Genomic DNA, 141,951 nt, shown 5'->3' with positions numbered 1-141,951 from the left:
CTTGGTAACTGAGCAAGGCCCTGTCTCAAGAAAAAATAAATAAAAAGGGCTGGGGGTATATCTAAGTGGTAGAGTTCCCCTGGGTTCAATCCCAAGTACCACAAATAAATAATAAATAAAATAATGAAAACGAAAGCATTTTGTGGGACCCTAAAAGTATTGTGGACCTTAGCACTGTGCCTCATCCATTGATCAAACTCCTTTCCATTGTCCCCTAACCCCATCACCTCTACCCTTCTTCCTTTTCCAGCCCAGATTCCCTGGTTCATCATACCCAGTTTCTTGCATAGTTACTCAACTCTCTGGCCCCTCTCTCCTTCCATTGTATTCAGCTGGCAAAATCTCACCCACCACTGTGACTTCTCAAGCCTGCACCCAAACAGTTGATCATGGCTGGGGGAGAAAAAAAAAAAAGCATACCTCAGGTCAACTGGTCTCACTTAAATCCATGATGCTCTCATGTCACTTGTGTTGACCACCAATACTTCTGCATTTTCTTAGTTCTGTACCCAACCAGTCAGACAAGTATTTTATTCCTCTCTCTTTCAACTTCTACCCACCTTCTCCTTTCTGCCCACTCTGCTGATGGTCTTGCTTCCACATCTATAGAGAAAATAGAAACAGTCTAAAGAGAATTTCTACAGGCTTCCACTGCCTACATGCATCTGCCTCCATATATTCTGTCATCCCTCTGTTACTGTAGATGAATGTGAATGTTCTTACCTGGAGGAGCTGCTGAACCTGGGCACTAGTTTCCATGCCTTCTCACTGTAGAACTGCAGAGCTCTGTCAGTTCCTCTAAGCTCTTCTGCATCATCAGTTTGCTTATCTGTCTGGAATCCTATCATTAACCTTTCTCCTTTTTTTTTTTTTTTTTTTTTGGGGGGGTACCAAGGATTGAACCCAGGGGTGAATAACCACTGAATCATATCCCCAGCCCTTTTTATTTTTTATTTAGAGACAGGGTCTCATCATGTGGCTTACAGCCTCACTGAGTTACTGGGGCTTGCTTGGAACCTGCCATCCTCCTGCCTCATCCTCCCAAGTCACTGGGTTTACAGGTGTGGACCACCTGTCCAGCTACAACATTTCTCCATCTTAAAGTAAACAAATAAATAGCCTTCCTCAACTACTAAATCTCTTCCAGCTACATTTTTCTGCTCTACTTTACTAAAGCTCTTCAAAAATATTTGTCTATCCTTGCTGTCATTACTTCCTCTCTTCTCATTTCCCCTGAACCCTCTCTTAGCCTACCTCCCCAGAATTATTCTTACAAAGGTCATCATTGCCAAATTCAATGACAAGTTCTCAGTCCTTGTCTCACTGGCTCTGTGAGCTGTATTTGACACTTGTTTCCAGGGCTCCTAGGATCACTCTCTAGTGCTCCATCTGCTGAAATGGCTACTCCTTCTCAGTCTCCTTTGCTTCCTCTTCTTCCCAACTTCTTGGCCAACCCCAGGACTCAGTTCTTGCACCTCTTTTCTGCCCTCAACCACTCCATGATCTCATTCATCTTAATGGCTTTAAATACTAACCATAAGCTAAAGACTCCCAAGTTTATTTTTCCAGCCAAACTCTCTCTCTGAAACCCAGACTTATGGACTGTATTGGACTATCTACTCGATACATCCACAGGGATTCATCAATAGGCAACTCAAACGTGGCATATCCAATGCAAAATCCCAACTGCCATCTCTAAACAGTCTCTCTGTCAGTTTTACCCATCTCAGTCAAATTCCATTCATTTAGTTATTTCGACTTAAATCCTGCAGTCATGTTTGGCTCACCTCTTTCTTTTACAACCCACGTCCTGCAAATCCTGTTGGTAAAACCTTCATATTCATCCAGGATTTGACCACTTTTTGAAGTTCAGTCTCTAAGATCCACACCACCATTATCTTCAGACCAGACTACTGCAATAGCTTTCTAGTTGGTCTTGTAATTATCATGCAGCAGCCAGGTTGATCGAGTGAAATGAAGCCAGCTAAATGTGATATGGTATCCTAAGTTGGGTCATCAAACAGAAAAAGATCATTAGTGGAAAAACTGGCAATGTCTGAATAAAGTCTGGAGTTCACTGTGTCCTAAGCTACCATGATATCTTCTTAGTTTTGACAAATGTACCATAGTAATGTATAACATTAGCACTAAGGGGAATTATTGGGTGAAGGATATATGGGAACTCTCTTTACTGTATTTGCAACTTTTCTATGACTGTAAACTTAATGAAAAATAAAAAAAATTGATGAAGAGTGGCCTATGGGGCATGGTGTAAGGACTTTACCGAGCCAGCACGCCCAAACTTCCAAGACTCGCAGCCTTGAAGAGTCGCCTCTTGTTTTCCAGGGGCGGAGTTGGCCCAGTACATATTAACCTTGAAGGGGGAGATGTGCCGTAAACCCAAGAAATGACTAATCAAGAGTTTGCTGTAAACAAGATTGTAAGTTTGAGATCAGCCTTAGCAATTTAGCAAGATCTTGTCTCAAAAAATAAAAAAGACTAGGGCTGTAACTCAGTGGTGAAGTGTCCTGGAGTTAAATCCACAGAGAGGTCCTGCGCGTGCACATGTAGACACACACACACACACACACACACGCGCGCACACACACATCTTTTGATGCCATAAATCAAGAAAAGTTCAGTTTGTACTAAGAACCCTAGAAGAGTAAAAGAAATTATTTGTGATCTTAACAAAGAAGGAGCTACCAAACTTCAAATTGTAAAAGACTTTGATGTGATATGAAGTAGATTTTCCTACAAAGGGAAAAGATGTCCAACATGTCATAATGTCATTGATAACTGTAAGCTGATTACAGATGAATGTCAAAAAAAAGTTAGGGATTGTAAATTTGTACAACCACTAAGGAAATCAATATTGAGATTCCTCAAAAGACTAGTAATGGAACTACCATCTGACCCAGCTGTATCACTCCTTTGTATTTATCCTAAAGAATTAAAATCATCATACCATAATGATGCATGCATACCCATGTTTATAGCAGCGTAATTCACATAGCCAAACTATGGAACAAGCCTAGGTGTACATCAACAGATGAATGATAAAGGAAATGTGGTACAGATAAACAATGAAGTTTTATTCAGTCATAAAGAAAAAAAACATGTAATTTGCAGGAAAATGAATGGAACTTGAGACCATTATGTTAAGCAAAATAAGCCAAACTCAGAAGGTCAAGGGTCATAAGTATTCTCTCACATGTGGAAGCTAGAGAGGAAAAAGAAAAAGAAAGGTGGGGGTAGAGGTCTCATGAAAATCAAAGGGAGATCAGGAAAGGAAAGGAAAGGATCTAGCGGGTACAAGAACGGAGAGGAGGGAAGAGGAAGTGCAGGGGAGTGATATTGGCCAAACTACATTGCTATACTGTGTGCATGTATGAATATGTAACAACCAATCCCACCATTATGTATAACTATAATGCACAATAAAAAATGCAGAAAAGAAAAAGAAAAAAGTGCAATTGAAGCAACAGTATTGTGCTATAGAATTTGATCCTGTGCTTACTGTGGAAGTACTCTTATATGATAGAATGGTATACTAAATGACATGGTCTGCTTGTTGAACATGCTATTCCAAAAGTTAAACTTACAAGAAATTGTGACAGGCTAGGTGCGGTGGCACACACCTGTAATCCCAGTGGCTCAGGAGGCTGAGGCAGGAGGATCGTGAGTTCAAAGCCAGCCTCAGCAAATTAGTGAGGCCCTAAGCAACTCGGTAAGAACTTATCTCTAAATAAAATTTTTAAAAAAGGGTTGGGGATGTGGCTCAGTGATTAAGTGCCCCTGGGTTCGATCCCTGGTACAAAAAAAAAAAAAAAAAAGAAAGAAATTGTGACAGAATCTGCCATTATGCCATTATGCTCAAGGAAGAATATGAGAATTTCTTCAATAATCTCCAACAGCTCAGTATCCCTGTATTCATATTTTCAGCTGGTATCAGTGATGGAAAGTATCTGTTGAGCTGTGGTTTATTATCCAAATGTCAAAGTAGTATCCAATTTCATGGATTTTGATGAAAAGGGGATCCTCAAAGGATTTAAAGGAGAACTAATTTATTTATTTAATAAACATGATGGTGCCTTCAAGAATACAGCCTATTTCAGTCAACTAAAAGGTGACAGCAGCATAATTCTGCTGGGAGATTCCCAAGGAGATTTAAGAATGGCAGATGACCTGGGCATGGTGGTATACACCTGTAATCCCAGGGACTCTCAGGGCCTCACTCAGTTACTGAGGTTGCCTTTGAATTTGTGATTCTGTAATCTCAGTGACCAGGGAGGCCTGCATCCCTGAGATTATAGAAGTGTGCCACCACGTGTGGCTCTATTCATTCTTTTTTCTTTCTTTTGTTTTTTTGCAGTTTTTAATCTTTTTTATTCCAGTTTTTTTAATTTTTAAATTTTATTTTTTCTAATCAGTTGTACATGACAGTAGAATGCATTTATACATTTTTTTGATAGATCATACAAAAGTAGAGTGTAACTCTATTCATTCTTAATTGGTACTTCATAGGAATACATAAAGATGGAATCCACCAATTCGTTGTGGTATATTTATACTTGCACATAGTGTAGTTTTGTCATTTCACATCTCTTCCCCTTTCCTGTCCTTTCTCCTTCCCTCTCAATCTTCTTGTTTGATTTTATCCTGGACACTGTACTGTCTCACTTTCCCCATGCCAAACTGGCCTCTGTGTTGATCCTTAAACACATAATCATGCTCCTTGGTTAGGATCTTCATACTATCTGTTTCCTCTACCCGGAATGCTCAATTCCAAATATTTTCAGTTTTCTCTCTCATTTCATTCGTCTTTCTGCTCAAATTTCATTTTAGTGAAGAGGCTGTCACTGATCACCCCATATAAAACCCCACTCCCCACTAGTACGTTCCCTTACCCTACTTTTTCTCCTTAACACTTTTCACCACCTGACACATATATTAGTGTATTTACGTGTTGACTGGCTTCTCCTATTAGATTATCAGCTCCATGTGGGCAAAGACTTGGTTTTGTTAATTGCTGTAACACAGCTGTTTTGATCACATTGTACCCTCGTGCTCTTTAGTACTTCATTTGTGCGCTCACGTGTCTTCATTTCCCATCTTTTTCGAGATTGTTTACTGGGTCATTTTATGAGCAGGTTGAGGGATTAAGGATGTCAGCAGGTTCACTACTTTCTTAAAATCTGGAAAGAGGGGGCTGGGGAGATAGCTCAGCTGTTAGAGCACTTGTCTTGCAAGCATCAAGGCCCTGAGTTCAATCCCCAGTACTGCCAAAAAAAAAAAAATCTGGAAAGAGGGGGAAAAAGATTTTTTTTCCTGTGAGTCAGACCCTTCCATGTTATCCTCATCAAAACCCTGCAAGAAGGAAAGGATACAAGGGCTTAGGTGACTTCCCCAAGATCACAGAGCTAGTGATGAGGAAGCCAGGGTTCAATGCGGTTTCAGTTCCTGCTGTTTCAGGCTCTAAACACTTTTGAACTGCCTCTACATGCAAGACAAATTCAGAACTGCTCTGCTGAGCCCTGCCTGAATTCCCTGACCCACAGAAATCTGCCAGATGATAAAATGATTGTTGTCTTAAGTCATGAAGTTTTGGGGTGATTTGTTAATGTACAGCAATAGATGACTGGACCAAAAGGAGTGGTATAATGTCAGAGGCATCCTGTGGAGCAAAGTTTCTTCTTTCTGGGCCTAAGTTTCCCTTGCAAAGGGTCCATGTTTCCAGCCCTGATGTTTATACTTCCCCATAATGTTGCCATTTTCACTGTCCATTTTCACTGTCTCCTTAACACCCAGTCATTATCCTACCATTCCAGTTCTCCCAAAGAGAAAACCAATGCCCTTGGACACTAACAGATGTCTGAGGAAAAGGAAGGGAGCCCCTCTGGCTTCAAGCTGTCTGAGAGCAAGTGTGCAGTCTCTTTTTCTTTCTTTTTTTTTTTTTCTTTTTTGGTACTAGGGATGGAACCCAGAGGCACTTTACCACTGAGCCATACCCCCAGTCCTTTTTTTAAAGTTTTGAGACAGGGTCTCACTGAATTGCTGAGGCTGTCTCTAAGTTGCTGAGACTGACCTAGAATCTGTGGTCCTCCTTGCCTCAGCTTCCTGTCACTGGGATTACAGGAATGTGTCGACATGCCCAACTGCTTGAGCGCTCTTGAAGTGGAAGTGTGGTGTCATGAGTAAATAGAACAGGATTTGGAATCTGGCTGTGTGACCTGAGAAAGTCTTACAAACTTCTCAGGCCTATGTGCCACGTGGTAAATGGGGAGATTAGTACCAGTCCTGCTCCCTCACTCCCTGGGTGTCTGCGAAGATAGGATGAGTCTGTGTGAAAGTGAGGTTCATGTATAGGAGGTGGGAGGATGGGGCTGAAGTGAAGGGTTGCTAAGGCACAGGAGGATCCCTGGTAAAATTGATTTCCTGCCCTGGAGTAGGACAGGAGGTTGGCAAGAAGAGCAAGGACAGGAGGTGGAGCTAGGCTGTTCTGGGCTGTGCTGGGGCTTGTCTCTTAGCAACTGTCTCTGTTCCAGTATCTTTGGGAATCCATCCACTTTTTCATAAAAGGCATCATTTAATGCAGGTTCTGGCCCTCCAAGTCTTTTTCTAATACACATCCCTTCCCCCACTTAAAACTCATCCAGGAAATAGGGCCTTGTCTTACTTCTTGGATTTCTAAGAACACCCAATCTCCAGTCTTTGGCATTGGCCCCATTACCCTCTGGGTAAGAGAGACTGAAAACTTTAAGGCCATCTGTGACTCCTCTATTCTCCCATTCTTTGATTTCACTGTGTCTTTTTTCTCCCATGGCCCTGGGTCTATTGTATTCCAATCCTCACCCCTGTCTCTTACTTCCAGGCCCAACCTTTTCTTCCATGTCCCCTCTATGTGCCTTCAGGTTGAACATCTGGCCACACCATTATCACCTCACCCCCAGTCTAGAATCACTCCTATTACTTTTCTAGCTGTGTGATGTCAAGGAAAGAGTACTAGCAGCTGCTTCAAATCCTGGCTGTAGCTCCTTCAGGAGACCTTTACTTCTCTGAGCCTCAAGGTCCTTGAGGGATATGTAGGGATATTCTACATACCAGGCATTGGTCTACAAAGCACTTTGTGTACATACACTTATTTGACCCTCCAAACAGCTCTGTGAGGTAGATGCTATCTATGTTTAACTGCCTTTTACAGATAGGAAATCTAAGGCAGAGAACTTCAGTCATTTGTAAGAGTTGGGGTATGAACCCAGTATGTCTGCTTCAGCGGCCCTGCTTAATTCATGCCCCATGCTAGGGAAAAGGGACTGGAATAGTAGTGGGAAGAGCCCCTGGCTGATGCCTATCAATTCTTGACTGGAATTTCTGCTTCACAGTGTACAACTTAGTGTTCTTTGGAGGACTGGCAGATTGGACTGGCAGCCTGGTGACTTTAGGATACTCCTAAGCCTCCCTTAATAGTGGCCTCTGTTTTGGAAGGGTCTCCAGACATAGGAGACCCTCATTTCTGGCTTTGACCCCAGGCCTGCACAGTAACAGTAATACTCTAGAACACCCCAACCTTCAGGATTCCCCATATCCCTGAGCATTTCTTTTCTATGTACCTGTCAACAAAACCCTCCTCCAGGGTCCCCAGTCACACAGACTCATTTCTTTTGGCCTCTTCACCCCTCACCTGGGAGGTAGGTTCTCAAGTTCCCCTCCTCTCTACTCAGTCTCCTTTTCACACACAAAAACTTTGTACATCACCAAATGAAGGTGCAGAGATAAGAGAACAGGGACAAGGGGAGTCACTCATTCATTGATCTATCTACAAATATTCTCCTCCTGGATGTCAGAGCCTAGAATGATAGTAAGTACTGTGGGCAAGAGCTGGGAGGGGGCTCCAGCTTAGTGCCAGGGGCTCATAAGTATTAGTTCAAAGAGTGAATGAATTAATATGAATGAAAAAAAAAAAGTGCTAGGCCCTGACCCCAAACATTTTTCAATCTAGTAGGATTGGCACACCCCACACACTCCAAGTCAACAGAGACCAGATGCTCCTGTGACTTCTCAACTTCTTGGAGACTAAGGGACATTCAGATTTGGCCTTTGTCCTTGGCAGGAAGGGACAATCAAGGCCCACTTGTGTTATCCTGTCACTGCTTCTCTAAGCCAGTTCTGGGCAGCTCAAGTAGGGGCCCCATGGTGGGAGCATAGAGCTGGTGCTGGGAGGGAGTCAGGCATAGTCAAAGAGTCTACCCTTCATGGGGCTTTCTGCCAGCACAGGGACCTTTAGGTCCTGAAACAAATGTTCTCTCCCTCTAGTTGCTTCCTGTTCCCCACCCCCATCCTACCTCACAGCTGGAGTTGGACCCAGCTGCTCAAGAGCTGAAATCCAAGCCCAGCCATTGTTCCTACCTTTTGGCTCTGTGTGTGTGTGTGTGTGTGTGTGTGTGTGTGCGCGCACGCGCTGGCAGGATCCACCCACTGTGTGTCTCCAGCTCTTGGGCCAAGTCTGAGGCCCTGGATGCCGTGCTTGGAGAACCTGGAAATACCTGCTCAAGGCGAGGGAGGAAACTGGTTCCCAGTTGGGGATGTTGAGGTGAGTTGAGAAGTGGTAGGGAAGGAGGCTATGTCCCCTGGTGGGTTGAGTGTGTAATGATACAGCTCCTTTCTGAAATGTCGAGAGGAAACAGGTTCATTTGGACCCATGAGCACGTGCAGACAGATGTACATGGACCTAGAAAAACAAGAAGTTCACTCATATCCAGAACCATGAATGTAAAGCAAAGCTTTACCAAGTGTTCACACGCTTGTGAAGCCCCTCCTACCTGGAACTACCCAGAGCTGAGGAGGAGGTGCTGAGGCGGCAAAGGCACAGGTATCTCATGCTCCAGCCCTTCCAGCAGCTGCTGAAGAATTCACTGTGGAGGTTTACTTGAAATTTCTGGACCTGGGTCTCCTCTTCCAACCTTTCATATATATACAATTGCTTAGTCTGCGGGACATTAGATACATTCAAGGCCAAACACTGACCCAGAATGGAGGGAAGGAGCTCATCTGATTCAGCAGAGAGATGAGAGAACCATAGAACTACCCAGCCCTAAGGACTTTTTTATACTAACTCTAGAATTTTTTTCCCCTCCAACCCCTGGCAACCAGCACTCTATTTTTATATCTGAATTTGACTATTGTTCTAGGTACCTAAAATAAGTATTATCATGTAGTATTTATCCTTTGTGTGTGTGTGGTACTGGGAATTGAACCCAGAGGCACTTTATCACTGAGCTATATCACCAGCCCTTTTTATTATTTATATATATATATATATATATATATATATATATATATATATATATATATAAAATTTTGAGACAGGACCTTGCTAAATTGTTGAGCTGGCCTCAAACTTGTGATCAACTTGCCTCAGCCTCCAGAATCACTGGGATTATAGGCATGCACCACTGTCCCCAGCTTACTTTTATTATTTTTAAAGCATAGCCTAGTTTTTTGTTGTTTTTTTTTGGGGGGGGGTGGGTACGAGGGATTGTACTGAGGGGCACTCAACCACTGAGCCACATCTCCAGTCCAATTTTTTATTTTGTTTACAGACAGGGTCTCACTGAGTTGCTTAGTGCTTCGCCCTTGTCGAGGCTGGCTTTGAACTTGCAATCCTCCTGCCTCGGCCTCCTGAGCTGCTGTATAGGCATGTGCCACCATGCCTGGAAAACTAGTTTTTTTAAGAATATGAAAGAATGCAAGACAGCACCAAGTTTCAAGGTATTTAAAATTATTTTTCCTAGGTTTTCATTAAATTCAAAATCACAAATTTGGAAAAGGCCTTTCTATGCCTCATGTGGTATCGAATACCTGTAATCCCAGCTACTCCAGGGGCTGAGGCGGGAGGATCTCAAGTCTGAGGCTAGTCTTGACAATTTAGCCAGAGTCTGCCTCAAAATAAAAAATAAAAAGGACTGGGGGGATGTAGCTCAGTGGTACAGTGCCAATGGGTTCAATCCCCAGTACTATAAAAAAAAAAAAAAGACATTACATATAATAAAAGTTCATCTACCAGAGTGGCAGCTGTGAACATCTATTAATAGAAGAATGAGGAAATGTGTATAATTTAAATCTAGGGAAGTAGACTAAGTTATCACCTCTTGAAGTTTTGAAATCATCTTCATAACAGCCATGAATACAGGTTCAGCAGCTCTAATCAAGGTCACCAGTAAAAATAGGGCCAGCCTCCTGGCTTCAAACAATTATGTCACTTGCAACCAAAAAATCTGAGTTTGTGGTCTTTCTTTTTTGTTTTTGTTTTTGGTACCAAGAATTGAACTCAGGCATTCAACCACTGAGCCACATCCCCAGCCCTTTTTTGCATTTTATTTAGAGACAGGGTCTCACTGAATTGCTTAGTGCCTCACTATTGCTGAAGTTGACTTTGAACTTGAAATCCTCCTGCCTCAGCCTCCCAAATTGCTGGGATTACAGGCACACGCCACTGCGCCAGACTTGTGGTCTTCCTTATTTTCTTTATTTTCCCTTTTTTTAAAAATTTTTTTATTATTAAACTTTAAAAAAAAAATCAGTTAATTTTTTTTAAGTTTGTGGTCTTATAAGGAATGTCACATTTTGAGAGTACTAAATGGGCAATTTATGGGGAACCAGTTAAAAGTGTGTAATAACTGACAATTTTTTTGGTTTGTTTGTTTTTCTTTTCTTTCTTTTGATGCTGGGGATTGAACTTGGGGCCTTGTGCATATACCAAGCATAACCTCTACCATGGAACTACACCCACAGTTTTTTCTAAAAAAATATTTTTAGTTGTAGATGGACATAATACCTTTATTTTATTTTATTTTTTTATGTGGTGCTGAGGATCAAACCCATGCTAGGCAATTGCTCTACCACTGAGCCACACAACCCCAGCCCCACCCCCAGTTTCTGAGAACCTTCATTTTAAACTCTGCAAGAGCTCATGTGACTGATTTATTTAATGTAAATTTATTAAGTTAATTTTATTTTTGAGACAGGATTTTAGTATGTTGATCAGGCTAATCTCAAACTTGTAGGCTAAAGTGATCCTCTTGCCTCAGTCTCCTGAGTAGCTGGGACCACAGGCATGAGCCGGCACATCCAGCTTAAGTTAATTTTTAAAATGATGTATGGGATAGGAAATAAAGATGGGATACTCTATCCTTGGGGGATCTGGGTTCCTCTGCTGAGGTTTTACTGGTGTGTGTGGATGAGGGAAGGTGCTTGACAACAGTTATACATCCCTCATCTAAGGGAAATGGGATACCTCTCTGCTCTGAAATGTTGATGAGCTGCACAGGGGAAAGGGACAGGAGGAGCAGATGGAATTCCTGGGCAATTGTTCCGCCTGTCACTGGAGAGGACAGGCAGGAGGGAGTACTAGATAATTTATGGAGGGACAGATGCAAAGGCTTCACCGGAACCATCTGGCCAAGAGAGGCCTGGGCTTGGGGTGGATATTGTTGTTAGGTCTGAGTAAACTCCCCGGCCACCAGCCTTCCCCCTTTTCCTCTACCTGGCCTGCTTGCTGTCTTGAGGCTTTCCCAGAAGCCCTGCTCCCTGAGGACCCAGGTCCTGAATTCCACCTGTTTCTCATCTCATCTCACTTTCTCTTTTGTTGAGCCTGAGGCCCATCTTTGCAACCATTTCTGCTAAGGCCAATTAGTGCTTTGGAAGCTTGTTTACTTCTATCTATGAATTTCCTTATTTTATAATATTTTCAATCCTTCCACCCACCACTATATACTAAAATCTTTCAATCGCCCACCTCTGAATCATTTATTCATTCAATAAATATTTATTGAGTACCTGCTATGCCAGGCATTGTTTTGGACACTGGGGTTATGGTCATAAATAAGAAAAAGTCCCAGACCTCTGGAATTTGCGTTGTATTGGAAGAGATCGTCAACCAACAAAGAAATATTTAATATGATGTTAGGTTATAATTGCTATGAAAGCAAACATTAAAGCAGGGTAAGGGAGAAAGTCCGGGTATGCTGATTTTAGAGTGAGTGGCCAGGGAGGGATTCTCTGAGGTAGTGACATTTGAGCTGAGACACAGATGGGAGTGAATACCTAGAGGAAAAACATTCCGGTCACAGCGAACAGCAAACTAAAAGACTCTGAGGCAGAAATATGCTTAGTGCACCAAGGGGAAGGGTGCTATTTATTCATTAAGCATTTATTGTGTGCCAGGCACCTGCTATGGAATACAAAGACATAGTTTTTGCTCTGAAGAAATGGCAGGGCAAAAGGGATACAGTGTGTCAATAAATGATTATGGCACAGGATAACCATAATAAAGTTCTGCGCAAATTGCTAGAAACGCCCAGCAAAAGGAGCACCAAAGGGAAGGCTTTCTACAAGAGGTAACATTTAAACTAAGGGTCGAAGAAGTAAAAATTGATCTTGCCAGGAGAGGAGAGGGTTTTTACATCTTTAGGCCTGCTGGTCTGAAAACACAGGACAATTTAGGAACCTTAAGTTCTTGGGAGAGGTGGAAAATGAGGCTGGTAGAAGTAGAAGAGGCTGGGTCATGGGGATCTCCCTGTGCCAAGCTGAAAAGCTGATTTCATCTCTTGGATGATGAGGAAATCAATACCAGGATTCATTCACATTCATATTCTCTCTCTCTCTCTCTCTCTCTCCATACATATATATACATACAGACATATATGTGGTGTGTTTGTGTGTACATATATACATACATATAAACACATATACACATATGTACATATATACATATGGGGGTGTGTGGGTGTGTGAGACAGAGAGAGAGAAAGTTAGTTACATACATACTGGGGAAATGAACCCTAGGTCTTGCACATGCTAGGCTTGTGCTTTACCACTGACCTACACCACCAGCCCTTCCCATATCTTAGGGCTGTGCTCCCCTGTTATTCTTATTCATTTTTCTTTTGGGACTAGGGATTGAACCCAGGGGCACCTTACCACTGAGCTACATCCCCAGTGCTTTTCATTTTTTATTTTGCTAAGTTGCCAAGGCTGGCCTTGAATGAACTTGCCATCCTCCAGCTTCAGCCTCCCAGTCCTTGGGATTACAGACCCGCGCCCCCGCACCTGGCTTATTCTTTTTCCATTACCGGTCTTAACCCCTATTGCCCTACTCCCCAACACCTCCTTCAACGGGACTGCATTCCCGGTCTCTTAGGAGGGAATCTCTCAGGAGATTCCCAACTTTTCCCATCACCTTGGGTCCAGGGTCCCCAGCTCGAGGCCCCGCCCCATGGCCCCGCCCCCAATGACGCACGGCGCCTAGTGCGTGGGGATTCCCGCTGCCCCGGCCACTACCCGACCTGCCCCGCGGCAAGATGGCGTCCTGAATGCTGCGGTCAGCGGCGGAAAGTTTGTTGTGGGATTAGACTAGTCGGGCTGAGAGGCTAGAGTTGGAGCGGGATAACGCGGGACCCCAGCTTGGAGTAGTTTCAGAATAGGGACCAGATCCGGGGTGGGGAAGAGGAGATGGAATGGAGGAAGGTTGGCGGTGAAGCAAAAAAAGGAGATGGGGCGGAGGGGAGGGGGCCTAGAATCCAGAGGTAGCCTTAAGTGAGGGGTTTGGGGCCGGGGAGCCAGAAATAGGTGTGGTTCAGGTCGTAGGGAAGCAGAGTCAAGAATTGGAAGAGAATTTCTTAATCGAGAGTAAAGACTGGAGCGTGGGATCAAGGCCTGACTGTACCAGGCCAGTGGAAGGGGAAAGATTTCTTCCTAGTAAAGGGGGATATTACAGAAGGGTGGACGAGAGTTCTTGAGGATGCTGGAGAGGTTGCTAAGGAGGGAACTAAAGTCAGTCGAATGACCCTCTTCCAGGCTTAGATCAGCCTTTCTACAGCTCCTATAGCAGCATCTGCCCCAATTTCAGCTGAAGACTGAGGGTCCCCAGGGACTGGAAGAAATCACATTGCCTGCCTGGAAAGAAGAGGTAGGGGCTTGCCTCAGCCCAATCCCAGAGCGGGTAAGGTGTCCTCCAGTGATAGGTTTCTGACTGGTACACTCCCTGGGAGAGGATCCATGGGCTTGGAATAATGCTGAGAATCATATAATCTGAGAGGGCTGCTCTTCTGTAGAGGTTGCTCTTTGTGTGTGTGGTCCCTAAGTTGGTGTTTTGCTTAGATCTCACCTTGCCTTTTGAGAGATGGTTTAGGCTTGAGCCTTATGTGCCTTCATCTGTGCAAGGAATTCTGGGCAAGGACCTAAAGATCAGGCTGAAAGTATTCTAACACATCCCTCTCACAAGCAATTTCCTACACAGTTTCTTCTGTTTCCCCATAACACCTTCAGTTTGACATTCTGCCCGGAAGTGATTTGTGGATAACAGATGATTGGGAGACGTGAGGAAACAAATTCCTGATGTTGTTCACTGACCATTTAAATACCTGCTGTTGCCAGGTCCTGAATTCATTCCTTTTTTTTGTACCAGGGATTGAACCCAGGAGCGCTTAACTGCTGAGCCACATCCCCAGCCTTTTTTTTGTATTTTATTTAGAGACCGGGTCTCGCTGAGTTACTTAGGACTTTGCTAAGTTGCTGAGGCTGACTTTGAACTTGCGATCTTCCTATCTCAGTCCCCTGAGTGCTGGGATTACAGGCATGCGCCACTGCGCCAGGCCTGAATTCATTCTTGCTATATGTCTGCTTTTGCACTTGTGGTAAGAAGGGTTTATTAGCGTTCCTTGGGAAGTGGATTGGGAGAGTGTTGTCAGAGGTGAGGGAAAGGCAGTTTGGAAATAGGGAGAAGAAACCTGAATGAGCTTATGGTAAGGGGTCTAACTGCCTAGGTAAATTTCTGGGAATTTTATCATCTCGCTATCTCTGAGATTCCTTGAGGTCTGCTTTACAGATGGACCTTTGAGGTAAAGAAAGGAAAGGATTGTGGAGCTTGTCCTTTCTAGTAGTTTTCTTTTTCTTTGTATTATCTCCATCAAACTTAAAAAAAAAAAAAAAAGTTTTTCACTAGTGAAAGTTCAGCAGTTTCACTAGCTGAACTACACATGATCTAAGAGATAGAGGACTTGATATTGGATATTGGTGCCCTATTGTTATGCTCAAGATGTAGTTGGGAGCAGGCTTTTTACTGAAGCCTGCTTCAGGACCAGCATCTGCTTCATGATTGGTCTGGTTTAATCTCGAACTTCTCACTATCAGTCTGTTGCTCTCTGTACACCCCACTCTCCACCAAAAGTTTACTCAGAACACCACAAATCACAATTACTTGGTCAGCTTCAAAACCTTCAGCTATATGAGGAACTGATGATATTTAGTCATACTTCTATGTCTAAAAAGTTGAGAACTTTCTTTTTATGAAGGCAATTTGTGGATGCCTCCTTGGAAATTGTAATCAGCAAGAACAGCGTGGTGAAGATTTAAAGAGAACTGCCTCTAGAGCCAGAGTGCTCAGTTCAAATTCTGGCAGCAGTTTGTAGCTATGTAGCCTTTATTATTTGCTCAGTTCTCTATGCTTCAGATTCTCATTGATCGATGTGGATGGTAAGAGTACCTATCTCACAGGGTCATTGTGAGCATTAAATAAGTGAATACATTAGTGTATTTAGATCAGTGCCTAACACTCCGTGAGCATTAATTGTTATGCTGTTCAGAACTAAGCCCTAATTTTTGCTTCATGGTTGGACCTGCTGTCTCTATGAAGGATCTGTACTGGTTTGGGCTGCTAGCCGATGTTAGAGAGATGAGGCACAGCTTTTGAATAGTATAGATTTTTGGTGTAGTGAGAATTTTCTTATTAAGCTATTTAGAGTGATGTTAAAATGCCAGTGACTTCCTGTTTGAAGCTGTGGGGGCTATGGAATTGTTTTTGCAGCTGAGTGATAATAATAGTGCTTATCAAGCACATTCTGTGTGTCTGGCACTATTGTAAGCACTTTACATGTCTTAACTAATTTTTGTGAACCACATGAAGTAGATACTGTTATCTCTACCTTATAGATGAGAAAATGGAGGCACAGAGTGGTTAAGGAATTTGCTCAAGATTACCCAGCTAGTGAGTGGCAGAACTGAGATTTGAACCTAGGCAATCTGTCTGCAGCAATTGAACTACTTTTTTATTTTGATTGGTATGATATTAACTTTTTTTTTTTTTTTTTTTTTTTGATACTGGGGATTGAACCTCGAACCCAGGGGCACTAACCACTGGTCTACATCTAAGGCCTTTTAATTTTTTATTTTGAGACAGCATCTTACTAAGTTGCTTGAGGGCTTGCTAAGTTGCTGAGGCTGTCTTTGAATTGTCAATCCTCCTGCCTCAGCCTCCTGAGTTGCTGGGTTTATAGGCGTGTCCCAAGGTACCCAGCTAGCTTTTTTTTTTTTTTTTTTTTTTTTGAGATGGCGTCTTGCCATGATGCCCAGCTAGCCAATAACTTCTGGGCTTTGAACTCTTGGGTTAAACATCCTCCTGCTGGGACAATGGGCAACCTGTGCTGTGAAGTTAACTTTTAATATGCCTAATGCCAATTTGTATTTCTCGTTTGTTTGCCTATATCCTGGTTCCTGTTTGTCTGTATTGATGGTTAGATGTATACCTGTATTATAGTGAAAAACTTAATTGGTTAATTTAAAACTTCATTGGTGGGGAGGTCCAAGTTCTTCATCACAGCCCTCTTCTCAGAAATAATAACTGGTGCAGGGAAAGTGGTGAAAGGAGCCTGCATTGCTGTGTTAGCCAAATCTGGTCTCTCTGTTCATGATTCAACTTGGTGACTGCCCTTTGGAAAACCGTGGGCCTGGGTTGAATGAGCAGACTCAAATCCACTCTAAGCGTGCCTTAAAAGAGGCTGGGGTGGGGGTAATAAGATGCCAACATAAGGTTTATTTTTGACTGATTACTGATAGGAGCACTTCCACGGCATTAAATTCATAGACAGTCTAGTTGTAGTCTTTCTTTTAAAAATAGCAAATAGCAACCTACACAGGAGAAAAAAAAGGAGGCATTTTAAACAGCTTCCTCCATTCAGCATAAGGTGAAATGGAAAACAGATGTGCTTCTGCTGAAGCCTCTGTTGTCTGATAATGACCCTGGCAGTGCTCAACTCTCTTTCCCTTTAGCAAGGCAGGAGGCTGCGTGCAGCCTGGGGGCAGAGGTGTGCCCAAGGTTTGATTGACTGACTTTCCTTTCCTGTATTTAAGACCTGTTCTTCTTCTGAGTCATGTTCTGTCTACTTAATATGCCCTCAGGCCCATCTTTTTCTTCAGTAAATGTCTTTCTACCCTGCTATCAGAGTAGGCTATGCTTCTGGTTGTCTTAACCAGATTTCAGGGGAGTTGGGGGCCCAGGACTTTGGGCTTTCCCTGGGAACTCTGACCCAGGCTTCTAGTGAACTTTTCTATTTGTTGCGGCATCTGTGATTTTGAGAGGCAAATGACATCTTGTTGGTCTTGCTCCCTTCCTCTGTTAACTTAGGAGCCATGCATCCCAGGGTAGTGTCCTAAGTCATGGTGCTGAAATGTGTTATCTTCATAGAGTACACCTGTGTGTTTTAGTAGACATCCTTAGACTTTCTGGATTCAGGTCACATTTTAGCAAAGAATTGAATCACAGGGTGAGAGCGGGTGAATTTTGAGTCACTTTCCCCTTATACCATTTCTTTTCTTTTCTTTTTTTTTTTTTTTTTTTATTGCAGTGCTGGGGATCGAACCCAGAGCCTTGTGCTTGCAAGGCAAGCACTCTACTGACTGAGCTATCTCCCCAGCCCCCCTTATACCATTTCTGTTGTGTAAATCAGTTTCTTCTCAGAGTGGCCCTTGTTCAGGCATCATCTTTGAAACTAATTCCTTCTTCTTCTTTACAACTGTAATTGGAGTGCCAAAGATCTCTGCACCTGAGCCTTTATTTCTCATCTGGATCCATCTTCTTAACAGCTCTCTGAGCTTTGCTTATTATTTCCAGCTTCTGGGTTCTTGTGCACACTGGTGCTACTGCCTGCATTTCCTGACCTCTTCCCTCTGGTCCCTTTACCTTTTTTGTCCTTCAGGTCTCAATTTAAAACATCTCTTCCTGTTATGGTTTGGATATGAAGTGTCCACCATTAACAGTGTCCTGTTAATGCAGGAATGTTTAGAGGTAAAATGTTTGGATTGTGAGATCTGTAACCTAATCATCCTATCCTAGTTTGAATGGACCGATTGGGTGGTAATTGTAGGCCGATGGTTAGAGAAGGTGGGTCTCTGAGGGAATGCCCTGGAAGGGTGCATCTTCCCTGTGGCCCCTTCCCTTCTCTCTACTTCCTTGCTGCCCTGCCCTTCCCCCGTGATGTGCTGCCTCATCTTGGGCCCAGAGCAGTGGAGTCAGTCGTCTATGGCCTGAGGCCTCTAAAATCTGTGAGCACCAAATAAAATTTTCCTCCTCTTAAGTTGTTCTTGTTGGGTCAAGAACAATTTTGGTCACACAACACAAAACCTGACTAAAACATTTTCTTTAGTATCCCACTTACCTTTAGTGCCCCTCTTCTGTACTTGCTTCTTACACTTAATGCTGTATCTTATTTGCCTGTTTACTTGTCTGCTTTTCACAAGACGGTAAATGCTGTGAGAACAGAGACTGTGTCTCATTTACTACTGTATTTCTAGCATTTAGGATGGTACTGGGCATTTAATAGGTACTTTATTATATCGTGGTAAATGCAGAATGATTGAAATATGGTAGTCATTCTCTTCTCCTTCCAGTCTGTCTTTCATGCTGCTGTCAAAATTACTTTCCTATTAAAAATACTTGACTTTTCACTCTGAAGATAATGCATATTCTCCCTTGGATGTTTATCTGCTTCCTAAATAAACCTCTCTGCCTTTGAAACAAACAAAAAACCCTCTTTCCTTAGAAATACTGTGGGTTCTCCCTTATTTAAGTTAAAGTTCATATTCTTGATCTCGCCAGGCAAAAGACCCTTTACATTCTGGCCCAAACCCAGTCCTTTAAAATGAATTGTTGCCATTCCACTTCATCTGCCCTGTGCTTTAGAGCTCTTAAATTCCTCACTGTTCCTCAGCTTGTGATGGCCATCCTCTTTGCTTGTGTACCTTGCTCAATCCACAATACTCACCTCTGTCTCAAACTGCTCATTTTCTAAGACCCAGCTCTTTTGTCTTCTCCCATGAGAAGCCTTCCTTGCTTTCCTTTCCTTGACCCCCAGCAGCACTAGGTTTGAACCTCTGTTCTGGCACCATATTGAACTGTGAGTCCTGTTTGTCTCTTTCACTAGGCTGATCTCCTGCAGAGTAGGAACTCTCCTGATCCTGGGTGGAGGAGTTGGTACAGGAGGGGTTATGAGCAGTGTGATAGTCTGATTTTGGAGCCGAATAGAACTGTTGAAATCCTGGTGGTCATTTAACCAGTCGTACATTTAACCAGTTTTTTTTTTTTCTTTTTCTTTTTTGTGGTATTGAAGATGGAACCCAGGAGAGCTCTACCACTGAGCTACATCCCTAGTCCCCTTTTTAAAACTTTATTTTGTGACAGGGTCTCACACTTCCTGAGATTATAGACTTCACCACCGTGCCTGACTTGGGCAAGTTTCTCAACCAGTAGGATTCTTGGTCTTTTCCTCTATACAATTAAGGTGCTGTGGTCTTTTTTGCAGGATTATTGAATATTAGAGATAATGAGGTCATAGCACATCGCATGGTACCTGGCATATAAAGGATACTCGGTATGTATTTGTTGAATGAATGAATCCCATTTTGGAAAACTGTTGGATATAAAAAGGCTTTGTTTTATTCAAGCTAGAATAAGCCTTTTGATTTCTGTCATGTAACCAGAAACTATTTTTTTTTTGGTAGCTGTAGATGGACAGCATGCTTTTATTTTATTTGTTGTATTTTTTATGTGGTGCTAAGGATAGAACCCAGTGCCTCACACATGCTAGCAAGGGCTGTCACTGAGCCCCAGCCCAGCCAGAAACATTTTTGAGTTGGGGGTGAATTTGAGATACTCTTCTTTCTATGAAGCAGTAACAAAGATGAGCCTGGGAATACCATCAGGGAGCAGCCTATGCAAAATAAGATTGTTGGTGTGTCTACCCATCTCTTGTGCTGTGATGTCTTCTGGGAAGGATCACAATGTGCTGCTTTCCCCAGTCCTGGTTGGTGGTGACCTGTGGATACAAGTAAGACTAGTAGACGTGTGTTCATAATATAATTAAGACTGGTTAGACAGAAGGTTGCATGCCGTGGATGACTGGATGGAGTGTTTCAGGACCATGTTCCTTGATACTTTATGGACTGAAAAATGTTGGGTGAGACTGATGGAACACATGCAGGCACTGAGGAAGCCAGGCTTCTTGGCCCCAATTTTCTGAAGGCTTTGATGGTCTTCTTGTGCCATGGAACAGGCTTAACTGAGATCCCCTGCAAGAATAGGATTTGTAATCCAGAGTCACAATCCATTCTTTGCCTTTTTGTTTCTAATGTAGTTGTTGGGGGGTAGTCCTTAGGGCACCAGTCCCCAGCAAATATCAAAGGAATTTGTTTGCAGAGGTTTAAACCTCTTATTAACTGTCTCTTCTGTCCACACTGAGTTGCCCAGGCTGGCCTTGAACTTTAGATCCTCCTGCCTCAGCCTCCCTAGTAGCTGGGATTACAGGCATGCACATGCACCTCTGGGCCTGCTAGAACTCTTATTTGTATAATACCAGGTAGTACTCCAGTGTGAGCTTGCAGTGAGATGAGGAAGAAGTGTGAGTTCTCTACAGGGCTGCCTTCTTGTTTCGTCCTCAAACCCCTGCCCCAGCCGATTGCATCTCTGTGATCCCAAAGCACTCACCTCACTGTAGTGCAAATCTGTCTCTGCAGCTTCTTATGGGCAAGGTCTTACTGAAGGCTGAGCATTTAGGTCCTAGGTAATTAGTGCTGAGCTCTCCTGCATGACCCAGCCCATCCTCCTGGATGAGATTAAAGTATACAAGATCTTTCTGGCAAAGCCTTTTGAGCTCAGGAAGGAAGGTCCTGCATAAACAAAAGGTGATACTGTTAACAATAGTGTTACTAATTATTTTCTAGCATTGAATTCATGTGGTTAAATAATCTGCCAGGTGCTTGGATTCAGCTCTCTCCCCCTTTAGCTTTTTTATGTGCTAATGACAGGCTTCTATGCCAGCAGGAAGGGGTTAAAAAAGGGGGTAGCTTTTCTTTCTTAATTAGCATGTCCTAAAAAGTCTTGCTGGCATCCTCTGTTACTCTTTAAGGCCTTTCAGTGCCGCCTGCATCCTGCTTAGTTGTATGGATAGTGTGCTCCCTGCTTAGAGCCGGAGTTAACTACAACCTTTTTTAAAGTTTTTTTGTTGTTGTTGTAGATGGACAGATGCCTTTATTTTTTTTTATTTTTATGTGGTGCTAAGGATCGTGCCTCACAGACACTAGGCAAGCACGCTCTGCAACTGAGCTACAGCCCAGAGCTACAGCCGCAGCTCCAACTACAACTTATGTTAATGCCCAGATGAATCAAAAGGATAAAACCAGTAGCTAAAAGCGAAGTGAAGAAATTTCCCCTGAGTTCCTCAGTGTGTGAGTGTGCATTGCATAGTGGCATTTCTTTGCTGATGGGTCTTGGCAGGAGTGGTAAACTGCATTGTTTGTTTGCAGATCTGAAAGGAGGTTGCGCGAGCCAACTGAGCCAACCGGACTGGATTGTGTTGTGTGCCTTAGGTTTCAGAAGGACCCGATCTCATTAGCCAGTATGGTGGCACACACCGCTGACCCAGCAATTCAGGAGGCTGAGGCAAGAGGATCACATGTTTGAGGCCAGCCTCAGCAACTTAGCCTCAAAATAAAAATATTTAGGACTGGGGATGTCACTCAGTGGTAAAGCACCCCGGGTTCAATCCATAATACCAATAAAATAAAAGAAAATAAATACAAGAAGGACCAGGTTTCTCTTGGACTGGCTATGAGTTCAAGAGTGGGACTGCATTGTTGGTTAGCAATGTGGACTTCAGGCCTCCCGTGTTGTGCATGTCTCTCTCCCTCATTTCTTTTATCTTTGACTAGGAAAAGAGAAAAATTATTTGATTTTAGTGCAACAAGAGGCCCTCACTTCTAAAACTGAATTATCCAGGTCATGTGCTGCCTCCACATTTGAAAGCAAACCTTGCCCCACTGGCGTTTTTCACAGTTCTTATGGGTGCAGGTTCTGGAGGTTGCCTGTCAGTACATGGGTTTTCTCATGAGACTAGGAAAGCGGTTAGGGCCTATAGAAGAGTTGTGTCTCTTATAGATGGTTGTCTCTTGTCTACGTAATGCTTGGCTGTTTTGAGCTCTGGGATTGTAGTTAAGGAGCCCATTGGGGAGCCTATTGGAGGCTTTTCCTACCTGCTTGAATCTTGACCCTAGGCTTGGGAGAAGGACAGGCCCACATGTGGGGTTAGGGTGGTTACTGTTTTTCCCTTTCCCCTGGTTATCACAGAGCCTACAGGGTTTCCAAGAACAGGGAAGAGAACCCCTTTCCTGGCTTTCCCTGTGTTTGCAGGAATATATGCTATAGATTTCCTGTCCTGCCGCCCCAGAGGACACATCCTGTATGACTCCACTGCTGTGGTGGCATTTGTCTTGCGTTTCCTAAACTGGGATGTGTCACTTTCTCCGTGGTGTTTCTGGAAGTTTCAGGAAAGAGTTGCTGCTGTTCTCTGGCTTGTTGTGATGGGCAAACTAGCCCCTTTCTGCATTACTCCTTCTGAGAGGGGAGAATAGTCCCTCCTGGAGTCTGGGGAGCCTGGCTGTAGCCTTCATCCTCACTCTGCAGGTTCTTTTTGGGCTGGTTCCCTGGGAAGTGCTATCCTCCTGGCCCTCTCAGAACTGTAAAGTGGCAGTGTGCCATCCTTTCCCTTGCCTGGTCCTGCTCTGGGCTGGGTCACACACTACTCCATTGTCACATACAGCTCTTGTCACAGCCTTTGGTCCTCAGCTGGTTCTCTCCCAGCCCTTTCCCTCAGAGCCTGTGGGAGGTAGTGGGATGCACTCTGCTGGCACAGGCCTGGGTGGCAGCTGCAGCTGTGGGGCCTTTGTTCGTACAACCCAGCATTCAGAGTCTGCAGCCTGGCATCAGCGATTAAGGAATAGGGAGACTGGGAGCTGTGTTCCCTTCTACAATAGGTGTCTTCTCTTTCTCTTTATGTTTAAAAATTTGGGGGATCCTGGGGATTGAACCTCGGGATGTTCTACCACTGAGCTGTATCCTAGCCCTTGTTATTTTTTATTTTGTGGCAGGGTCTTGGTAAGTTGCTGAAACTGGCCTCCGACTTGTGATCCTTCTGCCTCAGCCTCCTGAATTTCTGGTATTAGAGGCATGCATCACAGTGCCTCGCTTTTTTCTTTCTGGGTCAGTGAGCCCAACTCCCTGGTTGCCTGAGGCAGAGTGCTCTGCTTCACCTGGCATGCTTTATGGGTGGCACAAAAACCCGAAGGCTGTGGTAGTGAATCCACAGGTGGTTCTGCAATACGCAGGAGAGTGCAGTGTGCACCTGTGGGCATCACACAGCTTGGCCCTTCCTCTGCTCTCTCTTTGCAGCTCCGGAGTTGGGCTGCTCACAAACCAAGCTGTCTGTTTATATGGAGTGCCTGGAGGGCGTCTGCCATGAGTCTGTCACTAACTGCGCTAACCGGGAAAGCTGGCTGGTTGGGGAGAAGACACTAACCCTGTGAGTCTGACCCTGGACAGCTAACCTACCCTGGGGTGTCACTGGCAGTGTCTCTCCTTCATTTTCCCCCCAGCCCAACTGCTTCCTCTCCTCAACTTATTTGGTGCCATCTCCCATTATCCCAGTCTGCCAGCTGTGGGTTGGGATGTGCCCCTTTATGGCCAGGACAGTGAGCTGTCCTGTGTACACCACCTGCCCATCTGCCTGCCTGCCTGCTGCTGGACTCCAGCACCCCTTTCCCACTCCCCTCAGCACTGTGCTCAGTTCTCTCTCAGAACAGAATTGGTTAGAGTTTCTGTTCAGTCTGTGCTTTTAGCACCCCAGGGTTTGAGCTACCCCCTGATTACCATGCTGCTTCTGCATCATGCACAGCTGGAGCTAGATGGAAAGGTACTTTTTGTCCAGACCAGAGCATTTCCTCCTTTTGTCAGGAGCAGAAGGTTGGATAGTGTCTCCATTACTTTCATAGTAGGATAAGAAGTTAGGATTAGCTGCCAAGTTCTCTTCTGGGTGGAGAGGTTGAGTAGAATGTTAGCCTGGCACTGGGGATGCCCCTGGGCAGAAGAGAAAAGCTCCTTCAACTGAAAGCTGGAACCCAGAACCAGGTACCTCTCTGAGACGAAGCTCTCATTGGCAACTGTCACTTTGGGAGGTGGAGTGGGCGGAGTTGGGGCCCCTGCCTATTTCCACAATTGGAGCTTCAGGTGGACTTTAGCCGAGAAGTACTGGGAAGGGCGCCTCAGCCAGACAGAGGCAGGACTTGGCTTTGGACTCCACATTGGGCCCAGAAAAGGTCCTGGCCTCAGTGGGAGACTGGTGAGTGCAGACTGGCACCCAAGGCCTTTCTTCCTCCAGGCTTGAGAAAGTAAGAGGGCTCTGGAGGTATCGGGAAAGGCCAGCTGCCTGGTGCTCTCTGCTGATCCGCACAGGTAGCTCTTTAGGAAGACTGTTTCCAGGCTCTGGAGGCAGTGTAGTGCTGGCAGGCTGACCAGAGGAGCTGGCGACCCTCAGGCCTTTGAGATGGCTTCTGTTCCTGTTGGGGTGGGAGGGAGAAAGCAGGGACCTGACTAATAGCTGGGGTGGGTGTGTGTAAATGGGAGGGGGTGCAGGGAATTAGCAAGCTGGAGGGGTTTGGGACCTGGCTCTGACCAAGAAAGCAGAATGGCCCTGGAGTTGAGGCATGGTTTAGGGACACTCATACAGAGAAGTCTTGGAGTCTGATGTCAAGTGCTGACTATGAAATTGGGGACTTTTTGGTCCTCCCTTTGTTGTGGGGACCTTGGACCATCATCAAGCCTTTAGCTCTTTTATTCCTATTAAGTGTGTGCTTAGCTAAGAGGTCAGGTGGATAAACTTGAGGTGTTTGCTCAGGCGGGGAACCAGGTGAGCTCTCACAGGTCACTAGCACGAGTGCTGAGTCCTCGGGATTATTCTGGGGCAAAATGATTACTGTCCTTTTGACTTTCAAAACCTTGTCAGTCTGTTCACTTTAGAGTAGGCAGAGGGCCAGGTCAGGACTGCAGGCAGCTGGTCCCAAGAGGGTGAGGTTGTACTTGCCCAGAGGGGTGGTAGGCATAGTTGTTGAAGAAGCAGAAGAGCTGGTCTGGGCACAGACTGGCATCTTCTAGCCTAGTCATATACCCAGAGCAGAACCTCTGCCCAGGCCCCACCCTGTGAGCTGTTGGCTGCCTGCCTGCCACGCGCCCAGGATTGCTGAGGGCTTTGCTCATGTATCTTAGGAACAGCTGCAGGCCGGAAACTGGGGGCTGCTGGCAAGTGGGAGGAACACCAGGGGGAGACTTCTGGGGGTGGCTGAACCCAGCTTTCCTAGGATCTGCTTGCCATGCTGGGGGACTGTTCTACCTTTCACAGGTGGTCCAGCTGGAGAGGGACTATATTGTGGCACAGGATGGTGGGGATCTTCAGAAGCAATCCACAGGGCACTGTTAGGTCTCTTAGTCACAGGTCTGGCCCTTTCACTGTGGTGGTTTGTTTTGGGGCTTCAGTTGGAGGCAGAGCTTGAATTTCAGAGGCTGAAGAAACAGCCAAGAAACAGGCTTTTGTGGCAAGCGTCGTCCTGCCCCACAAAGGTGCACAACTCTCATTCTATGTCAAGGCTTAAGACTCAGGGCACCCCCTGAGTCGGCCCCATTCCCTGTGTGATCAGACTAGTTGTGTTTTAGTGGTTGATGAGGGGCTTTCAGAAGGACTGGTGTTATCTATCTCTTGCTGGTTCCAAGGGGAAAAGGCAGCACACAGCACACCTGGCATGTTCTGCAATAAGGCTGGGTTTTCCTTTCATTTCAAAAGCAGTAATTACTAGCCTTCATCGGACTTTCCTTGAATTATGAAGAGGAACTCGTGATTTTTGTGGAGATGTGTGAACCCTCCCTGAGTCAGAAGATTGGGTTCATTGACCCTTTACTTGCTTGATTTATTGATATCTGTGAGCAGAAAGGCTTATCAGTAGATTCAGAAATGCCCTGAACCCAGATAAACTGTTGGGGCATAATATCTTAAAGGAGGTGTTGGTGATGTGGGGAGGAGGGAGCCAGTTGGTCCCTGTGGGTCAGTGGAGTTGTGCTCTCTGGTAGTGCAGAGATGTTCTGGGGGAGCTGGAGATGTTCAAAGGGGGAAGGCTGAAAATCCAGAAAGCCACATCCATTGTGGATTTGTTCGTCTCTCTTTCCTGGGTCAATGTGGGGGTGGTCTCTGAATCCTCAGCAGGCAGAAAATTGGATATTCAGACCTCCCTTCCTTTCCTGTAACCTTCTTGGACAGATCCCAGAAAGGACTGCAGAAGGAAGTGGGAGGGCATCTGTACCTCTTGGATTGGAACCTTTTTGCTCTTGCCTCCTGAGAGGGTGTTTGCTGGGAGGAGTAGCAAGGATAGGGGTTCTGATAGCGTTGGAATTCTGAAGAGATTTTTCTCTTGTCCCACTCTGTCTCCAGCAGCAGCCATCTCTGGCCACGTTGGAAGCCCCAGTCATATGCACACATCCACAAAAGGGGGCAGGTGTGATTCCCTTCTGGTTAGAGTGAAGCTTGGCATACTTTTTTGTCCTTTGAGTAAAGAATACTGCTCAGCCAGCTTCTGATACAGGTCGCGCCTTCCATCTATCTCTGTACTCTGCTCAGCTGTTCAGTGGGTTCATAGTGCAGGTTCTCTGTGCGTGCTGAGTCCCATTTCTAATGAAAGTAGACTTTGTTCTCTGAAGGCAACTAATCGTGCCCCATGGGCTGTAATCAGGGAAAGGTATTTAATACAGGGCAGGCGGCAACAGGCGGCAGATTGCAACATGGCAATTAGAAAGCTATCACCCCCATCCCCCACCCAGGCCCCAGCAGATATGAGGTACCCTCTCCTTCCGAACTGATTTTGAGTAAGTGAAGAATGAGTGCCGTGAAGCAGAGGCAGGAGGTGGAGCTGAGGTGAGGAGGGATGGAATAGGGGTGGTGAGGGACAAGGAGAGCCTCTTTCCTGCTCGCTTCACCTTCAGGGGATGAGGAGGGGCAGCTGCTACCCTGGATGTCTCCCTCAAAGTGCTGGCAGGTCCATCCGAAGGTGCCCCAAGTCAGGCTGGGTCAGCCAGGGTTTCCACCTGGAAAGGCCTCAGCCCTTCTCCGAGGGCATAGCTGTTCTTATAATACAGACCCAGCACAATCTGGTAGCCCCACATCCTGAGTCATCTGCCCCAGTTCCCTTGAGGCTCAGGTGGGTTGGGTGGGGATAGGAGAGGGACTCTACCCTATTCATTGCCCGACCTTCTAGAAGACCATTTTCTTGGTGGTGCCTGGAGCCCCACTCAGCATCTAGAGGCCAAGAGGCCCCAGAGACCGCCTTTGGCTGCAGCTTACTTGTCCCAGCCCTTGACCCATTCTCAGTTGTCCAGCTGCTTTCCCTGGAGACCTCCCATAGGATTGGGAGTCCTCCTTAGGATTAAACACTCCAGGGCAACCTGGAGAACCTTTGGATGAAGGAGATGTGGCCAGTGGAGTCCATGCTGGTAGCTGAGTCTTCCTGGTGGCAGTGCCATCCAGTTACCCAGTTCATCCCTTTTATCTTCTCCCAGCTTGGGGAACCTGGTTTCCAGCTGTTTCTCACTCTTCCTTGAGTCTGTTCTCCAGTACAGAAGAGTGGGCTGCCAGGCCCTTTGTGTTCCTTTTTAGTGCCAGAATTATGAGCCTCTTGTGAGCTGAATCTGGGGCGCTTAGCAGATTTCAGGAGTTGGAGCTAGGGCCTGGTGTCCCAACATGCCCTAGTATTTATGGACAAGGGGCAGGGAGTGGCACAGATCTCCCTGATGGACTTGGGTTAGGGAATACTGCAGGTACCCTGGTGGATCGTCTCCCCCATGGGCTTACTTCCTGCTTCCTTGGTTGGGAGTGTTCCCTTCCCTATGACTGGCATGTTTGAAGAGAATAGACCCTGGCTGAGAGAGAACAACCTCTCACCACCCCCAAAGTCCCTGTCTGCATTTACTGCTCATCTCACTGTCAGCTGCATCCACACTATGCTCTATTCAGCAAGCCAGATGTTCTTAGCTAGGGAAGCCTTGGAAATAAATGTGTGCTCTTGCCCAGGAGTAGGGACTTAAGGTCATGAGGCAGGATGAGCTGCATTATGTGTGGGACCTGCAGTGAGGCGGCTCTGCTCACAGGTAAAGTTACCTGGTACCTGAGCATGTTGATGTCCTCCCTTCCCCTGCTTCCACCCCACCACTCACACAAGTACCTGGAATCTAGAGGACAGTGTGGGCTTTGGCAGGAATAGGGTAGGAAAGTGAAGAAGAGACTGAGGACAGAGAAAGGAATGTTTCGGGTGAGAGGGGCTCCTTAGCTGACCAAGGAGGAAGAGGGGATAAAAATAGGAGGGACATGGTTCCTCTGAAAAGAAGGGAGAAATAGAGACCAACTCCCAGGAGCCTTCCATGGAGTTTCTAGAAGCTCTCAACTGCCTAGCTCCCTTATTCTCATGTCCCTGGCCCTGTGGCTTTCCAACTCATAAGCACACCCACACGTATACCCGCCGAGTATCAGAGCCCAGGTATTTAGGCTGCTTTGGTACTTTGTAGGCCTCTCCTCAGGCCTTGGGAACCCAAACCCCACGGCCTCTGGAGGGGCAGCCTCAGGGGACATGTGGTAGTGACTTGTTTGCTCCCCCACACTCCAGGAATGTACTGTCCTTTCAGGCCTGCCTGGATTCCTGTGCAGGGAGTCAGCCCAACAGAGTATGCTGCCTATGCCCTGTGGGGACATGTTTTGACTCCTGTAAGAGGGGCGGAGGCTGGCGGCTCGTGCCTGTGCTGCCACACCCCAGCTCCTCCCAACACCCCAGACGAGGGACCAGACAGAAGGGAGACTACTGCTTTCCCGCCCTCCCTGCCCCCACCCCATTCTTCCTGCCCCAGGCCCTTTTGGAGTTATGGCCAAGACATGTCCTGACAGTAGGAGCACATGCTTTAGCCTGCAAGGCTTCCCTCTGCCCCCAGCTCTGTTTAGGTTGATGGGGGTGGGAAGAGATTGGTTTTTATGCCCAGAAGGCCACCTAAGGTTACTACCTCCATGGATCACTGTGGTGACTGCTGCCCCCATGCTGCTGCCTAGCTTATTACAGGTGGGAGCCAGGAAGGGCAGTGGGCAGATCTTGGGACCACAAAACCTAGAGAGGACCTCATCTGTGTAGATGCAGAGCAGGTTTATGCATTGAGGAAGGGAGTTAGCCAGGACTCCTCAGTGTGCCAAAGCAACTCTCAGTCTGGAACCCAGAGGTCTCAACTCCCCTACTGGGGTTTTCTGCAGCAGTGTTTCTCAGGCTCAGCACGACTGACCTTTCGTGTTGATAATGCTTTCTTGGGGCTGTCCTGTGCATTGTAGGATGATTAGCAGCATCCCTGACCTCCGCCCACGAGATGCCAGTAGCACACCCCTCCTCCAGGTTTTGACAACCAAAAATTTCTCCAAATATTTGCTAGATGTCCTCAGGGAAAGGAGGTGAGCAAAATTGTCTAAATTACTGCTTTTCAGATTTTATCTCTTGAACCTACCTCTCCTCATTGCCAAGTCTGTTGACCACCATTTCCCAGAAATGATCTTTAGTCTCCTTGTGAAAAACAGTTCCAGGAGCTCCCTTTCCAGCATCTTCTCTGCCCATCTTCTTACAGCTCTGCTAGGCATTTTCGTGGAGTTATTCATTGTAAAGCATGTTCTATAGATCTCTTGTTTCCAGACTCTGAGAGATGAACAGGACAGCCATAGGGTGGGGATAGGGACAGGACAGAACCAGACCTATTCCAGAGCCAGGTACATGGTAGGCTGAGACCATGAACTTGTGTACAGAGATGTGTCTTATTTGGAGAAAGGAGGAATCCAGTGCCTCAGTCATCTTCTGCCTCTACCACTTCTCCTTCCGACCCACTGTTCAGTGTCCTTGCCTGGCTTTCTCTGGAGCCTTCCATGTCCTGGACTGGGCAGGCAGGCCTGTGGCACTGACAGACGGGCGCTGACACCTGGTTTCCACTTTCTTTCCTTCTCTGGTTTCAGGAGCTCTTGGCTAGAGGAAGTGGAGGGGCTGTGGGATGCGGAGAGCAGAGGGCTAACTCCCAGACAGCGGATCGGCGAGAGCTGCCGACGAACACACGGTATGTTCCTGACAAGGACTGTTTCCCTCACTTGGCTCTCTTCTAGGGAAGCTGGTAGGTGAGGGGGCAGGCAGGTGTCCAGATTTGGTGGAAGCTGGTGAAAAGAGAGTGGCAGAGGCCAGAGGGGCTTGACCTTCAGTGGTAGTGGCTAGGGTGCTCCCTCAAACTTCGAGACCCCAACCAAGGAGCCTGGGTTGGGTGAACATCCTCAAATCCTTGTGTCTGCTTACAGTGTTTTAAAAAAGTAAGCATTTGTTGAATATTTATTAACAACTGGGCAGTGTTCTTAGTGCTTTAGATAATCTCTACAACAACCATATGAAATTGCTGTTGCTCATAGCCAGTTTAGAGTTGAGGAAACATGTACACAGAGAACAGTTTTCCCTCCGCAGTCCCCTCCACCTACAAGGGAAAGCAGTTGACTGTTCTTGAGTTCCTACCCCACTTTTACAGCAAGGGCCACTTGTTCTGGTGTCCAGGCCTTGGGCCCTGCCTTTCCCACCTTTCTGTTCTCTTTTGAACCCAGGTCCCATCCCCCAGCACTGCCCTGACTTATGGGGACCAACTTATCAAAGTCCAGCCCTTATTCTAATGACCCAAACAATGGCCCAGGCTTATCGTCCTATGTTGGCTCCAGTATATGTCCCCTTTGATCATTATTTTTCCCTCTCAATCCAAAGACGTCTTAACCACATCTTTGAGGCTCTTCCTTCCTGGCTTCCCTTCAGCAGGTGGAGGAGCCCATACCTCCCAGAATGACCAGTGCAGCCCCTGCCAAGAAACCCTACCGTAAGGCACCACCGGAGCATCGGGAGCTGCGGCTGGAAATTCCTGGGTCCCGGCTGGAGCAGGAGGTCAGCAAGACTGGTACCCCAGTCCTGGGACTTTGGGAGCAAGAGCATGTCCCTGAGGCTGGGTATCTGTCTGACTGACTTCTCTCATGTGAGCTACTAGTTCCCCGAGTTGGGCCGAGAGTGTGGCATTGTTGAACAGGCCTGGGGTTTCCTAGTGCAGAAGTGCTGGTAGGGGCAGTGCAGCCTCATGGGGGACCATATGTTCATATGTCAGGGAACCCCAGAGCCTTCATAGCTCAACAGGAGTGTTTCCATACAGTATTATTCACCCTGCAAGAGGCAGCCCACCAGACTCTCTAGCCTTCTATAGTGGAAGAGAGCCATTCAACCAGAGCACCTGCTCTTCATGGTCACCAGGAATTCTGGCCCTTTCTCCAGCTTCATTTTGTTTGGCTAATGTGTACTAAACATATACTTCTTGCCAGGAACTGTTAGGTCCAGGCTGTGCTCTTAGAAGGCATATAGTCAACTGCAAAATATACTCCAGGTTGGCTGTCCTCCTTTGTGAAGCCTCCTGAGAGGATGAGGCGAGTGTTGGAGTGGTTTTTTCACCTTGCTGCCATGCCTCCACCCTGTCGCAGTGCAGGGAACATATTTAAAGGACTTGAAATTCAACAGATGCTGAGCGTCAGGTGTACTATGATCCACTGGGGAAAAAATGCCATTATTTTTCCCTTTCAGTTCAGGGAGCATTACATAAAAATGCCAGCTGTTATTCTAGGTGCCACCTGGTAGGCATCCCCCAGTGTTATAGGTGAGGGAAATAAGGCTCAATGAGGTTAAGGTCATATAACCAGTATGCAGTGGAACAGAGTCAAATTCAGGTGTCATTGACTCCAGAGTCCATGATCTGGGCCATCCACCTCATTGTCTTGCCCATGACTACAGTTCTGATGCAGTTAGGTCCATGTGAAGAGTTAGGCTCTTCACATTTTGTTCCTGCTGTAGCCTTTACCTGCTCTGCTTTATAGTTGCAGTGGGAACTTGGGGAAGACAGGGAAGGAGGTAAAAAAACATCCTCTCAATCAGGATTAGCCCAAAGGCTGTCCTTCATCCATGCACTTATTCCTCCTGAGCCTTCACATCCTGATTCTGCCCTTGTCTTCCCCACAGAGGGCTGAGAGGACTTTGCCAGCACTCAGAACTCTTCTGTAGCTTGGCTTGACTTCTTCACTTCTCTGGAAGGTCTGCCATGCTTATGTGGAGGCAGGGCCCATGAGGAACCCAGTGGACAGCTGAGAGGTTCCCTCCTGAGGAGAGGTAGCATGGGTACCAGGATCCATTTGAAAATTGCTTTAGGATTAAGGGTGAAGGTTGGAAAGAGTTCTGGAGTCTTCTGGCTTTTACAGGAAAGAGTAATCTAGGCTTGCCTGGGCATTACTGGATTGCATTCATCTCTAGAAGGCCGTGTAGCTCTCTTCTGTGAGAATCTTTGGGACTTTCGACATGGCCCTTTCCAGGGTTGTTTGGAGAGGAGCCCATCTAGGAGGCCAGTGGTCCAGAGCCAAGCCTCAAGCTTATGTTCTTTTTTGCTCAGGAGTCGCTGACTGATGCAGAGAGAATGAAGTGAGTATCTGCTGCCTGTAATACTGCCCGTCTTGACTGTTCCTCTTAGCTCCAGGTTAGGCTACTGGTACAGTCAGACTTTTCCTTGGATTAGGTGGGTAGAGGTAAACGTTGGGATGGGGTGTTTTAGGGACTTTGGGAGGAGGCTTGATTTTTTTTTTTTTTTTCTGGGAAAGGGGTTTTGTTGCGTGGGATTCCAGAGAACCTGGAACAAAGTGGTGAATGGGTCTGAGCAGCCCTGCTCTTGCCAAGGGTCCTCTCCCCAGTCCTGTCCAGAGAGAAAAGAATGATCTCTTGTGCCAACTGCCTCCCCACAGCCCTTTCTGATAGCCACACAAGGCCCCTGGAGAGGAGGGCAGTGCTGGGCTGGATTTCCAAGGGATTAATAATGGAGAAGCCTGATTGTGCAGTGGGGAAACTGGAGCTGGGGGGTTTGGTGGCTGGCTGCCTGGCTTGGCTGGTAACAAGAGACAGGTTGGGAGCTCTGCCTATCCAATTCTGTCCTGTTTTCCTGGTTTTTTTCTGTAATAGTTGCAGGAGATTGGAGTGTCCCGTCTCATTCTCTCTGCCTCCCTCACTATCCCAACTCAGACTGTTCTCAGGCCCAGCAGGCCTGTGGAGCTTGCTGCCTTCCACTTGAGCTGAGGCTCGAGGAATGCCCCTGCTTTCAGTTGCCTGTCCTCACGTCATCCTTCACCTTCTTTCTTGAGCTCCACCTGGAACTCCAGGACTGGCTCTTCCCTCTCTGATGCCCCTCCATATCATCCTGCACCCCAGGCTTTTGCAGCAGGAGAATGAAGAACTTCGCCGGCGTCTGGCCTCTGCCACCAGACGCACTGAAGCCCTGGAGCGTGAGCTGGAAATTGGGCAAGACTGCCTGGAGCTGGAGCTAGGCCAGAGCCGAGAGGAGCTGGACAAATTTAAGGACAAATTTCGCAGGTATGATTGAGGGACCTGATACACATGAGCATCTTTTGTGTTTGTATGAGATTAAGTGGAAGAGGCCTCAGAGATCACCTGATTCTGATTAGAAAATTGATGTTCTGAGAGAGGTTCCAGGAAGTTGGCTTGCCCAAGATCCCAAGGAGGAGGAGCTGAGTAGGGCCTGAAAAACTGGATCTTGACCAGGTGTCTGCCTGTATCCCTCTCCAGGCTGCAGAACAGTTACACTGCTTCCCAGCGGACCAACCAGGAGCTGGAGGACAAGTTGCATACACTGGTAATGTGTCCAGAAGGGTGATCTGGCTGGCACTGTGCTCACAGTGTAGCAGGGGGCCAGGACTTGCCAGGGAAATGCCATTCTGCCCTGGGATTTGGGAGGGATTGGAGTGGGAGAGTGGTGGGGAGGGAACCGCAGTGTGCTGTGCAAGTCGGGACTGTCCTAACGCTCACACTGTTTCTCTTCTCTCCCGGTCTCCCCCCTCATGCTGCCACCGTTGCTGCTGCACTCTCCTCTCAGGCCTCTCTTAGCCACAGCTGGATTTTTGCAGTTGCGTCTGAGTTTGTGTGTTTTCTCCCTTGCCCTGGCCTCAGCCAAGTTCTGGGATTGGGGGGTCCTAGCTATTTTCTTCTACCCCTCGAGTGCACCCACCCCTTGCCTCTCCCTGTGTGAGGCTCATTTGGTTGTCAGTGCCTCCCTACTGGAAGAGGGTTGGGGCTTCTGCCTGTGGCTCTGGCAGATACTGATGTCATCACGAAATACTTACTTCCTGGCTGCAGTGACAGCAGGCCGAGGCTGTTTGATGGGAGGGGAGGCTGTAGATCCAGTCCATGAACTGAAGATCAGAAGGCTACTTTTGAACCTACAGCTCCCTCCCTGCCCAATCAGCTAATCTCACAGGCATCCCAGCTGCCACCCAACCCACCTCCCTCTTCTAGCCCCATCCTGGAAATAGCTGCACACAGGCTTAGCCCTCTGGTTGCAGTTACTGTCTCTAAGGTACCAACTGCCTGGACTGGTGCCTAGAGCCCCTCAAACTTCCTCAGTGAATGGACAGTTCTTACACTGCCTCCATCCTGGGCCCATGTGGCCCTACCCACAGCCAACCGGGAGAGCAGGAGAGGTGTCCAGTCTCCTTCTGTCTGTCCATCATTTGTCTGCTCTGTCCGCCTTGGCTGCCCTAGCACCTGTGGCCTCGTGTCTCTGGGCTGGAAGGAAGTGGAGGGGAGGAAGGGCCATTGGGGTCTGGATTAGGTTTATCACAATTCTGTGCCTCAGATCAAGAAGGCTGAGATGGATAGGAAGACACTTGACTGGGAGATTGTGGAGCTGACCAACAAGCTGCTGGATGCCAAGAACACTATCAACAAGTTAGAGGAGCTCAATGTACGTGTGCTTCACCTGCTCAGAGGGCCTTTCCTGACTGCTTGGCTCTGTCCTGGTGTAGCCCTACTCCCTTGGGCATGGCCAGGCCGGGCTCTGAAGCAGGTCTGTGTCTGTAGGAGCGGTACCGGCTGGACTGCAACCTGGCTGTGCAGCTCCTCAAGTGCAACAAGTCACACTTCCGTAACCACAAGTTCGCTGATGTGAGTAGGGCATACCCCTTGCTTGGCCAGTGCCATCCCAGCCTTTTTAGGACAGCTTACACCCCAGTGTCTGCACCTGTCTCCATCCTCGTGTCTCTAACTCCCCCTTTCTAATTTGCCTTCTTGCTTCCATGTTGCCCCTCAAACCAGCAAGCCCTGCTGGTGTCCCCTGTGTCATTGCCCATCACTAGTGCTGGGGCTAGTGCTGTTATTTCTGCAACCAGAGACGGAGACTCAGTTTGAGGATACCATGCAGGAAGGAGGGGATGGCCATGAGTATTGAGAAAGGATTAGACCCACCTGATCCCATCACCCTGGGGGGCAAACTCTAGACCCAAGAGCCTCAGGCCCAGGGTTGATGCAGCCTGCAGAAGTAAAGGTATTTCTAGGGGTGCTGATCAATAGATTCTCCAAACCGAAGTCTGACTTGGATAGAAGCCACTGCTGAGGTGGGGGAGATAGAAATTTGAGAGCACATAAGTCTTAGCAATAGATCTGGGTTCACATTCTGGCTGTGTTAATCAAAATTTTCAAGTTATTTTACACTTACTCAACCTATTTATCCGTAAAATGAGGTTATACAGGAGAAAGTTTGTTGAGCACACAGTGCTACTATTTGTGGTAGCCATTAGTTTTGCTATGACTCGAGCTGTCTTCAGTTGGAATCATTCACATCTCTCTTCTTCTGCTCCTTTGCCCCAGCTGCCTTGTGAGCTACAGGACATGGTTCGGAAACATCTGCACAGTGGGCAAGAGGCTGCCAGCCCAGGCCCTGCTCCTAGCCTGACCCCAGGGGCTGTGGTGCCTACCTCGGTTATTGCCCGAGTGTTGGAGAAGCCCGAGTCTTTACTGCTGAATTCAGCCCAGTCAGGCAGTACTGGGCGCCCCTTGGCTGAGGATGTCTTTGTGCATGTGGACATGAGTGGGAGTGCTCCTGGTGACTCAGCCAGTCCCCCAGCCCCCGGAAGTCCCACCCCCCAACCCAATGGGGAGTGCCGCTCTCTGGGTACTGCAGGCGGCTCCCTAGAGGAGGAGCTACCCCTGCCAGCCATTGAGAAGCTGAGCCCATACCCTACTCCATCTCCACCACACCCACTGTATCCTGGCCGCAAGGTAATAGAGTTCTCTGAAGATAAGGTTCGGATCCCTCGTAACAGCCCCCTGCCCAACTGCACTTATGCTACCCGCCAGGCCATTTCTCTGAGTCTGGTGGAGGAGGGGAGTGAACGGGCCCGCCCCAGCCCTCTGCCCAGCAGCCCTCCCTCAGCCCAGGCCTCGCCCCACCACCAACCCAGCCCAGTACCCCCAACGCTCAGCACCCCGGCCAGCTCAGCCAGCTCTGAAGAGGACCTGCTAGCCAGCTGGCAGCGCGCATTTGTGGACCGCACTCCACCACCTGCTGCTGTGGTCCAGCGCACAGCCTTTGGACGCGATGCACTCCCTGAACTGCAGCGCCATTTTGCCCTTAACCCTGCTGACAGAGAGGTGGTTCCAGCACCTTATTCCCCACCTGATGAGAGTGGGCTTTTGCTGCCAACAGAACCTGACTCTGGTTTTTCCAGGGAGGAGGAGGAAGAAGAGTTGAACCTGCCCATCAGCCCTGAAGAAGAGTGCCAGAGCCTGCTGCCTGCTGATAGGGGCATAGAAGGGCCTGGCACTTCCCACACTGAGGGTAGGGCCTGGCCGCTCACCAGCTCTAGCCGCCCCCAGCGCAGTCCCAAAAGAATGGGGGTGCACCACCTTCACCGCAAGGACAGCCTGACCCAAGCCCAAGAGCAGGGCACCCTGCTCAGCTAGGCCCACTTGCTTTCTTGCTGACGACACACTGGGCTACAGAAGGCCTAGGCCCTGAACTCTTCCTTCCCACACCTACATGGCTCTGCTCCCTGTGTGAGAGAGAGGCCCCACTAGGCCTTTCAGCTGCATTGACATTGGCACCAGCTTGCCTCATTCATGATTTTTTTCCTTTTCTTCTTGGGATATTTATTTTCCAAAGGTAACATGCAGTTGGGTCTCAAGTCCTTTCCTCCAGTCAACCAGCTCAAATTGGGCTGTTCTGAGGAGCAGGAGCTCATCAGTGTTCATCTTCCATCCTCCTTTTATATTCATGAGCTTTGGTTGTTTTGAGGGGTATTACTGGGGTTATTAACCTCTTAATTTCTGATTCTCACCAGTTTTCCTCTGTACAAGCTGCTGCCCTCAAGGGGCCTGGCCCAGCTGGGCCCAGGGATGACAGAGCAACTGACTCAGGGCTCCCCTCAGCTGTTTCCTCCTTCCCTCTAGAAGGGAGGGTAGCTTTAGGGGCCTCAAACTGGGCTCTGGGTGAGGCCTGGCCCCGTTCTTAACCTTGGCTCTAGACTGTTACTCCCAATTTTGGGAAATTTCACAATGATGACTATTTTAAAAGCAAATAAAACTATTTTACTGGTATGGCCTAATTTTCCTTAATGACCTTTCCTCTCCCACTCTTCTCCCCATTCTTGAGTCTTCCCAGTCCTAGTTTTTTTCCAAGTCTTTACCAGATTCCCCTTATGCCTAGGGCTTCCCTGGGCACCCTCAACCTTAGGAAACCCCTGGGTCTCCCCTCAATAAGTGGGTTTCAGTCCAGCCCTGCTCTGGAAGTAGTCTCTTTAGGATCTTCATGGAGTTTGTGATGTGTCACCCAGAATCCCAAGTCCTGGGCCAGGCCTGTCAGGAGAGAGTTGGGAGTGTGCCGCAGCCTGGAGCTTGGGCAGTGGGGTTATACTGCCCCCTAATGGTGCCTAGTGGTAGTTTTAGTTCCTCCCCCATCCCAGCCCCCAGTGACCACAGCCACACACCAGGTTGTGGAGTTTGTAAAATCTCTTCCGAGCCAGCCGGTTGCAGCCAAGAGCTGCCAACAAGTCCAGAGGCATTGCCCTGGGTTAAGGTCCCCCCCGCATAGCCATTGCCTAGTCACAGCTTCCAGAGCCTCCCACTACTTCCAGGAGCTGCCAGAGCCCCAAGCAACCCCCCTTTCCCAACCTCCCAAGCCCCAGACGTCCCCTTCCCCCTGACATCTAGAGGAAGGTCCTGAGGACATAGACAAATGTAATGACGTGCAGAAGCCCAAATGGAGAGTCACATCTCGGTTTCAGCCAACAGACTGTCCCCAAGTCCTGATGTCATTAGCACCATCTGAGAGCTGGGATCTGTGAAAAGGCAGAGGGGTGTTCAGATCATCGCTTGTTCCTTGGTGGGGACCACACACAGAAGAGGTGGCATAGGTTTTCCACACCCACTCTCCTTGTCCCAAATCTCTTCCAGACCTGGCTCTGATTAACCCTCTGGGTTCTTACCACTGGGGCACATCCAGGAGCTGCTGCCCCTCTGGTGGACAGCAGGCTCCCGTCCTCTCTCCCATTCCTGGGTGTTGCCAGCCCCTCCTGCCACCTCCTCTTCCTCTTCCCCCTCAGAGAGGAGGTCACAGATTTGCTGCTGCAGCTCTGGGCTAATGCTGTTCTCAGCCAACACTAGGCTCCTCAAAGCTGTGGGGTAATTTTCTACCATGTCCAACAGGGTCTGGGGTGGGAAAGAGTACAGAAAAGGATGAACATAGTTAAGGCAGTTCCTCAGACCCAACCCGCTACCCCTTAGATATGTCCACAGACACTAAACCTCCACCCTGTCCCCCTGGATTGTCCCCCAAAACAATTGCTTCTCACCTGAGCTGACTGGTTTGTGAGCCCTGTGCCCTCCAAGTCTAGGACTTCTAGGGTGCGGCTGGAGGCTACAGCTACAGCCAGCATCCCTGCCACATGGTCACCTGGGGAAACAGCACACATTCGTGTGTTCGCACACAGGCATTAACCTCCCCCATTGCACTAACAAACCTTGGGCCCCAGTCCCTGGCCAGGAGAGTCGCATTGTGATTAGTGAGTGAAGAGGACATTACGTGCAGGGGGTGCAGGGGTGCTGACCAATGCTTTGATATCCCTGTTAGTCATCTAGTGCTCCACACAGGATGGCTCATCTACTACTACCTACATTTATAGGGGCTCTCATTCTTCTTCCCTCCCCCAGTGTGGGGGTCCCCATGGCAACTGGTGGTCATAGTTTCTTGGATAGTACATGGGGCCCTGAGAACTGAAGGGTGTGGTCTTTAGGCTCACCCAGGGGGTTGTAGTCCAGATTGAGGACGCGGACTTGGGAGCTGTGGGCCACAGCAATGGCGAGGCGGCTCCAGCCCTTAGGGGTGATGCCAGGGTTGGCGCTCAGCGTTAGCTCCTTCAAGCCTGGGCAACATTGTAGTGAGAAGCCAGGATGGGGAGGATCGGGCACACATTCAGCCCCTTTCCCATCTGTAGGATATCCCTAGTGGCTGGGAGCCACTCCATCCCCAACCACACAGCTCCAGAGCCAGTGAGGACCCATGCCTCCTCTGCCTGGCCCAGCCTGGATCCCTGAGTCTCCACCCTACTCAGTTTCCACACCTCCCCTTCCTGAGAGGAGTAAAAAGACATTCTCAGCCACACTCTCAGAGACCACACCCACTTTCCACTACATTAAAAAAAATTTTTTTTATGAAGACCACACTAGCCCATGCTCACCAGACTTGGCCCCATCTGGGGGGAGGAGGCCACAGATGAGGTTGATAGCTTCATCACCCAGCATGCAGTCCCCCAGGTCGAGAGCCACGAGGGCAGGGTGCAAGGCCAGGGCTGGGTTCAGCAAGGCCAGCCCCGCATCGGTCAGAGGGCTCCCATGCAGGCTGGGGTTGAGGCAAGAGAGCAGTTATTGTAGTCATCAGCTTTATCTAGTAGAGAAAGGGGCACCTCCCTTGAGAGAGGCTTGGGAAGGAAGAATGAAAATTCTCGATTCTAAGGAATACAGTTGGAAAGCGAATTTGCTTGCATTTCTGGGGCAGGGACTGGAATCCAGGACACTGAAGAGGGAGGGGCAGAGAAGGTTTGTGTGGGTGGTGGACTGAAATTCTTCTGTGGGCACACGTGTAGGGGCAGGGCTCTAATCTCCCAGGGGTATCCTTTCTTGGGAATTGAAGGGCTGCTCCGGTGAAATAAATGCAAGTGATAAGGTGGGGACATGCCCTACCAGGACGAGCTGGGTATCCCATTTCGTGTGGGGCGGCATGGGCAGAGATAAGGCATGTGCTTGGAAGGATGGGCAGAGGTATGAGGCGTGTGTATAGGGGTGTAAAGGCTGGCTGGTGGGAAGACAGGTACTAGAAGGTGGAGGAACAGGAGGTGGCGGGAGTGCGTGGAGGGGTGCAGTGCCCGGGACCCCCTTGCGAGGGGGCGCACTCACAAGAGGGACTGGATGGAGCGGTTGGTCCTCAGCGCCTCCGCCAGCTGCTTGATGCGGCTGGGGCTGGACACGACGCCTAGGTTAAGATTGAGCTGAGCCAGGGACGTGGCCCCGGCCAGGGCCCGGCAGATGCGGCCGAAGTCTCGGTCGCAGAGGCGGCAGCCGCGCAGGGAGAGCAGGCGCACGGCGTTGTCGCGCAGGCCGCGGCAGATGTCCCGCACCTCGGCGCCTGACAGCGGCTCCCCGGAAATCTGGATGGAGCTGGGCAGCATGGTACCGGCGGCTGGGCCGCCGGGGCCCGGGCCGGGGCCGGGGCGGAGGGTGGCCGGGCCGCGGTCGAGGCCGGGGCTGGGGCTGGGGTCGGGGCCCTGGCTGGGGTCGTGGACGGAGCGGGGGAGGAGGCGGAGGCAGAGGTGGAGGCGGCGGTGTCGGTGGCGGTGGCTGAGGCAGTGGCTGCAGCGGCGGCGGCAGAGGCGGAGAAGCGCGCCGGGGCCGGGGCCGGTGCCGGGGCCCGGGCCGGTGCCGGGGCCGAGGCGGGCCGGGCTGAGACCGAGCAGCGCTGGGGCGGGGGCGGACCGTGCCGTCCGTGTCTGGGTGGCGGGCCGGGGTGCAAGGTCCGGAGGCTGGGCAGGCGCTGTCTGGCGCTAGTTCTTGTCCCTCGCGGTTTCGGCGCCGGCGGCTCAGGCGCGTAGGCTCAGGACGTGCGGGACGGTCCCGGCTCCGAGGCCGCACCCGTTCCCTCCCTCTCTCCGGCCCTGTTTCCCCGGCCGCCCCGAGGGCCCAGCCGCACCACTCGCAGGGAGAGCCCCAAGCGGGCGGCGGGCGGCAGCTCCGGCTTCAGCTCCTGCGCTGGAGCGGGCGGCGGGTTCCCAAGGCAACGGTCGCGTCACCGCGCTCGCCCCGCCCCCCTGCCCGGCCCGGTCCACGCCGGCCCACCAAGCTCGCGCACCTCGGGTGGTTTGGGTCAAGGAGCTCGAGCGGAGGGACATCCTTTCTCTGGATGTGGGGGCCAGACATCAGGCAGAAAGAAGGCAGAAGGCTGAGGCCTAGGACGGGCAGTGAGTGAGAGGGTGAATGGAAGCACGTCACGAGGAGATGGCGTTTGGCTGTTACCAGTTCTTTTACCCATTCTCCCGTCCTTCCCCACTCAGGACTAGATCTTGATGATCACCTTCATCGAGGTCCGGGACCCTCCCCTCTCGCGTTTAGAAGTCCGTAGGCCCTTTAATCCTTGCCTCGCCCCGCCCCCCTTGCCCCAGTGACGCGAGGCGCAGCGTGCGTGGGAATTCCGGCCCTCAAGGACTTCCCCGACTGGTCCTCGCTAGACCTGCAGCCTCGCAGAAGGTCGCCGGCGACAACCAGCCTGGACTAGGGTGCCCCAACCGTCGCTAGTGTGGATGCGGATCCCTGGTGCCGCTCCGTCCCCAGGCTTTGCGATGTAGGGCGCTGCTGATGTCTTGAAGTTGTGTCTTTGAGAATGGGACAGCCAAGATAAACGGGTTCCAGGATCAGCGACCCGGAGTGGTGGAGGGAACTGCGTGAATTGGGATGGGGCACGATGCCCAGCGCAACCAGAATGTTGCCCACTGCAGATGGTGGTGAGGCCTCTCTTGTCTAACGGCAAATCAAGGGCATTTCTTTAAAAAATATCTTAGTTGGCGATGGGCCTTTATTTATATGCGGTGCTGAGAATGCCTCACATATGCTAGGCAAGCACTCTTAACACTAAGCTACAACCCCAGCCCTCAAGGGCGCTTCTGCTTGTCCCTTTGGAAAGATGCTGTTCCAGGTTTACTAGAATGGCAGCATTTAAAAAAAAAAAAAGTAATACGAACTATTATGAAGTCAAAGCCACTACTCCCTCTGCTAAGGACCTGAATTAAATGGTGCAGATCAAAGGGGTGAAGGGAATAGATGGTGCTATGCTAGGGGTGGTTTGTTTTTTATGAATACAGTACTCTTGAAGGACGGAGAAAACTCCTGAAGGGAGTTGCCCCTTAAAACCAGGGAACAGTCAAATTTGGCTTCAGATGTGAGCTCCATGGGAAAATTAGCCTCACAATGAACCTGGTACACAAGGTCCTTGTAATGGTATGGGATTTAGTCTGGATATTTTTGTCCAATTGTCATTGCTCCAAAGGCTTCTCCAAAATGCTGCTGAGCTCAGACTTAGCCTGGTACTGTTTCATCAGGCTTATGGCTCTTGTGCTTAAGGCCTCCTTGCCACTCCATGGGTCAGGAATTCCCTACCCTCAGGCACGTTTCATGAACAGTCACTGCCATTTAAGTAGTCTGGCCTGTCCCACCTTTATCCTTGTTGGGTGAGAGTATATACAAGGAAACGTGATTACTGATGACAGAACGACAGGAACATGTATAGAAGTAGGGTGACAAGGAGACCCACTGGAACAGTAGCTGCAGTTCCAGACTTCAATCAATATTTTAATTACCAAGTCTATATTTAGCAAGACAAGAGGGGCAGAGAGGAAGGAAGGGGTAGGTGGTAAGGGGGCCTCAGAGGAACTGACCCACTTTCTGCACTGGCTGCAGAGCTTTGCAGTCCTGGCCAGGATTTCCTGGCCTTTGTGCCCTTCAGAAGCCACGACAGACTTCAAAGAGGTACTTAAGCAGCTACAACTCAGTGGCAGCTGCACACCCCATCAAGAGACCCATGTCACCAGTACTGTCCTTTAATCTTCCTCTGCTCCACAGCTGGGGGAGACAGGGCTGGCCAAGGATTTCAGGTGGGGTCAGTGTGACTGCAGGGTCACTGCAACAGCTTTGGCTGTGGCATTGAGCACGGTGGTGGGAAGTCTGGCAGCAGGGATCCCAGCAGGAACATCTCTGGGGACTCTCTGCATAGGTGGGATGTTAGGGCCCTCCAGTGTGTCTAGGATCCCTGAAGAAGGAAGAGGAAAGGTGAGAGCTGCTGGGTCCAGCCCACAGGCTGCTTCATCCAGCTCCTGACCTGAGGCCACCATTCTGCCCCTCTCCCTCTTGTAGGTCCTCCTGCCACTTACCCTCTACCACCTTGTGGTAGGCAAAATGCAGATAAAGCAGGAAGAGCATATGCAGGGCAGCCAAGGTGCCACAGAGGAGCAGTCGCTGGGTGGGGCCCACAGTCCGTGATACCAACACTGCCACCTAGGGTCACAGGAATACAGCTCAGAGGGCATGGTTTCAAAGTGAGGGATGGGGGAAGAGACCTGCACCCAGTGCAGGATGGTTTGTAGGTCCTTCTTTTCCATTTAGAGCCCTCTGTGGAGTGCACAGCTCAGGCTGTCTTCCCCAACTCCCTGGTAGGACAACCCACCCATGGAAACCTCTTGCTCAGCTTACCATGCGCAGGGTGGACAGCCCACCCACCAGCAGCCAGAAGAGGTAGAAGAGGGCATGGAGGTGGATGTTATAGGTGATGAACAGGACAATGCAGTGCCCAAAGAGACCATAGCCCTGGGAAGAAGGGTGGTGAAGAGGAAAATCACTCAGTCTGGGCTGGCTTCTAGCTCCTCAAGGGGACTCTGGGAAATAAATGGTCCACTGGCCTGCTCCTCTCATTCCAGGTCCAGGGACCCCCAAGACACATGCATACCAAAGCCTGACCACTTTTTAAAAAATTACCCTTGCCCACTACCATGCTTGGCTCCTTACCAGCAGTGCCAACATCTGAAGCATGGTGATCTGGGCGTTGCACAGGTAGGCCAGGAAGTAAATGAAGGACGAGACACCCAGCCAGTAGCCAAAGCAGGTGCCAATGGCTGTGCCCATCAGGGTGCCCTCCCGCTGTAGGGTGAAGGTTCTACTTAGTCCTGGGAGGCCTCTGATCTTGGCCTTACCCAGAGCCTGCTTTTGCCTTACTCCACCATTGTGTCCTTGGGCAGCTTTCAACCTCCTTCAGCCACCCTTCTCCCAAAGTCCTCTGTCCAGCTTACGATAATGGTGTCAGATGTCTTCATCCCATGGAGGAGGATGGCAACCAGTGTGAACACCAGCATGAGAGGTCCATAAAGCTCACCAGCGATTTTCTGTCAAAATAGCAACTCATTCAGTTTGGTGCATACAATGCCTCTTTTCTTTATGCCTTGACTTGATGGTCCCACCCTCTGCCCTGGTACCTCCCCTGGTTCTCCAGACATGCTACCCTCTATTCACCTGGGGGAAGTTGACCATCTTGATAGGGATCATGGACTCCAGGAGCCTGGGAGAGGAGAGGAGAGATGAAAGCAGAGACAGCACTAGGCTGTGAAGTTCTGGAGGACAAGGCCTGAACCTTCATCTCTCTAACTCCAAGGAATGGGGCCTGGTCCAAAGGACATGCTGGATGACAGGGGGAGAAAAAAGTAGTGAAGACAGGTAATGAAGAAATCATTTCCTTGACCCTAAAGGACAACCCTCTATGAAAGCAAGTTGGACTGGGTCTTGGAAGAGGGCCTGACCATTTACCTACTTGATCCTTCAAAAGACAGGCAAACCTCAGTGGAGTACCCAGAATTCAAGGCTATGATGATGAAGTCCTGGGAAGGGTTTAGAAGGAATGGTATTACTACTGAAAAAAACAATGTGCCTCCTACCTCTTCCTACTTAATATCTGGCCTTGCAATGCTGAGCATTTTCTTGAAAAATGTATTTGAGGTGATACAAAAATTCCACACAGAATTAAATACCTGGCTCCTTATAAAATCTTGGATTTTTAGTTAGATATTACTTTTTTTTTTTGGTACTGGGGATTGAACTCAGGGCACTTAATCACTGAACCACATCTCCTGCCCTTTTATGTATTTTATTTAAACAGAGTCTCACTGAGTTGCTTAGGGCCTTGCTAAGTTGCTGAGGTTGGCTTTGAACTCTCAATCCTCCTGCCTTAGCCTCCCGAGCTGGTAGGATTACACATGTGAATCAAGTGTAATCAGTGTGAATCACTGCACCCAGTCAGATATTACTTTCTATGGGAAACTTGCCCTGTCCCACCCACCAGCCTACTCAGGCTTAGATATCCCACCTATGTGCCTCGACATGGTACAGAGATATTTTATCTTAACTGTGTTCCACAGCATCTGTCTTCACCACTAAATTAGACACCACCAGAATGGGCCTGGCCCAGAACAAAAGCTTGAATAAATACTTGCTGAGTGTTCCTGGGTATTTAGTGGGCAATGGTCAAATTAAAGGATTATCAAAGAACCAAGCCAAGATTAAATTCAGTTGTTGAGAAGTCATTTAACAACTAAGCCCTGATTATTCTGTTTTAAAGCTTTCTGGTGCCAGGAAGAAGATAAAGACAGAGCCAGCTTTTGAAGAGCTGACAGTCTTTAGGGAGAAAGACACAGGAATGAGAATGTATTACAGTACTAAAGTACCATCTGTCAGAGGCAAGTACAGAGATCCATAGAAGCACCAGGTGAGAACAAACTGGGAGTAGGTTGAGGAATGCAGAACAAAGGAAGTGCTGGATGAGCTAGGTTTTGAGGGATGAGTAGTGTGCTAGATGGAAAAAAAAAGGAGCAAGGCAAAGTGGTATCGCCAAGTTATGTTCAGTGATGAGGTCATGAAGTGATGAAGTGGGGGAGCCCACCAGAGTATGGGACTTGGCATCTGGCTGTAGTTTTAATGAAGGACTAGGTGTTAGAGGGAAGCTTCTGTCAGGAAAAGAATCCTCACCTGCTTCGCACCTGGGCAGGCTCCACATCAAAGTAGGGTCTCAAGATGTCAATGTTGGCATATAAGCTGAAGGCCCTGGAGGCTTGTCTCTTCCCTGCCTGCCACATCTGAAGGGAGATGGGGGATGGATATTATGAAACTTGTGACTCTAGACCCTGTTACCTATTTTCTGATGGGTTTCTTCTTCCTATTATTATTATTATTAGTAGTAGTAGTACTGAGAACTGATCCCAGGGAGGCTTTACTATTGAGCTACATCCCCAGTCTCTTATTTCAAGACAGGATCTCACTAAATTGCTGGGGCTAGGCCTCAAACTTGTAACCCTCCTGCCTCAGCCTCCAGGGGGATCACAGGCAAGTGCCACTGCACCCAGTCTTTCTGTTGGATTTCTACATCATTCTAACTGGACAACCTGGAGTGAATATCACCAACATCAACTTGAGAACATGGGATATGCCTAGGTATACTTTTCCACCTGCCAGGGATTAAATCTTTCTTACCTGATCAGCCACCTGCCTGCTCAGCTGTCCCTTAAAGCCCTTCATGCCCAAGAACTCTCCATCGTCTTCTTCCACAGCAGCTGCATCCGCATCAACTTCTTCTTCACGCAGGCGCTGATGCAGCTCACCCATATCCTCGAAGCTGGAGCCTGAGGTATCATCCATGTTCTCCATGTCAATCACAGCTGAGCCCCCACCCTGTGAAGACAATGGCTCCTAGAGTGCAGAATCTTTCTGTTCCACTCGTTAAGTTCTCTGCTCATTCCAGGGTTTGGGGCTTTGTTCTTCCACTCGGAGACATGGTTTGGAATCACTACAGATCATGCCACCCTCTTCCCCCTAATTTGCTCTTATAACTATCGGTTGCCAGTTTTTGGCACTCTTCTAGCCCGAGGAAACCTACTACTTATTTTCTTGTCTTTCTCCTACCTTCCCTAAAATAAAAGCCTCAAAGGACTGTAAAAGTGACATTTCTTTTGTTTTACCCAAGTCCCCAACACAATTATGCACATTGTTTTTAGCAAGTGCCCGTGAACTCCGTCCCCCGCCATTCCTGAGCCTGATCGACCTACCTCCTAACTGGTCCCTAAGCTAGAGCAGCTAGAGCACTTTTCCCTCAAGCCTGGGACCAGAGACCCAAGGCCCTCCGACTGTAGTATACCGGTCTGGCCCTTTCAGGTCAGCACTATTACTACTGACTTTCGTATGCAGAAGACCCAAAGGAAAGAAAAGGTAAGCAAATGGAGCAGACTTCCAGGGTCCGAGGGAGAATCCCAACACTTCAGGACGGCCGCCGGCCCTGGGGCTGCTGGCAGCAGAAGCTACGAGGACATTACCTGAATGTTTTCTTCGAACCCTCCCCATTCTGGGCCAGCTCCGTTTCGGGCGCCGCCGACCGGCGCCGCTGTAGTTGCCATGTCCCTCGAGGGCTCCCGTCGCTGAAGCCCGCGCTAGCCCCGCGCGCGTAGGAAGAGTAGGAGAGACGTGTGCTCGAGCGAGCGGGACGACTACAGAAGAGAAGGAAAGGTAGTGTCAGCCGGAATGCAGAAAAGAGAAACCCGGATGTTTGGCCCAAACTAATTTCCGGAAGCTGGGGACGTGGACGGAGATGGAGCAACGTCTCGCGATATTTAATGCTTCAGGAGGCGGAGGGTTGCCACAGAGACCGAGGACTACGACTAGAACGCACGCGCGTTTGAAAGTCTCGTGGAGGTTCAAGATGGCGGCTGCTCAAGCTGTAGAGGAGATGCGGGGTCGCGTGGTTCTAGGGGAGTTCGGGGTTCGCAATGTAAGTCTAGTGGCCTTGAGCTAAGGAGTAGGAATGAGAACGGAACAGGGATAGGGTGGGGATCGAAATGGGAACAGATTTTTTTTTTTTGCTCTAGGTTCATACCACTGACTTTCCCGGTAACTATGCGGGGTATGATGATGCCTGGGATCAGGACCGGTTCGAGAAGGTTAGTTGGGCCTAAGGTGTCTGGAATGGGTATGAGGGCTGCTGGAACGTGTGATCTGAGGCAGCGCGTGATTCAGAAGCTGTTCCTGGGGATCGCTCTGTTCATAAAACATTAACTGAGCAATGTGACAGGCCCTCCGTGTACAGGCCAAGTCAGACACATTTCTAATCTGTCTTACGAGCAAGACGATGTTTTGTCTTGTTGGGAAATAGTGCGCTCAAATAATTCCAGTGTAGTGTGGTAAATGCGTTTGATAGCGATAAGGACGGTGGGGATGGGGTGGCAGCGTCATGCAGAGGCGCTTAATTTAGTTTGGGAAAGAGGTCAGAGGTAGGTTAAGATTTCATGAACGAGGTGACATCTGAATTGAGCCTTGAATGAGTAAAAGATGAGAACAGTAAAGGGTGTGGAGGGACCAAGAACCGGAGCTAACTTACAAAAACTTGGGTGATATGTTCCCTGACAACGTTCCCAATTGGTCATTATTACTAGAAAGTGTGCTGGCAAGATTGGAATGCGTCTTAGTCACTGTAGGTAATGGGGAGCTTTTGAAGAGTTCTTCAGGTATGATCAGATTTGCAACCTTTGATGGCTGTACAGAGATTGAATTTGAAGAGGATCATACCCAGCGAGTAGAGTAGATCTGCTAGATTGTATAGGTGAGCTGAGATTAAAGGCATGAACTTAAGACTGATGGTGGAAATAGAACACAGGGGGCATGGCAAGTTAATTTATGATTGCTTTGATTAAATGACCTTCTGGCTTGGAGAATTGCTTTGATGGATGGTGGTATCATTTATTGAAATGGTTTGGGGAACAGGAAATGATGCCTTCATTTTCCTGCATGTGGAGAAGCCAAGCAGGTCAGTAGATTGTTTGAAATGAGATCAGAAGTGAGAGAAATTTGTGAACTTGTCCTAAGTGGCTGCTGAAAATCATGTGATTGGGGGTCACCTGAGAGAAAGAATCTGGGAAAAAAATAACATTTAATGGGTGGAAGATGGTGAATTCAGAAGGAATAACAGGGAATGAAGAGAACAGTATTGGGGTTCAGAATCTGAGGGAACAGAAATTGAAAAAAAAATTTTTTTTTTTTTTTTTTAATGTCAAGTGCAACAGCAGCAGTCAAGGAAAGGATTGCATAGAATCAACTGGACTATGCAGTATGGAAGTTTTGTTTTTTAGGTTATCCGTGGATGGTTTGGAAGTGATATTGCATAGGGTTTTCACTTAATGGAGGACAAAAACCAAGACGACTTTTCAAGAAACTAAAGGATTGGGGGACAGTGAACATCTAATGAGAGTCATTGGGCAGAGGGAGGTATTTGGATGAGAGGATATTAATACATGGAGGGATGTATCCAGGGGGAGACAGGAGTATAAATAAGCAGGCTTCACTTTTAACATTTTTCCTCTAGAATTTTCGTGTGGATGTGGTACACATGGACGAAAACTCACTGGAATTCGACATGGTGGGAATTGATGCAGCCATTGCCAATGCTTTTCGAAGAATCCTGTTAGCTGAGGTATTGGCAGGCATGGTGGCAAAGCTGGGGTTGCATGGGGAACTGTATTATTACCTCACTTATAGAATTCTCAGGCTGACCCTCCCATTTATTTCCTCTGGAATTGTGCTGAGCTTTTCTTCTCCTTTGTAAATGTTCCATTAAGCATTCTTCTAGGAAGGGGTCTCTATCTCAGGAAGTGGGAAGTTGTCTACTGCAGATTGGTGATTGTTTCCTTGAGCAGGTACCAACAATGGCTGTGGAAAAAGTCCTGGTATACAACAACACATCCATTGTTCAGGATGAGATCCTTGCACACCGCCTGGGACTTATTCCCATTCATGCCGATCCTCGTCTTTTTGAATATCGGAACCAAGGTGAGGGTTTGAGAAAATGAAGTTTTGGAACTGGCTCTCTTGAATAATCTAGAATTAGACTGCCTAGGTTCAGATTCTAGACTGACTACTGTATGACCTTGGGCAAGATGCTCATCTTTGGGTAACATCAGTTTTCAACTGTGAGGACACTTGCCCTTGCCTTCCAGTTTGTCAAGAGGATTATGTGAGGAATGTATGTAAAGCCTTCAGCTTTACTAGCTGTTCACTAGTAAAAACAGCTGCCTCCTCCATTTGTGCAGGAGATGAAGAAGGCACAGAGATAGACACTCTTCAATTTCGGCTGCAAGTCAGGTGTACCCGGAACCCCCAGGCTGCTAAAGATTCCTCTGATCCCAATGAACTCTATGTGAACCACAAAGGTGAGTTATTAGGGTAAGGAAGAGGACCCTAGTAACTCACCAGCAGTTGCATTCGGGTTTCAGGGGCTGGGTTCTTCTGATGTTACGTTTTCTCCAGTGTACACCAGGCATATGACATGGGTCCCCCTGGGGAACCAGGCTGATGTCTTCCCAGAGGGCACTATCCGCCCAGTGCATGATGATATCCTCATTGCTCAGCTGCGACCTGGCCAGGAGATTGATCTGCTAATGCACTGTGTCAAGGGCATCGGTGAGAACACTGTGGACCTACCCTGGGTTTGATTACCGCAGTAGAAAGTGTGGCTCAGGAACCGAGCTGATATGCTGCTGACAGGCAGAAAGTCAATGGGCTTGTCTTGTCAGTGGTTTAGGAGATTAAAGAAAAGTTTCTCAAGACTGATTCTCCTTTTCCTTCCAGGAAAAGATCATGCCAAATTTTCACCAGTGGCAACAGCTAGTTACAGGCTTCTGCCAGACATCACCCTCCTTGAACCTGTGGAAGGGGAGGCAGCTGAGGAACTGAGCCAGTGCTTTTCACCTGGTGTTATTGAAGTACAGGAAGTACAAGGTATGGTATTTGGGATGCTGTTCAGATCAGGACCTAAAATCTGTTTTCTTTGACAGTGATAAAAAGAAAAGCTTTGGACCCTAGTAGATGAAGTATGACATGGTTTGTTTTCCTTAGGTAAAAAGGTGGCCAGAGTTGCCAATCCCCGGCTAGATACCTTCAGCAGGGAAATCTTCCGGAATGAAAAGCTAAAGAAGGTTGTACGGCTTGCTCGTGTTCGTGATCATTACATCTGTGAGTAAGAACTGGTAGGGTGGGTGTACGCATGTGGGCATTCTTTGGCACTGCAGCTTCCCTTTGGAATTCCTTGTGGAATTTAGGAATAATTTCTTATAAGAGCTTCCTAAAGAAAAGCCCTGCCTGTGCTGAAGTAGTTTCTCTTTGGTTCCCAGTTTCTGTAGAGTCAACTGGAGTGTTGCCACCAGATGTGCTGGTGAGTGAAGCTATCAAAGTATTGATGGGGAAGTGCCGGCGGTTCCTGGATGAACTAGATGCAGTTCAGATGGACTGAGAGTTGCACCAGATACTGGGATGTATGGACTTGGATGCTCCTGGATTCTGACCTGCCCCAGTAGGACTTCTATACTCATTGTGACTGGAGGTCTAATTCCAGCTTTATTTTCAATCAATACATTTTGTTAAATGTGCTACAGAATGAGACTTTTATGCCTTTGTAAGGCTTTTGATGTAAATAAACTTCATGTCCAAACAAAAATCCTTTTGACTACTTCTTGACTTCTAGTCTAAGAAGATATGGAGCCTCATCTCAGAACAGGTTTGGCATTTAGCAATTAAGAATATTGGATACACTGCCAATGTCAGTGCAAGGTAAGGCCAAGTTTTTTTTTGTTTTTTTGTTTTTTTTTTTGGTACTACTGGGGATTGAACCCCAGGCCTTCGAGTGTACTAAGCAGAGACTTTCCACTGAGTTACATCCCCCGCCCTTGAGGCCAAGTCCTTCTAAAAACTTACTGAGACAGGCCAAATTGAGGTGCTTTCTAGGGGCACAGCCAAACCCTATATACAGAAGAAAGCAAAGTGAATATACAAATTTACCTATCTCCTGGATTCCCAGGGAAGTTCCTGATAGAAAAAAGGGTTGTCCATAGTAGTGCAACCAAAAAACATGTTGATCTACCAAAAAAAAAAAGGGGGGGGGGGGTCAGGTCAGGCTCAGTGATCACACAAGAAAGGGAATGAATGGTGCCTAGTGGATGGAGGTGGTCTTGAAAAAGTCCGTTTTCTAACTGGCATACTATTTCATAAAGCTTAACAATAGGCTCATCAGTTGCAGTTCTTCCTGTCTGTCTCCCATAGCAGGATGATCATGAAGATGTTAACCCTGGAATATGTTACTGGTTTCAAGACTGGTTTGAAAAAGGCAGATAGGGCCCTTTCTGTATGAAATTGAGATTTTTACTGACATGCAGATGTGCTTTAGAGTTAACGTTTCTACAAAAGGTTCTATAAACAATAGAAAATTTCTAGCATGAAGTCACAGAATGTTAAAAATATTACAACATAATAAATACAACTGTACCCTCCACAACCCCAACGAGATAGAGTAGGCAGCGATCAAGTTTGGAGGGAGATATTGAGATCACCTTCACAATCAATAGAAGCCCCAAGCACCTTGCAGAAAGAGGAAGCAGACTTGTGCAACAGAGACAGCAATTTAACACTTTTAGGTTCCATTTCACCAGATTTGCTTCTTCCCAACCTGTGGCCTGCACCAGCTAAAAGCTGCAGCTTCTGTCCACTCTGCTTCTCTCACTGAAACCCTCGTTCATGGACTGGTTGGATGGCAGGCCTGTCCTGTGCAGAGCACACGCTCTGGCTTCTGTATGGATCAAGCCTACCTTATGATAGTAACTTCAGGGGCAGATCTCACATCCACATTTCCCTCTGCTTCCAGGGCCTTCCAGTGACTTCTAGGATGGATTCAGTACAGGTTGTGATGGAAAGGCATGTATGTATTTTTTTTTTGGTACTGGGGATTGAACCTGGGGTGCTTTACCATTGAGCTACATTCCCAGTCCTTTTTAAGTCCAATTTTAAGACAGGGTCTCTCTAAGTTGCTAAGAGTCTTGCTAAATTGCTGAGGTTGGCCTCAAACTTGTGATCCTCCTGCCTCAGACTCCCGAGTTGCTGGGATTACAGGCACGCACCATCTTGCCTATGATATTTTTCTTTTGGAAATGGCCCTTGAGAAAAGCAACAAGGGACCTGAAAGACCATGAGACTTTTTAAAGGCACCTGGGACCCAGCTAGTCCTAGAAAACCAGTGGCTTTGCTAGCTGCTTGTCACAGATGTAAGCCTATTGATCTGGATTATCCTTGGATGACAATGTGTCATGTGACACTGAATAGGGTACCGTGGCTCTCATGCCTGAGCAGACCCTCAGGGCTGGGGAAACCCTTGAGGGTCATTCATGAAAGGGCAAGATATGTGAGCTTAAGGGGGATGTTAGCACTAAACCCTACCCAGCCCTGGTTCCTGGAGATACTACACTTGATATTGTGCCCAGACTTTAGTAGTAACCTGTACCATCAAGTGACCAGATTCTTGCTCAAAACAAAGATGAGCGAACTGGTCAAATTCAGTTCAGCACTTAGCACCTAAACCGGACATGCTACTGGGTATGGGGAAGGGTCCCTGCTATCCCAGTAGCAAGGGGCTTTGGGACGCAGTGGTCCAGGAGAAGCTCTCCGGCACAAGTGGTTGAGGGCTGAGCCCTTGCGAGCCCGCCTAGGCACAGCACCCCTAGTTCCCATTCTGCTTGGCTATGCTGCATGGGGGTGGGAGGGCTTGGGGAAGAAGGGCTGCTCTGCTCTAGCTTTTCTTGAAAAAGCTAAAACTCCAAGTAGGATGGAGACTACCTGGGACATCTTGACAGAATGATGCAAGCCCTGACTCCCTTTCTTGATAAGTAGAATTACTTGTGGCCCTGCACAGGGCCCACTCTCTTCTCCAGCTCCAGACCTGGATCTGTCTCCAGGCTGATCATGGTGGAAAGTGAGGTGGCAGTGCAAGAGGGGCCTAGAGATTAGCTATGAAGGGGAAGAAGAGATGACAATAAAGGCTGAGGAAGGATGCCCAAAAGCTTGATTCATGGTTCAAAGATGGTGGCCAGGCTGCCCCCCTCATTGTCCAGCACCTCTGTCTCCAGCATTGGCTTTGTTTTTTTGAAAAGCGAGGGAAGATTCTTAATGTGAACTTCTTTTCGGAATTGCTCTCCCAAGGGTTTCTGTAGAAAATAAATGAGAAAGGACTAATGCTGGCCCTGGATATGGGTTAGAGATCATCCCACCATAGTGCTTAATGACTATAGTTGAATTATGGTTACCTGCACATGTGATCTAAGAAGACCACAAGCAACCTTGTAAGGTTGGGAATACTGATGGAGGTGCATAACCTACCCCGATGCAACCAGCAATGAGGCGTTTGAATTGGTCCTTCCGTCGCTTGTCAGCCACCTTCTGCAGGGAAGGGTTCAAAAGTTTGCAGTCAAACTGGTCCAGAGAGTCCTTCTGTATTTCTGGAATTTGCTCCATCACAGCTCTAATCTCCAGGTACCTGGGGCGCTGGTAAGTGGGGATAAACTTACTTGATGTAGTTTTGGACCCTGCCACCCCACAGTGGCAACACTAGCAACCTGGCAGATGCCTACTTTTAGGATAAGGCCCAGGATCCTGGAAACAGGCTGAGCGAAAAAGCCATAGACACCCGGCCCCTGTGCTCTCACCACTCACCAGTGCCTCATATATCTGGAATGCCAGGTGGACCAGGGAAGCCATGCACCCGTCATGCTGCCCATGTGTCTGTAAACCTTTCAGCACACTGGTGAAAAGCCACGTGACGGCATCTGCGAGCAGTGTCCCTGACAGCACCTGAGGAGACAGCTGTGCTCAGGGCCACAGGGAGCCTCTCTGAAGGCCCCAGCTCCCCACTTATTCCAACTGATGAGTCAGTCCGTTTGACCCACACCTTCTATGACAGTCAGGGAGAAGGAGTGAATAAACATACTTGTTTGAGGAGAGGCCAGCAGAGCTGCGTGGTTGTCCTCTGGCAAGAGAGAGTATCCTTCCAAGATAGGGAATTGAAGGCTGTAATTAACAGTGCTGTGCAAACATCCTGAACAGGAAAGGAAGGATTACTATAGGAAAGTAAGCACAGTTTCTTAGACTTTTTATAAATCGAACCTGGAAAATAACAAAGTTCTACTACTGAGTTTTACTTTTGCATATCAGGCAGTCAAAAAGAAAACAATAATATGTAAGAGAAAACAGTGTAAGACAGACAAAACCTCAGGCCTGGGGGAGGCTAAACACAGGGATCTGCAGCAGTGTGTATTTTTCTGAGAACTTTAGCCCAGGGTGCAGCTGGCTCCCTAGCTGGGCAAGGAGAAAAGGCATCACCTTCCCCCTCCACCCACCTCATGCTTCATCAGACATTTTCCCAGGTCTGTAAGCTCCGCCATAGCTGAAGGGGTTACCTCTGTGGCCATCATCTCCTCATCTGTAAGCAGAGCAGAATGTTAAGCTCTGTCCTTTCAGAACACAGAATTATCCTGTTCTGACAGAAGCCCAAAGAGCAAAGCAAAATTGAGTGTACTGGAATGGCTGATGCTTAGTATTAGGTCACCCTCACCCTGATGAAAGGACATAAAAGGGGCTGGGGAGATAGCTCAGTTGGTAGAGTGCTTGCCTTGCAAGCACAAGGCCCTGGGTTCGATCCCCAGCACCCCCCCCCCAAAAAAAAAAAAAAAAAAAAAAAAGAAAGGACATAAAAGCCCATGCCCATGGGCAGATCTGTAGATGCATCTAGCTGTGCATGTGGGAAACTAGGGAACGGCTGGGTAGTAACTGAGGCTGCAGATGCTGAAAATCTTTGTTGTTGAACAAACATGTAAGTGCCCACAGTGACAGGCACTGATTTAGTTGCTGGGGATATAAAAGGAATAGAATAGAGTCCCTTTCTAAGAGGAATTTACATTCTCATCAGTGAGACAGGTAATAAATTAATACATAACAAAACATAAAGGTAGATAGTGAGAAATGCCATAAAAAAAAGATTGGCTGGGTTTGCTATTTTTAATAATTTGGTCACAGAAGACCTGGAAGAGGTAACACCTGAGCAAAGACCTGAATGAAGCAGAAAAGAGGCCATGTACACAGCTGGAAGAAAATAACTTTTGGCAGGAAACAACAAGTGCAAAGCCTCTGCAGTTGGATTTTGCTGGAAAAAATACAACACAAAGGATGGCACAGATACAGCTAGATGATTACATCTCACCAACTTACTAGGGAAACAGTTTCTACAGGAGCTGAGCTGGTTCCAAAGAATAATACTTAGGAGCCTAAGAGCAGACCTCTGAGGTCAGGCAATAGGCTCACTTACCATCTCCATCTGCAGGGGGAGCAGTATTGTGGTCAGCACCTTTCTTTGATACACAGCAAACCGCTAAAGCAAGAAAGCAGGGGTTAATGGGTGAAGGGAGGGTTATATCTTACCACTGGACAACAGTCACCTCAGGCCAACTGGTCCCAAACTGTCTCTGGCCAGGTGAAGAGGGGAGGAAGTAGGGTACTGTCCAAGGCACAAAAATCAGATTTACCATGAGAAATAGAGGCATTCTAATGAATCTAACCAGAATGTGTTCTGGTCCCTCTTCAAATTCCTATGAGAGTAAGTGATAAGAAGAGATGACTGATAATACACCCCTGGTTAAAACTTTGGATCACCAATAAATCAAATGATCAACTACTGTTTCCTTCAACATTTCCAAAAAAATGGAAAATAAAATTAATGACCTCCATGTCCAAGAATTTTTAAATTTTTCATTTTGATAAAGTTAGAAAGTTATTCCTAACATTAATCTAAATTCCTCCTATTTTAGATCACTTCTTTGTATTTTGGTATTATTCAATTCACAATTTGGAAATCATTCTAAGGTTGACTTAAGGACTAACTAGCTTCTATCTAGTTAATCATTTCTTACCAACCTGTCAGTACTGCTGCAAACCTGAATCTTTGCCATCAACCTAGCCTTCATGGGGGTGGTTGAGTGAGGAATTCTTTATCCAGGAAAATTCTCCTCTACTACCCCTGGTTCCCACATGCCACTTACTGATTAGGTCCATGACTTCTCGGGTTAACATCCTCACCAGTTGTTCCTCCAGCATTTCTTGAGACTCTGGGTTTTCCTCCACAGTTTCATCTTCTCCACTGCCGAAAAGCAGAGAGCCAAGTTCCATGAGATTGTAAAGAGGGAAGGACAAAGCAAGCAGTGATTCTCTCCAGGCCCTCTGTGCCCACTTTCTTCTGAATTCTGTTGGGTCTGTGATCTATGTAGATGTTAGGAATGGACACCAATGATACACTGAGGGACATTATTACTATTACTTGTGACTCTGTCCAATTAGACAGAGGGTATAGGATGATCAAAATCCTAAGTGGCTAAAGTAAAGGCTTGGTCTCAACCTATCCAAACCAAATGTCTACCATCTAGGCTGGGAATGACTATAACCCACTGCTGTTCTAGCCCTGGGTCAATAGAATTCCTTTCCCTTTTTTGCTTCACCACCCAAACCTAACTGCTAGTTCACCTCTTAAGGAGTATGGGTATTCCTTACCACAGTAGGCTCCTCTGGTTGATGACTTGCCATTTCTGGGAAAGCCTCTGGGAAAACACAAAGGATGTAAGTGCTAAGGCTGGGAAGGGTCCTGGAACACATAAAATCTAAATTCTATTTTTTCTTTCTCTCTCTCTCTCTCTCTCTCTCTTTTTCTTTTTTTTTAACTAGGGATGGAACCCAGGGGTGCTTTGCCACTGAGTTGCACCCCTAGTCTTTATATTTTATTTTGAGACAGGGTCTCACACGTTGCTGAGGCTAGCCTCAAACCTGTGATCCTCCTGCCTCTGCCTCTCAAGTTACTGGGATTATAGGTTTGTACCACTGTGCCTCACTATAAAGTATTCTTAATTACATTTAGGCAAGGATGATTCCATGTATCAGTGATAAAGCTATGGTAGAACCCCCACAAGGTTAAAGAGATTTTTGTAACCTCTCTTCTGTCCATGATGAGGAAGGCCTATCAAACACCTTTATTTAGAAAAGATTAACAATATATTTAGGATTCCTGGGCTTCTGGACAAATGTTCTCTATCCAGCTGGCCCTCCTGCTGAATTCCAGAGTAGGAGACACAGACCCAGGGGAAGCATTTTCCTAACCACCTCTCCTCAGTTAACAGGAGGGTTAGAAGCAGAATCTTCATCATGGGCAACTGAGTCAGTTTACTTCTTTCATGGCTGCTCAATCCATTACAGCAACAATAGTCCACTGTGGTGGGAACTCTGTGCAGCCTGACAGGGGTAGGGGCCATTTTTAGGAACTCCTAACTGGCAACACACAGGAGTGGCCACACATTCAGGAGTACTCTTTGTCCTCTTTTCCTGACCTATCTCTTACCATGTGGAGGTAGGTGAAAAGAGGTCCAAGGATGGGAGATACCAGGGCTTCGTAGTGCTCTGGGGCACAGAAGAGCACCAGAGGCTTCACAAACACCCGTGCTGAAACAGGTTAAGAAGTTTTGGCACATGAGCACAAACCCCTTACCTGCTAGGCAGTGGGTTGCACCCCTAAGGTACATACTAGATGCCAAGAACATCCTTTGTTAATAGGGGAAAGTCTTGGGCTTGAGTGTAGCTTAGTGGTAAGCACTTGCCTAGCACCATGAGGCCTTGAGTTTGATCACCAGCAGTGCAGGGAAACAAAAGGAAAAATACCTTCGTGATCTCCTAAGCTGCACTGATACTCAATTTCATTACATTTTTAGTTTAACTGTTCTTTCTGTCCCAACTGGGATAGGATAACCAAAAGGGAGGAAAAAAAAAAAAAAGTAAGGACATCCTTGTAATAAACCTGCATCATTCTTGTAACTTTAGGGAGACTATAACAACATTAAAAAAGGAATGGGCTGGGTGTGGTGGTACACAACTGTAATCCCAGCTACTTGGGAGGCTTGCTTGAGCCCAGGAGTTCAAGGACAACTTGGGCAACATAGTGAGACCTGGTCTTAAAAAAAATAAAAGGAAGCACCTGACAGGAAGTGAGAAGGTAAAGATTTATCCCCAAGGAAAAACTCATAAGACTCAGAGAACTTTTAAGACCCCCTTGGACAGCCTTCATATTTTTCTTGCTATTTACTTCAATCTTCCTGTCTTTAATGAGATTATGATACACTTAGATAATCACATCTCTTCTTTGCAGCTGTTCTTTGCTCTGGTTCCTGTCTCCAATTTTCTGACCTGTTGGGTTATCTAGGGACTTTTGAAAGGATATGAAGCATGGGTCTGAGTCGGTAGTCAGGAATATTGTTCAAGTTGACGAAGGCTGAGCCAAGGAGCTGGGTAGCAAGGTCCTCCACGGTGTAGAAGTCTTGCTGCATGGAAGGGCCAGCCTTCCCTAGGATATGGAAACTGTAAGGCAAAATCATTGGCAATGACAAATCCAGGATCTGTTATTGCCAGTACTGACTGCACCAAGAATTTCATTTTTAATACAGTAAAATTTTTGCTAGAAAAGCAATTGTATTTACTACTTAAGAGAATTTTGATTTTGAAGATACGGACTGACACTTATCAAGAGTGAAAATAACGACCCCCTCATCCTTGTAAGGAAGTACCTCAATTGCAGACCCAGCATCCACTAAAAGAACAGATGTTGGTAGCCAAGGTCAAAAGTAGACTCATTACTATTAAGTTGTGGACTTAACAATGGAGGGACTCAAGTGCTTGTGGATTCGACAAGTGGTTAACTGAGGACAAAGTCCTAGGTGTGGTGTGCATGAGAATTCCATCCCATAATCAGGACCCGAAGACAAAATCCTGTGGGAAGTAGATGTGCACAGTGAGGGATCTGAGCACATGCAACCCCATCACTCTACTACTTGGGTATCATTTTATGAAGCATAAAATAAGTTAGAAGCATAGATAAGTTAGGCATTAAATATCAACTCATGGCTAGGACCATGAGGCCCATGTACAGGAAAAACAGGCTGTTCATTTTTGTTCAATACTAGAATCATTACTTAGCCTTCAAATTCTTGCCTTACCTTACCTGTACTCTAGAATACTAAATCAAAAGTCTAACCCAAGGCCATTCCTATAAAATAAATGTTTTAGGAAGAGAACAAGGGAGAGGCAGCATTGATTTCTTACCAGTTTTCATAGAGGGTGCTGAAGAAACGCTGCATTCTTTCCAAGACTGTTTTATAGACAGGATAGTCATTGAGTTCCAAGAGAGGCTGAGGTAATCCTACAGAGAAAGATGGGCCAGGAATATGCTGCTCCACTGCCAGGAGTCTTAAATAGCCAACACCCTACAGCAAGTAGTTGAAGGTGTTAATAGGTACCTCAATAGCAGACCCAGCATCCACTAAAAGAACAGATGTTGGTAGCCAAGGTCAAAAGTAGACTCATTACTATTAAGTTGTGAACTTAACAATGGAGTAGGGTAGGTGATTAAACTCTCCTGGTAGGAAAAGGTGGATGCTATTTAAGTGCACAGGACTTCAGACTGGACCTTGGTTTTTTCCAGATGGGACTGATACCAAAACACACAGTGACACCACAAAAGAATCTCTGTAAAACACTGGGGATGACTGTTCACCCCAAGTTGGGGAATTCCTTTTTTAAGCAAAATCTTATGTGAAAGCCCCAAAAAATAGCAGAAAAAAATGAAATCCATTTACCTCAGTTTAACAACTTAAAGTGTAAGAAGTAGTTTTATATTTCAAGTCATAGTCAGAAGTTACCAGAAGGGCTTCATTCAGTATTTGTCCACTCTAGTATATCTGGTTGGATTTTTATAGCAGGAGTACCTGGCTTCAATAGTGCATGCGTGTGTGTGTATGTGTGTGTGTGCACGCGCGCGTGCGCGTGCACTGGGGGTAGGGGGAAGGTGTGTGAAGCAAAAGTTTATTTTGTATTAATGGCAATACATGTCTTGAAAGTTTTATTTTAACTAGTGCCTGCAGAATAGACCTTAAGTGTGGTGAAACTGAGGGAAAAAAATCCAGGACCATTTGGCCAAGGCAGAGAAACATGAGCTCTGGAAAAACAAAGTAACAACCTTTCTTAGGTTAACTTCACAGCTGAGGAATATTCATTGAGTACCTGACCACAGCCAGACAGATCCAAGGAGAGGTTATGGCTGGGACAGAGAGAGACTGTAAGGGCTGTGATGGTGACCCAGCTTCAGTGATAGGTTCAAGGTTCAGACAAGGTTCAAGGTACCTCTAGCTCTAATTCTAACCACATTCCCAGTTTTGATCTGTGTTCCAGCTATGAGTTATCCACCTCTACTTCCTGGGAATACCAAGCTCTTTCCTGCCTGCCTCAGGATCTTGCACCTGCATTGTCTGTCCAGAGGTCCAGAATCTCCTCTTGAGCCATCCAGGTTAACTCCAACTCATCTTTCAAGACCACTGGGAAGCAACTTCTGATCCCCTGAAGACTGGGTTAGGTCTCCCAATAAACACTCTCTCACAGCCCTGCTGCTTTCCTTCACAGCAAATATCACTGTGTAATTATAACTGTGTAGCTAATGTAGTGATGGGGAAAATGAACTGAAGTAATAATTTTGATTATAGCTGGGTGAGGTTGTGCACACCTGTAAACCCAGTGGCTCAGGAAGCTGAGGCAGGAGGATCTTGAGTTCAAAGTCAGCCTCAGCAACTTAGCGAGGCCCTAAGCAACTCAGTGAGATCCTGTCTCTAAATAAAATACAACAAAAAGGGATGGGGATGTGTCTTAGTGGTTAAGTGCCCTTGGGTACCAAAAAAAGAAAGAAAATTTTTTTTTATCACACACACATATATACACATGTATGTACATATATAGACATATGAAAGTCAGGAACATACTAACATCTTTTGGGTTAAGAACCATGGTATTTATAATATAATGGCTGTAAAACCCTCAATTACCTGCTAGTTAAATTGAAGGTGTTAATGGAGGTAAAAAAGCTTGCCTGTGAAGATCTCTGTATGCTAAAATGAGGGGAATATACTTGTTCTTGTACAGCCTGCAGGAAGTCCACAAATGCATTTCTGAACAAATAATAGTGGTCAAGGTCGTGCCAGATAGTGATGCATAAGATATACTGAAGCTGCTTTAGGAGCCCATTACAGACAAGGTGAACTGGCAGGGGAAAGGGTTAGATTTCTTACCTAAGATAGCAGACTTCTCCGCTTCAAGCATATCCAGAGCCTTAGTGAAAGGCTCTGCCATTTTGGCTAGCATTTCTGGTGCATACAAAGTATTGTGGGTTCTGAAAGAAACAGGGTGCAATGTGAATATTTCTTAGTCTGTTGCAGAAGAAAAGTGGGGTTCACCTTGTAGATCCCCCAGAGACATTTCCCCATGGGGAAAAAAAGAAGGGAGAAACATTTGAGTGTCCCATGGAGAAGGGTACAGATTTGAAGTTATAAACTGCAGATATACAGTATACATCACCTAAGACATTAACACAAGAACCAAAACCTGAGACAGCAGGACAATATTAGAGCCTGAAACTTGAAAGCCAAGTTCTTTTAAATCCAAGATGATGCTCGGGCACTTTCAGGAGTTTTCTGACTAGCAGTGATATGAGATGAAATTTTAGTGATGCTATAAGGTTCATAAGCAGGATACCGCCGGTGGTAATATGTCCCATTTCTCAATGCTCTGTGTCCATTACAACATGAACCTGGTAACAGTTGTTTCAGCCTTCTGAGGAACACAATTCCAACACACAAGTCTGTTTCCACCAAAATAACTTACCCGAGCAATTACAGGCTTTGTCTTAGGACCAAGAACTATGGATCAGATTCACTGCTATCCATAGTACTCCCTCTTGCTCATGACAATGGCCCCACTGAACAACTGATAGCCAGAATGAGTGCATAACTACCTTTTTAAGGGTAATTATAAAACATTTTGAATATGCAGAAAATGACAGACACCAGTCATGTACCACATAATGACATTTTGGTTAACAAGGAATATTTGACACTGGTTCTGTACGACTGATAATAATGGAGCTGAAAAATTCATATCTAGTGATGTGGCTACTATGACATCATAGCACAATGTTACTCATGTGCTTGGGGTGATGCTATATAAATGAACCTACTGCAATGTCAGTCATATAAATAACTATGTTCAGTAAAATACTTGATAATAAATGACAATCTTATTAGTTTATGTACTTACCATCCTTTTTATCATTATTTGAGTGTACTCCTTCCACTTGCTAAGAAAAAAAAAAAAAGTGAACTGTAAAACAGCCTCAGGTGGGTCCTTCAGGAGGTATTCCAGAAGGCCTGTTATCACACATGACAGCTCCATGTGTCATTGCCCCGAAGACCTTGCAGTGGGACAAAATATGGAAGTGAAAGACTGATGATACTGACCCTGCGTAGGCCTAGACTGATGTGTGTTTGTGTTGTAGTTCCACTTTTTTGAATGGTGACAGGTAATCATCTAATTGTGTCCCCTCCGCCCCCAAGCCAACATACATTAGAGTACATCTTTTTTCTCACTGACTTGTGTTACTTTGGTCATACATCAATATGTAATACCTGGGAGTCTTTTTAGGCAATTTTACCTTTTACCCACCCTTGGTATCAAGCATTGAATCCAGGGGCGCTTTACCACTGAGTCACATCCTCAGTCCTTATTTATTTATTTTGAGATAAGGTCTTGCTAAGTGGCTTAGGCCTCACTAAGTTGCTGCAACTAGTGTTGAACTTGTGATCTTCCTGCCTAAGCTTCCTGAGTCACTGGAATTACAGGCCACTGTGCCCAGCAGCACTTCTACTTTTATGTTGAATCCACCCTCACCTATGAAGGATTACTATTAAAAAACAAAACTCGTATCAGCTCAATAATCTAGACCAGAGGTCACACAATAAATATTTTAAACTTGGCCAGCATTATGGTCTCTGTCCTTTACAACTGAAGCACAACAGTAGTTACAGAAAATAAATAAAATGAAAGGAGAAAGGACATAGTATATTCCAGTGAAAATTTAATTATAAAACACATAGAGGCCAAGGCTTGGCCCTTGGACTACAGAATATTAAGCTCTCCTGTAGACCAAACTATTTATTCATAATAAATTGAAATATAAATAAATAGACTGCGTCAAACAATACTACAAAGATGCAATCAGTGAAATCCAAGCAGGAATACAGTACAAGTACAGTTTTTTCAACAAACAAATTGAAAAAAGGGCAGGGAACTTATGGAGACTTAAGAGACATATCAACCAATACCATGTATAAACCTTGCCAGGTATGGTGTTGCACACCTGTAATTCTAGCTACTCTAAGACTGAAGCAGGAGGATTGCAAATTCCAGGTCAGTCTGGGCAACTTGGAGACCTTCCCTCAAAACAAATGGATGGGGATGTAGTTCAAGGAAAAATCTCATGCATGCAAAATCTCAGCACTGTAAAACTACACCAAACCAAACCAAAAAAAAAAAAAAAATCCTATGTATAAACTCTATTTGGATTTTGGGTCAAAATGAAAATATCATGGGGGATATTTGATGATATTAATGAGTTACTCTTAGTATTTTAAGATTTAAAAAAAGAAATATAGCTGGGTATGGTGGCATGTGCCTGTAATACCAGCACTCAGGTGGATCACTTGAGCCCTAGGAGTTCCAGATCAGCCTGGGCAACAGTAAGACTTCATTAAAAAAAAAAAGAGCCAGACAAGGTGGCATATCCTTGTAAACCCAACCACTCTGGATTCTGAGGCTAGAGGATCACAAATTTAAAGCCAGCCTGAGCAACTTAGCAAGATTTTATCAAAATTCAAAAAGAAAAATTGGAAAAAAATTAAAAACAGACAGGGAGAATGCAGTTTAATGGTACAGTGCTCCTGGGTTCAATTCCCAGAATGGGGGTGGGGTGGGGAAGAGGAAAAGAGAAAATGTGGTTACATTAAAACATTACTATGTTACTAGATTTATATTGCTAGCTTCTAACCTGGATTTTCTTTCTTTCTTCCTTTTTTTTTTAGGTGCCAGGGATTGAACCCAGGGGCATTTAACCACTGAGCCACATCCCAGTCCTTTTTTAATTTTTTGATATAGGACCTCATTAAGTTGCTTAGGCTGATTTTGAACTTGTGATCCTCTTATCTCAGTCTCCCGTGTTGCTGGGATTACAGGGGTGTGCAATTGCCCCTGGGTCCTAAGATAGAGTTTTAAAAACAGAAGGGTTAACCCACCAGTATGTCAAATGTTCTTGATACAAGAGAATCTGGTATTCTTTATAGCTTCTACTTTCCTCTTCTTCAATGACATGGAACCACTGTGGCTACACTTCTACTCACAAGTGGTGGCAGGACTCAGAGTATGTAATGCTCCAATAGAAACAGTTGTGTGTTTATATACAGAGGTGAATACAACCTCTGGTAGGATTCAGGCTCTTGAAGTATTCCCTTGCCTGACGCACTTTGCCAGGCAATACCAAGTTCCTCCTAATGTGGAAAGGACAACTGGATAATAAAAGTTTATTGTTCTTTTCTTTCTCCCAGCAAAGGAAAGGACAATTATATAATAAAAGTTTAAAGTTTTCTAAACTCCATACTTATTTGAAATATTTTTAGTACCACCAGCTAAGAGTATAATCAGTAAGCTAATAAGACTTCATATATATCAAGCACATAAGAATGTACATGGAAACAATGTAACAAATTTCAAGAAAACAGAGGAACTATTACTCTAACAGATAATGATGATAATTAACCTGAAAACCAGAGTTCACCTCATCTGTCCTTTATCCAACCCACTGGGCCCAGCACTGTCCAACAGAGAGACAATGAAAGGCATGTAAATTATTTTAAATTTCTAGTATCTAGATTAAAAAAGTAAAAAGAAATAGATTATATTTTATCTATGTCAAAAATATTATTTTAACATGTTACCAATATAAGAAATTATTAATGATACTTTTTTTTTTTAGAATTAAGTTTTTTTTTTTTCAATTTTTTTTTTTTATTGTAAACAAATGGGATACATGTTGTTTCTCTGTCTGTACATGGTGTAAAGGCATACCATTTGTGTAATCATAAATTTACATAGGGTAATGTTGTTTGATTCATTCTGCCATTTTTTCCCTTCCCCCCTAGAATTAAGTTTTATAAATGTGGTATTTTACACTTAAATAGCTCATCTCAATTTAGACTAACCTAATTTTCAAGTGCTCAAGAGTCATGTGTTAACTAGTAGTTTCTATACTGACCAGCGCTACTTTTAATACCTTTACTTGTCAGACTATCTGATCTGTGAGTGTGTATGTGGTGCTGGGGCTGATACCAGGGCCTGCACATGTTCGACAAGCACTTTACATTCCCAGCCCTTATCAGACTATTTGACATAGGAAGTGCTATCAATACCTTTTCATTTCTTTCAAGAAAGCAAACTTTTCTCTATTAAAAAAAATAGTAATCTGGGCTGGGGTTGTAGCTCAGTGGAGGAGTGCTTGCCTCGCATGAGTGAGGCACTAGGTCTGAACCTCAGCACCACATAAAAATAAATAAATAAAATAAAGGAAAAAAATCTAAAAAAAAGAATTACATAAAAACAACAACAACAACAACAAACATTAATTTAAGACTCGCTTCTCCAGTACATGACTGATGGAAATACAAGATAGTATACCTAATTTGGAAAGTTATTTCTATTGATGATATACCTTATAACCGGGAATTCCATTAGTATGTACATATCCAAAGAAATTATAAGAATGTAACAGCAACACTATTTGTAATATTAAAAATTTGCCCCCAAATCCACCAAGGCTGAATGGATAAGACAAAGCATGTTCACACAATGAAATATCATATAAGCAATGAGAATGAACAAACCACAATCACATTCAATAACATGATATATCTCACAAACATAAGCACCTAAGAAGCCAGACAGCAAAAGTGCATACTTTTGTTTCATTTATATAAAGCTAAAACAAACAACAAAAAAACAGGCAAAATGTTAAAGGAATAGTTGTTTACATTTCAGTTCAGTCATTACTGATAAATTCAGTTTGCTCATATGAATACCAGCAAGAGAAGGACTACTACAAAAATCAACTATCTTGCTCCCAATAAACAACTCCTTTACAAGTAAAATTTACTAAATAAAATTTAGAAGTAAAAGGAGCGATAACCTATAAAGAAGTGGGAGAAGAACACGGAAGAAGCTTTGAAATGAAAAGTCATTCTGAGATTACCCCCACAGGCTTACACGAAATACAAGATTTACACAAATAAGAACTGTAATTTTTTTTTTTTTTTCTAATAGGACTGGGGATTAAACCCAAGGGTGTTCTACAACTGAGTTACATCCCCAGCCCTTTTTATTTTGAGATGGGGGTCTCACTAAATTGTCCAGGGTGGCCTCCAACTTGTGATCCTCCTGCCTTAGCCTCCCAGTGCCTGGGATTACAGGTGCCAGTCAAGAGCTGTTTTTTTTAAAAAAAGACCTCTCTAGAAAGAATTAATAACTAATCCCTCATTACCAGTATAAAAACAAAAACAAAAACATTTAAACTTTTTAAACTATTGTGATTCTTTAAGTTTAAAAAAAAAATGGACTAACAGACAAAAATCATTATTCTGACTCACCTTATAAGGGCAAGTAAATTGTCAAGAAGTTTCAGAATCTGCTCTGTGCAGGGGTTACGGAAGACTGGATTTCCACTGGGTGTATAACCCACTACAAATCCCCCAGCTTTGGCCTCTTCTAGGTCAGCAGGCCAGCAGGTTCGCTTCACAACACCCAAAATGCTATACACACAAAAGCTCATCTACAGAAAAGCACAAATGAAAGGTAAACGTAATGGGGAAGAAAAGGTGAAAGTACTGTTAAGACATATTCAAGGCTACGGCATAAGTGACACAGACCATAGAAAAGGAAAGAGTCCTCTGTTCCTCTCTGTCCCTTCCTTTAAGGTCAAGCAAGAAGAGTTCTCTCACTACCATTTTCAGAGGCAGTAGTAGGTTCTGTAAACTTCCCTTTCATTAGGATGTCTTTCCACAGGTTTAGTGACTATCCCACAGGACTTTGATTAGAAGGTGGCTTAGACATGCTCCAAAACAAAGTATTTAAACTGCCTTAATTTTATCTTGTTTCTGAGTTGGCCTTGTAACTCTCTACCTTGGTCTTCAGCAGTTTTTGCCTTATTCTCCCATGACAGTCCTCTTTTAACCACTTGCTAGGTTAATTAATGTGACTTGCCATAAAGGAGGCAGGACCAATGCCTATTTGAACAGCAAAGCACTGAAAAACCTCAGGTTTGCATGTCAGATTATCATTTAGAACTTTACATGTCAGAGACAAATGATAGGGAGGGCTCACCCTGCTGTCTAAGAAGTTCTGACCTACTTCTCCTCATTATGACTTTAGTTTTCAGAGATATTTAAAGATCCTTAAAGTGAAATAATGACTTCACTGAAAAGATCATCTGCTCTGCTGTGGAAACTAACTCAAGAATTTAAGACTAAAGAAGAAAAAAAAAGAGATGAAGCTTAGTTAAGTGGAGACACCCAGATTTCTCACCAACAGACAAATATATGAGAAACTTGATGACTATTAACATCCCATTCCTACCCATAGCCAATGCAACTTCCTATTCCTAGGAAAGTCTTACTCGTGCACGGTTCAAGCCACAGGGATCCTCCAGGGCTGGGTCACAGCTTTTGAGATCTGCACCCACATAGGCAATAAAGCATCAACATCTGACAGCACTCTGAAAAGTGGAGGGAAAAAGAGAAGTTATATCATGATTTTAAATAAGGACAATTTCTTCCACAAGAGCTAAAAAGCTGGAAACAGAATGGGAAATCAAGTGCAGTGAGTCAGGAGATCTCCAGTGATGATTTCTACCTGTGCATGTCTTCAGACAGCCAGATGCTGGCCACCGGTGCCATCAACTCCTCTAGGAATAACTTTTGACGTTCATAGTTCTTGAATTGGTTGCTAATGAGAACCAGGGCTTCCATGAGGGCACATTTCTCCATTTGTGTCAGGAGTAGCTCATTGGAGAGAAGCTGCTTCACATGGTTATAAAGCATATCAAAATTGGGCTACAAAGAAAAAAGCGGTAAAAAGGCTTGATTCAGGAGAGGGTGGTCACTTTCAAGGAAGAAAGAAAGAAAACCAAGGCAGTCCCAGAAAGGTCAGGCCTGTAAGCCTGTAACACAGTAATTTTGTTATAATGTTCTTCCTTTGTCTAAAGAGCAAGGCAATTAGGCAGAAGACAGTTCTTGTCCAAGACAGTACTCAAATATTTGGACAACTGCACTTTTCCATACTACAACTATGAAAACAATTTTGTCTTTTTTTTTTAACATATTTTTATTTTGATGGACTTTTATTTTATGCATTTATTTATATGTGATGCTGAGAACTGAACCCAGTGCGTCACACATGCTAGGCAAGCACTCTACATTGAGCCACAACCTCAGCCCCAATTTTGTATTTTTTATACATCAACTTTATAGTACCTTAACAGGCAAAGATCAATTTATTATGTCTATAGAGATACATCTGTTGTGTATTCAGAGAAGATATTTCTGGAAATTTTGGGAGTAATGCTATTTCTTATAGAAACCTCCCCTGAAAGGGTTGGAACTTGCATTTGAATTCTCTCAAGTTTAGGCACATCATTTGGTAGTAGCACATCACATAGTAAAGACTTATAGATGGATAGGGGGGTAAAATTAGTTATCCACATAGAAAAGAACCACCCATTTTTAGGGAAGAACATATTTGCATTTTTAACTATAAGTTGAGAGAGGAAGAACACACCAACTCAAGAATACTACTCTATAGAAAGCTACAGTTTCTAGGTGTAAAGAGAACTGGGTTTACAGAGAAATGTAACCAAACTTGACAAGTCTCAGAAGTGACTTAGCCAAGGTCCAGTGGCTTACCAGCACAAGCTCAGGGTAGTCACGGCACATCTTGATGATGGAGGAACAAGCATGCCTCCTCACATTCCTCACTGCCCGGGTTCTGGGGGCCTGGAGACATTCAACAAACTCAGAGCCAATTTTAATTTACCAGTGCTGCATAGAATCATGTGAATATCAGGCAAATTCACAATGAATTTTCACAACTGTAAGAGTATAATGGACTGACATTTATAGTCACTGTAAGACCACATGTTTACCTTGCCTTTACTAAGCCCTTCTAAGTATTAGGTATTCAAACTTTAGCTTCAAAGAAGTTAGAATCTGCTGGTTTAATTAACGTCTTACCTTATTTTCTTCAACAGTTTCAAAAGTGACAGATGAAAATAGCTAAGGGGAGGAGGAAAAAAAAACCATCACATGTGTGTTTTTAAACAATAGTTATCATGAAATTTTCACAAAATCCCAGGGGTATATTCTCAGTAACAATCTGATAACAAAAAACTTCCTATCATGTTATGAAGTTTCAGATGTCCATTTTCTCACCTCTATAAGATGCTTGAGATTTACAATTTTACTATCAAACACAAAAAGGTCATGGAATCCCAGAATAATCCACACCATCAAACAACTCAGCTATGGTGACACCTTTCTCTTTCCTTTTTATCAAAAGTTGAGTGATCTACTTTCTGTGAGTCCATTTTATAACTTCTCATTTACTCCTTAACCTGATACAGTGAGGGTCTCACCAAGAAACCCACTGGACATCTAGGGGTGCAGCTCAGTGGTAGAGTGCTTGTCTAGCATGGGTAAGGACCCCTGGGTTTAATCCTGACACCACAGGGGGGAAAGAGAGAGAGAGAGAGAGAGAGAGAGAGAGAGAGAGAGAGAAAGAAACCCCTTGGGTATTCTCCACCTGTTAAGAGAATTTTCTGAAGTGCTCTGGACTATGACACAATACTTCTTTCATTCCCCTGGCTATCTTTATTCTTCTTTGGGAACTTCTTTTTTGGGGTTTTTTTTTTTTTTTTTGGGTGCTGGGGATCGAACCCAGGGCCTTGTGCTTACAAGGCAAGCACTCTACCGACTGAGCTGTCTCCCCAGCCCCCTTTGGGAACTTCTTATCACCAGTGCTCCTCTTCCAATAATGGCAATCCTCAGGGCTGCCCATTTAACCCACATGTCTCCTAGCTCTACATACATCTCCTCTTTCCTAGGACTTCCCTTCTATTTCTTGGACTTCTATGATGATGACGATGTCTTAATTTTTATCCCATCACTTTCTCAAATTTAGACATTCAAACTCAAATAGTCCATTTACTGTGAGATACCTCCACTCAGATACCCTACATATACTTCAAACATAGTATTCTTCTTTACTCCTGCTCTTCTACCTGATCTCACTTAACTGGTGGTTCTGCCACCCCACTTAATCATTAAACTGGAAACCAGAAAACAATCTGTATTATTCCTTCTCTCACAAATTCCCTCATAATCTGATAGCATACTCTGATAACCTCCTTTAGGTATTATTTTGTTTCTCATCATGTAAGTCTGTCAGTTTTATCTATATAGACAAAACACTTATTTATGCGTCTTTCTTCCTGCAGTGCTCCTAAAGGGTAAGGCATTAGCAGGATGGCTGATATACAGTAAATATTTGATAAATAAATATATATAACTGTTTATTAGTTTGCCTTACATACTTTCAAAAAGTTACAAAAAATAATTAGTTTAGATATGTCAAAATAAACTTTAAAAAGGAGAAGGACTTTACCTTAGAGAAGACCTGGGGCAGGAACTCTGGCCTGTAGGTAACAAATGAAAAGAGTGCTGAGACGTTAGTGAGGACACAGGACAGGATGAGAGGATCCTTGGTGTCAAAGTTCAAGACCATCTGCAACAGCTCTATTCCATCATTAATTGGAATTTCCTATAAAACAGACATGAAAAGGAGGTTCACATGGCTGCCACCATTCAGAGATAACAACTTTTGCTAAATTCCCTAGTTTATAAATACATAATATGGTTACCATATATAATAGTATACACTGCTTTTAATCCTTAAATTTCAAAGCATTAGCCCCATATTACTAAAAATTTATGATGTGATCATGTGCCATATTAAGGATGTAGCATTTCCTATGATTAAAAATCAAAACTATTTCCAGATCTGCACCACTGTCAATACTACTAACAACACATCTTTTTAAACAAATTGTTTATACTTTCAGTATTTTACTGTGCAAGACACTTTTGAGGCAGGGTATGGTGGTGCGCCCCAGTAATCTCAGTGACTCAGGAGGCTAAGGAAAGAGGATCAAAAGTTCAAAAGCCAGTCTCAGCAATTCAGCAAGGCCCGAGAGCAATTTAGCCAGACCCTATCTCAAAAATAGACACTTTTGGGGATGGATGGACTTGTTGGGTCAAAGGTATATTTCAAAGAAGTTGCTTTTCTTCTTTATAGGCTTTATTAATTGATTCTTTATTCAACGTATTCTCCTATTATTCCCTAAAACCTTTATTTATTAAGCAAATAAATACAATGTTTTCATATTTATTAGCTGCCTTTAGTTTCTCCTCTGTAAAAGATCATTATCTTTTGTCTATTTTTCCATTGGGTTTCAGTGTTTTTCTTATCATCATATAGAAAACTTTTATTGTGAAAATTCTAGACATATAAAGAGGTATAAATAATTTAGTTTACCTCTGTATGCCCCTTTCAGGGACCAAGAAGAAGTTCTCATTCTGAGAACATTCTGACCTTTACGATAAGCAGCAGCCCAGGGAATATTTTGCAGTTGCCTCCCCTGCGCAAACACCCTGCAGCTGACTCAGGCACTCTGCAGCTGACGGCTGACGGATTCCCGAAGCGCGCCCCTTCCCACTCCTGGCTGATAGTTCTGCCTATGGCCCGCCCCCGCTTCTCTTCCGAGATTTCACCTTCCCGCCAGTGCGAACTTGCACCTTATCAGGAGCCCAAAGAAAAACACAACCAGCCTGTGTCTCATCATACCCCTCATTCCCTCAGCATAAATACCCATGAGAACAATAAAAATTTGCAGCTTGATCAGAATTCCTGTCTTGCTGTCACTCCCTGTGTCTCTTGTCCCTTTCATTCCTTCTCTCTTAGGTTCGCTGTCCTGCGTTGATGTCCCGCGGGTCGGGACATGCCCCCTCCCTGTTTTTTTTTTTTTTGCGCTGCTGGGGATCAAACCCAGGGCCTTGTGCTTGCTAGGCAAGCGCACTCTACCAACTGAGCTGTATTCCCAGCCCATGTATGCCCATTTTAAGAACTACAATATTAATGAAAGATGGAGCAGAGAGTTAATACCTTTTATGAATATCCTCCTTTTTAGTCCTAGAAATGGTCACTATTCTAGGGGACAGTGTTCATAATTTCAAGAAGTTTTAAATTTCTTGCTGGATGCAGTGGTGTATGCCTGTAATCATAGCTGCTTAGGAGTTCAAAGCTGGCCTCAGCAACTTAGGAAGACCCTATGCAACTTAGCGAGACCCGTATCTAAATAAGATATAAAAAAAGGGATGGGGATGTGGCTAAGTGGTTAAGTGCCCCTCAGCTCAATCCTGATACCAAAAGAAAAAAAGAAAAAAAAGTTAAATTTCTTCATACTTTGCCTCATTATGTATATATTCCTAATCTTGCAGTTTTGTATATTTACTTTTATAACTTGCTGTTATGCATCAACACTATGTTTATGAGACTCTTATTCATATTTTAGCCCTAGTTCATTCATATTTTAGCCCTACTTCTCTAAGTACATCACAAAGTATTAATCTGTTCTGCTAATTATTCTTTTTCTTGACTTAGTACATAAGGCTTCTGTGAATACTGGTGTTTCTGTACAGATGCACAGTTTCTTTGAGGTAGAGACCTAGGAGTAAAGTTGCTGGATTATAAGGCTAGTGTCTTCTATTAAATACCACCAAATTATTCTTCAAAGTTGTAGTGCCAATTATACTCTATAAGCAATGCTTAGGAGATACATGCTTTTAATATTAAAAGTATCAATCTGATTCAAATTTATTGCAAATATTGTTCCAAATTTACATGTTAAAATTTGTTTTATAAGTTAAAAAATACATGTAGTTGGGTTGTAGTTCTTGCCTAGAATGTGTGAGGCACTGGGTTTGAGCCTCAGCACCACATAAAAATAAATAAAATAAAGGTATTGTGTCCATCTACAACTAGAAATTAAAAAAAAAATATGTAATTAAAGTCATTACTTTTTTGGTGATTATGTTTTTCCTTCCTCCAAACTTAATCCTTTTCCCAAAGTTATTTATTAAATAATTTAATCCTTCTTGTTTCTTTGGGAGCTTATATATGTTCCATGTTGTTTCTGGGTTATTTGTCTCAACAGGTTGTACCTAACACCAGCACTCTACTGCTTTAAAATACTGTAAGTATACATTTACTATCTGGAGAGACAAACTGATTCTCATTTGCAAAATGTGATTTCTTTTTCTCCATAACTATCCCCTTCTCCAGTTCATCACACTGAGACTGCTAAAGCAAGATTCTATCCAACGTTCTCAACAACCATAAGTACAGTGAATTAGATGAGTAATTTTTCAATCTTTTTAGCCAAAGAATTTCTTGGTCAAACTCTTTCACTGAAGGGTGAATAAACATGATGAAAGTTGAGCTGAAATGATTTACAATGGGGTAGAGGATTAAGAGCAGAAAATGAGCAGTCTGCAAACCACTAAACCAGGCAATACTCTACGAAGTCAGAAGCTGTTAGCCGCAAGTTGAATGAATCAGGTTGGAATCTGTCACTCATACACCTAGGGACATATAACGTATTATGCAGCTTTGTTAACAAATAAGTGAATATATTCATTATATAAATACTTATCACATACTCATCTCTCTCCTTTTGGAGGAGTACTGGGACTGAACTCAGAGGTGTTCAACCACTAAGCCACCTCACCAGTTCTTTTTTATTTTGAGACAAGATCTCACTAAGTTGTAGGGCCTAAATTATTGAGGCTGTCCTTGACTTGAAATCTTTCTGTCTCAGCCTCCCAAGTCACTGGGATTACAGGCGAGTGCCACCATGGTTGGCTACACATCTCTCTCTCTCTCTTTTTTGTTACTGGGAATTGAACTCAGGGGTACTCGACCACTGAGCCACATCCCCAGCCCTATTTTGTATTTTATTTAGAGACAGGGTCTCACTGAATTGCTTAGGGCCTCGCTAAGTTGCTGAAGCTGGCTTTGAACTGAGATCCTCCTGCCTCAGTCTTCCGAGCCTCTGGGATTACAGGTGTGCACCACTGCGCCCAGCTCTACTGATCTCTCTTGATTAGAAATGCTTCATTGTGACCCATTTCATATTATTGAAGAAGAGGTTTTAGAGTCAAAAAGATTCAAGTCACTGACAAGATCAAATACTACTACCCAGAATTCTTCTATGGAAAAAAGAGTTGAATTTTATTTATTCTTCTACCACTTGTCTTGATTCCTATCAAATTTCTAAAATAATCTGACACCTTATAATTTGACTCTAGCCCTTATCTTTTTTCTATATACTCTTCTTGGGTGGGTGGGGGTTACTATATGAACCAACTGTAGTCTGGTATTTTGACTAAATACCAATAATATTAAAGGTTCATTGTGAGCTGGGGTGTGGCTCAGTAGTAAAGCTACTTGCCTAGCCTACACGAGGGTCCTGGGTTCTATACCCAGCAAAGTGGGGTGGGCACTTACTGTAAAATTCAGCCGCGAACCAATCAGGAATCTTCCTTCCCCAAATACTGCTGGTCCTTTTGTATGTTTAATACATACTAGATAAACCCTAATCATTCTATTCTTTTGCCTCCAAATAAGATCACAACCACATGTTTAGATTCACTGAAGCATCTAGTTTAAATGCCAGAAAAGGAAATAAGGCATTCCTTTGACTTAAAAATGGGCTTTTTTGGGGCTGGGGAGATAGCTCAGTTGGTAGAGTGCTTGCCTTGTAAGCACAAGGCCCTGAGTTCGATCCCCAGCACCCAAAAAAAAAAAAAAAAAAAAAAAAAGGGCTTTTTTGATATGCCAGACCTATTCTATTGGATAAGTACAAATCCAGCCTACAAAAGGTCCCACTTAGTAGAAAAATGCAGACTCCCAATAGGTTTCTCAACTACATTTTAGGATAAACTCTGTATGCCATGATTTCAAACTGAAGCGAATTAACATTAAAAGCACATGAAGTTAATCACCCTAAGATCTTATTTGTTAATATGTTCTTCATGAGGAAAAGCACTATAGTTTACTTTTCTTCAAGGGTCTTAGAGATCATGTTCACAACTAACCTAGGAAACATCAAGATGAAATTACCCCAAAATTAGCTGTGACTACTTTATCTAACTAACAAGATAAATATGAGTATTTTGTTATATCAATTAATAATAGGTATAGCTAAGGCACTGTTCTAAGAGAATGTTGATAGGTGAGGTGAAGTACAGAAAAATAAGCCTATTTATTCATTATTATTCAAGGAAGAGGAACAATGATTAGTCAACATGAGTATTCTGGTAGGTCTATCTGCCATAAACCCCTTGTAAAAAGAATACTAAGAGGCTGGGGTCGTGGCTCAGTGGTAGAGAGCTTACCTAGCATGAGATACTGGGTTGGATTCTCAGCACCACACATAAATAAATGAGTAAAATAAAAAAGTCCATCGACATCTTAAAAAAATAAAAAAAATTAAAAAAAAGAGAGAATACTAAGCTGGGAGCAGTGGCACATGCCTATAATCCCAGACAGGAGGATCAAGAGTTCAAAGCCAGTCTCAGCAGAAAAGCGAGGTGCTAAGAAACTTGGTGAGACCCTGTCTCTAAATACAAATAGTGCTGGGGATGTGGCTCAGTGGTTGCGTGCCCTCGAGTACAATCCCTGGTAACCGCCCCCCAAAAGAATATGAAATGTTGTAGGGCTTAGAGTAAGAGAGACTTGAGTTTTGGTTTCATCTGCCATTTACTAGCTTTTTAAACTCGAGTATGTTAGGGCTGGGATGTAGCTCAGTGGCAAAGCATTTGCCTCACATTTGCAAAGCTCTGGTTTGAGCCCAGTTCCAAAAAAGAACCCCAGCCTAAAAAAAAAAAGACCAAAAAACCCAACAAATTTAAGTATATTATTTAGCCTCTCTAAATCTCAGTTTCTTCTGTAAGATGAATAGCCACAGATTTTCCATCCTTCTGACAGTTTATAAGAGATCAAACTTATGTAGTCAGAAAGGGAGTTACTTACTTCTTTCTCTAGTGTTCGAAACATCTGGTTGATCACACTTTCCAAAAAAAAAGTCATAGCTTCCCACTGCACAAATGACGATGAGAAAATGGAGCACAGGCCTCCCTCTCCAGTTCCAGCTGTAGGAGAACAGGCTTTTGAAACATATACACAAACACTTATCAGCATGGCAAGATCACAGAAGACACAGAAAGACAACATAGCCTCAGAGACCACCTGGTAATTTTAGAGTTGAAGGAACAGGGTGATCTAATTCTCAGCTTGGGCAAAGAAAAGACCATATGTTCTAAAGGCAGAAAGGTTCCTATCCAGCTTCCATCTCTAATAATGAATTATCTGAGCCAGGCATGGTGGTGGACACCTGTAATCCCAACAGCTCAGGAGGTTGAAGTAGGAGAATCATAAGCAACTCAGCAAGACTTTGTTTCAAAATAAAAAAATAAAAAGGGTGGGGATGTGGCTCAGTGGTTAAGTGTTCCTGGGTTCAATTTCTGGTTCCAAAAAATAAAAAAAAGAATTATCTGAATTCCTCTGTTTGAGTCGTGTCTGTTGAAAATATAACAACTAAAAACAGTGCCTGACTCATTAATAATATTAATTAATGCCTCCCTTCCTCTCCCTTTATGGAATGTCTGTGAAAGTCCAAATAATTAAGATATTTGAGACCATAAAGAATTTTTCCAACAAGGAAATGATGTTAAGACACAAAATGCTGTTTACATCTAACAGCCTCATGATAAACGAAAGGGACAGAGAACTGTGCCACTCTCGAAATTGATAATTACCCCCAAGCACATCCCTCAAGGAGCAAGACACAGGCAAAAAGATTATGAACTGATTTTCTTGCCCCCATATATTGCTTCCATTTACTAGCTTCATCTTGGTAAAACATATTTGGGCCTCTTCAATTTTTCAGGTTACCAGAAGTCAGACACCTTCAGGGTTGAAAGTAATCCTCACAATTTAATGTTAAATCCCATGAAGGTAAAGTAATTAGTGTAGTTGGAAATGATATTACTATGGAGCTTTACTAAATGTGACTTGCACTACTAGTTAATCCAACCTTTCCTGCTTTGTTAATACCGTCACATACAACATGCATTAATAAGAAAACAGAAAGAAGATAAGGAGGACAGTTAAGTTAAATGGCTGATGCATCTGGGTAAAGAGGGGTTGTTTTGCTTTTCTATAAAGTAGAATTTTCCAAAGGCTCTGAGGTGACTGAGGAATATGTGAAGGCCCTGTACTCTTCCTGCTATACCTAACAGGCAATTATTTCTGAATTTAGGAATAGTGCCATGCAGGTGAAACACTTCCAAACTTAGGTCTATGCACACAATTTGTTAAGAGATGGTGCCCTTGAAGTGAAGCAACAAAATCAACAACAAACAACTTGTTGATCCTGTTAGGAAAGAAAAATTAAGGTAAAGCTGATAAGGACATGGTTTTGTGCTAATTAAAAAAAAAAAAAAAAAAAAAAATATATATATATAGTGTCAGATGAAATGTTCTCTCCTTTGAGCATTTTCATTTGCTCACTCTTCAGAATGGCATTAGGCAGTAAGCAAAACTGTCTTTTAGTTACTCCATGTACAAACAGAAACAACATGTATCCCATTTGCTTACAATAAAAATAAATTAAAAAAAAAAAACAAACAAAAAACGAAAAAAAACCTGTCTTTTAATAGTATTAATATACTATTCTGACATATGACTCTGGTTTATTTTCTATGCATTGTTTTGATATAATACTTCACTAAAGATAGGAATAAAACTTACAGTTCATAGGTCCAGCATCAACTGAAGTTGATAGCTGATACTTTAGCCACTCCCCAGCCATCTGGAAACTAGTCTTGGGATCTAAACGACATGCCAATCTCATCACTTCTCCTTGCTGGGCTCGGGATGCTGCCAAGTTAAGAACATGAATCAAAAACTAGCACATAAGTTACTTAATTCAAGTTTATTCATTTATCCATTCCAATGGGAAAAGGTTCAAAGAAATCCTTTCTTGTGTTCTGAATCTAAAAATAATTCAATAGAGCTTTACTGAATTAGGGAATCCAGAAATTTTCAAAACAAATTATCTCTGGAAGTTGCCTTAATAGCTAGATCCTGGAAATGCAAACAAAAATTGCTCTACTGTGTCTCTTGGAATTAAAATAAAATAAGGTTGGTAGGAATGTAAAATGATGCAACTGCTATGGAAAAATTCTGGTAGTTCCTCAAAATGTTAAACATGGGCCAGGTGCAGAGGCACACACCTGTAATCCTAGCGGCTCAGGAGGCTGAGGCAGGAGGATCTTGAGTTCAAAGCCAGCCTCAGCAAAAGTGAGGTGCTAAGCAACTCTGCAAGACCCTGTCTCTAAATAAAATACAAAATAGGGATGGGGATGTGGCTCAGTGGTCCAGTACCCCTGAGTTCAATCCTGGTACCAAAAAAAAAAAAAGTTAAACATGGAATTGTCGTATTATCTAGCATTTAACTCCTAGTTATATGTCCAAGAGGAAAAAAAAAATCTATGTCTGCACAAAAACTTGTATATAAATGATCACTATCATAATAACACAGCATTAATACCCCAAAAGTGAAAATAATTCAAATGTCCATTAGTTAATGAACAGATGAATAAGATGTGATGTATTTATGCAATGAAACATCATTAGCATTAAAAAGAAGTACTTATAACTGATACATGCTACATTGAAGAATCTTAAAAACATGTTAAGGTTGGGCACAGAAGCATATGTCTAATTCTAGTGGCTTGGGAGGCTGAGGCAGGAGGGTTGCCAAGTTCAAAGCCAGTCTCAGCAACTTAGCAAGGCCCTAAGCAATGTAGTGAGACTGTGTCTCAAAATAAAAAATAAATGAAAGATAGTAGAATGAATCAGACCTTATTACTCTATGTATTTATGTGATTACATGACCTGTGTAAATCTACATCATACACAACCAGAGGAATGAGAAGTTATTTATATTCCATTTATGAATGATGTATCAAAATGCATTCTACTGTCATGTATAACTAATTTGAATAAAAAATAAATAAATAAAAAGGTCTGAGGATGTGTGGTTCAGTTCTTAAGCATCACACTCTGTCAAAAAAAAAAACTGCATTAAATGAAAGAATGTAGTCACAAAAGACTATATCTTATGATTCCATTTGTAGGAAATGTTCAGAATAGGTAAAACAAAGAAAGATTATTAGTTACTCAAGACTAGGAGGAATAAAATTGGAGAGTAATTTTTAGTGGACACAGGCTTTCTTTTTGGGGTGATGAAAATGTTCTAAAATTAATTTTCTGGTGATGGCTGCACAATTCTTATGAAAATACTAAAGCCACTAAATTATATCCTCTAAGTATAGGGTAAAAAAAATTTTATCTTAATAGTTATTTTTAAAAAGGAAGAAAAATCAGGCTACAAAAACCCCAGAACAGAATTAAGACATTAGGATATAATGGGCTTTCCCACTTTTTCTGGGACAGATAAAACCACATGGTGAGATGGTATTTAATTCTAAATATGAAAAAAACTTGAGGGTATCTTAAGTATGGTTACTATTCCTAAACATCTGTGTTTAAAGACTATGCACCTATATGTTTATGGGGTGGAACACATACTATACCTTGGATGCAGTCCCAGCACTCTTTTGCAATGGGAAACCAGACCTTAAGCAGACTGCTGTTCAGATTTGGGGATCTTAAATCAGAACCCCAACTGACATGTACCACTAATCATAACACTAGATGCCATTCTGAGACTTTTGGGAAAAATTCCAGGCCAATATCACTTACAGTTGAAGAAAGCATTGAAGTCCTCATCACTATCAAAATCAAATCGAGAATATTCACAGCTAGGACTATCTGTCTTAGAAGGAAAGCCCATCTGGAAAAAGAAAGACAATTGGGGTAGGAGATGAAAATGGACTTACTAACAGGGTGCTTAAGCTTCAGGAGCTCAAGCACTTTGTGATTTAAGAATAGTTAAAGGTTTGCATGAGATATTCTATGACAAATAACTACTTCTGTTCTACTCAAAATCCAGTTTGTGCCCAGCTCCAATATTCCTGATAGTGGTAGAAAAGAGAACACCTGTAGTTGATACTCTTCTTCCAGGTTCGTCAGGGACAATCAAATTCTGGAATTTGTTTAGGGTCTATGAATACAAAGTCCAAGACAAAGTGATAATTCAGCGTACAATAAGGAAGGAAGAATTGAGAACTATTTGCGCCTCATTAGATGCTAAACACTGGTAATAAACACATGGAACAACATGTGTTCCATTCAAAATAGACTTGAAGATCATGGAAGAAAATTAGAACACAGTATGTGCATGTAAACTCCTTGAGCAATTAAAGGGATGCTTGAATGGGCCCCATTCTCTTGCTTTACAAATTAAGATGGAGAATCTGTCGGCTTTGAGAGTTCTTAGCAAATCTCAGAGAATTCATGAGCAACTCTATTGAAAAGGACAAAAATTTGTGCTTCAACTCTCACTTCCTTCTCATTTGCCTTCTTGACTCTCATTTGACCTCCAGGAACAATTTGTAGATATTTATCTCCTCTTAGAATCTTCCTGACTCCACCCTCCTATGTACTTCCAAAGTATTCTGCTTTTAACTCCTGAATAGCAATTATTGTATGGTCACTGCTTTTGTTGTAGCACCTAGCCCAATACTTGATATGTAAATGGGCTAAAGTAAAGAATAGCAATCATAATAACCCAAATTATGGCCTTCTTTCTTCCCTTAGAATAAAAGAATATGCCCTAGGAAGGGATCTTAAGTGACCAAAAAAGGCTGTCAATGATGTCAATCTTATAATTATGCATATTCGCCTACATGCCACATGCTTAAATTCCCTTTATGTACCTTGACCAAATTGGTCATAGAAGCACGAAGATATTTTGGTATTATTGCTAACAGCAAAGGATCACGGGATAGGATCTCATGTCGGAAGAGGGCTCCCCAAGTCATCTGAGTTGAAGAGCGTAGAAACTGAAGTAAAAAACAAAACAAAATAAAAAAAAACTCAGTTTAAGAATTGCATTCTATATAATCAAGACTATTAGCCTTGCACTTATCAACTACATTTTTCACAGAACTAAATCTCTACAAGACTTTGTAACTTTTTCTACCACAGTACATTAGTAACAACTGCTCACTATGAACCACATGTTAACAGGTGATGGGGTCAGGTGTAATCCCTGGAAAGTAGTCTAAACTCTAACACTTTCTTTTCCATGAGAAAGGATACTGAAATCTCAGTGTGACAAAAGATAAATCTTGAAGATGAAATTAATTTTATAACAACATAATTAATCAAATTTTTGTGTTTAGTCTATTTAACACCAAGCCACCTGGGACAAACCTCACATCTCACTCAGCATTATCAGAATTTTACCTAAGGAAAAAAGTTACTGACCTAGACAGTGCAATGCTACCCTTGGGAAGAAGACCCAATGAAATGCAACTATAGTCATTCCCTAGGGCCTGAAGAGTCACATTTTAAATAGAAGCTGCTACATTTAAGGGCAGAGTGCTTGATTCTAGTTCACTTAGCTAAAATTCTGAGAAATTATCTGCATAAAGTTTACCTGACTTGGGTGAGTTGTAAAAGCAAGAAAAGATTCCAGATATTTTCCAAAATTCACTGGTGTTTCTACATCAGAATCTATGCCCTGTAGGAGAAAAATACCCTACATTAATGATGTTGATGGGGAAGAGATTAGGGAAAAGAGGAGGAGCAGAAGACTAATAAATACAGATAAAGTCTCAAAAAAGTTATAGGCTGGGGGCACAGCTCAGTGTAGACTGCTTGCATGGCATGCAGTGAGGCCCTGGGTTTGATCCCCAGCACCAACAAAAAGATTCAGTTTTGAAAGGACTCTGTACTTCCTTTTAGCTGATGAAAAGCAAAATTCCAAGGGCAAAAAAACCCCAAATCTCCCCCCAAAAAAACAGTAAAGATACTAGCTGGGTGCTGCGGTGCATTCTTATAATCCCAGGTACTTGGGAGGCTGAGGCAGGAGAATAAAGGAGCCCATGAATTTGAGACCAACCAGGACAACGTAGTGAGACCCTGTCTTAAACGAACAAACAAAAAAACCAAAGAGCCCCTCCAAAATCCAAAACCATGCTGTGTTCAACTACTAAAATGAAAGAAATTTTTCATTTCAGAATTTACAAAAGGGAAAAAAACCTGTATTGTTTCTTTAGACCTGGCCCTATTTACATTAGTTACCTGACCTATTAAATACCTATTCAATGGTCATGCCTTACATCTTAAACTACCTATTGAACTATTTAACTACCTATGTAACTATTTAGACCACCGTAAAAAGGAATAGCATCAGGCTGGGGATATAGTTCTGTTAGTAGCGTGCTTGCCTTGCAAGCACAAGGCCCTGGGTTCCAAAAAAAAAAAAAAAAGGCATACATCAATTGCAAATGTCTGCCTATCTTCTAACTTTAAGACAGAATTACATATTCCCCAAAGGCAGATTTTTCCAGGTTAATCAAACTGAAGTTTTCTTTTATCATCTAATAATGTATCTGTTAGCCTAGGAAAGGGTTTTTTAGTCAAGTCCATGTTTTGTGGGTTAACAGAACCTGAATAGGTAATATGTTCAGCAGACTGATATAAAAACAAGTAAACTTCACAAAAATAACAACACTAACTTTATGGAATAACAGTCTTGCCTGTTTGTTCCTAATAATAGACTTGTTAAAAGAAATTTTTATCATTCAAACCCTACTACATTAAAATAATTTAAAATACACAAAAACATATAAAATAATCTTATATGGCAATGCCCCATCAAGCTAACATCAATGGAATCTGCAATCCTTTATAGAAATGTCACTTTCTGGGGGCTGGGGAGATAGCTCAGTCGGTAGAGTGCTTGCCTTGTAAGCATAAGGCCCTGGGTTCGATCCCCAGCACCCAAAAAAAAAAAAAAAAAAGTCACTTTCTAAAATGCTCTTCTGAGATCAAAGTTCTTCAGAAAGTAAGCAATCGCTCACCAGCAAGGCACACAGCTGATTGCCCAGTGCACACAACACCTGACAGAGTCTCTTCAGGAAGACATAGTGTTTTTCTATCAAGCCTCCTCCATCGGCAGTCCTATACAATGAGAGAATAGTGTGATTAGCTACACATCTACAGAAGCAATAGATTCCCAAGAAATGGAACTAACTGTGATCTATGCCTCACCATTCAAATCAAAGTTAAAAAACAAAAACCTAACACTCAAAGACTGATGTGGAATATGGTTCAATGCAATCTCTTCCCTCACTCTAGTTCTGGGCACCATATAGTCCTCAGTATTTTGTGATGATAATGTAAGCTGTGAATGACTACATAAAACAAAGTAGACACTTATATGAACAGCTGCACAAAATGGTACTGCTGATACCCAGGGAAGACTTGAGATCCCTGGGGGAGTATTTAACAATTCCTTCCACCACAGACAATATAAAAAGGACTATAATAAAAACCTGACCTCATGTTTCAATTGTCCAAATCACTTAGTTTGGACCTAACAATTCAGTGGAATCCAAATAGTTCAGCTAAATAAAAAAAAAATATATAACTTATTTGCTGGCAAAATCTAACCTGAAATGACACAGGAATATTCAGACTAACTGCAATGAATAATAACTAATATAAACAACAGTCATTTTAGCAGTCCTGGAGGCAGTAGAATATAATATAGATCACATGAGCTTCAGGATAAGTGCTCTAGGGACGTTGGTTGCTTTTGTTTTTTGTTTTCTTTGGTACTGGGAATCTAGTCCAGGAGCACTTTACCGCTGAACTACATACTGAGCCCTTTTTATGTTTTCTTTTGAGATAGGGTGTTGCTGAGTTTCTTAGGGCCTCACTAAGTTGCTGAAGCTGGTCTTGAACTTGGGATCCTCCTGCCTCAGTCTCTCTAGTCCCTGGGATTATAGGCATGCAACACCATATCTGGCTCTGGCTCTTGTGATGTTGAAGGGCAGGATGGTGCTATGGCTGTGGAGCCTGACTGCCTGGACTGAATCACAGCTTCACTATCCATAGGTGTGATATGGTGCCCATTGCATAAATGGAGATGGGACACCACAGTTTGTATCTCATTGTCTCTACAAAATGGACCTTAGGAGCAGTTACTACAGAGACTACATAAATATATGCCTTCTTCTTCTTTATTTTTTTTTAATTTTTAAATTTTTTTTGTTTTGGTACTAGGGATTGACACAGAGCCATATCCCCAGCACTTTTTATTTTGAGTCAGGGTGTTGTTAAGTTGCTGAGGTTGGCTTTGAACTTGCGATCCTCCTGCCTCAGCCTCTTAAGTCACAAGAATTATAGATGTGCACCTCCATGCCATGACTGATCTAAAGATATGTCTCCTTAAGAAAGAAAACCATGGTAAATGCCACATTAGAATGGATAGTAAGAGATTTTAAGCAGTACATATGTGTCTCACACACTTTTTCATTTCTCCTTGGGACCAAAAGTAAGTGAAGAATATAAAAAAAAAAAAGGGTGGTGCAACAGCTTCAACAAGTTACAATACACAATTCTACTTGACTCTCTGGTAAGAAACACTTATGAGGAAATGATTTAATATTTTCCAGAGAAACTGGAAGAAAATAAGCAGAAGCCATTATTTCAGTATACAGTGTGTGTTTCATGCCCACATTTAGTTTTTTCCTGCTGCTTCCAAGAGACTCAGCACTGACTACTCGAAGAGGAGAACAGTGAGGGAGTGTTTGGAGTTCTCCACTCAAGACAAGCCCTAGGACAGACTGTGGCCCAGCAGATTTGAGCATTCTGAGACTTGGTCACCAAGGCTACTTGGAGGATCAGGGAACAATGGAAGAGAAGACAGAGTCTAAAAGATGAGTTACTGGGGGGAATGTAAAGGTGAGTGGATATTAAGTCAAAGGCCACAACTTTTTTCTCTCAAGATACCTTCAACTAGATTGAATAGTCCTTTTAAGATTCTTATTTTCCTATTTCTTTTTTGGTACCAAGGTTTTAACCCCAGGGCTCTCTACCACTGAACCATATCCCCAGCCCTTTTTATTTTTTATTTTGAGACAGGGACTGGCTAAGTTGCTGAGGTTGGCCTTGATCTTTTGATCCTCCTGCCTTACCCTCCCTGGGTTGCTGGGTGCACCACCATACCCAGCCAAGATTGTCTTATCTTCTTATCCATAAATGCTGTTAATTCACTGCTAGTATTTACAGGAACTTAAGAGATGGCTAAATAAATACAAAAATTATGAAAGCATATTGTGGGGCTTTGTGTGAAGATTAGTGGTAGAGTCTATATTTAGCATATACTGATTTCAAAACGAAAATAAATAAACACACTGAAAGGTAAAGATACTCACTGTGCAGCAGATAGTATATAATGCATGGCAACATCTCCAAATAAAACCATCAAGGGTTTCCGGTCCTCTAATTTTCCCTAGAGCCAATTTTAGGGAAACACAGTCATACATACTATATTACTAAAAGTCTCAAAGTATTAACATCTTCTATACCTATATAATCAAATACCTAACTTCCTAATTTATCATATACCCCAGGGCTTACTGAACACTGGAAAAAAAGCCAACTCTTTCAAACCAAAGCCAGATAGACTTATAATTTTAAATGCACTGGGAAAGAATGCTGATAACAACAGTAATGTAAATTATATACATAAATAATATTCCTATGGAGAAGAGTCACAGTTCCATTTGTTAGCCAAGAAAAATTAAAGACAGTGTAGCCACCATTTAAGAGTCTGACTTAACAGTCAGCTTTAAACTTTAACATTACTCTTACCTAAATGTGAAGTGCCAAGAATCAAGGCTGTTTTGAGAACTGAGTAGCCTGATAAACCTCTATATGTTCTGCCAATGAACCCCTTAAATATTGCTAACTCCTGTCTGAAAGGGTCATTAGGCAGCAAGTTGGCTTCAAAGAATAAAATGCCAAACCAAATGTCTTTCTGCTATAACATGCAATTAAACACATACATACCCTAACTCAGAGACTGAGGTTTAAAGTCAGTTGCAAGTAGTAACTTACTTTTCTGCTGACTGCAATGAGAAGACACTCAGCAGCTCCCAATTGAAGTTCCTGTTCATTCAGGAGCAGGCATAGTATCACCAGGAGTTTACAGTTTTCTGCAGTAATGTGACTCATAGACACCCAGTCAATGTAGCCTGCTAGAGTATTCAGTGCTGCAACTCCTACTCGACAGTTTGCTTGAGCCTGTGTGAAAAGAAATCACTATTGACTATGAATCCTAACAGAGAATAATACTGTGGTTGGGCTGGGGCTATAGCTCAGTGGTGGAAGCTTGTCTACCGTGTGTGAGGCACTGGGTTGAATCCTTAGCACCACATAAAAATAAATAAAATAAAGGCATGCTGTCCATCTATAGCTACAAAATTATTTTTTTAAATGCTGTGGTTATATCTGAACTTTTATGTTCTAATTCCAACAAGAAAATTATTTCTAAAACAATGTAATCATGTTAACAGATGCTGACAGAGAACTCAAAGATTTTCTTCTGATATTCAACCATTTCTCAATGGCATTCTCAGCATCCATCAATAAAATCATACTGGTCTGTGTGGCCATTTTATCTTTTTCAAGAAATCCCTAATATTTTAACTTTACCTCCCCTTCCACTATAGCTCAGTGATTAAAAAAAAACAAAGGCTGAGGTCACTAGGCCTATGCATCCCCATACCTGAAGGCCTTAAAGAAATTTTCCAACTCCATAAAGAGCTCTTACCTTTGACTCCTGAGAAGTATCTGTCTTCTGAAAGAAAAGTATAAGAATCCAATGTGTTTAATAAATAAAAGGCTACATAATAATTTTCCACTCCCATAATTAAGGTCTTGAAAAATAATTGTTATATACAGTAGCTACTTATAGGGGGGCTGGAGGTCTAGTTCAATGGTTGCCAAGCACAAGGTCCTAGATTCAATACTCAGCAATGCAAAAATAAACAGATGCAACTCCTTTTTTAAAGATTATTTTAAAAATTGATGCATTATAATTATTCAGTATCAGATACAATCTTTAACCTTGGAAAAGAAGACAACTTTACCAAAAACACATAATTGATTATCTCCTAAGAACAAGTTAAAGCAAGAAACAAAATTAAATAAATACATTTAATACACTAAAATTAAATGAATAATTCCACTGACTCAGGAGGCTTACATAGGAGAATTCCAAATTTGAGGCCAGCCTCAGTAACTTAAAGAGATCCTGTCTCAAAATTGAAAAAATAAAAACAAAAAAGGCTGGGGATGTAGCTCAGTGGTAGAGCACTTGCCTAGTATGTGTGAGCCCCTAGGTTCTATCCCCTAAATAAATACAAACTATGACCATGTACGTATGGACATAACTACACAAAAATATGAACACAAAAATGTTAAATGCTACAAACATCAAAATAATGGATGTTCAATACAAATACATACAAATACAGATTTTTATCCTCATATTTCAAATTCCATTAAAATACTACATGTGGCTGGGGTTGTAGCTCAGAAGTGGAACACTTGGCTAGCACCTGTGAGGCACTAGGTTAAATCCTCAGCACCACATAAAAATAAAGGTACTGCGTCCATCTCTAACTAAAAAAAAATTTTTTAAATGCTACATATTTATAAATCTGAAATATAAAATTAATATTTTCCTAAGAAACTTCTGGGATTGTGGCTCAGTGTAATGTGCTCACCTAGCTCATGTGAGGCACTGGGTTTAATCCTCAGCACCACATAAAAATAAATAAGTAAAATAAATTAAAAAAAAAATGAATCTTCCAGAGACATTCTGGAGAAAGAGTCCACTATCCACTATGGTCAAAAGAATACCTGTGAATTCCACTGCAACTATTTATTAAAGACTCTTCAGGGCTGGGGATATAGGTCAGTTGGTAGAGTGCTCGCCTCGCAAGCACAAGGCCCTGGGTTCAATCCCCAGCACTGCAAAAAAAAAAAAAACTCTTCAATAATTACTCTCTGAATCTTTACAGACAATACTGTGGAATTTAGGAAGATAAATAATCATACAAAGTACAAATATATATATATCAATCATATTAATTAGGTATTCATTAATAGCTCACAGTACCTTTTTCCCATCATTTGCATCAGTACCTAAAATTTATTGAAAAAATAGGCTCAATACATGTGTCAAGGACATAAAAAAAAACTCTAATCCTGATTTAATTAATCCTGATTTTTTAAAGAGGGGGATATTCAGTCACTGAGCTACATTCCCAGCCCTATTTTGTATTTTATTTAGAGATAGGGTTTCACTGAGTTGCTTAGAGCCTGGTCCTTGCTGAGGCTGGCTTTGAACTTGAGATCCTCCTGCCTCAGCCTCCCAAGCAGCTGGGATTACAGGTGTGTGCCACTGTGTGCCAGTTTTCAATTCTGATTTCTGAAATAAGTACTGAGGAGATTCTAGATCAGTGTTCTTCTTTTTCAGTTTTTTAAAAATTGGTACATTATAGTTGTACCTAATGGCAGGATTTGTTTTTACCTATTCATATATGTACACAATATAACAATATAATCTGGCTGATAGGGTTTTTCAATCTAAGCATTGGTGACATTCTGCTGTATAATTGTGGGAGTTAACCTGATTATAGGGTGTTTAGCAGCTTTCCTGGCCTTTATCCACTAGATGCCAGTAGCAATATCTTGAGTTGTGACAAGCAAAATATTTCCAGATAACAGCCAAATGTCCCTCCCCTGAGGGAAAAAAAATCACCTTCATTGGGAACCACTGTATTAACTTTTGAACTGCCTTTTTCTGAAAGGTGTCTCCTAAAAACAACAGTGGTGGGCTGGGGAGATAGCTCAGCTGGTAGAGTGCTTGCCCCACAAGCACAAAGCCCTGAGTTCGATCCCCAGCACCACGAAAAAAACAACAAAAAAAACAAAAACAAAAACAAAAACACAACAACAGTGGTCAGAAAGACAGTGTCTGACTTACCCTTTTTACCTCCTCAAAAGTATAAAATGCCAGGGATCATGCAGTAAAGAGTAATGAATGTGACAACTGAAACCAAGATGAACAGGACACTACAATTTAACTGGATACTATTCTAACCTAACAGAAATCTGGGTTTTCAAATATTAAGTATTAACCTTTATGATTATGCTCCTTTAAGAATTTTCTTACTATAGAAGGTACTATTTTTTCTAGCAGACATGAAAACTTCACTGGGCTGATTTTTGAGAAAATCAGTTCTACTTTCTCCTGTTATCCAGTTTTTTGCTCATAAAATGGCCTTTCCTTTTGCTGAACCAGACACCCTAAAAACTTGCCTAAAGAGGATTTTAAAAAAAATTTAGAAAATAGGACAAGCGTGGGGTGGGAAATTACTTACCATTTGCTGGTACTTGTTTACATTTTCCTGAAGTGTGTTAAGTAGAAAACTGAAGATCCTTTCCATTTTCTGGGTTAATGTTTGCTGGATATCCCTTCTTCTTTGAGGAGGAAGTGTCTGAAAGGTCACTACATCCTCTGCCAGTCGCAAAAGGATGAACATCACTAATTCTGTTTGTGTTTCCTATACCAATATAAATAAGGTAGTTAAGTTAAACTAAAACACCTTATTCATTATGGTATGCCCAAAGGCATTTTTTTTTTCTTGATAAAACAACAAACCAACACCACCACAAGGCAAACCCTAAAGTCTGTTCCAAGAATAAGCATGCAGAGCTGACACAGCTGCACTCCATACCCCAAGTCTAGAGAGAGTCTCCAACTCCATCAGCATGTCAGGCCAGTGCTGTGGCCACTCTCGCTTAATCATCTCTACCATAATTCGAGATAGAACATCTTTAATGTGGTTCTCCTCTTCCAAAATGTTCAATGTTCCCTGAAAAAAGAGATACTAAGAGGTTTGCAAGACTGAATTCCAGGCAAAAAACAAAAACAAAAGCAAAAATAAAACTGGGTCATAAAGTATACAAAACCCATCAACAGGTCTACTCTGAAATTAAACAGAACAAAACAGTTCTTCATGTGAGTGATTTGTCCTTCATTCTCACTCATCATTCTTTCCATTTAAACTTAAGTACAGGTTGTATTTGCTAATAAGGTGGCTGTAACCTAGAGCCAAGAAAACATCACTGTTCTGAGGAGTCACAAGTTGTTTCATTTTTTTAAAGAGGGTCAGGGTGAAAGAGTTTAGAAATAAGGTGTCCTCAGAGAAGCTGATAAAAATGGGAGAGTATGGAGGAGCAATAGACTATTTGCCCATAATTCTAGTATTAGAAAATACAGAAAATTATCATTTTAAGTAGTATGATGTCAAGACTAATGAATTAAAACTTTGTCTCCCCAGAATGAGCAAAATAGAAGTCCTAGCTAGCTAAGGTAATTCTCTCTTTTTTTTTTTAAACTACTGGGGATTGAACCAGGGGTGATTGACCGCTGAGTTATACTCCCAGCCCTTTTGATTTTTTACTTTGAGATAGGGTCTAGCTAAGTTGCTGAAGTTGGCCTTAAACTTAAAATCCTCCTGCTTCAGGGAGTGGGATTATAGGTGTATGCCTTCATTTCTGGCTAAATTCACAATTTTGAAGGACATTTTTTTTTCCTATTAAAGGCATAAAAGGGGAGGGGTAAGAATTATTTCATACCCTTTGTTTAAAAAAAAGAAAAAGCTGGGCATGGTGGAACATACCCATAATCCCAGCAATGCAAGAAGCTGAGGCAGGAAGATCACAAGTTTGAGGTCAGCCTCAGCAACTTAGTAAGACTCTCAACAAGTTATCAAGACCCTGGGAATGTAGCTCGGTGGTTAAAGTGCCCTTGGGTCCAAATCCCCAGTACCATAAACTCACCCCACTCCACCCAAAAAAAAGAAAGGCTATGGATTTTAAACATGTTTTAAACCATATTCTAACATTTGAAACAAACGCTATCTAACCTGTTTTTCATCACTAGTATCACAACGTTGTTGAGTCTAGATGAAAGGAAACAAAGTAGACAGGCTTTCAGTTCAAATTAGATTTAATATTATTCATCCATTTGCTGAAAATTATTTACCTTCACTACCCCATCTTTATAATTTTAAAAACAGAAGTCAAGATAAGGGTGATTAATTAAACCTAGTAAAAGAAATATGATGAATCACCATTTCTTGTGATGCTTGCAGGTAATCGTTAACATTCTGCTATTTGAACCAGTGAATTTTTACATGAACACCGCATAAAAGAAATCACGTTATCCAAAATACAAGTCTCCCAACCATCCCTTCCTTACGTTTGCGATCAGCTCCATGACACTGTTCTTCAGATAGACCTTCTCTAATCGAGACATGCTGTTCCACCGAAACCTGGCCACCAAAATGCATAAAATCAACAGAACCTCATTAAGAATCTTCACAAGAGAATAACTTTGATTCCTGAATTCAATTATGCTAGACAGTTCATCAAATTTTATTTTGATTTTATGCCCTTCAGAGAATGGACAAAAATAGCCAGCATTTAACCAAAATATAATAGAAAACCTCTTGGGAAAAGATTTTATTCATGCTGTGGTTCATTAGTTGGAATTCTCATAGAATGGGTGCCACAAATTAGCTTTTCCCCATGATTTTATTGCTAAGTCAAAGAAAATATCCATCTATGACAACTCCAACAAAATATTTGCTTCTTAGAAAATATAATCTTGAGCCAGGCATGGTGATGCATGCCTATAATCCTAGCTACTTGGGAGGCTGAGGCAGGATCACAAGTTCAAAACCAGCCTCAGCAACTTGGTCAGGCTCTAAGCAACTCAGCAAGACCCTATCTGTAAATAAATATAAAAAAAGGCTAGGGATGTGGCTCATTGGTTAAGTATCCCCGGGTCAATTCCCAGAACCTACCCCCAAAACAAAAATATAATCTTACTTATGTTGGTTAACAATTATATAGTACAATTCCAGAAACAGTGGCTAAATCTTAAAAGCTAACTCTTCTGATGGGCGCTGAAGGTAGGAGACCAGACTCAAGTCAGGTTTTTGGTTATCCTCATACAATCCTGCTTTGAATGTGCAAACAAAAGACAAAATAAGACACATTGTCTAATCAGAAACTTATTTACCTACCCACTGCATTATTCTAAAAAGGTCTTAAGATCTGCTGGTATATACTAAGAGTTCAATAAATATGGATAAATGGAGTAGCAGCTATCAACTAATGTTTGTTGAATGCTTTGTATGGACCACATAGTTTACACAGATGAAGAAACTTAAGAGAAGAAAGGTTAGAAGTCCTAAATGAGTGCTCCTGTGAGGTCCCAAGAATGTTTTTGCAATCATTTCTTTCTTCCCGAGGATTGCTCTTTTCTACTATCTAAAAAGTACCTCTATAGCTTCTATAATAAAGATTTGCTCTCTCACTGGTTTTAGTGGCAATGACCAAGAGCTCCTTACTTGACAACATGTTCCAGGATTTGAAGACCAAAATGTCTGATGATGGCAATTTGTGTTTTCTCAGCCAACCTCAAGCCACAGGGGACACAGATGGGGCACTTTTCTTTAAATTCTTCACAAAACTGAAAGAAGAAAAGTTAGTATTTCCTTGGGGAAGTAAAAGAGGGCAGGGACCAAAAAAATATCAAAAATTGCAAAATTAGTTGCCTTTTAAAATTGCAAAATCTAGACCAATGTTATACTAAAAGAATAAGCTAGTTTGTTTCATATTAATAAAGAACTGGTAAAGCATTCCTTCCACTTTCATGGTTCCAGATTTGTCATGCTGTGGCCAATGGTAGCCTAAGTCTGAAAAGAAACTATCTAAAGGGATAAAAAATTGTTAAAGAGGTACACTCTTAGGGACAGTGTCAATTCCTAGAATTTGCTTTAAAAACTTGTGGAGGGAGGTAAAGGAGGGGTGGCAAAATCCATATCCCAGCTGAATTAGGTGATAAGCACATATAAATGATCACTATAATATTCTATTTTTATGTTCATTTAAAATATTTCGGGATGCACTTGCGTGAGGGATTCCTGCCATCTTCTGTGCTGTGGGGCAAAGCTTGTTCCTCTCCCGCTCAGCCGCACAGGTTGAATTGACCAAAGCAATGGTTATGGAGAAGCCTAGTCCCCTGCTGGTCGGGCGGGAGTTTGTGAGACAGTATGGCTGAACCAGGCCCCAGATATGTTGCATAGATTTTATGGAAAGAACTCTTCCTATGTCCATGGGGGATTGGATTCAAATGGAAAGCCAGCAAATGCAGTCTATGGACAGAAAGAAATTCACAGGAAAGTAATGTCACAAAACTTCACCAACTGCCACACCAAGATTCACCATGTTGATGCTCACGCTACTCTTAATGATGGTGTGGTGGTCCAGGTGATGGGGCTGTTATCAAACAACCACCAGGCTTTGAGAAGATTCATGCAAACATTTGTCCTTGCCCCTGAGGGCTCTGTTGCAAATAAATTCTATGTTCATATGATATCTTCAGATACCAAGATGAGGTCTTTGGTGGCTTTGTCACTGAGCCTCAGGAGGAATCTGAGGAAGAAGTAGAGGAGCCTGAAGAAAGACAGCAGACACCTGAGGTGGTACCTGATGATTCTGGAACGTTCTATGATCAGACTGTCAGCAATGACTTGGAAGAACATTTAGACGAGCCTGTTGCTGAACCGGAGCCTGATCCTGAACCAGAACCAGAGCAAGAACCCGTATCTGAAATCCAAGAGGAAAAGTCTGAGCCGGTATTAGAAGAACCTGCTCCTGAGGATGCTCAGAAGAGTTCTTCTCCAGCACCTACAGACATAGGTCAGACAGTACAGGAAGACCTGAGGACATTTTCTTGGGCATCTGTGACCAGTAAGAACCTTCCTCCCAGTGGAGCTGTTCCTGTTACTGGGATACCACCTCACGTTGTTAAAGTACCAGCTTCACAGCCCCGTCCAGAGTCTAAGCCTGAATCTCAGATTCCACCCGAGGCCTCAGAGGGATCAAAGAGTACGAGAACAACGAATAAATATTCCTCCTCAGAGGAGACCCAGACCAATTCGTGAGGCTGGTGAGCAAGGTGATGTTGAGCCCCAAAGAATTGTAAGACACCCTGATAGTCACCAACTCTTCATTGGCAACCTGCCTCATGAAGCGGACAAATCAGAACTTAAAGATTTCTTTCAAAATTATGGGAATGTGGTGGAGCTGCGCATAAATAGTGGTGGAAAATTACCCAATTTTGGCTTTGTTGTGTTTGATGATTCTGAGCCTGTTCAGAAGGCCCTTAGCAACAGGCCCATCATGTTCAGAGGTGAAGTCCGTGGAAGAGAAGAAGACTCGAGCTGCTCGGGAAGGGGACCGGCGAGATAACCACCTGCGAGGACCTGGAGGCCCTCGAGGTGGGCTGGGTGGTGGAATGAGAGGCCCTCCCCATGGAGACATGGTGCAGAAACCAGGATTTGGAGTGGGAAGGGGGATTGCTCCAAGGCAGTGAATTGCTCTTCACTGATCTTCATGAAGCATAAAAACCCCAGCTTCTGCAGAATGGTGAATTTCTTCAACCAGCCTTTGTTATCTTGGAGTATAATGATCCTAGTCTTATAAACCGCTTAAGTTTGTACAATTTTACTTCTTTTTGTGTTAATGGTGTGTGCTCCCTCCCTTCTCCCTTCTCCTGGCCTTTTAGTCCTTCACTTCCAGTTTTGTGGAATGCTATTTTAGGAGTAACAGATTTTTAAAGAAGAAAAAATGAAAAGACTGAATTTCCTTGCTTACTTTGCATATACAGACTGGAATTTTTTTTTTTTTTTTTTAAACAGCCATTTCCCCAAAGGAATGTATCTTGCTTATTACTGACATTTGGTACGTTTCATTCATTGGAATATTTCTTACTTATTTTCTACGTGTTTCAAAGCCTGTGAGAAAGGTAGGATTTGATAAGCATTTTGGAGGCAGGAAATATCCAAATTGTTTATTCTTTAAGAGTTGACTACCTTCTGATGTGGAAAAATTGCCATTTGGAAAATTTGACATTCGATTCTCCCTGATGTGGTTAAAAACTGAATGAAAGGTGTTAATAGAAAAAAAAAATAAAAAAAAATAAAATATTTCATCATATAAAACAAACAGGACCAAGTTGATTCTAATTTCAAACCCTGTGGCATACATAAAATTTCCTCCAAGTGGTGCTCATTCTGTCAAGTTACATCACCTAAAACATATATGAGTACTTTCTCCTAAAGGGTCATTTCTCACAGCTTACATACATTGTTTAATGAAGCTCTATTGTAATAGCATCCCCGTTTGTATCAGCTTCCAAATTGCAAAACTTGTCAGTTCACTGAGCAGAGCAAAAAAAAAGTAAAAAAGAAAACTGCTTTCAGGAAACCAAAATGCCCTCGTAAAAATGCAAAGCAAGTGGTAGAGTTCATCTCTGCGCGAAAACTGTCTACGAATACCACACACTAGAAAACGTGGAAGGACTGTGAAAATTAGACCAGAAATGCCCAACACAAGTGGGACAGTGAGAGGTAAGGCTTTTGTAAGTAAAGGTGCACGCGGGGAGACTGGCGGTGGATTAGAACAGGTCAGGTGAGTGGATCAGGAAACAAGACCATAATAAAGCTGGCGTGGGGGCAGGATCTGCACGTGCGCCACGGAAAGCCAGGGATATGGGGATTGAGGGGTGAAAATGGGAGTAGTTTGTAGTGGAGGAGTCTTGGTGCATCAAGAGTGAAAAGTAGTAAGGAAGGAGGAAGACAAGGACAGTGAGACATGGAGGTGGGAATAATAAGTGACTAGGGACTACAGAGTCCTGGGTGCAGGGTCAGCGCGCGAGCGCAGAAGCGGAGGTGGAAGAGGTGAGCTGGGCCGCGAGGGGAAGGCCCTCGGGAGTTGGAAGGGACTTCCAGAGGCCTCGTGGGCTGGAGACCACCTGAGTGAGGGGCGGCACCGCGGGGGCCAACCTGGGGAGGGTTTCGGGGCGGGCCCAGGGCGCCGGGACCCCAGCTACCTTGAGGGCTTCCAGCCGGTAGCGCTGGGTGGAGCTGGGGTCCATCATGACGGTCACCGCTTTCACCAGCTGCTCGCACAGCGCGTTCACTTGATCCATCGCCATGGCTAACGCCACGCGCCGCGAGCGCACACTACGGCCGTCCCGGGAGCACGAGGCAAGGACCGCTCCCTTCGTGGGACCACACGTTGGTATCGGGCCGCTGCGGGCTGGAGGGTAGGAAGCAGGAGGAGGAACGTGGGCAGTAGAATCTAGAGCCGGGGAGGACCAGTCGCTGCGCACGCGCCCGATTTGCCACTGCGCACGCGCCCACGGAAGTGGCGGCTCCCTTGTGACGGTTGCTCCTGGGTGGGTGGAGCGAGAGACGGAAGGGCCGGGGTGCGCAGGCGCCTCAACGGCCCCTCGCGTTGCCCGCGCTGTCTGACCTTAGTCTGCTAGGTTGGCAGACGAGTGCGAAGCCGTTTGGGAGGTCCTTCGGTGTTTCTGCGCAGATTCTTCATCGTCACGGAGAATAAATCTCAAAACCTACTGGGCCGCTTCCCGAAAGGCGAGAAGATATTCTAGACCTCTTCATTTTCCATCCAGAGGACACTGATACCCCCCAGCAACCGCGGCTTCCGTTGGCAGTTTTGCCAGGTGTCGCCTTGGTAAGAATATTTAGAACCGTTCCGTATCGATGTTCATATTTTACTATTGACTTGGCAATAATGTGATATATCATGACTAGTGACACATTGGCCCGAAATTATGTGAAAAAGAAAACATGCTATCAGAGAGATAAGGCCGCGAGATTGCCTCTAAGGAAATTTTTCTTGTAGGAAAAAAATCGGTAACTTTCCCCTGTGCCTCTTAAATCTTCTCCTTCATTTGTGCTCTTTTTCCTGGATGTGACACTACCCGATCAGCTCCAACTTGTTTTATGAAGATTGGAATAAATCAAGATACTTAAATATTGAATATTTGTGCAGTTCGGTAATTTGCCAAATGCTATATGTGTTTTCAAATAGTGTAATCCTTATCTGAAAGCAGGGCTTTGCTAGAAGTCTGTTCACTTCCATCTTTGCAAAACTCTTCCTTCTCCAGTAAATACATAAACTGGAAACCTCTATTGATTCATTAGCTCTTAGTCTGCATATTTATTTTTTTGTGATTTTGTGCTTGGTAAAATGTTTGCTGCCCTGTAAATCACTGCTTCCTATTTCACTTTTGGTATTTGTATCTAATATGGTACTTACCCTGTATAGTTGTTGTCCTTTGTGTCAATGCATTTACTGTTTCTGGCTTTATCTTTTTCAGTATTACAGAAAAACCACTTCAGAGGAAAGGGATTTCTGGCATGTTGTGGTTTTAACTTATGAATGTTTAAACTATAACATTCTGTTTTAGGTGAGTGGTAAACTGGAATTTGTGTTATTAATTCCTTGAATATTCTAGTTTACTTAAATATGTGTTTTTCCCCCCACATCCAGCTTTGGAGGTGCATGGGTACCTTTTTTCAAGGTGAATGTTAATTTTTTAAAAAGTTTTTTTAGAATACAGTTGGGTGCTTACTCAACTGTATAACCTGTGTTTTTCATATTTAAATCATGCTTTTCTGTTGTTTCCATAAGTACCTTATTTACATTAGGCTATTCGTTCTGGGCTCTGCTGCATATTAGAATTATCTGTAGAGCCTTTAAAAATCTTGATTCCTAAATTGCATCTATGCTAATTATATTAGGATGTCTGAAGGCCAGAGTGTCAGATATTGAGGGTATTTAAAGGTTCCCAGGTGATTCCAATATGTAGCAAAATTTGGGAGCTGTAGATGATGTTCCTTCTTACTGATTACTAACAAGTTTAAATAATGTTAGTATCCACTCTCAAATATGTAAAGTTGTTGTTTTACTACTTATACCTTTATATATCCATGAAATGTGTTAAAAAATTTGCATGAATAGAAAAATTATCATTGGAAAGTAATTGTTATAGGCAAGATCCATGATAGTTTGCTCAGCAGTTGAAAATTTGAAAAGAAACAGAATATTTACATGGTGTCCAAGTATCTTCTCCCAAGATATTTATTAGTTACCAAAGGAAAAATAGTAACTTTATAGTGAGAAACTTGATAAACATCTTAATTATGGTTAACAACACCAGTAAGAAGATCTGTTGAAAGCATGACCTCTCTTCCTTTGTGATACACTGAGAAAAGATCATCACTTTATGATATTCTTGCCAAAAATGCATCATCTCAATCATGAGAAAATGTTAGATAAACACAATTTAAGTGACATTCTCAAAATAACTAGCCAGTGAGACTGGGGTTGTAGTTCAGTTGTAGAGCACTTGCCTAGCAGGAGGCGGTACTGGGTTCAAGCCTCAGCATCAAATAAATAAATAAATAAACAAAATAAATAGCCAGTACTCATAAAAAGTATTAAGGTAAAAAAACAAGGAAAGAGAGGAAGAGTCATAGATCAGAGTAGAAAAAGGAGACATGATGACTAAATGCACTATAAGAGCTGTATTGGATCCTGGACCAAAAAAAAAAAAAAAGGACATAGTTAAGTAAGTGTTTTTATTTTTTATTTTGAAACAGGGCTTCACTAAGTTGTCTAAGCTGTCCTCAAACTTGCGATCCTCCTGCCTCAGCCTTCTCAGTAGCTGGTATTACAGGTGTATGCCACTGTGCTTAACTGAGTTAGTGTATAATCTGGTCATTTTTTAATTTTGATAATAATGCTAACTAAAATGTTAATACTAGGGAAAACAGTGTAAAAGAACCCTACGATTTTTGCAAATTTCTGCAAGTCACAGTATTTCAAAATAAAAATATTAAAAATTTACATGAATCCTACGTGTTATACAATTATCTCTTGGTATCCACAAGAGGATTGATTCCAGGACGGGCTCCCACCTGCTCCCATGACCAGGATACCAAAATCTACTGATGCTCATGTCCCTTGTATGAAATGACATAATATTTGCATATAACCTATGCAACTCCTTCTGCATTTTCACCACACCCCCAGTGCTAGAGATTGGACCCATGGTCTCAAGAATCTTAGGCAAATGCTCTTACCACTTAGCAAAACTCCAAGCCCCTCTCAAATACTTTAAATCATCTCTAGATTACTTATAAATCGTAACATAATGTAAATAGTTATATTGTATTGCTTAGAGAATTATAGGAATAAAGTTTGTATATGTTCACTACACATGTTTTTCCCCCCCTGAATATTTTCTGAATGAGATTGGTTGATGTGGGACTCTCAGATATTGAGGACTGGCTATATATATATATATATATATATATATATATATATATACATATATGTATATATATCATGTTCTGCTTTTCTTTTCTCTAAACTTATACTTCAGACTTGTCTGTCAACTAGTTTACTGTTGCCTTCTTTCTCTAGTGATGTGCACTATGGTTTTAATTTGCATTTTCCCATGACTAATGATGCTGAGTCCATTTTTATGCATCTGTTGGCTATTTGTATATTTTCTTTATGAAATATTCAGTTCTTTTGAAGAAGAGCTTTTTAAAAACTTTTACTATTTATTATCTTCATAAAATTGTGCTAATTAATTCTTATGCCAGTAGTATATGAAAATGCATTTCATTTTTGCTAATTTCCATGTCTCCTGTGCCTTTCCTGTTGAATTTTTAATCATTTTTGCTTGTGATCATGTAATATTTTTCCCACTTTTTTCCTAACCTTTGAATAATTGCAGTGACTTATAAAGCTTATACATTTGGGGTCACTAGAAACATGGGCAGATGATACTAAACATGTAGGTAGATTGATGGTAACTTACTAATGAAAGAATGGAAATACAGTTTGCCCTGGCATTTTAAATTAGGTATCTTTCTGTTCATAAATCCTTGTCTTACAGAAAAAATGACTACAGGACAGGATCGAGTAGTTGCTTTGGTGGACATGGACTGTTTTTTTGTTCAAGTGGAACAGCGGCAAAATCCTCATTTGAGGAATAAACCTTGTGCAGTTGTACAGTACAAATCATGGAAAGGTGGTGGGTATGTGTTATTGTTACTAGTTTTTAATTTATGTACATACAGTGGTGCTGTGGTAGGTCTTATTTTTGAGGTTTCTGAACTGCTATTTGGTGAATGAATGGTGACATCTGTGATCAAAATGTTTCTTCTGATTTTATGTGTTTATAGTCTATTGCTGTTAAGTATTATTGTTTTTGTTTGGGATCATGTAATGTTTTTCTTTTACCTCTTTTTTTTTTTAATCTTAGAATAATTGCAGTGAGTTATGAAGCTCGTGCATTTGGGGTTACTAGAAACATGTGGGCAGATGATGCTAAGAAGTTATGTCCAGATCTTCTACTGGCACAAGTTCGTGAGTCCCGTGGAAAAGCCAACCTCACCAAGTAAGAAAAAAGGTTGTTTAAAGGGAAATAAAGGAATTGGAAATATTTCAGAATGCTTAGAACTGGTGTTTCAATTTTTTTTTTTTTTTTTTTCCCAGCACCGGGGATTGAACCCAGTGGTGCTGGACCACTGAGCTATATCACCAGCCCTTTTTATTTTTTCTTTTGAGACAGAGTCTCGCTAAGTTCTTTAGGCTGATCTCAAACTTGTGATCTTTCTGCCTCCAGTTTTCAAGTTGCTGGGATTGTAGGCATGAGCCATTACAACCAGTTGGTGTTTTAAATTTGTTTTGTGTAAATATAACATCTGAAGAAGTTTCCTTTGGTCAGCATCTTGTCTCTGAAATGAAAACATATTTTGTATTTTTTTTTTTTTTCAAATTTTTTTGTAGATGGACACAATGCCTTTATTTTATCTATTTTTATGTGGTGCTGCAGATCAAACCCAGTGCCTCACGAATGCTAGGCAAGTACTCTACCATTAATCCACAATTGCAACCCCTTGATATTTTATTTTATTAAAAGTTCAGGGTCTGGGGAGATAGCTCAGCTGGTAGAGTGCTTGCCTCGCAAGCACAAGGCCCTGAGTTCGATCCCCAGTACTGAAAAAAAAAAAGTTCAGAACCATTATTACTTATAATAGTTGCTATCTTTCAACATCCATTTCATTCCTTAATTATTTAAAAATTGGTTGTTATAATTAAAACTAAATACCAGTTCCTACTTTCTTGGCCAAAAACCTAAAGTTTTTGAAGTGATTAACAAGACTATAAAACTAATAGCTAAGTTTTAAGAAAGGCTGAGTCAAACTGACATTTTAGTGCAATTTCTAGAATCGTTGAGGTTTTTTTTTTTTTGTTTGTCAGAGAACAAACTGAAAAGGGGACTCCTGTCTTATTTTTTAATTGAGCTATCTTTCCTGGAGTTTTAGAACTTTAGCCTTATCTGGGATTAGACCCAAGCCCCAACCATTACAGTAATCTTAATAACTAATATGTATTGAATATTTTTCATATTCCAGGGACTGTGTTAAACTCTTTCTAGGTAATATCTTTTAAATTTCATTTATAAGGTAGGTACTAGTATTACTCCCTGCTTGATAGTCAAGAGAGGCTAAATAATTTGAGCTGGGTGGATACCTGTAATCCCAGCTGCTTGGAAGGCTGAGGAGGGAGGATAGAGTTCAAAGCCAGCCTCAGCCAAAGTGAGTTGCTAAGCAACTCAGTGAGACCTTGTCTCTAAATAAAATGCAGAATAGGGCTGGGTATGTGGCTTAGTGCCCCTGAGTTCAATCCCTGGTACCCCCTCCCCTAAAACAATTATGTTCACATACATAAATAGAACATGGAGGATTCACATCTATTTTTTCAGGTTTTAGTAACCATATTTTCACAGTACACCATAGTTATTGTATGTGGTATGGATAGAGGTTACACTTTAACTCAGATTCCTGAATTTACCTCAGAATTAGAAGTCTGAAGTTGGAGTGGCTAGCTAACCCTACCACATTCACATCAGTTATTGCCTGAAAAGAAGAATAATTTGACTGAAAATTAGTAGTTTAACTTTACAACAGAATTAATTCATCCTAAGCTATTAAATTACTGAATAGAATTTTATGCTGATGTACAGTACAAAGTGTAAGTTCCCTGAAATATGTATTGTTGACTTCAAAGTATGATTTGGAAAAACCACATTCCACCAGATTTTAATGTGATCATTTACTTTTAAAAATTTTCAAATAATGAAAAATGGCCAATTTAAAAGTTGAGGAGAGAGCTGGGGATATAGCTCAGTTGGTAGAGTGCTTGTCTAGCATGCACAAGGCCCTGGGTTCAATCCCCAGCACCACCAAGAAGCAAAAAAAAAGTTGAGGAGAAAGATCTGTATAGAATTGAGAGTTAATAAGACCTGCAATTTTAAAAATATTTTTGATTTGTTTTGTGGTACTGGGGATTAAACCCCAAGAGTGTTCTACCGCTTAATTGTATCCCTCAGTCTCAGATGTATATTTTTTCCTTTTGGTACTGGGAATTGAATCTGGGGGCTCTTTACCACTGAGCCATATCCCTATAATTCCTAGTTCTTTCTTTTTAAATTTTTTTAGACAGGGTCTTGCTGAGTTGCTGAGGCTGGCCTCAAACTTGCAATTCTCCTGCCTCAGCCTCCTGAGTTGCTGGGATTACAGGTGTATACCGCCATATCCAGCTGCTTATGGTTTAAATAGAAGATATATAATGAATTTGGTATCCCCTGGGGAAGGTTGTCTGCCTGCCCAGATACATCACCACATTCAAAGCACATATCTTCAACTTAATAATTTGAATGTTAGTATATACAGAAGTGATTTATTAGAATGTATGTATAGTAATGACCAGCTTCACCATTGACTGAAGTAAAATTCTGTATGTCAGTTTGTTAATGAAAACTGCTATCCTAAGAAAGACCAGCTACTCTGGTATGTTGAGTTTAGTTTTCCCTGTAGGTTATCTTCTATTAGAAGCAAAAGACTGCATTGTAAATATGTGAAAATAACAAAGGGAATTGGTAATTGTAGTAAAATATTTTCTAGTGTGAGGCATTTTATTTTACCTTTTTAGAGAGATTCTTGTCATGTAGACAAATTCATGCTGTATATATACACATACATACATATAAATACATATATATGTACACATATACACATATAAATACATATATATGTACATATATACATATATATTTTTTTAGTTGTAGACGTACACAATACTTTTATTTATTTTTATATGGTGCTGAGGATCTAACTCAGTGCCTCACATGTGCTAGGCAAGTGCTCTACCACTGAGCTACAACCCCAGCCCTAGATTCTGCTTTCTCTCTTGGTTTGCACAAAAAATGCTTACCTCCATGGTTCTTCCTTTTCCTTTCTTCTATTGTCTGCCTGCCATTGACCCTTTTAGTTGGGTTACTATTTATTCTCTGTTAAGCCAGTTGTCTCTTTATTACGTTCATTCTGAGAGGGAGAGGATGGGGCCTGACAGTCTAAAGGTTACCTCTACATGTATGATCCTTATAATTTTTAGGTACCGGGAAGCCAGTGTTGAAGTGATGGAGATAATGTCTCATTTTGCTGTGATTGAACGTGCCAGCATCGATGAGGCTTATGTAGATCTGACCAATGCTGTACAAGAAAGACTACAAAAGCTACAAGGTCAGCCTATCTCTGCTGACCTGTTGCCAAGCACTTACATTGAAGGTTTGCCCCAAGGCCTTACAACAACTGAAGAGACTGTTCAGAAAGGTACTTCCATAGCATCATATTGCTTCTGCTTCCTGCCTTTGGAACCTGCTTTGCTTGGTCATGCTGACTCTTCTTGGTATGATTGAAAGGAAACAAAATGTATCCTGAATGAATTACAAGGACTCGTGTGGAAGGACATACAAATACTCTTACCTTGCCAGGTATATGCATGTTGAGATGCTGTGAAATTATATGAAAATAAATATCTCCTTAGATACAACTAGGGTAGGTTAGTGTTATTAATGGAAGGTAGAAGGCAGAGCACTTTCTTCATGTTCAGATTAATTTATCTTACTGTAACTTAGTTTCTTGGTTTCTTCATTTGTAAGCAGGGTGAGTTTTTGTTTTTGTTTTTGCTGCCATCTTGTTACTGGGGGTTGAATCCAAGAGCACTTTACCCTTAGCCCTTTTTATTTTATTTTGATGCTGTATCTGTGGAAATTGCTAAGACTGACTTTGAACTTGGGATCTTCTTGCCTCAGCCTCCCAGGTAGCTGGTATTATAGGTGTACACCACTGCATTGGTCAGGATGAGCTCTTTTAGGAGAGACTTCAGGTATAGGGGAAGTCAAGCCATTCAAAACTTCTACTTATTTTCTAGCACATTATCATCATTGGACTGTTCAAGGTTCCTCTTGTTTTACTACTTTTTTCCTTCATAGTGTTTACCTTGTTCTCACCCCAGTGATGTATTTGATACATCTTAGATATGTATATACAGTAATAAGTTATATAGTATCATTTTACATATGTGCTTTTTAATTATAAGATGATCATTGTACTATAACAGATCTCATTTTTTAAAAAACTTTCTTTCACTGGTGATTTTAGAGGTCTATTCATCTGGCTGTATATATAGGTAACTGATGGCTTTTACCTGCAGCATAAATCCGTGGAGTGGATTCACTATGTTTACAGACCCTTCTCTCCAGTGATAATTCATTGGTTGCTTCTGAGACCCTAATGTTAGTATGATGAATGTCCTTACCCTCTTTAGACCTATGTAAAGGTTTCTCTGGGAAATGTTTGCAAGCATGGACTAAGAGATCATAGGGTATATACATATACCTAGTTTCACCAAAATACTGCCAAATTACTGCCCAGAATCACTGTCACACTTTACACTCCCCTTGGCAGTACAAGAGTTCCTGTTTCTTTCATATTGTCACCAATAATTTGTATAATCTAATGTTTAAAAATATTTGCGAAGTGGTAGCTATAAAGTGCTATTGTCTGTTTTTTGTTTTGCTTTAATAAACATTTCTCTGATTACTTATTGAATTTGAGCATCTCTTCATGTGCTTGTTAGTTAATTGAGTTGCTACTTTTGTGATTTGTTTATAACCTTTGCTTTTTTTTTCATTGAATTTTTGACATTTATTTAGTTTTTGATTTGCAAGAGTTCCCTCCCTGTATATCTTAGTTATTAGTCTCTTGCCTATTTTGGATAATTGCATGTATCCTCTCCCAAGTTTGTCATCCGTGTGTTAATTTTGTTTATGCTGTGCTTCGTTAAACACAGAATTTTAAGTTTGCCAGTGCTTCTGATTATGGTTTGCGCATTTTGAATCTCATTTCAGAAATTCATTTTGATCAGAATTTTACAAAGAGTTTTTCCTGCTCTCTCTTCTGTTTGTTTTATAGTTATTTTTAGGTCTTTTAGTGATATGAAGTTTAGCTTTTTTAAGATAGGAGACTCTAATTCTCCTTATAGTAAGCCAGTTATCCCAACACTTATTTCTCAATCCATTCTTTCTCAATTCTCCATATGTGATTGGAGATCTGAAGTATTTCATGAGTTTGTTGCCACACCAGGAACCCATTTGTTTTTATTACTATTGTTTAATAGTATGTCTTCACATTCAATAAGGAATTCTTTCTGCTTTTGATTTTCAAAATTAGCTATGCAGCTTTATTGTTCAGAATGAATTTTTAATTTTTTTTAGTTGTAGATTGACACAATATCTTCATTTTATTTATTTTTATGTGGTGCTGAGGATTGAACCCAGTGCCTCATATGTGCTAGGCAAGCACTCTACCACTGAGCTACAACCCCAGATCCATCAGAATGAATTTTAAAATTTAGCAGTTGAATTCCTCAAAACATCTTTATTGAATTTACCTTTTTTTTTTGGGTGCTAGGGATCAAACCCAGGACCTTGTGCTTACAAGGCAAGCACTCTACCAACTGAGCTATCTCCCCAGCCCCTGAATTTACATTTTTAGAGAACATAGTTTTCTATTTATTTTTTATTTTCTGTGTTGCTGGGATCAAACCCTAGTGTGATATTTCAGTAAAGTTATACATTTTGTAATACTCAGATCAGGATAATTGGCATATCTTTCACTTCAATCATTTATCAGTTTTGTTTCAGGAACATTCACAGTTCTCTCTACTAGCTATTTTGAAATATAAAATTAATTGTTCTTATCATATAGTTATCCCACTGTGCTGTATAACATTGAAGTTATTCTTTCTAACCAACTGTACCCCTAGACCCATTAACTTCTTTTCTCTATGCATTCCTTTACTCTTCTGAGCCTCTAGTAACCACTACTCTGCTCTCTACTAAATATCTTTCCACTTCTTTTTAGCATCTAAATATTACCGACAACATGTGATATTTGTCTTTTTTATACCTACTTAGTTCACTTAACATAATGTCCTCTAGACTCATGTGCCACAAATGAGGATTTCATTTTTTTATATAGTGGAATAATACTCTATTGTGTATATATACTAAATTTTCTTTATCTGTGTATCTCAGTTGATTCCATATCTTACCTATATTAAACAGTAGAGCAGGTATTTCTTTCACAAACTGATTTCCTTTGCTTTGGATATAATTTGATAGAATTATTGAGTAGGCACGGTGCAAACCCGTAATTCCAGCAACTTGGCACACAGGCAGGATGATCCAAAGTTTGAGACCAACCCGGGCAATTTACAAGACTCTATCTACCTCTGTATCAAAAAGTATAAAGGGCTGAGGATAGTCAGTGGTACAGCACTTGTCTAGCATGCATGAGGCCTTGTGTTCAATTCCTAGTACTGCAAAAAGAAAAGAAATAAAAAATCTACCTGGACCAATGTCCTGAAGCATATCCATATGTTTCCTCAAATAGTTTCATAGTTTTGAGTCTTATAGTCAAGTCTTTGGTCCCATAGCAACCTTTCCTCTCCTTGCCATTGGTGTTTGCCAGGGGTGGCTTTATCACTGAGCCATGTCCCCAGTCCTTTTTATTTTAAAGAGGGTTTCACTAATTTGCCCAGGTTGGCTTCAGACTTTCTTTTATTTTTATATCTATCCATTTATGTTTTTATTAAAATATTTTTTATTTTTACAGACACATTTTGATTCATTGTACACAAATCTATTTCATTCTACTGTTTTTCCACCCCCATCCCCCAACTCCTTTTTCCTCTACACCATCCAAAGTTCCTTCATTCTTCTCTTTTCCCCATCACCACCCCTGCTTGTTATACATTGTCATGCACTTATCAGAGAAAACATTCGGCCTTTGGTTTTTTGGGCTTGGCCTATTTCACTTAGCATGATATTTTCCAACTTCATCCATTTACTAGCAAATGCCATAATTTTATTCTTCTTTATAGCTCAGTAATACTCTAATGTGTATATACCACAATTTCTTTATCCATTCATCAGTTGTAGGGCATCTAGGTTGGTTCCACAATCTAGTTATGTGAATTGAGCTGCTATGAACATTTTTTAAAATATATTTTTAGATGTTTATAGACCTTTATTTAATTCATTTATTTATATGTGGTGCTGAGAATTGAACCCAGTGCCTCACACATGCCAGGCAAGCGTTCTACCACTGAGCTACAACCCCAGTCCTGCTATGAACATTGATGTGCCTGCATCACTGTAGTATGCTGATTTTAAGTTCTTTGGGTATAAATCGAGCAGTGGGATAGCTGGGTCAAATGGTGGGTTCATTCCAGGTTTTCTGAGGTATCTCTATGCTGCTTTCCAGAGTGGCTGCACCAATTTGCAACTCCACCAGCAATGTATGAGTGTGCCTCTTTCCCCACATCCAAGCCAACAGTTATTATTGCTTGTGTTCTTGATAATAGCCATTCTAATTGGAGTTAGATGAAATCTTAGGGTGGTTTTAATTTGCATTTCTCTAATTACTAGGGATGATGAGCTCTTTTTCACATATTTGTTGATCACCTGTGTATCTTCTTCTGTGAAGGGTCTGCCCATTTCCTTAGCCCATTTATTGATTGGGTTCTTTGTGTTTTGGGTGTAAAGTTTTTTAAGTTCTTTATAAACTTTGGAGAAGAGTCCTCTGTCTGAAGTGTGTGTGGAAAAGATTTTCTCCCACTCTGTAGGCTCTCTCTTCACATTATTAATTATTTCCTGTGCTAAGAAAAAACCTTTTAGTGTGAATCTATTCCATTTATTGATTCTTGCTTTTATTTCTTGTGCTATGTATGGGGGTCTTGTAAAGGAAGTCTGGTCCTAAGCCAACGTGATAGAGATTCGGGCCTACTTTTCCTTCTATTTGGTGAAGGGTCTCAGGTCTAATTCTTAGATCCTTGATCCATTTTGAGTTGAGTTTTGTACAGGGTGAGAGATAGGGGTTTAATTTCATTTTACTGCATAGGGATTTCCAGTTTTCCCAGCACCATTTGTTGAAGAGGCTATCTTTTCTCCATTGTAAGTTTTTGGCACCTTTGTCCAGGAGGAGATAACTGTACTTATGTGGGTATGTCTCCATGTCTTGTATCCTGTACCCCTGGTCTACCTGTCTATTTTGGTGCCAATATCATGCCGTTTTTGTTACTACTGCTCTATAGTAGAGTTTAAGGTCTGCTATTGTGATACCTCCCTGCATAACTCTTCCTGCCCAGGACTGCTTTGGCTATTCTGGGTCTTTTGTTCTTCCAGATGAATTTCATGATTGCTTTTTCTGTTTCTATGAGAAATGTCATAGGGATTTTAATTGGAATTGCATTAAATCTATATAGCACCTTTGGAAGTATGGCCATTTTGATACTATTGATTCTGCCTATCCCAGAATGTGGGAGATCTTTCCATCTTCTAAGGTCTTCCTCCATTTCTTTCTTCAGTGTTCTGTAGTTTTCATTGTAGAGATCTTTCACCTCTTTGGTTTGTTTTTTTTTAATATTTTTTAGTTGCAGATGGACACAACATCTTTATTTATTTTTATGTGGTGCTGAGGACCGAACCCAGTGCATTGCATGTGCGAGGCAATCGCTCTACCACTGAGCTACCATCCCAACCCTCTTTGGTTAGATTGATTCCCAAGTTTTTTTTTTTTGAGGCTCTTGCAAATGGAGTTGTTTTCCTCATTTCCCTTTCAGACGCTTCATCACTTATGTATAAAAATGCTTTAGATTTATGTGTGTTGATTTTATATCCTGCTATTTTGCTGAGTTCATTTATGAGGTCCAGAAGTTTTCTGGTGGAGTGTTTTGGATCTTCAAATAGAGAATCATGTCATCAGCAAATAGTGACAGCTTGAGTTCCTCTTTTCCTATTCATATCCCTTTAATTTCTTTAGTCTATTTAATTGCTCTGGCTAGTATTTCAAGGACGATGTTGAATAGAAGTGGTGAAAGAGGGCATCCCTGTCTTGTTCCTGTTTTTAAAGGGAATGCTTTCAGTTTTTCTCCATTAAGAATGATGTCGGGGGCTGGGGAGATAGCTCAGTCGGTAGAGTGCTTGCCTTGCAAGCATGAGGTCCTGGGTTTGATCCCCAGCACTGCCAAAAAAAAGAATGATGTTGGCCGTGGGTTTAGCATAAATAGCCTTTACAATGTTGAGGTATGTTCCTACTATCCCTACTTTTTCTAGTGTTTTGAGCATGAAGGGGTGTCGTGTTTTGTCGAACGCTCTTTCTGTGTCAACTGAAATAACCATATGATTCTTATCCTTAAGTCTTTTGACATGATGGATTACATTTATTAATTTATGGATGTTGAACCAACCTTGCATTCCTGGGATGAACCCCACTTAATTGTGGTGCACTATCTTCTTAATATATTTTTGGATATGGTTTGCTAATATCCAAAAGGATATTTTGCGTCTATATTCATCAAGTATATTGGTCTAAAATTTTTTTTCCTTGATGTGTCTTTGCCTGTTTTGGGTTATGAGGGTGATATTAGCTTCATAGAATGAGTTTAGTAGGGTTCCCTCCTTTTCTATTTCCTGGAGTACTTTGAGAAGTATTGGAATGAGTTCTTCTTTGAAGGTCCTGTAGAACTTGGCTGAGAATCTGTCTGGTCCTGGGCTTTTCTTGGTTGGTAGGCTTTTGATGGCTTCTTCTATTTCATTGCTTGATATTGATCTGTTTAAATTGTGTATGTCCTTGTTCAGTTTGGGAGGATCATATGTCTCTAGAAATTTGTTGATGTCTTCGATATTTCCTATTTTGTTGGAGTATAGATTTTCAAAGCAGCTTCTCATTATGTTATGTATTTCAGTGGTGTCTGTCGTGATATTTCTTTTTTCATCACTAATTTTAGTAATTTGTGTTTTCTCTCTGCTCTTTGTTAGTGTGGCTAAGGGTTTGTTTATTTTGCTTACTTTCTCAAAGAACCAACTTTTTGTTTTGTCAATTTTTTGAATTGTTTCTTTTGTTTCAATTTCATTGATTTCAGCTCTGATTTTAATTATTTCCTGTCTTCTATTTTTGGTATTGTTCTGGTCTTCTTTTTCTAGGGCTTTGAGCTGTAATGTTAGGTCATTTAGTTGTTGACTTTTCATTCTTTTCTAGAATGCGCTCCATGCAATGAATTTTCCTCTTAGTACCACTTTCATAGTGTCCCAGAGATTTTGATATGTTGTATCGTCATTCTCATTTACCTCTAAGAATTTTTTTTATCTCCTCCCTGATGTTTTCTGTTATCCATGCTTCATTCAATAGCATATTATTTAGTCTCCAGGTGTTGGAGTAATTTGTTTTTTATTTTGTCATTGATTTCTAATTTCATTCCATTATGATGTGATAGAACACAAGGCGGTATCTCTATTTTTTTGCATTTACTAAGGGCTGCTTTGTGGCATAACACATGGTCTGTTTTCAAGAAGGTTCCATGTGCTGCTGAGAAGAACGTGAATCCGCTCATTGATGGATGGAATATTCTATACATGTCTATTAAGTCGAAGTTATTGATTGTGTTTTTGAGTTCTATGGTTTCTTTGTTTAGTTTTTGTTTGGAAGATCTATCCAGTGGTGACAGTGGTGTGTTAAAGTCACCCAGAATTATTGTGTTGTGGTCTATTTGATTCCTGGAATTGAGAAGGATTTGTTTGATGTACAGGGATGCACCGTTGTTTGGGGCATAAATATTTACGATCGTGATGTCTTTCCTTAAGCAGTATGAAATGTTCTCCTTTATCCCTTCTGACTAACTTTGGCTTGAAGTCCACTTTATCTGAAATAAGGATGGAAACCCCCGCTTTTTTACTGCGTCCGTGTGCATGGTAGGTTTTTTCCCATCCTTTCACCTTTAGTCTGTGGATGTCTTTTTCTATGAAATGACTCTCTTGCAGGCAGCATATTGTTGGGTCTTTCTTTTTAATCCATTCTGCCAGTCTATGTCTTTTGATTGATGAGTTTAGGCCATTAATGTTCAGGGTTATTATTGAGATATGATTTGTATTCCCAGTCATTTGACTTATTTTTGGTTTTTAACTTGACTTCGTTTCTCCTTTGAATGGATTTCCCTTTAAGATAGTTCCTCCCTTTGCTGACCTACATTGTTGTTTTTCATTTCCTCCTCATGGAATATTTTGTTGAGAACATTCTGTAGTGCAGGCTTTCTATTTGTAAATTCTTTTAACTTTTGTTTATCATGGAAGGATTTTATTTCATCTTCAGATCTGAAGGTTAGTTTTGCTGGGTATAGGATTCTTGGTTGGCAACCATATTTATTCAGAGCTTGAAATATGTTGTTCCAGGCCCTTCTAGCTTTTAGAGTCTTTGCTGAGAAATCTGCTGATATCTGTATTGGTCTCCCCCTATATGTAATCTGATGCTTTTCTCTCATGGCCTTCAAAATCCTATCTTTATTTTTTGTGTTAGGCATTTTCATTATAATGTGCCTTGGTGTGCATCTGTTGTGATTTTGTGCATTTGGTGTTCTGTAAGCCTCTTGTAGTTGATTTTCCATTTCATTCTTCAGGTTTGGGAAATTTTCTGATATTATTTCATTGAATAGGTTGTTTATTCCTTTGGTTTGTATCTCTGTGCCTTCCTCAATCCCAATAATTCTTAAATTTGGTCTTTTCATGATGTCCCATAGTTCTTGGAGATTCTGTTCATGATTTCTCACCATCTTCTCTGTTTGGGCAACTTTATTTCAAGATTAAATATTTTGTCTTCATTGTCTGAGGTTCTGTCTTCCAAGTGGTCTAGTCTTTTGGTGATGCTTTCCATTGAGTTTTTGATTTGGTTTATTGTTTCCTTCATTTCAAGGATTTCCGTTTGGTTTTTTTTTTTTTTTTTTTTTTTTGAGAATCTCTATCTCTTAGTTGAAATGATCTTTTGCTTCCTGCAGTTGCTCTTTCAACTGCTTATTGGTATTATCATTCATTGCCTGCATTTGCTCTCTTATCTCATCCTTTGCTTCGCAAATCATCTTAAGCATGTATAATCTGAAGTCCTTTTCTGACATATCTTCTAACATACTGTCATTGGATTCTATTAATATAGAATCTAGATTTGTTTGGATCATTTTCATCCCTTGTTTTTTCATGTTGCTCATGTATCTTTCCCTCTAGCAGTGCAGATCTGGGATATTGCAGTATTCCCCCATAGGCTTATAGTGGCCCTATAGGTTTCCAGACCTTTTCTTTAAGGGGGAGATCAATATTAGCAGTGCCCAGTTCAGACAGTATGCAACCCTAAACCAAATAGCCCCTATGAGGACATTAACAATATTGTCATAATAAACAGAATGAGTTCAGTTATTATCTTCAGTATAACAAATAGATTTGCAATAAGGTCTACAGTTTCTAATGGAGGACAAAGAGGATGCAGGGTGGTGTAGGATGCAGCTGTTAATGGGATAAGAAAAGAATAGATAGAAGCTCTAGGTCATAGAAAGAGTGAGAGTGTACTCAAAGAAGTCGGTTGTTAGAATGGGAAAAGGGAGAAAGAGACTCTGAGGGAATAGGTAAACAAAAGGGAAAGAGAGCGAGAAAAGTAAAGAAATAAAAACTTAAAATTTTTCAATAAGGAGAAAAAAGAAAATCTATAGTACAGTCATACAGTAGCCTGATGTATCAGAGGTACCTGACAATGGGCTTCCAGTCTCTAGGAGGCGTCTCAGGATGGGATTTGCCCCACCTAAATATGGTAGATAAAGCTTCCAGGATTATCCAAGATGGCTGCTCTGGCTTCCAAATGTGTTGGCAAATGGGGAGCTGCAGCTCAGGGGTGTGGGCGTGGTCGGCTGGAGACGGAGGCGGGGTGCGGTTGGTTGGGCAGTGGTGGAGGTGGGGTTTTGTCAGTCTGGTTACAGGATCCTGGAGGCAGGTGCAATCAGTCAGTCTGGGGGTCCTGGTGGTGGGGAACAGTCAGTGTGAGGGCCCTGGAGGCAGGGAGTGATCGGTCAGGCTGAGGGATCCTGGAGACTGGACTCAGTCAGTCCGGCCAGGGGTCCTACAAGTCCTGGCTATTGTCTCAAAATGGCGGCAGCCACATGTAACCAAAACTGCAGGTACTGTGACAACTGAACTTCCAGGCAACAGCAGGCAGCTGGTGCTCCACTGGCGGTCAATGGTCAGTCTGCTGACTGCTGTCGGATGATCAGGAGGTGAACCTTGGGTGGTAGGTGATGGGTAGGTGAAAGGCAGGCCATGGACAGGCAAGCGGCCGGCAAATGGTGGATGGTAGGCACCAGACAGTGAGCAATCTGTACTCAAAAAGTAGTAGATATGCTGGCAGACTGCAGGTGATCGCAGTAGACAAATGGGGTAAACAGCAGGGGATGGATAAGCTGCAAAAACTGCCTCACCAAGAAACAGATATCCTCTGTTCGAAACCCCAGTTACTGAGCGACAAAGTACACAGCCTCCCTCTAGTCCACCATCTTGGATCCATCTGGCTTCAAACTTTCAATCCTCCCATCTCAGCTTCCTGACTCACTGGGATTACAGGTGTATGCCACCACTCCTGGCCCTGTGGCACTTCTTTATACTTTCTGGATATGAGTTCTTTGTCAGATAAATGTATTCAAGTATCTTCTGATCTGTGGCTTGTTATTTCACTTTAAATGGTGACTTTTAAGACACACAGATACTTAATTTACTCCCAATTTATCTTTTCCTCATGAGTAGTAATTTTGATGTCTTATTTAAGAAACCTTTACTTACCTGAAATCATGAAGATATTCATTTTACTTTAGAAGCTTTATTGCATTTTCACATTTAGATATACGATTCAGTGTGTGTAGTGTGAGTAGGGATCAAGATTTTTTTTTTTTTTTTTTTTTTTTTTTTTTTTTTTTGTGGTGCTGGGGATCGAACCCAGGTCCTTGTGCTTACAGGGTAAGCACTCTACCAACTGAGCTATCTCCCAAGCCCCAAGATTTTTTTATTATATAAATATCTTATCTTTACTAAGGCTTAACTGTCTTCTGTAAAGGTCTTGGACATTCATTTGTTATGTTCCTAGATGACTGAAAGTTTTTACTACTATTGTAATTTTTTATTTTTTTTTTCTATTATATTTTCTACTTGGTTGTTGATGTGTAAGGAAATGTAATTTTTTTTTTTTTTTTTTTTTTGGGACTGGGGACTGGGGATTGACCCAGTATTGCTTAACCCTTGAGCCACATCCCCAGTTCTTTTTTTTAATACATATTAGATTTGATAGACCTTTATTTTATTCATTTATTTATATGGGGTGCTGAGAATTGAACCCAGGGCCTCACACATGCAAGCACCCTACCACCGAGCCACAACCCCAGTGTCCCCAATTCTTTTAATTTTTTATTTTGAGATAGAGTCTTGCTAAATTGCTTAGGGTCTCACTTAGTTGCTGAGGCTGGCCTTGAACTTGCAGTCCTCCTACCTCAGCCTCCTGAGTTGCTGGGATTACGGGTGATAAATGATTTTTTTAATAAGTTCATCTTTATTCACCTCATCTGACAAAAACTTGTGATATAATCTGTATGAAGTACTTTAGTAAAATATACATAAATGTTAAAAATCTTTTCTTAGACTAGAATAAAATTAGAACAATAAAAACTCAAGTTTGTGGTATATTAGATTATGATGACTTTAGATTCCAGATCTAAGAATTTGCATAACAATCGAATTTTGTTTTATTTAGTCAGATATGATGCAAGTAGAATTCAGTTGGATTTCCCAAGGCAAAGAATTCTGTATCAAGAGGCTTTTCAGTGGTATCTGTATCTTTTTCCTAGACATTTTTCTAATACTTTTGATACTAGCTATAGTCATAATAGTATATCCTACCTTTCATTTGTAACATAGTTATGAACTGCTATTTTGTAATATCATTCTTATTCAGAAGAGCTCTTTCAATTAAAACCTTTGAATGTGAACATTAACCAGAAGGTAACTAGGCACAAATCTGTGGCAAGTTAACTTATTGGGGGAACTGTAAGACAGTCTATTACCTGAAGAAACAATACAGATTTGTTTAAAAAAGCTTTTGGAGTTACAGTGGTGCGTTAATTTTCCATGGGTTCCATGTTTTTAAGATACAAGAAATCCTAACTACTTGGGAGGCTGAGGCAGGAGGATCAAATTCAAGGCCAGCCTGGGTAACTTAGCCAGACCCTGTCACAAAATAAAATTTTAAAACGGGGTATGGCTATGGGTGCATATTAGTGGTAGAGCACTTGCCAAGCACGTGAAAGGCCCCAGGTTCATCACAGTACCACAAAGAAGAAAATCTGAATCAAATAGTGTATGGGTTACAGTAAATATGTGAGAGATTTTGAAGTGGGCCTACATGGCTTCATAATGGGAAATGATAAAAAAGAAGCCAATATTCGTATTTTAAACCTGTATTAGAAATAGGCAGTTGGTTGGAAGAATCTTTGAGGACAAAGATATAGTAAGTTTTTTAGGATTTTTTTTGGGGGGGTGAGATGTGTACTCAGGAGTAAATCCAGGTCTCACTTGTTAGACAAGTACTCTACTATTGGGCTACATCTCCAGCTCTTTTAAAAATCTTTATCTGAGACATGGTCTGGCTAAATTGCCCAGGCTTGCCTTGAACTTTTCATCTTCCTACCTCAGCCTTCCATATACCTGGAATTACAGATGTGTGCCAATGTGCCTGATAAGTCTGCTTATGGTTATGTTTAACTTGAAGTTTTGTATAATAGAAATTTCAAGAATTTATTTTGGAGGGAGGCAGAGATAAGGGATTAGAATTTATGCATGTTGGGGTTAGAAAAATGTATGTGTACTCATAAGCAAGTTGAACCATTAGGCAGTTATGAGGGGCTGGAGTTGTGGCTCAGTGGTAGAGCACTTGCCTGGCATATGTGAGGTCCTGGGTTCAATCCTCAACACCGTGCATAAATAAATAAATAAATGAAAAAGATCCATTGACAACTAAAGAATTTTTTTTTTTTTAAAAGACAGGTGGGCTGGGGATATGACTCAGTTGGTAGAGTGCCTACCTTGCATGCACAAGGCCCTGAGTTCAATCCCCAGCACCAAAAAAAAAAAGGTATGAGTTTTCCAGGAGGAAAAATGCATGTACAGAGAAGAGAATGTTGTTCAGTTTTCACGATTATGTGAAAATATCTTACTAGCCAACTTAAAACTATTCATAATTTATAGGCAAGGAAAACCAGAAACATGATTATACAGCATGAGAATTAGGGACACAGGAAATATGAACTTGCTGATTTAAGGAGGCAGTAATAAGAGGAACAAGGCAAGAAAATATACTCAGAATACTTGGAGGGGCTAGAGGTGTAGCCCAGTGATAGAGTGCAAGCTTAGTATGTGCAAGGCCCTGTGTTTGATCCCCAGCACCACATTTAAAGGGAAAAAAAGTATCTTGGAAGGGCTGCAGTTGTAGCTCAGTGGTGGAGTGCTTGCCTAGCAAGTGCGAGGCACCAGGTTCAATCCTCAGTACCTCATAAAATAGATAAAGGTATTGTGTCCCTCTACAACTTTAAAAAAAAAAAAAAAGTATCTTGCAGCCATAAAGGTTTACATATATAGAGAAGATGAGAAAAGTAAGCATGGTAAGGATAGCTATTAATGACTGCTCCTTTCCTTTGCTGGCATGTCATAAGAAAATCTACATTTCTAAAGTATCTGAAATCCAAGCATTTCTGCATGAAATACTGTAATTAAATATAGTCACGCCTTGCTTCAGGATGGGGATATGTTCAGAGAAATGCATAGGTGAGTGATACCATTGTTTGAACATCATAGAATGTACTTACACAAACCTAGATTGTAGCCTATGATCCCAAGCGACTTAGGAGGCTAAAGCAGGAGATCACAAATTTGGGGCTAGTCTCAACACTTTAGACCCTGTCTGATAAATTAAAAGAGGTCCTGGTATAGTGGCACACTCCTGTAATCCCAGGGACTTGGGAGGCTGAGGCAGGGGTATCATAAGTTTGAGGCCAGCCTCAGCAACTTGGCAAGGCTCTGTCTCAAAATAAAAAATAAGAAGGGCTGGGGATATAGCTCAGTGGCAAAGAATGCTCCTGGGCTCAATTCCTAGTACCAACAACAACAAAACCTAGATTGTACAGCCTGTTTTCAGAATATGTACTATGCGTATAACATCATGTGTGCAGTTATAATTGCCCATGACTGAAAATAACATTTTTTATTATTTTTTTTCCTCAAAAAACAAAACCACCAAATTTATTAGTTTGACATTTCCTCTGGTCTAAAGAGAAAGATGTCAATAAACAAATCCTACCCAAAAAAACCCAAACAAACAAAAAAACCCCAAAACAAAACCTAGGACATACACACAGGCACCTACCCCCATGTATTCAGATAATCTAAAAGGAAAAAAGGGAAAAGTTCTGTTCAACAGAGAAAATTATCTTCGTTCTTGAAAGATGTTTCCACGTCCCATTCCGCGTCCTCTTCCTCTTGCAGCCACATGGGCCTTCAGAATAGCAGCTTTTCCTTGGTCAGCCCCTGAACCTTGGTTTTTATTTTTCATGCTATTTAACACTGGTGCATTTTTCAGCATGTCAGGCAAAATCAGAAAGCGGATCTTGCTGCCACGGATGTATACTTGTTCCAGTTGTGCTACTCTGCCATCTCTGTATGTGACTGTGATGTTGGACATCTGGCAGTTCATATTGTCCTCTGCTTCAAAGAGCTTCCCTCGATATACCTCACCCGTGTTAGTCTCACATGTCACAATGTGATCCTCGGCCTTGTGCAGGACTTTAATTGGCACACCAATAGACATCTTGGCTAGAAGAGAGTTTGACGGCAGACTACTCTGTTAATTTTTTATATGTCTAAATGTAGGCTGGGAATAGTGGCATATGCCTGTAATCCCAGCTACTCGGAGGCTGAGGCAAGAGGATTGCAAGTTAGAGGCTGGCCTTGGCAATGTGATGACACACTCTCTCAAAATAAAAAGGGCAGGGATGTAGCTCAGTGGTAGAGTGCCCCTGGGTTCAATCTCCAGTATCATACACATACACACAAATAAATAAAATGTCTAAATGTGACCTCAATTTTTTTTCCCCCCAGAGGAAATGCGAAAACAAGGCTTACTTCAGTGGCTGGATTCTCTTCAGATTGATAACGCCACATCTCCAGATCTGCAGCTCACTGTGGGGGCAGTGATTGTGGAGGAAATGAGAGCAGCCATAGAGAAGCAAACTGGTTTTCAGTGTTCAGCTGGAATTTCACACAATAAGGTGAAAGTGAATCATATACTTCAAAGCCAAACATTGATATCTTTATTTTTTAAATTTATTTTGTACTGGGGATTAAACCCAGTGGTGATTTACCACTGAGTTACATCCTCAGCCCTTCTTATTTTTTTGTTTTAAGACAGGGCTTAGGGCTTTGCTATGTTATTGAGGCTGGCTGAAAACTTGAGATCCTCCTGCCTCAGCTGCCTCAACAGCTATGATTATAGCATGTAGCACCACACCTGGCTTGATGTCTTTAGTTGAGTACAGCAAGGATAGATATAAGTGGATATTTAAATTATTACCCATAGACTTTGGAATGAGTTTTTATTTAAAATTCATGTTGAGGCCCCAGTAAAAGCTTAGTATATTTTAACAGGGGAATTTATGTTGCATTTGTATTTAACTAAAGCAAGGTGAAAGATTATAGGAAATGCTTTAGTTATATCTAAAATAGTTTTTAAAAATTTTTAAAATTTGTTCTAATTGGTTATGTGAGACGGCAGAATGCATTTATACATTTTGATAAATCATACACAAATGGAGTATAATTTCTCATTTTTCTGATTGTACATGTTGTAGGACCACATCAGTCATGCGGTCATATATGTACATGACGTAATAATGTCTGTTTCACTCTACTATCCTTCCTACCCCCATATCCCTTCTCCTTTCACTTCCCTCTACCTAATATAAAGTAACTCTGTTCTTCCCTAGGACACCCTTCCCCCTTATTGTGAATTAGCAATCTGCATATCAGAGAAAACATTCAACCTGTGGTTTTTTTGGGTTTAGATTATTTTGCTTAGCATGATATTCTCCAACTTCATCCATTTACCAGCAAATGCCATAATTTCATTCTTCTTTAAAACTGAGTAATATTCCATTGTGTATGTGTGTTACATTTTATATATATACCGAATTTTCTTTATCCATTCATCTGTTGAAAGACACCTAGGTTGGTTCCATAGTTTAGCTATTGTGAGTTGAGCTACTGTAAACATTGATAAAATTGTTTCTTAATGACTGAGCTATCTATGGAAGGGAGGAGGCTAGTCTTTGAACTTTTATATATTAACCTATTTTATTTTTCATTTGTCAAATATTTTTTTATTATCTCATTTTCTTAGGTGGAGTTGCTTGGGGGTTTTATGCTTTTGTCTATTCCCCCTTTTATAATAGGAATAGTAAGATAAATCCAATAGTACAATTTTATTAATTTGGGCCACTATTTTAATTTAGGGAACACAGACAATTCTCAATAATCCAGGGGCAAAGCCACTGATTTTCTGATGAACTATGAGTAAATTACAGTGACAGCATAAGACCTTCATACCCTCTGACCAAGTCTCAAAATTGGGCAATGACTAACTACCCCTGGTTGCTGCTTTCTTCCCTCCCTCTAATGGGAAGTTGCCAATTGTCCAGAATTACTTTTGTTTTTCTGGTTAGATGGGGGGGGGGCAGTATTCTTAATGTAATTTAAACTAGACTAAACGTTGCCTAATAGAAGTTCCCTAAATAATATTTCTAATTAATTTAAAGAATGATTTTATACAAATTATAATTTGCATAAGGGTACCACTGAACTGTGTTACTATTTGAAAAGAGTTCTCAAGATTTAAATTTTTTTCATTTTTAAGTGTTGTTTTCTCTTGGAGGATAATTTTGCTCAATCTCTATCACAGATACTAAATTATGGTAATCTGTATTAAATTCAGGACTCAAAACCATTATTCAAGAAATGTAAATGGTATAGGTTAAAACATTTTATTTCAGCATTTTCATATGGGCACACTGAGAAGTGCATCTTACTTGAGCTTCTTCTGCAGCTTCCCTGTGTTTTAAACCTCTTAAAGTGGGAAGGCTTGTCAGGAGTGGTGGTGCTTACCTACAATCCCAGTGACTCAGGAGGCTGAGACAGGAGGATCACAAGTTTGAGGCCAGCCTTAGCAACTTAGCAAAACCTTGTCTCAAAAAAGGCCTAGGGATGTAGCTCAGTGGTAAAGCACCCCTGGGTTCAAACCCCATTAAACCCCTATCCCACCCCACCAAAAGAAGTGGAAGGACCTCAAAGAATAGATGGAGGAGGAAAAATGACGAGGGAAAACTCTGAGAATGGATAAGATATAGGAAGAATAATGAGGATAATAATATAATGGATCATGTTTCCACTGAAGATGTTGTACAGATTACTTGAGTTTCTGGTTTTATTTTGTTTTAATGTGAAAACATTAGTTACAGCCCTTATAGTGCCTGTGGGTGTATGTCTTAATATTCATCAACTCTGCACAGGTGAGTTGACAGTCTTTTATATTTTCCATGTTTCCAGGTCCTGGCAAAACTGGCCTGTGGACTAAATAAGCCCAACCGCCAGACGGTGGTCTCACATGGGTCAGTCCCACAGCTCTTCAGCCAAATGCCTATTCGCAAAATGTAAGTATTTAGGGAACACTTTAAATTTCACACATAGGCAAGTGAAGATGCCCTCTGTTTGTAATATTTTGGTCCTATAAAGTATCTGAGCAGGGAAAATAGGTACCAGGCTATTAGAAGGGAGACAACACAAAAAATGTTGAAAAGCATACTGAGCCTTTTTTTTTCTTCTTCTTTTTTTTTTTTAAACTGGGGATTAAACCCAGGGTGTAACTGAGCTACATTACCAACCCTTTTTTTAATTTTTATTTTGAGACAGCTGAGGCTGGCCTTGAACTTGCAATTCTTGTGCCTTAGCTCCTAAGTTGCTGGAATTACAGGTGTGTGCCACTGTGCCTGGCTCTGAGACCTTTTTCTTAATGAATTTTCAATTCTGGTTGATCTGTGATAGATATTTTATCCTGATTTTTTAAAAAGGTGAACTGACTTTTTAGCTACATTTTTAATTTCCCTCTAGATTTTTATTCAAGTCTATTTCTAATTTTCAAATAAACAGGAATCTTACTTGGTTTCTCCCCTCTAATATCATATAAAGGTTTTCAGGCGATTGAATTGCCCCCCAACTAGTTATGAAACAAGACAAGTCAAACGAATAACCTGGTTGTGTGTACCAATTGTGTGTTATTGACAAGGGCTTAAAAATATTGTTGAAGAGCACACAAAAATGAAAGTAATCAAAAGGATTTATGAAAAAGGCATGGAATTTTGCTTTCAGGTTTGGCAAAATGTGGAGTGTCAAACAAGAATAGTAAATAAAGCAGTACTGATTTGAAGAATTTTTGTAGCACAGGAGGGGAGAAAGTGTAAGATATTTTTAGTGAACTGAGATGTGAACTAGTTAATATTGATGAAGACAGGTAATGGAAACAGACTCAAAAATTAGGTTAAAGACCCCTTTGTGCTCCAAACACTAGAAAAAATAGGGATAGTAGGAACATACCTCAACATTGTAATTGTAAAGGCTATTTATGCTAAGCCCACGGCCAACATCATTCTTAATGGAGAAAAACTGAAAGCATTCCCTTTAAAAACAGGAACAAGACAGGGATGCCCTCTTTCACCACTTCTATTCAACATCGTCCTTGAAAATACTAGCCAGAGCAATTAAACAGACTAAAGAAATTAAAGGGATATGAATAGGAAAAGAGGAACTCAAGCTGTCACTATTTGCTGATGACATGATTCTCTATTTGAAGATCCAAAACACTCCACCAGAAAACTTCTGGACCTCATAAATGAACTCAGCAAAATAGCAGGATATAAATCAACACACATAAATCTAAAGCATTTTTATACATAAGTGATGAAGCGTCTGAAAGGGAAATGAGGAAAACAACTCCATTTGCAAGAGCCTCAAAAAAAAAAAACTTGGGAATCAATCTAACCAAAGAGGGTTGGGATGGTAGCTCAGTGGTAGAGCGATTGCCTCGCACATGCAATGCACTGGGTTCGGTCCTCAGCACCACATAAAAATAAATAAAGATGTTGTGTCCATCTGCAACTAAAAAATATTAAAAAAAAACAAACCAAAGAGGTGAAAGGTCTCTACAATGAAAACTACAGAACACTGAAGAAAGAAATGGAGGAAGACCTTAGAAGATGGAAAGATCTCCCACATTCTGGGATAGGCAGAATCAATAGTATCAAAATGGCCATACTTCCAAAGGTGCTATATAGATTTAATGCAATTCCAATTAAAATCCCTATGACATTTCTCATAGAAACAGAAAAAGCAATCATGAAATTCATCTGGAAGAACAAAAGACCCAGAATAGCCAAAGCAGTCCTGGGCAGGAAGAGTTATGCAGGGAGGTATCACAATAGCAGACCTTAAACTCTACTATAGAGCAGTAGTAACAAAAACGGCATGATATTGGCACCAAAATAGACAGGTAGACCAGGGGTACAGGATACAAGACATGGAGACATACCCACATAAGTACAGTTATCTCCTCCTGGACAAAGGTGCCAAAAACTTACAATGGAGAAAAGATAGCCTCTTCAACAAATGGTGCTGGGAAAACTGGAAATCCCTATGCAGTAAAATGAAATTAAACCCCTATCTCTCACCCTGTACAAAACTCAACTCAAAATGGATCAAGGATCTAAGAATTAGACCTGAGACCCTTCACCAAATAGAAGGAAAAGTAGACCCGAATCTCCATCATGTTGGCTTAGGACCAGACTTCCTTTACAAGACCCCCATACATAGCACAAGAAATAAAAGCAAGAATCAATAAATGGAATAGATTCACACTAAAAAGTTTTTTCTTAGCACAGGAAATAATTAATAATGTGAAGAGAGAGCCTACAGAGTGGGAGAAAATCTTTTCCACACACACTTCAGACAGAGGACTCTTCTCCAAAGTTTATAAAGAACTTAAAAAACTTTACACCCAAAACACAAAGAACCCAATCAATAAATGGGCTAAGGAAATGGGCAGACCCTTCACAGAAGAAGATACACAGGTGATCAACAAATATGTGAAAAAGAGCTCATCATCCCTAGTAATTAGAGAAATGCAAATTAAAACCACCCTAAGATTTCATCTAACTCCAATTAGAATGGCTATTATCAAGAACACAAGCAATAATAACTGTTGGCTTGGATGTGGGGAAAGAGGCACACTCATACATTGCTGGTGGAGTTGCAAATTGGTGCAGCCTCTCTAGAAAGCAGCATAGAGATTCCTCAGAAAACCTGGAATGGACCCACCATTTGACCCAGCTATCCCACTGCTCAATTTATACCCAAAGGACTTAAAATCAACATACTATATTGATGCAGCCACATCAATGTTCATAGCTGCTGAATTCACAATAGCTTGATTGTGGAACCAACCTAGATGCCCGTCAATGACGAATGGATAAAGAAACTGGTATATATACAAAATGGAATATTACTGAGCCATAAAGAGGAATAAAATTATGGCATTTGCTGGTAAATGGATGAAGTTGGAAAATGTCATGCTAAGTGAAATAGGCCAAGCCCAAAAAACCAAAGGCCAAATGTTTTTCTGATAAGTACATGACAATATATAACGAGGGGGGTTGGCAGGGGAAGAGAAGAATGAAGGAACTATGGATGGTGTAGAGGAAAATGGGGTTGGAGTGAGTGGGGGACAGAAAGACAGTGGAATGAGACAGTATTACCCTATGTATATGTATGATTACATGAATGGTGTGAATCGACATCGTATACAACCATAGAAATGAAAAGTTGTACCCCATTTGTGTCCAGTGAATCAAAATGCAGTCTGTAAAAATAAAAAAGATTTTAATTAAAAAAAAATTGGCTTGTTAGCTAATTAATGACTACTCTTGTTTATGCCCTTATTAATCTTCCCTCTAGGTGTGAACCTGGAATAGTATCTGAATTCCCAGAATCATAGTCTTATGCTAGAAAATTAAGAGTGTATATATATAGGACTAAGGCTGGAGATGTGGCTCAGTGGTTAAGCACCCCTGGGTTCAATCCCTGATCCTCCCTTACAAAAAAAAAGGTTAAAGAAAAAATATATAGGGGGCTGGGGAGGTAGCTCAGTTGGTAAAGTGCTTGCCTTACAAGCACAGGGTCCTGGGTTCGATCCCCAGCACTGCAAAAAAAAAAAAAAAAAAAAAAAAAAAAACATATATAGAGCTAATATATGCTCTCATGTTCTTGGAATCTTTTGTTTTTGTTTTGTGGGGTTTGTTTTTGAGGGGGGGTGCAGAATCTCACCAAGTTTCTGAGCTGACTTTTGTTTCAGAGTGCCTTATGTTTGCTGTTAACTAGATATTTATGATGTGACTTATAAATTCCTTTTTTCCCTTGTTATCAGCCGCAGTCTTGGAGGAAAGCTAGGAGCCTCTGTCATTGAAATTCTAGGGGTAGAATACATGGGTGAACTGACCCAGTTTACAGAATCCCAGCTCCAGAATCATTTTGGAGAGAAGAATGGGTAAGTGATTCATAATATTTTTTAATCTTTATGGAAATGCTAAGTTCAAATATAGAACCATCTAGTTAAATCTGTATCTTTAGGTTAACATTTGTTCCTTGAGGTAATTTCACTAGTTGGTTATTTTTGCTTTAAAATATTAGGTGAGGCTGGGCGTGGTGGTACATGCCTGTAATCCCAGCGGCTTGGGAGGCTTAGGCCCCAGGATCCCAAGTTCAAAACCAGCCTCGACAACTTCGTGAGGCCCTAAGCAATTCAGTGAAATCCTATCTCTAAATAAATCTTAAAAAGGGCTGAGGATGTAGCTCAGTGTTTATGCATCCCTGGGTTCAATCCCCAGCAACCCCCCATTGATTAATTAAATAAATATTAGGTGAATTATGGCTGAAGGTATACCTCAATAGTAGAGGACTTGCCTATTGTATATGACCCCTGGGTTTGATCCATGTATGCATGCATGAATGCATGAATGAACATATATTTATAGTAAATACACATATATATTAGGTCACTATGGCCTATCAGCCTAGAGTAGTTTTATCTGTACCTGGATGGTTTGGTACATAGGAATTATTACTTTGAAGCCTGGGTATATACTGTTACATCATTTATATGTACTACTTTACTGATGTTCCCTTAAAATTCTTATATTTTTGGGCTGGGGAGATAGCTCAGTTGGTAGAATGCTTGCCTCGCAAGCCCAAGGCCCTGGGTTCAATCCCCAGCACTACAAAAAAAAAAAAAAAAAAAAAAAAAATCTTATATTTTCAACCCTAATAAATACAGAAAGCTAGGGGGTATGAATTGATGGCCTGCTTGGCATTTTTCCAAAAATTACTTAGGTTCAGAAAGCAGAACCAGTGCTGCTCTCCTTCTCAATATATCGCTGTGGAATTAATTTGAGAAGAGCTGGGGTTCTGTCAGAGAGATCCAGGTACACTTAAATTTTGGACACATTTTTCCTTTTTTATGAAAGGATAAAAGGGTAATATAGGTATTTTGTTTTAGTAAGAATAATCATTTATTCTCATCTTAAATTTTTTTATTGGTTTTATTAGGTCTTGGCTGTATGCCATGTGCCGAGGGATTGAACATGATCCAGTTAAACCCAGACAACTACCTAAAACCATTGGCTGTAGCAAGAATTTCCCGGGAAAAACAGCTCTGGCTACTCGGGAACAGGTAAGCAGGCATTCTTGATAGAACATTGCCTTTTTTAAAGGGATAGTAGATAGGTTTTATTTGCTACGGAACCTTTACGGTTAGATGGGCTCTTTAAGGTCTGAAGGCAAAAAGAAGTTTATATTTTATTTTGAAATTAACTAGTTTAGATTTATTACTTGTTTCCCTTTCTTCCATCTAAAAGATATAAAATGAAACTGACTAAATAAAGTTTCTCATTTTTTGGTAGGTGGAAACTTGGAAAACCTAGGATATTGTGCCTCAGTCTTAGGTCTTTTTTCTCAAAGCTTGGACATGCATAGAATTCATTAGGATGACATGCCAGCAAAAAAAGAAAATCTTGAACTAGAGAGTACTGAGATTTCTATAATCTGCTTATTGGGGAGGCATTGGTACACAATTCCATTTGGGGTTAGAACAGAACAAATCCACTGTCTAGTTCTATAATAGACCTGGAATATTCAGTTTTTGCAGGGCTGAGGATTGAACCCACGGCCTTGCACATGCTAGGGCAAGTACTCTATCCCTAAGCAATATGTCCCCAACCCCCTTGAGTATTTAAATGACGATTAAAGTTTTAATACTTTTCTAGGTACAATGGTGGCTATTACAGTTAGCCCAGGAACTGGAAGAAAGACTGACCAAGACCGAAATGATGTAAGATTTTCTTTCTTATTCCTGGAGTAGGTTTTAGGATATAAATACCAGCTGCTCCTTACCTTATGGAATAGGGACAAAGATAGAAAAAAATATCAGCCTAGAAATTTTAAGAAATATTTCTCTTCTCTCAACATAGGCCCATAAAATTTAGTTTGATCTGGAAAGCCTTGTTCTGTAAACATAAGACCTAACTCTGCCCCTGTCTTTCTCATTATCATTTGCCTCTATTTTGGATTTTCTTATCGAACTTCTGCAACCTTGAATATAGGGTGGCCCATTGTCATTGAGCAGGACACTGAGAGATTAAGCCATAAATTATTGGACTAGGGAGTAGTGGCAGTTTAAAGCAGAATATTAGTCATCAGACAATTTGTTTCCTTCCATTTATTTAAGGTATTGAAGATTGAACCCACACATACTTGACCACTGGGCCACATCCCCAGCCCTTTTTATTTTGAGACAGGGCCACGCTAAGTTGCTTAGGGCCTCAACAAATTGCTGAGGCTGCCTTTGAACTTTCCTGATTTAGATTCCTGAGTTGCTGGGATTATAGGCATGTGCCACCATGCCTGGCTCTTTGCTCCTTTTAAGCAGCTCTATTGACATATACTTATATGCCATAAAATCCAACCATTTGGGCTGGGGATGTAGCTCAGTTCGTAGAGTGCTTACCTCGCATACACAAGGCCCTGGGTTCAATCCCCAGCACTGCAAAAAAAAAAAAAAAAAAAAAATCCAACCATTTAAAATATATAGTTCAGTGGTTTAAGTATATTCCAGAGTTATACAACTATTCCACAATTTTAAAATTGTCATCACCCCTGAAAGAATTCCTGTAGTTAACAGCTTCCCTACCTACTCTCAGCTGTAGGTGACCACTAGTCTGCTGATTTTATGGCTTTAATATTCTAGAAGTTTCATATAAATGGAATCATACAATACATATGATTCTTTTGTGACTGGCTTGAAATCTTTTGTTTTCTATTGGTTCTTTTTAGTTATACATGACAGTAGAATCTATTTGATATATTTACACAAGCATGGAATGTATCTTATTCTAATTAGGATCCCAGTCTTGTGGATATACATGATGGTGAGATTCCCTGTGGTGTATTCATATACATACATAGGAAAGTTATGTCAGATTCATTCCCCTGCCTTTTCTATTCCTATCTCCCTCCCTTCCCTTCATTCCCCTTTGTCTAATCTCCTGAATTTCTATCCCTACCCCACTTTATGGGTTAGCACATATATATCAGCAAGAACATTTGACATTTGGTTTTTTGGGATTGGGTTATTTCACTTAGCAGGATAGTGTCCAGATCCATCCATTTACTGGCGAATGTCATAAATTCATTCTTCTTTATGGCTGAGTAGTATTCCTTTATGTACATATACCACAATTTCTTTATCCATCCATCTGTTGATGGGCATCCAGGTTGGTTTCATCGCTTAGCTATTATGAATTGTGCTATTATAAACATTGATGTGTTCTGCATTGAAGAATGCTTATTTAACTCCTTTGGATATATACCAAGGAATAACTGGGTCAAGTAGTGGTTCCATTCCTAGTTTTTTGAGGAATCTCCATACTGCTTTCCAGAGTGGTTGTACTAATTTGCATTCCCACCAACAATGTATGAGTGTACCCTTTTCCCCTCATCCTCACCAGCATTTATTGTTACTTGTATTCTTTTTTTTTTAATATTTTTAGTTGTAGATAAACACAATACCTTTATTTTATTTATTTATGCAGTGCTGAGAATCGAATCCAGTACCTCACATGTGCTAGGCAAGCACTCTACCACTGAGCTATAACCCCAGCCCCCCCCATTATTTGTATTCTTGATAATTGCCATTCTGGTTGGAGTGAGATGAAATCTCAGCATAGTTTTAATTTGCATTTCTCTACTTGCTAGAGATGTAGAACAGTTTTTCATATATTTGCTGACCATATTTCTTCTTTTGAGAAGTGTCTGTTTAGTTCCTCTGCCCATTTAGTGATTGGGTTATCTGTTTTTTGGTATTCTTTTTGAGTTCTTTGTATATCCTGGATTTTTTTTTTTTTTTTTTTTTTTTTTTTTTTTTTTTGGTACTGGAGATTGAACTCAAGAGTCACTCAGCCACTGAACCACATTCCCAACCCTATTTTGTGTTTTATTTAGAGACAAGGTCTCACTTGAGTTGCTTAGTGCCTCACTTTTGCTGAGGCTGGCTTTGAACTTGCAATCTTCCTACCTTAGCCTCTCAAGCTGCTGGAATTACAGGCATGTGCCACCATGCTCGACTGTCCTAGAAATTAATGCCCTGAGATGTAGGTGGCAAAGAGTTTTCTCCCGTTCTGTAGGCTCTCTCTTCATACTCTTGATTGTTTCCTTTGCTGTGAAGAAGCTTTTTAATTTGAAATTATCCCATTTTTTTGATTTCTGGATTTATTTATTTTATTTTATTTCTTGTGCTTTACGATCTTGTGAAGGAAGTTGGTTCCTAAGCCGACATGTTGTAGTGTTGGGCCTACATTTTTTCTAATAGGTGCAGGGTTTCTAGTCTAATACATAAGTCTTTGATCTATTTTGAGTTGAGTTTTGTGCAAGGTGAGAAGGGTTTAAGTTTCATTCTACTACACATGGATTTCCAGTTTTCTCAGCACAATTTGTCGAAATGACTCTTTCTTGAATGTATGTTTTTGGTGCCTTTGTCTCGTATGAGATAACTGTATTTATGTGAGTTTGTCTCTGTCTTCTATCATTGTTCTTCATGCCTATTTTGGTTCCAATATCATGTTGTTTTGTTACTATATAGCTCTGTAGTATAATTTAAGTCTGGAATTGTGATGCCTCCTTTTTTTCTTTTTCTCTCTAAGGATTGCTTTGGCTATTCTGGACCTCTTATTTTTCCAAATGAATTTCATGCTGCTTTTTCTGTTTTCTATGAAGAACATCATTGCAATTTGAATGGGATTGCATTAAATCTGTATATTGCTTTTGGTAGTATGACTGTTTTGACAATACTAATTCTGCCTTTCCACAAATGTGGAAGATCTTTCCATCTTCTTTTAGTTTCTTTTAGTGTTCTTGTAGTTCTCATTGTAGAGGTCTTTCACCCTTTTGTTAGATTCCCAAGTATTTTATTTTTTGAGGCTATTGTGAAATGGGATCGTTTTCCTAATTTCTCTTTCAGCCAGTTCATTAGTGGTGTTGATTTCTGGGTGTTAATTTTGTATCCTACTACTTTTGCTAAATTCATTTACAAGTTCTGTAAGTTTTCTCCTGGAGTTTTAGGTCCTTCTAAATATAGGAGCATGTTGTCAGCAAAGAGATAATTTGGGCTCTTTTCCTATTTGTATCCCTTTAATTTCTTTGGACTGGCTTGAAATCTTAACATTTTCAAGTTCACCATATTGTAGCATGTATTAGTACTAATTCCTTTTTTATGACTAAATAATAGTCTATTGTATGGAATATACCACATTTTGCTTATCTGTCCATCAGTGAATGGACATTTGGGTTGTTTCCCCATTTGTTGTTTGTTTCCACTTTTGGACTCTTATAAATGATTGCTGTGAGCATTCATGTAAAGGTTTTGTCTAGACATGTTTTATTCTAGGGGGATAATTGCCTGGGTCACATGGTAACTATGTTAGCATGTTTGAGGAACTGTCAGACCTATTTCCTCAGTGACTACATCATTTTATGTCCCTCCCAGCAAAGAGGGTTCTGATTTTTCCACATCCTTGTTATTGTCCTTAATTTTAGCCAGGCTGGTGGGTATGAAGTGTATCTCATTGTGGTTTTGATGTACATTTTCTGATAATCTAATCTTTTCATGTGTGTTTTGGATATTTGTATATCTTTGAAGAAATGTCTGTTGTGAACCTCTACCCTTTTTTTTTTCTTTTTAATTGGGTTATCTCTGAGTTTTAAGAGTTCTTTATATATTCTGGCTACAAGTTCCTTGTTGTATGTGTGATTTCCTATTCTGTGGGGTTTTTTTTTTACTTTTTTAATAGTTTGATGTAACCACTTCTTTGAAACGTCTTGGAGTCCTCCTACAAGTCATCTGTATTTGGTCAAAAATTAGTCCACTGAACTACTTGTTTCCCTCCTCTGGGGCTGTAACTGGTCCCGAATGTTCCTTTGGTAGGTAATGTAAAGAGGAATTTGATCCCAGTTGTTATTGGACCTATGTAACTTTGCCCACGAGGTGTCACTCCATTCTCACCTCTCTATAATCGCCTGGGGCTTTTCTTCCTAATTTCTATCCATTGTAGCACAGGGGAAGTCCCTGAAAATTATATCCAAAAGAACACCTCAAGACATAGAAGGTCCTATACCTTCATTGTTTAAAACATTCCTGTGGCTTCCCTTTGCCTCCCAAGTTCTGTTAAGGATTTTTTAAAAATTTATTTTATTTATTTTTTTTTTTGCACAAGGGATCAAACACAGGGCCTTTCACATGCTAGGCAAACACTCTACCACTAAACTACATCCCAAGCCTTTTTTATTTTTTATTTTGACACAGGGTTTCACTAAGTTGCCTAGGCTGACCTTGAACTTGGAATCCTCCTGGCTCAGCCTCCCAAATAGATACCACCCTGGCTAGAACTTTTCTTCTTTTTTTATTCTATAAACATGATCTAGTCTCGTCTCTCACTTTTCTTCCTCTCACTTATTCTGTTGTAGCATATACTCCATTAGCCTCCTTCTCTTATCTAATACACCAGGTAAGATCTCACCGTAACACCTTTGCACTCGCTGTTCCTTTACCCCAGAGAATCTTTGCTCAGATTGGTGTGTGTGTGTGTGTGTGTGTGTACGTACACACCAGGGATTGAAACCAAGTCCTTTTTGAGACAGGGTCTCACTAAGTTGCTGAGGCTGGCTCTGAATTTGCAATCCTCCTGCCTCAGCCTCCCAAGCCACTGGGATCACAGGCATATGCACCACCGCTCCTGGCTCATATGTTATTATTTGCTTCCTCACTTTATCTGGGACTGCTCAAATTTCACCTTCTCCAAGAGGCCTTCCCCAGGTAGCCTATCACATCAGCAGCCTCCAGCACCCTGTAATCCTGCTTTTTTTTAATAGCATTTATCTATGTATGTAGTCTTTTTTTTTTTTTTTTTGTAATGGTACTAAGGAATTCATGCATGCTAGGCAACCTCTCTACCACTGAGCTACATCCCTAGCCCCTTTTATTTTTTGACATAGGGTCTTATAGAGCTGCTGAGGCTGGCCTCCAACTTGGAATCCTCCTGCCTTGGCTAATATATATAATCCCAGTGGCTGGGATTTGTAATCCCACCATGCCCAGCTCTCTTCAGTAATTTTTATTACTCAACTTTTTTTGCTTATTATCTGTAGCTCCTATTACAACATAAAGTCCATGAGGTTCTTGACTTTATTCTCTCCTGTATCTCTTGGTATTGTCTAGATGCATAAGAGACAATTATAGTTGTATGTTTTTCATTAACAATTTGTAATTACCAGTTTACATTCTCTCAAGATATGCAAATCTCATATATCTTCACCCTGCTACAGGAATATTTCTCCTCACTAGCATCTTTTTTTGTTTTTGTACTAGGGATTGAACCCATGAGTGCTTAACATGAGTCACACCCCCAGCCCTTTTTATTTTCAGACAGGGTCTTACTAAGTTTCTTAGGGTCTTGCTAACTTACCGAGACTGGCCTTGAATTTAGCGATCTTCCTTCCTCAGCCTCCCAAGCCACTAAGATTACAGGCATGTGCCACCATGCATAGCTCATCTTTTGATTTTTACTGGGATCCTTATGTAGACTTTTTACTTTATTACATTTCCATGTCTTGACCTTTTTGTTTGATGAACATCAACAATATTCAGATGTTTAGACTTTACCAAAAAGTGAGTCTTGCTCTTTATAAGTATTCACTAGACTGTCACTGTGAATGAGGTACCAGTGGAAACTTCAGCTGCTTTAAGTGTAAAAGTATCAGGGCAGAAAAAAAGACAGAAGACTTGATTGGAAACTAGAACTATTACTCAGTCTTGACATCCTGGCTTTCAATTTTCTGAACTCTTTTGCAGTAACAAAGTAGAATATAGTATTGTAGTATTTTGTTATAATCTTGATTATGCACAATGAAAAAGATTCAGAAGAGTCCCATTTTCATTTATTCTGCCCTGTTCCCATCACATCAAAATATCCTAGATATTTTAATATCCCATCACCCAAATTATGTCTTGTCCAGTTACTTCTTACATCCATAAATAGCACAAACTTTTTTGCGTGTGGAATCATGTGATTGGATTTTTTTATTCAGAAAATGATTCTGATGTATATTCTGTATTATTAATATATGAAAATAGGAATTGTCTTTTAATTCCTCATAGTACCAAACTCAGTGTCCGGTGCAAAATAGGTACTCTAATGTATATGCACAATGGAATAAAGAGCCTCATTCTTTGCTTAGTGACTGTTTATTCTCGACTTAGTTAAAACTTTGTTTCTAAACCATTCTTTCACCATAGTTCTTTTAATTCCCTCTAATGCAGTTCAGTATACGGAATCCAGATGCTCTTGATAACTTTATTTCTAGTCCCAATCCTTTTCTACCCACAGAATGACAGGGTGGCCACTCAATTGACTGTGAGCATTCGTATACAAGGAGACAAACGTCTCAGCAGCCTGCGCCGGTGCTGTGCCCTTACCCACTATGATGCTCACAAGATGAGCCATGATGCTTTTGCTGTCATCAGAAACTGTAATACTTCTGGAATCCAAACTGAATGGTGAGTTTTTTGTGTGTTTTTTTCTCCCCCCTAAATCTCTTCTGAGAAAGAGACTTATCTACTTATCCCGTCTTGGCTCTGAAATTAGTGGCATCCAAGCTCTTTGAGCTGAGGTGGGCTCTTTATGACTCAGATTAGCAACACTTGTTAGAAAGAAGGCTGATGATACACCAAGGGGAAGACAGTAGCAACCCCAGAAACAAGGCAGCTCAGCTGCAGCTTCTTTGCCTACATTTGGTGCTTTCCAGTTCCTATAGGTGGGTTACAAGGGAAAGTGAACCAAGACTATCTGCTTATATCAGCTTGCTGTAGTCAAGGAAATGATCACTTGCACTTGGAGAATAGAGCTCTAGTTTCAAGAGTACACTTGGGAACGTCTCTTAACTGCTTGATTATTCAATCTTAAAAGCAGCTTTCATATTTAAGAAAGTGATTTTTTCATTTGTTGATAATCTCTAATATCTCAATTCAGTTGCAAGCTCCACTGATACTATCCAAATGTCATATTCATAAATAAAATTCCCTTGGTCATGAAATATAGCCAAATAGATAATAATGTCACTTTTGAAGCATGTTCATTTCTGTCCAGATGATGATTTTGAGGATTATAATCTTATTAAATATATTTTATTATACTTAGAAGTATTCCAAATTCAAAATGGAAATAAAATTATGAGAAAGATAAATTGATTTATTTACAAATGTACACTAAGATTATAAAAAATAAAGTTCAGTTTATAATTTGTTGGAGGGGGTCTTTAAAATTGGAGTCTTTTTTAGAATTTAACTTTTACTTCCTGGTATGTTTATTTTCAAATACTGAACAGTTACACAGAGCCAAATGATAATTGTTATACTATGTTCACATGAAACCTTATTTGAAAGTTGACAAACTATAACATACTCCTTACCAATTAGTGAAACTTCTTGAACAGGGAGGTATCAACATTATCTGGTTATAAGATGGTCCCAAAGTATGAAATCTGAAGATAGATGTTGCCATAATAACTTTAAAATAGCATTTATCCTTTGCTTCATTGAGGAACTAATCTGTATATACAAGTGTGTCTCATCTTCTGAAATTTAGCTTGTGAAAATTTTATTAAGGTAATTAGACATAATGAGGAACTTTATGATAGGAACTTCTTGAAATGTTTGAGACTGGAATTGGTAACCAAAAGCTGTTCTAGAATTTCATTCTGTAGAAATTCCAAAGTAGAAAGTCTGCTGGGTTAAGAAATGCCCTATTTAAAAACAGAAGAATGGGGGCTGGGGATTTAGATCAGTTGGTAGAGTGCTTGTCTTGCAAGCACAAGGCCCCGGGTTCAATGGTGTGTGTGTGTGGGGGGGAGACTCCAGAAGAATGTCTGGGCATGGTAGTGTGGGATTTTTAATTTCAGTGACTTGGGAGGCTGAGGCAAGAGGATTTACAAGTTCAAGGCCAGCTTCAGCAACTTAATGAGACCCTGTCTCAAAATTTAATTTTTAAAAGGGACTCTGGGGATGCTGAGGTTGCGGCACACACCTGTAATCCCAGCAGGCTTGACAGGAGGATCACTAGTTCAAAGCTGGCCTCAACAATTTAGCGAGAACCTAAGCAACTTAGTATGATCCTATCTCAAAATAAAACGTAAAGGGCTGGGAATGTTGCTCAATGGTTAAACACCCCTGGGTTCAATCTGTGGTGCCTACCAGAAAGAAGACTGGGGATGCAGCTTAGTGGTAAAATATCCTTGGGGTTCAATCCCCAATACCCAAAAATGAATGACTGAATAAATAAAAACAGGAGAATGTCTAAGAAGCTTATTTTTCAAGTGTTTCCAGTCTGAATAAAATTTCTTGCCCAAATCCTTAATTCTAGCGACTTCTGCGGTTGTCTTATAAAAACAATAATACCTAGCTGGTTCCTAAGGTGGTCCTAAGACCTGAAGCCTTGGCTCCTCTTGGAGAGTGCTTGCCTAAGGTGGTCCTAGACCAGCAACATCAGCATCACATAGAAAACTATTAGAAATTCTCTGTTCATCCCAGGTCTAGTTTTTTTTTAAATATTTTTTAAGATGTCAGTAGACCTTTATTTTATTCATTCATTTATATGTGGTGCCTCACACATGCTAGGTTAAGTGCTCTACCAATGAGCCACAACCCCAGCCCCCAGATCTTCTATGTTAACACAATACATAATAAAGTTTGAGAAACACTGAACATTAAGGAATAATTTTCTCTTGGAATGATGACTTATTGCTAATCTTATTCCTTTACTTTGTATTCAGGTCCCCTCCTCTCACAATGCTTTTCCTCTGTGCTACCAAATTCTCTGCCTCTACACCTTCATCTTGCACAGATATCACCGTCTTCTTGAGTGGCAACTCAAGTTCTCTGCCAAAGGTGCCAATTACCAACTCAGAAGCTAAGACACAGGGAAGTGGCCCAGCAATGACAGCCACTAAGAAAGCAACGACCTCTCTGGAGTCATTCTTCCAAAAAGCTGCAGAAAAGCGGAAAGTCAAAGAAGCTTCATTTTCATCTTTAAGTGCCACTACGCAGGCCCCCAAGAGCAATTCAACATCAAAGCTCTCATTTTTTTCCCAAATGCTTCAAACTACAGGAACGGAGTCCTTCTTTAAGCAGAAACAAAATATTAATTCTTCAGTTTCTTCCCCTCCACAAAATCCACAGTCCAATTTTAAAGGGTTATCAAACTATTTCCCAGCAGAATATTCAGATGCTGCCCCTGTTTGTAAAGGAGCTTTGAAGCTAGACTCCTCTGAAGCAATTCCTACAGAAATGGATTTGACCCAGAACAGCCCAAACGGCCTAACTCTTTCAGCTTCCAAGTCTGTGGAGATGGCTCCAAAGGCAGCTACCACCCCTAGTCTTCTAGCTGCTGAGGACCAAGTGCCCTGTGAGAAGTGTGGCTCCCTGATACTAGTATGGGAGATGCCAGAACACATGGACTATCATTTTGCAGTGGAGTTGCAGAAATCATTTTTGCAACCCCATTCCTCAAACCCCCAAGTTGTTTCTGCTATGACTCAAGGCAAAAGAAATCCCAAGAGCCCTTCATCCTCCAGTAACAAACGCCCTAGGCCTGAGGGCATGCAGACATTGGAATCATTTTTTAAGCCATTAACACATTAGTGCTGCCCTCAGGCTTGCTGAAGGATTTGAATATTTTATCCATACCCTGGGAAATGCAATATGTTCATTTCATAAGGAAATTCGTAACAATGAAATTTTTAGTTTAAGAAAGATACTGGGTTAAGGTCCTATCTTTTCCCATGATTTTAATCCCATTGCTGATAGAACTGTAAACATGCTAATTCAGGAGGCTGTGGCAAGAGGATCAAAATTCAAGGCCAGTCTCAGCAACTTAGACACTGTCTCTTTTAAAAAAGAAAAGAGGGCTGGGGATATATCTCAGTTGGTAGAGTGCTTGCCATGCGAGCACAAGGCCCTGGGTTCAATCCCCAGCACCGCAAAAAAAAATAAAATAAAAAAGAAAAGAAGTGGGGGAGGCTGGGGATGTTGTAGATCAGTGGTAAACTGCCCCTGGTTAAGTCCCCAGTCTCCCCCACTCCCACCAAATTGTAAAAATCCATCCTTTGTGTTTTTTTGGAAAACAGTGTCACATAGTAAAATATGTGTGGCTTGGAGTCTTTGAGACCTGATCTCAAACTCCCCTCTGCCTCTTTTTGAGTATGGCTTCAAGCAAGTTACTTCAGTTCCACAACTGAAAAACTGAGATAATTACCTTAGAGATCTTAAAAGGTGGCACAGCAGGTGGTGCATCACCTGTAATGGCAGCTACTGGAGAGGCTGAGGCAGGAGCCTCATAAACTCAAGGCCAGCCTCAGCAATTTAGCAAGACCCTGTCTCAAAAAATAAAAGGGGTTGGGAATATATATAACTCAGTATTATAATCCCCTGAGTTCAATTTCCAGTACCACAACACACAAGTTGGCTCAGAAAAAGAAATTGAGGGGGCTGGGGAATATAGCTCAGTTGGTAGAGTGCTTGCCTAGCATGCACAAGGCCCTGGGTTCAAACCCCAGCACCACCAAAAAGAAAAAGCAACTGAGTAAACAATGGTTTTAAAAGGAAAAACTGGCAGGATGTGATGGCCCATGCCTTAATCCCAGCGAATCAGGAGGCCCAGGCAGGAGGAACACAAGTTCAAAGCTAGCCTCAGCTACAAAAAAGTAAAAACGACTGGGCCTGGATGTGGTGGCATATAATTCCAGGGACTCAGGAGGCTGAGACAGGATTGGAAATTCAAAGCCAGCCTCCACAACTTAGCAAGGCCCTACACAACTTAGCAAGTACCAGTCTCAAGAAATAAAAAGGGGGGCTGGGAAGATAGCTCAGTCGGTAAAGTGCTTGCCTTGCAAGCACAAGGCCCTGGGTTCTATCCCCAGCACCGCAAAAAAAAAAAAAAAAAAAAAAAAAGAAAAAGGGGCTGGAGTTGTGGCTCAGTGGTAGAGCACTTGCCTGGCAGGTTTGATACCTAGTACCACATATAAATAAAAAGATCCATTGACAACTTAAAAAAAAAAAAAAAAAGTAAATAGGGCTGGGGATGTGACTCAGTGGTTAAGGGCCCCTGGCCCTGGGCTCAATATCCAAACCAATCCAAAATCTTCCTACCTCTGCAACAGGAGACAGTTCAGATAATACCTGAGGGCTTGAAACCCTGAAAGTGGTAACTACTTTAGGGCAGGGATCTTAATACAAAAACTACTTGATTACTACCAGTTTCATATAAGCTATTAGCCTATTTTAGCTACTGGCCCCTATTATCTATACATTTTATTCTCATGTAGAATAAGATTGCTCCTGGGCCAATTGCTCCTGTAGAATAAGATTGCTCCTGTTTAGATTGGATAAGTCATGATTAAGACTAGATAATCTGTAGTACTTGATCTAGGAAATACTAAAAATGCTTGGGATTTCAGGGTCACTAGTATGTTCATTTTTTCCTTATTCATTTTTCTTTATTGAAGAATGTTTAAGGTTATTAATTATTGTAGCTTTTTGCACTTGTCCAAGCTTATAGTATTGAGGGTGGGCAGCTAAGGGTCCATTCAGGGCTTTGAACATAGTAGACGAGCACTCCACCTCTGAGTCACACCCCAGTCCTTGTACTGTATAAATCTCTATTACATGTGTAACATCAGTTCTGTGGGCTTCTCTGACATGGGGAACCTTGAATTATACATGGAACCAACTGAAATGATGCCTTAAGTGGTTAAGTAGAAAGGCAACTGGTGGGGGGTCTGGGGTGATAGCTTAGTTGGTGGAGTGCTTGCCTCGAGAGCAGGAGGCCCTGGGTTCGATCCCCAGCCCGCCAAAAAAAAAAAAAAAAAAAAAAAAAAAAGGCAACTGGTGAACTTATGTATATTTCTTCCTAGTACTGGGGTGTACTACCCCTAGAGGGTGCACTACCACTGAGCTACATCACCAGCCCCTTTTTTTGAAACAAGGTCTAAGTTGCCCAGGGTTGGCCTTCAACTTGCATCATCAGCTTGCCTTAGCCTCTGGAGTTACTGGACTTACTAAGTACTGAGACACAGCAAAGGGTGTATTTGAATATAAACTTTTTCTTCCCATATGTATATACAATCAACTTATTATAAATTAGGAGATTAGTATTTAGTTTGAAGTGGGGACAGTTTGAAAACCACAGGGTCTAGCAAGAAAATATTTTTTTCCTTTTCTACTCTCAAGGCACTCAAAGACTAATTCACTGGGTACATTGCCTTTTCTGTACTAGATTTGTAGTTTCTTAAAGGCAAGAATTCTTCACAGCGCTTTGCACATAAGTGCTTAATATTCCTTGGTTGAATGTATGTAGTGAAAAGCTTTTTATCTGATTATCAGAACTGGGAAGATAAAAAGTCACAAACTCCTTGAGGATCTGCCTTACACACTTTTATCCCCCTAAATGTTCCATTAATGTGCAGAGTGGCTCACTAGTTCCTGGAGATAGCTTATTAAGTACTGAGACATGATTTTCCAACATTTCCATCCTTGATCTAGAAAAGTAAAAAAACTGAAGCCTCTTTTTGCTGCTCAACAGATCAAGTTGAATACAATTATGTACAGGAAAGTAATGTGGTAGAAACTTAGGTTTTGTTGGAACTTCTACAGGCCCAAACTAGTGTGTGTGGGGTGGGGGAGGGTGGCTAGTAGATGGCCAATAATGCAACACCCACAGCACAACTTCTGTTTTGGGAATCCTAGCTCTAACCCAGTGCATTGAGTTATGGAGGGGAGAGCAGACAGGCATGCCAAGGTCAGTGCTGGGGGAGAGCTATATTAAGTTTTGCTGCATATATCCTTTTCTTCCTCACTGCTGTTTATCAGCAACTATGCAAAAGGAAGTAAACACTCTTAGCTCCTAATATAGGAGGAAGTTCTTTAACCACAGCCCTCTTGTTAACAAGTTAAAGTATTTTAAGCAGCAGCTGACCCTGAGTGGTAGCTATCACTTTAATACTCTAGAGGCAGAATGCCACATAGGACCTTGGACCACACATTATCATTGTATTTTTTTTCCAGGGTCAGTGACCAAAATGTAGTCGCTGTTTTCTGCAGTTTATTTTAGCCAAGGCCCCATTTCTTTACCTGTAACATGAAAATCAGTTTGAATACAGAAATGGGAAAAAGGAGTGAGGTTTGGCCACATGGCTCTCATAGCTCCAAGAATCTGGCTTAAGTTCTACAAACCTGAAAACTGTGAGGACCAGATTAGCATTCATTTCTAAATTCTACTTAATCTTGCCAGGCACAGTGGTGCATGCCTATAATCCCAGCAACTCAGGAAGCTGAGGCAGGAGGATCACAGTTCAGGCCAGCCTCAGCCACTTAGACCCTGTTTCAAAATAAAGAGGACTGGGGATGTTTCTCATTGGTAAAGTACCTCTGAGTTCCTAGTACCACTAAAATAAATAATCTTTAACTAACTGGCATTCTCATCTCCAAATCTGATGGGGCATAGGAAAGAGTCCTTACCACTGAGCTGCTAACAAGTGTTGAAGTCTTCAAATACAGCACAGCTGCCTATTGAGCTGAAAGACCTGTTTAACTTTGCTTACTCAAAGAACTATGAAAAGCAGGAGAGAACACATGGTTAGAATACTGAACA

The 141,951-nt window shown here is 42.1% G+C and overlaps 7 protein-coding genes, 1 non-coding gene and 2 pseudogenes across 30 annotated transcripts; 6 read left to right on the top strand and 4 right to left on the bottom strand.

The window, feature by feature from the left end:
• The first annotated feature begins 2,614 nt into the window (after positions 1-2,614).
• LOC124989297 (cytosolic 5'-nucleotidase 3A-like) lies at positions 2,615-5,868 on the top strand (annotated as a pseudogene).
• Positions 5,869-13,330: 7,462 nt separating this feature from the next.
• On the top strand, positions 13,331-37,703 carry Tjap1 (tight junction associated protein 1). Of its 21 annotated transcripts, none has more exons than XM_047559052.1 (12): positions 13,331-13,381; positions 13,858-14,002; positions 23,555-23,684; positions 30,228-30,325; positions 31,054-31,179; positions 32,717-32,745; positions 33,523-33,684; positions 33,898-33,964; positions 34,205-34,234; positions 34,964-35,071; positions 35,188-35,271; positions 35,974-37,703. In XM_047559052.1, exons 5-12 carry the CDS (start codon positions 31,081-31,083, stop codon positions 37,066-37,068), a joined length of 1,674 nt encoding a protein of 557 aa, XP_047415008.1. In that variant the 5' UTR covers positions 13,331-13,381; positions 13,858-14,002; positions 23,555-23,684; positions 30,228-30,325; positions 31,054-31,080; the 3' UTR covers positions 37,069-37,703. The 21 variants fall into 21 exon arrangements, with proteins under 21 accessions (XP_047415008.1, XP_047415012.1, XP_047415014.1 ...); XM_047559058.1 differs by having other exon boundaries at positions 13,340-13,381; positions 13,858-13,969; XM_047559057.1 differs by having other exon boundaries at positions 13,346-13,395; positions 13,858-13,969.
• A 433-nt stretch (positions 37,704-38,136) lies between these two features.
• On the bottom strand, positions 38,137-41,800 carry Lrrc73 (leucine rich repeat containing 73). Its single transcript, XM_047558710.1, has 7 exons — positions 41,726-41,800; positions 40,555-41,600; positions 39,840-40,000; positions 39,402-39,524; positions 38,955-39,055; positions 38,589-38,811; positions 38,137-38,441 (listed from the first exon to the last, which is right to left on the bottom strand). The coding sequence occupies exons 2-7, from the start codon at positions 40,824-40,826 to the stop codon at positions 38,371-38,373; spliced, it is 951 nt and encodes a 316-aa protein (XP_047414666.1). The 5' UTR covers positions 40,827-41,600; positions 41,726-41,800; the 3' UTR covers positions 38,137-38,370.
• A 1,428-nt stretch (positions 41,801-43,228) lies between these two features.
• On the bottom strand, positions 43,229-47,805 carry Yipf3 (Yip1 domain family member 3). Of its 2 annotated transcripts, none has more exons than XM_047559328.1 (9): positions 47,550-47,805; positions 46,714-46,911; positions 46,213-46,319; positions 44,707-44,752; positions 44,487-44,579; positions 44,206-44,337; positions 43,894-44,007; positions 43,575-43,698; positions 43,229-43,453 (listed from the first exon to the last, which is right to left on the bottom strand). In XM_047559328.1, exons 1-9 carry the CDS (start codon positions 47,628-47,630, stop codon positions 43,305-43,307), a joined length of 1,044 nt encoding a protein of 347 aa, XP_047415284.1. In that variant the 5' UTR covers positions 47,631-47,805; the 3' UTR covers positions 43,229-43,304. The 2 variants fall into 2 exon arrangements, with proteins under 2 accessions (XP_047415284.1, XP_047415285.1); XM_047559329.1 differs by having other exon boundaries at positions 46,714-46,862.
• Positions 47,566-51,709, top strand: Polr1c (RNA polymerase I and III subunit C). 2 transcript variants are annotated; one of them, XM_047559326.1, is made up of 9 exons: positions 47,569-48,001; positions 48,099-48,170; positions 49,589-49,696; positions 49,920-50,052; positions 50,313-50,432; positions 50,530-50,682; positions 50,851-51,000; positions 51,118-51,234; positions 51,393-51,709. In XM_047559326.1, exons 1-9 carry the CDS (start codon positions 47,822-47,824, stop codon positions 51,509-51,511), a joined length of 1,152 nt encoding a protein of 383 aa, XP_047415282.1. In that variant the 5' UTR covers positions 47,569-47,821; the 3' UTR covers positions 51,512-51,709. The 2 variants fall into 2 exon arrangements, with proteins under 2 accessions (XP_047415283.1, XP_047415282.1); XM_047559327.1 differs by lacking the exon at positions 50,530-50,682 and having other exon boundaries at positions 47,566-48,001.
• A 467-nt stretch (positions 51,710-52,176) lies between these two features.
• Positions 52,177-97,528, bottom strand: Xpo5 (exportin 5). The gene is given in 33 exon segments (XM_047558392.1): positions 52,177-54,248; positions 54,421-54,585; positions 54,754-54,891; positions 55,028-55,135; positions 55,437-55,519; positions 56,402-56,464; positions 57,132-57,229; positions 57,637-57,683; positions 58,475-58,572; positions 59,348-59,484; positions 60,226-60,322; positions 62,238-62,338; positions 67,692-67,873; positions 68,717-68,796; positions 68,799-68,815; positions 68,953-69,152; positions 70,002-70,091; positions 70,329-70,370; positions 71,758-71,913; positions 77,245-77,378; positions 79,024-79,152; positions 81,043-81,133; positions 82,119-82,244; positions 82,844-82,927; positions 84,273-84,372; positions 86,634-86,710; positions 87,319-87,504; positions 88,034-88,060; positions 90,654-90,836; positions 91,011-91,148; positions 92,540-92,612; positions 93,696-93,817; positions 97,244-97,528. Coding segments are annotated over 33 exon segments (3,615 nt in total). The 5' UTR covers positions 97,349-97,528; the 3' UTR covers positions 52,177-54,110.
• Positions 94,346-96,308, top strand: LOC124988696 (ras GTPase-activating protein-binding protein 1-like; annotated as a pseudogene).
• A 113-nt stretch (positions 97,529-97,641) lies between the features above and the next one.
• Positions 97,642-138,244, top strand: Polh (DNA polymerase eta). Its single transcript, XM_047557573.1, is given in 12 exon segments — positions 97,642-97,890; positions 101,132-101,273; positions 101,501-101,635; positions 104,698-104,915; positions 119,651-119,820; positions 122,150-122,253; positions 126,075-126,194; positions 127,253-127,376; positions 127,969-128,017; positions 128,020-128,033; positions 134,638-134,807; positions 137,078-138,244. Coding segments are annotated over 11 exon segments (2,109 nt in total). The 5' UTR covers positions 97,642-97,890; positions 101,132-101,136; the 3' UTR covers positions 137,946-138,244.
• LOC124988257 (small nuclear ribonucleoprotein Sm D3-like) lies at positions 118,890-119,726 on the bottom strand. Its single transcript, XM_047557575.1, has one exon. The coding sequence runs from the start codon at positions 119,358-119,360 to the stop codon at positions 118,980-118,982; it is 381 nt and encodes a 126-aa protein (XP_047413531.1). The 5' UTR covers positions 119,361-119,726; the 3' UTR covers positions 118,890-118,979.
• A 550-nt stretch (positions 138,245-138,794) lies between the features above and the next one.
• On the top strand, positions 138,795-138,867 carry Trnaa-agc (transfer RNA alanine (anticodon AGC)). Its single transcript has one exon. It is a non-coding gene; the product is annotated as a tRNA-Ala (tRNA).
• The last annotated feature ends 3,084 nt before the right edge of the window (positions 138,868-141,951 follow it).

Source organism: Sciurus carolinensis, chromosome 7 (genome assembly GCF_902686445.1).
Source record: "Sciurus carolinensis chromosome 7, mSciCar1.2, whole genome shotgun sequence".
In the NCBI taxonomy this organism is placed as follows: Eukaryota; Metazoa; Chordata; class Mammalia; order Rodentia; family Sciuridae; genus Sciurus; species Sciurus carolinensis.
Note: the sequence above shows the minus strand (reverse complement) of the source record. Positions and strands in the feature narration are given on the sequence as shown.

Coding starts and splice junctions, on each gene's coding strand:
- Tjap1 (XM_047559052.1), top strand. CDS start 31,081: ATGACCAGTGCAGCCCCTGCCAAGAAACCCTACCGTAAGGCACCACCG. Junction 35,072..35,187: donor ACAAGTTAGAGGAGCTCAAT/GTACGTGTGCTT, acceptor CTGTGTCTGTAG/GAGCGGTACCGGCTGGACTG. Junction 35,272..35,973: donor GTAACCACAAGTTCGCTGAT/GTGAGTAGGGCA, acceptor CCTTTGCCCCAG/CTGCCTTGTGAGCTACAGGA.
- Lrrc73 (XM_047558710.1), bottom strand. CDS start 40,826: ATGCTGCCCAGCTCCATCCAGATTTCCGGGGAGCCGCTGTCAGGCGCC. Junction 40,001..40,554: donor CGCTCCATCCAGTCCCTCTT/GTGAGTGCGCCC, acceptor CCTCAACCCCAG/CCTGCATGGGAGCCCTCTGA. Junction 39,056..39,401: donor TCTGGACTACAACCCCCTGG/GTGAGCCTAAAG, acceptor CTGTTTCCCCAG/GTGACCATGTGGCAGGGATG.
- Yipf3 (XM_047559328.1), bottom strand. CDS start 47,630: ATGGCAACTACAGCGGCGCCGGTCGGCGGCGCCCGAAACGGAGCTGGC. Junction 46,912..47,549: donor GGTTCGAAGAAAACATTCAG/GTAATGTCCTCG, acceptor TTGTCTTCACAG/GGTGGGGGCTCAGCTGTGAT. Junction 44,338..44,486: donor AGACATCTGACACCATTATC/GTAAGCTGGACA, acceptor TTCACCCTACAG/CGGGAGGGCACCCTGATGGG.
- Polr1c (XM_047559326.1), top strand. CDS start 47,822: ATGGAGCAACGTCTCGCGATATTTAATGCTTCAGGAGGCGGAGGGTTG. Junction 49,697..49,919: donor GAAGAATCCTGTTAGCTGAG/GTATTGGCAGGC, acceptor TTCCTTGAGCAG/GTACCAACAATGGCTGTGGA. Junction 51,235..51,392: donor TGTTCGTGATCATTACATCT/GTGAGTAAGAAC, acceptor TTTGGTTCCCAG/TTTCTGTAGAGTCAACTGGA.
- LOC124988257 (XM_047557575.1), bottom strand. CDS start 119,360: ATGTCTATTGGTGTGCCAATTAAAGTCCTGCACAAGGCCGAGGATCAC.